This window comes from Talpa europaea (assembly GCF_964194135.1).
Source record: "Talpa europaea genome assembly, chromosome: 10".
NCBI lineage: Eukaryota > Metazoa > Chordata > Mammalia > Eulipotyphla > Talpidae > Talpa > Talpa europaea.
Genome location: NC_140077.1, coordinates 25,346,691 through 25,458,771, shown reverse-complemented (window position 1 = coordinate 25,458,771; position 112,081 = coordinate 25,346,691). Strand labels below are relative to the sequence as shown.

General features: G+C 40.4%; 3 protein-coding genes across 5 annotated transcripts; 1 reads left to right on the top strand and 2 right to left on the bottom strand.

Moving 5' to 3' along the window:
* Positions 1–2,090: 2,090 nt before the first annotated feature.
* On the bottom strand, positions 2,091–8,113 carry RBP4 (retinol binding protein 4; the record flags this gene model as incomplete). The annotated part of the gene is made up of 5 exons (XM_084245425.1): positions 7,976–8,113; positions 7,736–7,872; positions 7,508–7,614; positions 5,131–5,343; positions 2,091–2,257 (listed from the first exon to the last, which is right to left on the bottom strand). Exons 1-5 carry the CDS (start codon positions 8,084–8,086, stop codon positions 2,091–2,093), a joined length of 735 nt encoding a protein of 244 aa, XP_084101551.1. The 5' UTR covers positions 8,087–8,113.
* Positions 8,114–20,015: 11,902 nt separating this feature from the next.
* Positions 20,016–50,597, top strand: PDE6C (phosphodiesterase 6C; the record flags this gene model as incomplete). Its single annotated transcript, XM_084244895.1, has 22 exons — positions 20,016–20,465; positions 26,712–26,864; positions 26,969–27,058; positions 27,967–28,107; positions 29,874–29,948; positions 31,112–31,176; positions 31,279–31,345; positions 31,963–32,010; positions 35,318–35,467; positions 36,034–36,177; positions 37,235–37,303; positions 39,182–39,328; positions 39,841–39,948; positions 40,334–40,443; positions 42,360–42,447; positions 44,863–44,963; positions 46,647–46,754; positions 46,839–46,906; positions 49,276–49,346; positions 49,456–49,539; positions 49,894–50,050; positions 50,536–50,597. 22 exons carry the CDS (start codon positions 20,016–20,018, stop codon positions 50,595–50,597), a joined length of 2,556 nt encoding a protein of 851 aa, XP_084101021.1.
* A 2,919-nt stretch (positions 50,598–53,516) lies between these two features.
* Positions 53,517–75,948, bottom strand: LOC311178206 (protein FRA10AC1; the record flags this gene model as incomplete). 3 transcript variants are annotated; one of them, XM_084244598.1, is made up of 13 exons in its annotated part: positions 53,517–53,559; positions 55,698–55,776; positions 60,647–60,685; positions 63,098–63,216; positions 65,889–65,932; positions 66,932–67,059; positions 67,704–67,749; positions 70,082–70,166; positions 70,725–70,808; positions 72,413–72,489; positions 74,225–74,270; positions 74,399–74,494; positions 75,872–75,948. In XM_084244598.1, the coding sequence occupies 13 exons, from the start codon at positions 75,946–75,948 to the stop codon at positions 53,517–53,519; spliced, it is 963 nt and encodes a 320-aa protein (XP_084100724.1). The 3 variants fall into 3 exon arrangements, with proteins under 3 accessions (XP_084100724.1, XP_084100725.1, XP_084100726.1); XM_084244599.1 differs by having other exon boundaries at positions 65,889–65,931; positions 66,946–67,059; XM_084244600.1 differs by lacking the exon at positions 60,647–60,685 and having other exon boundaries at positions 65,889–65,931; positions 66,946–67,059.
* Between the last annotated feature and the right edge of the window lie 36,133 nt (positions 75,949–112,081).

Here is a 112,081-nt window from a genome sequence, read left to right as displayed (position 1 = left end):
ATAACTGTCCAGCAATCACATCTACATATAAAGCCACACTTTGCTGGTTTTCAAAGTGATTTTTGGAACTGACCTGAGATCTGGATTTCACCTCCAAAAGGTCATGGCTACTCTAGATCTCCGCGAGGTGTCATGATCATTGATGTCAAGAGCATTGGAGGAATTTCCAAGGAGCAATTAAAGATGACTTTTTTTTTTTCGCATTTAAGAACTGTGGATCCTTTAAGAGAAGCAGTGTCATGAAGTCAGAGAAAGTGGGGTGATTCCAACATGTTTGAGATGGAGAACACCCCCCAGCTGCCCCTGCAGCATGCACTGCGACTATGGTGCTGCAAATACAGCAGTGAACTAGACAGTCACGGCCCCTGCCCTGGTGGAGCTCATAGACCTTCTAGTCAGGGGAAGAAACATTAAACAGGAGTCAATAAATACTTTTGCATCATAAAGAAAGTAGGGCAGTGGTAGCAATTTAGATGCAGCAGGGAGGGGACACGGAAGAACTTTCTGATGAGTGATATTTTAGCCAAGAGATCAACCACAAGAAAGAACCAGCCATACAAATCCAGGAGAACAGAGTTTTAAAGACAAGCAGATGCTGGTACAGAGGCTGGTATGTTTGTGGAACAGAAAGAAGATGGTATGAGCAAATCAAGGCAAATATGGACCAAGAAATTTGGCACTGCTGTTGGTGCTGGGGTAGATGGGTGCCCTGCTGGGGGTCATGGGTTGAAAGCAGGAAAGTTACACGTCTAGTTAGGCCCCATACAGGCCACCACAGGGTATTTATTCTGTATTCATTGGACAGTCACAGGAGTTTGCAACTGGAAACTGATAGGGTCTGATGTATGTTTTTAAATATTACAAAAAATGGACTTTGAGGAACCAGAATAAAAATGGAGACCAGTTAGGAGGCTGTTGAATTGAAAAAGAAGATGGGGAACACGGAGGTGGGTGGTATCACCAAGGGTTGGGAGAAATGATCTCAGGAAAGTAAATGCTATTTATAGATGGACAGGATGTAGAGTAAGAGGGAAGAAGAGGATTCAAGCATGACTTCTAGGTTTTTATCCTGGCACTAGTAAATGGTGGGACAGGCAAACGGTGTGGGGAAATCTGGGAGAAAAGAGGTGGGAGAGCCAAGAGCTTCATTCAGGGCAGCCAAGCTTGAAAAAACCTACTGAGGTGCAAGTAGGGAACAGGCAGCTATTTGCAGGTATGTGGAGCTCAGGCTTGAAGCTAGTGTTGGGGGTCATTAGTCTTTAGAGGCTGACATTTTCATGAAATATCCCTGAGAGAAAAGGGAGGGGAGAAGAAACCAGAGCCAAAGAGAACCCAGGGACATGCACTTGAAGGCTGGATCAGTGACTGGAAAGTAAAATCAGTGCTAGTTGGTGCTATTGCTCATGGAATTCTAGAATGGCTCCTTCCTACAGTAAGATTTATGGGATCCACTGGAGAACAAGAGGACAGGGATCTGTTGTTCATCTCTAGTTAACAGATTTGGTAAATGAAAGCTGTATTTTGAAGTGATGTGTGGCTATCTTAGGAATCTCTGGGGTGGTCCACCTGCAGCTGGAGAGCTGGGCTCTCACAGGCCATATGACAACAGATGACACTTCCGTACCTAGTCAATTGTCTCTTCCCTCTTTGGTGAGGGAACAAAGCACATAGGAAGGAGGGGCCCAAGAGTCTCCTTTGGGTCCTTGATATGCCAGCACCCAGGCAGAGATAACCACACATGAGAGAGGTGTAGCTCCTCCTTCCCTACACACTTTGTAGATGCCAGCCTGGGATCACAGAATTACACCTGGGATCCTCACTGCATCCCACCAGGGAGGTGCTGTTATCCCATATTTCACTAGAGAAGAGTGAGGCTCAGAGAAGTCATGTAACCAGTGCCAAGTCACACAGCTTTTATATAGCTCAACTGGATTTTAACTTACAATCCAAACTCTCTGATACCAAAGCCTGACTGTTTCAAGAGGAGAAACTGCAGCATCTGGGAACTCCTGGAAAACTGAAGTTTTGCATGTGATTATACGAAAGCGTTCACATGAGCTGCTGATGGTGTGAGACACTGGTGTTCTATCCTACTCCCAGCTACCAGACACCTCCTCCACCTGCCCATCTACCCATTTTTCTGCAAGTTTCAGGCAGGGGACACCATGGTCTTTCTCTAGACCTGGATTCCAGAACCCCATGTCCCAAGTCCCCCAGGAAAGCCCAAGATCTCTCCTCCTCAACATTTTGATCACATCTAGAAAAAGAAGCAAATTAAGTGCCAGAAGCAATGAAGGAATGGGGGTATTTCTGAGAGCTCACCTAGAACATGCCTCGCAACCTCTCAAACCAGCTGCAGGTGAGCCCACATCCTGCACACCTCATGGGCTGACTGAGGCCTGGGGCTGGCAGGCCCAGCCTATACCCACCTGCTGGCAGCTAAGGTCTTCCTGGGTGAACAGGGAAACTCCTTTTTCAGGAAGTTGGGAAAAGCAACAGTCATTGATAATGGAGATTAGGCACAAGAAGAGGCCAAAGGTCATAAAGAGTAGGAGGAAAGAAAACTTCCTGGGATATAAAAGTGCACCCTTCCCATGTGCAGAATTTCTCATTTGACACACACACTTGAACACAAAGACCCATTGCATAGGAAACAGATGACTGTATTTTAATAAATCAAAATCTGGAATCTTAAGCCTCAAATGATTCCTTAGAAAACTCTAGTAACAATAGACATTTGTGTGCAAACACTTATTTCCACAAACATAAATTTTTTTGTGTGTACAGAAGAAGGTTTTATGTTTGCTGAGGGGAGGAGAAGAGAGAGGGCCAACGTAAATTAAGATAAATAGAATTGACAGCTGAGAGTGAGTGGGAAGTTTTCAAGTGAAACTTGACATCCTCGATGTTGCTACAAAAGGGTTTTTTCGGATCTGCTATTACAGTGACCTGAAATAGAGAAAACAAAGCTATTCATGACAGAAGATGTACCCAATGTTTATTGTAGATAATGGATATCAGGATGGCCTTTGGCCCCAACTGTTCAAATCTTCTAAGGTTACAGGTTGCTGTGGCTGTAATTCATAAATAAACTCGAGGCTGTTTCTAAAACCTGCTGGATTTCTCTGGAGGCCATGGGACTGAGAAAACAGAATCTAGTGTATGCAAGTGTTCTTCTTCCTTATCGTACATTCGCCTCACTGTGTTTTAAAGATTTCTTTTTTTTTAAATATTTATTTTTTTATTTATACAAGCACTGGGTACAGTCAAAAGTGCGGGAGGGTGAGGGAATTCACCGGAGCCAGAGTGGAGAGCAAAACAGGCAAAGCGACGAAGTACACGGCTGAGGGGAGCAGCGGGCGGCAGGAGAGGTCTGTGCACTATGTGGGACGGCCGGAGATTGAACCGGCGCTCCAGAGGCTGTGGACAGCTTCACAACCCAGCGCTCAACCACTGCACCACCGGGAAGGCCCTGTATTTTAAAGGTTTCTATTGCAGAAAATTGGTGGAGGATCTCAGCCACTCTATTTTACAATGTTCACCATGTCCTGCATCATGTCACCAGGTGGCGCCGCCAAGGGCTTCAAAGTCACACAAATACAGAAACTGAAAAACCATTAGTTTGCATCCACCCAGCTACCTGGTGAAGATCTTGGGCAGGGCAACTTTCAGTATCTTTCTTAGCCACCAATTTCTTATCTGCAGAATATGGATATTGAGACTCCACAGCATAAGATGTCCCTGAGGATTAAACTTGAAATGCAGGGTCTCCTTGGTGGCTCAGGGATTAGTCTCAGCACAATCGTGCTATCACCACCATGGCCTGAATTCGATCCCTGGCCAGGGAGCTGACCCACATGGTGCAGCAGACCTCTCCTGTCTCTCCTGCTGCTCCCCTCAGCAGTGCATTTCAGTAGATCTGCCTGTTCTGCTCCCCACTCTGTCTCTGGTGAATCCTCTCACCCCCTATACCTCTGGTCTGTACCCCAGTTCTTGTATGCATAAATAAATAAATAAATAAATAAAAATAAATCTTAAAAAAAAAAAACAACTTGATAATGCAGTTAAAGGGTTTGGCCTGCACTCTGGTGCTGTTGGAATCGGTCACGGCCCTTCATTTAGGCTGCCCTAGGATGGAACATCAATATATCACCAATTCATGTTTTTGGTCTCAGTTCATGTCTGTTTGTCATAGTGTGTGACAGATGACCAACAAAAGAGTTCCTACATTTTAGCATTACCATATTAGGAGCTTATAACCTACTTTCCCACGAGGGAAAGTACGTATACTGTGCACTTACCTCCAGAATGTTCCCATTTTTATATCAAGAAAAGGGTAATACTTGGGGCCTCCCTGGTGGTGCAAGGGGTTAAGATGCAACCTATGAAGCTACCCCCAGCCACTGCAGCACAAGTTTGATCCCCGGGCAGGGAGCTATCCACATGGCGCAGCAGACCTCTCCTGACTCACCCGCTGCTCCCCTCAGCAGTGTATGTCAGTCAGTCTGCCTGTTCTGTTCCCTGCTCTGTCTCTGGTGAATCCTCTCACTCCCCACCCCCACACCTCTGGCCTGTACCCCAGCTCTTGTATGCATAAAAATAAAATAAATCTTTAAAAAAAAAAGGGTAATACTTATAAAAAGATCCAACGGGGGGAATCACAAAAAAATTGAGGAAAACCAGGTAGACAATTTAGGGCTTTGGTTCCATATTAGAAACAGAGCATTTGTTGAAAGCCTTCTCTCCTTAACTTGTTATGGGGATGTCTCTCTCGCCAATGGTTTCAATGGCTGACCAGCTTCTCACTGGAGTCACTCCATCACCAACATTAATTGTTAGGCAGTCAGAGGCGAGATCAGGGTGCCACAGACTGGGCTTCAGGGAGCAGGAAAAAAGGAAGAGCATGTCTCCTGCTGTTGCACTTAATTAAAAGTGCCAGGGTTTTGGCCTCTGCTTACTCCTCTACATCAGCCTCAAGATAACACCAGGAAAGAACTGATCAAGAAGGACCATGATTCGAGGATGGCACCAACACTCCACTTTCTCTTGCATGTAGATGAAACCACTTTCCTGGCCCATGGGCCCTGCCTCTCTGCCCACTGGACCCCAGTCCTGTCCCCAGTCACTCACCATTGTGAGCAATCAGCCTGTACTGCCTGGCCAGGCACAGCTCTTCCTGCCTCCGCCGCACGATTCTCTGCACTTCAGGGGGCAGGCCTTTGGGGTCACGGGAGAATATAAAGGAGTAGCTGTCGGCACAGGTGCCGTCAAGGTTTTGGAGGCGGCAGGAGTACTGCACAGCGTAGGTGTCATAGTCCGTGTCGATAATCCAGTGGTCGTCATCTGCAAGTCAGAAAGCCAAGTGCCAGTGCCTCTGGCTCCACAGACTGGGATGTCAGGGAAACTCACCTTCGGTGATGCCTGAGCATTTTGTTAAGGAGCAGAGGCCACAGAAAATTCTGACAACTTTTATAAAAGTTGTCACTAAGTGTCACTAATTAGCTGTGGCTATTCACTTCTCTAATGTAGGCCCCAGTTTGTTCACTGCTAAAATGAGAAACTTGAGCCTGACCCAGAATATAAAGCTATTATTTCATGATGAGGAGAATAACTCAGCAGCAATAATATCACACCCTGATAGAGACATCCTGTCTCAGACCCTGTTCTAAGAGCTTTCTGCATGTTAACTCATTACAATATAAAGCACCTCCTTTTGAAGATGAGGAAATTGAAGCACACAGAGAATAAGGGATATGTCCAAGCTTCCCCCAGGTGGTAGGCCGAATTAGGATTCAAATGCAGCAGTATAACTTAAACTTTGCATGCCTAACCACCAGGCCTCACAGCTTCTTTTCTGAAAGGTAACAACAAAAGAATTGATCCTTAAGCCTTCCCTATTGTAGTTATCTCCCTTCATGTCTATAACAATCACTTTCAAGATTTCAAATTTTTTTTTCCCTCCAAATGAAATGCTAGAAAGAATTTCAATTTACGAGAGATAAGAATAGAACCATTCTGTCTTGGTAGGGGAGGAGGAGAAGAGGTAAACCTTTCCTTCCCATTGGGTTCTCTCTCATCCTCTCCGAATGTAGCACCCATAGAATCCTATCCCTGCAGCAGTGCATCCCAAAATGCTATAGAGCAGTAGGTATTTATGCTTGTACATAGAGTTAGTAATCTTGTACTCCCTGGAGTTCATTTTTGTAACCCATTTTACAAAGGTAGATATTTTATGTTAAATGAATCACTTTAGAAAGTTTTTCTGTATTATTTGAAATATTTTTTATTATTTGTAAGGATAAAAGTTTTTCCCCCTCTTCTAGAAAAGCACCTCCATCTATACAGTGAAATGAATACTGAAGATGCAATTGGATAAAGAATGCAATTTTAACTAATACAACTATAGAGAATGTCAAGGAGGTGTGCCACTAAAGATGGGCTGCATGAAGAACCTGTCTCTTCTCGATCACTGTGCTGAGTTCCACTCCAACCCCCCAACAAACTGAATGGCCCCCTCGGGCCTCTCCCACAGGAGACTCAAATAACACTTTGCAAAAGTTGCCCTGTATTAGGAGTCCTGCTGTTCAGAGCCACCTGATCCCGGGAGTGGAACGCCCTGGTTTCTGACATTGGCTCTTGTTGCATAACTTTGGGCACCCAACATATTTCTTTCCCTTGGCCTCGGTATATTCATTTGCATATTGAACCTACTTTGTAGGGTTACCTGTCTATGTTTAAGATCCTACAATGTCCTTTAGCCTACATTATTTTCTAGCTAACCAAACAGACTCCATATTTGAAATTTAAGAAAAATGGCAGGGGTGGAGGACGAGGTAGAAAGAGCATGTCGATGTTGTGTTTCCAGGATCCGGCCAAGTGTAGGGATGCTCTTCTGAGAGTCCCCAACATTCTGCCTACTCTCCCTCTCCCCCTGCATGACTTCTGGCACGTGGAAGAGGAGGAAGGAAGACTTCACTGCCCCCAGAACACGGTGCCTGGCTCAGCATCCCAGCCTCCATGGGCAGGTACCCAGGAGTGTAGCAACCCTGTGCACACTATTCCCTGTGTCCTTGGAGTGGAGTCTCCCAGCCTGTGCTGGGGTCCCAGGTACTCAAGCTGTCTCAGGGATTCAGCCCAAAGAAAAGGCAGAGAAGCAAAACCAGGTTGAGCGTGATGCGGCCTGGGGTACTTTTTAAGCTTGATAAGCATGCAGAAGGCTATACACCCTGCCGCAAGGCTGGGCTGGAAAATGGCAGGAAGAGGTCACCTGACCAGCCCGAAGGTCCTTTTGGGCTTCGGTCAGGTTTTTGAACTGGGGGTAGGAGGTTAGGACTAGAGAGGAGGCTAACTAGCTGCCCCCAGTCCCATGCCCCTACCCTCGGGCAGTGCTGTGGTTCCTGCCACCTACAAACCATTTTCCCTAAGGATGCCACTGGAGAAGGAGCACAGAGATTTGGCCTGGTATGCGCCCTTTTCCCAAGACGGTCCCACTGAACTGACTACTCACTTCCTTTCTGGAGAAAGGACGCAACGCCCCAGTACTTCATCTTGAATTTAGCAGGGTCGTCTGTGTCGGTGAAGGTGCCCACCATGTCTGCGCACACATCCCAGCTACTGCAAAAGCCCAGAGGATCCTGAGTTAGGCGGGGTGTAGGTTTCCTCCCTCCTTCCCATGCAGGATGCGCCCTTCCCTCCTCGTCCAGGGTTTGGCCTTCGGCCCCGGGCCCCCACTGACTTCAAAAGTCGGACTCGACCCTTGGCTGTGGCGCTCATCTGGCCATTCTGGTCCACGGAGAACTCAGTGATGATGTTGTCCTGCAGAAAGAGGCCCTCGGGGTCCTTCTTGGCCACGGCGTACCAGGTCCCGGAGAACTGGGAAAGAGAGAGCGGCAGGGTTTGGTGCCCAGGGAAGAGGAACCACACGGGACCCGGCGCCTGGGGCTGTCCACACGGGTCGGGAGACCTAGATACCTACTCGAGCCTTGTCGAAGTTCTCCTTGACTCGGAAACTGCTCACCCGGCAGTCGCGCTCTGCCCGGCCGCTGCCCAGCGTCGCCAGCAACACGAGTGCCCACACCCACTCCATCCTGCCCGGGAGTCAGCCCTGCGGAGACCGCGCGCCGTCAGCGCCTGGCCGCGGGACCCTGCGCCACTGCCCGCGCGCACCGCGCGCACCGCCCGCACCGCCCGCACCGCCCGCAGCCCGCGCCGGCCGCGGCTCACCAGGGAGACGCGCGCAAGCCTGGCCGCCGCGTCCGGGCGCGCGTGGAGCACTGGGCGAGCGCGCCGCGGGGGCTGCCCCGCCGCTTTATAGCTCCGGGCTGGGGGGGTCGCGCTTTCGTAACCGCGCGGGGTGAAAGACCGAGGGGGAGGCGCCGGGGGCCGCGGGCCAGTGCTTGCATCACGCGCCCTGACTCACCGCCGCCTGGCGCAGGGAGGGTCCCTTTAGCCACGGCCTCACCGCCAGTGCCGCCCGCGGCGTGATGGAGCTGCCGCACGGGGTGCCTCGGCGGAGCCCAGATTTTCCAGCGGCAACGTGCCCCCGGGCCAAGCGCTGGCCTGGTTACCCATTACTTGTGCCAATGCGCCCCACTGCCGCTTGGGGTGGCCGGGAGCCCAGATGCTCTGCTTGGGGCCTCTGGTCGCCCTGGCGGGAAGAACGCGGCCTCCCAGGCGAGAGGGGACCGCTGATGCCGCCTGGTGCATCGGTGCCCAGACCTCGGCTGTGCCAAATTACCCCTCCGCCCTCAGAGGGCCAATTGTGCGTGGTTTTGGGAATAGATGGGCCAAGGAGTTTTTCATTTTACAAAGGGTCTATTTTACTCTCTTTCGGGAGAGCTGTGGTGCCCTCTGGGTCAATATTTGTTCTTTAGTTTCAACATCTTTAGAAGCATTAAAGCCTCCCTGTTAAATATTCTCCAGAAACGCAACCCTGGTCGGCGCTGGAAATACTGTAGCAACCTCGGTGGTCGCCTACTTACTCTGTGGCACTTCCCTCAAACCACTTTGAAACACATCTACCCATTGTTTAAAATGCAGTTTTACTTCCAAGCCATAGAAGAATTTTGTTTTGTTTTCAAAACAGCCAAGGTAAATTGGCTGAGGAGTGGACAATAGGGTGGAGGCGAACAAAATCCTATAACGTCAATGGTCAGTTGCTGTGACTAGTTATTTTGCCTACACGATGACACAATTTACTGACCGTACTTTTTTCTTTCTGTCCAGAGTTAGAGTCTCTTTAATTGGATCAAAACAGTCAGAAGACACAGCTTTTGACTAAATGAGAATTATTAATATGGCAAAAAAATATTTTTGTAAGATTCCTTTCTGAATATCAGTTGTATCTTCATGACCAAACGGGAAAGAACTGAGATAAATTTCAACCATTTTACTGCAGTCAGCTCTGACATAAGAAGGTGGGGGAAAGAAGGAAGGCTGCCAAACAGAAATATGGAGTGAATGGTCCTTAGACCAACGCTGTACAGGGCATTGAGGCCACTTCTAAGCCACCAGAAAAGAGATCTGTGGCTTCTGAAACTTCCTGTTGGGCATCTCCCAACCTGGTTTCTGCTTCTATTTCCCACATTGCCCTCTCCACTGCTGTTCCCCATTTTAGGTTAGGTGTCTCTGAGTACCAAAGATAATGCACTTACCTTCTTATGTCCCCACAGCTAGGAAAGTCTTGTTTCTGGCCAACCAGTCAACGAAGAGACCTTTTGGTTACAGGCAATTTAACCATAGGCTATAGCATCTCAATCACCTCAAATAAGGTCTGTGTCAGAGCCTCTCCTTCAGGGAGCATGTGTGTGGCCGTAGGGTGGCATCTCTACATACCCATGGGGGAAAGCACTGAGAACATTGCTCTCTCTCCTGCCCAGTGCTTGCATCCCCTCTTCGACCTTCCAGACTAGAGGTTTTCTAGCATCTGTTTCGACACCTCCAATTCTGGGACAGCCCCTGGCTGAGCCCAGTTGCGTTCAGACAGTTATAACACTCCCAGACTTTTTAGTTTCTCCGACCACATAGTCTGCTGGCCTTTACCACATACCATATGGATGGCATGGATGTAGGCGATTTCAATACATTTTTATGGTGATTGTTTTTTTGGTGTTGTCCACAAAAAGCCTACTTAGTTATTTTGTTTGTTTGTTTTAGAGGCATCTGTTTTGTTGTTGTTGAAGTAACCTTGGTTCATACCATTATGTAAGATTCAGATATACATCATTATAAATCAAATTCTGTATATTAAAAGTCTCAATCCATTACCATGCCAGTGGCTCCTTTTAGCCAATTTACCCACTCACTGGTCCCTGCTGTCCAGTAATCACTTGATCATATACTCTAAAATCTTATTATTGTTGAATTAAGTTTATTTGTTTTGTTTCTTTATGCATGTTCATTGTTTTTATGACAATGTTTTGTTAGCGCTTTAAAGGTTGGTATAATTATTCTCCTTCCTCTTCCCCCCGCCCCCAGTACTCCTTAGCAATAAATCATGAACCTTGATGTCCCAGACACTAGGAAAGAAAAACAGTTTATTTTGGCATTGTCTGTTAGATTTCTTCATGATTGCAAATACATGAATACAGGTCAACTGATGTTTTTAACTTCAGTTCTTTGAAATTTATCCTCATAAAATATTTTTCAAATATGCAGATATATAACATCAAAGGAAAAATGTTCACAGTGATTACCTCAGTGTGATAGGATTAAGGACATTTAAAGTTTTTTTTTTTTCTGGACTACATCAAATTAAAGAGCTTCTGCACAGCAAAAGAGACAATAACCAAAACAAAGAGAGACCCCACTGACTGGGAGAACATTTTGCACATAACACTAATGATAAAGGACTGATCACAAAAATCTACAAAGAGCTGATGAGACTCAACAAAAACAAAGAAAATAATCCAGTCAAAAAATGGGCAGAAGCGCTAAAAAGAAACTTCTCTGAAGAGGAAATGCAAATGGCCAACAGGCATATGAAAAAATGTTCAACATCACTTGCAATCAGGGAAATGCAAATCAAAACCACGATGAGATTACTCAGCATTTAAAAAAGATAAACACATGCAATTTGCAGCAACATGGATGGCGCTGGAAGGGATCATGCTCAGCGAAATAAGCCAGAAAGGAAAAGAAAAATACCGGATGGTCTCACTCATAGCAGGAATCTAGAAAACTTAAATAAGGGACCAGGAAAATGAATAACTGTAAGAAAGTAAAAATCAAAATCAACAAATAACTATGAACCAGAGACACTTTTTGGGGGGTGGGGGGCAGGAGGGGAGGGACTGGGGTCACAATGGGGGGGTTGAAATTGTATGGGGAATATAAAAATAAAATTTATTATTAATTAAAAAAAATAAAATAAATTCCCTTTGGGTTTTTTCTTATGATAAAAAAAAAAAAAGAGATACCATCTTACACCAGTGAGAATGGCACATATTAAAAAAAACTAGCAACAACAAATGTTGGTGAGGTTGTGGAGAAAAAGGAACTCTCCTGCATTGTTGGTGGGAGTGCAAATTGGTCCAGCCACTATGGAGAGCTGTGTGGAGATTTATTGACCTACTAAACATAGAGCTTCCATATGATCCAGCAATTCCACTCCTAGGTATTTACCCAAAGGACACAGAAACATCAATTCCAAAGAGCACCTGCACCCCTATGTTTTTTATTTTTTTAAAGATTGATTTATTTTTTTATACAAGCACTGGGTACAGTCAGAAGTGCAGGAGGGTGAGAGAATTCACCAGAGCCAGAGCAGGGAGCAGAGCAAGCAGAAGGACCAAAGTACACTGCTGAGGGGAACAGCGGGTGGCAGGAGAGGTCTGTGCGCCATGTGGGACCCTCCTCCAGTGGCTGGGGAGCAGCCGGGGATCAAACCGGCGTTGCAGAGGCTGCGGGCAGCTTCGCAACCCAGTGCTCAAGCGCTGAGCCACCGGGGAGGCCCTTGCACCCCTATGTTTATAGCAGCACTATTTACAATAGCTAAGCTTTGGAAACAACCCAAATGCCCAAAAATAGATGACTGGATCAAGAAGATGTGGTACATATACACCATGGAATATTACTCAGCATTCAAAAAAGATAAACACATGCAATTTGCAGCAACATGGATGGAGCTGGAAGGGATCATGCTCAGTGAAATAAGCCAGAAAGAAAAAGAAAAATACCGGATGGTCTCACTCATAGCAGGAATCTAGAAAACTTAAATAAGGGACCAGGAAAAAGAATAACTATAAGAAAGAAAATATCAAAATCAACAAACAACTATGAACCAGAGACACTCTATGAGGGGTCGGGGGGCGGGGAAAGGAGGGGTTGGGGTCAAAGTAAGGGAGTTGTAATTGTGTGGGGAATATAAAAATAAAATTTTAATAAATAAAAGAGTATCAAAAAATAAATAAAATTTTTTTTCCTGTGTGCCTTTTTGTACTTTTCTGCAGTGAAAATGTTTAATCAGAAAATATAACAAATTTTCTCATTGCAAACATATTTCTTTTGTTTCTAGAAATAAAATGATATTTTAAATTATATCTTATGGATAGTTTATAATATGCACAAAAATGCTTCATTTTCTTGCCATACTTCAGGGAATGAATGGTCTTGTTTCATTCATTTTGGTACCTGCTGGTGTATCCTAACTAATACAGCAACAAGCAAGTCCTAGAAAATATTGAAAATGTTTTACCAATTGAAAGAAGAGCTAATGAAAGAAATGTAGGTCCTTACCTTCATAAATATCAAGCACTTCCAATCAGTTTCATTTGTACCAAGTGACATTTACATAAACATCCTGAAAGAAGAGTCCAAGAAAAATGAACACAAGGGAATTTGTTAGTATTTATCTTTTGACTGCATTTAAAAGATGCCATTTAAAAGATTGCATTTAAAAGATGGAAAATGAGAGATTAGTTATTCAGTCAGTGTTATCAGGAAGAAAGGTCAAATTAATTTTTTCAATAAGGTTTTTTTCAGTGGTTACAAAGTCACTAATCAGTTTCATCAATGTAGTTGAAAATAACACAGATTCCACCAACTGCATTACCTCTGAAATAGCTGGCTTACACCATCAATTAGGTGCCGGCAGAGACTCGAGAAAGAGGACATGTGCAAGATGAAAGTGCCCTTTGCAGCTGGCTGCCAGAATGTGGCTGAAACCCCTGCTTTTAGGGATTAATTTTGGTGATGAACAATGGTAAGAAGAATTATTAAGTGGAATTGAATTGTGGGTTCAATATTATGATCCAAAATGCCCTCAGTTAATCTAAGATATTGTTAGCAGAAAGTTTAAGGAAACTAAATCATTCATTGGTACATCTGTAAGCTTTTAAAAAGAGTTTCTGGAATTTTTATTTAACTCTGTATTAGTGTTTGACATCTCACGATATATGTTTAGAGTTAAATGCCGTAAAAGAAGAGTCTTTGTATATCCCCCTGTGGTGGTTAGTGTGATACCTTGTATACTTCACAGGTAAAGTTTTAGATTTAACCCTATTTAAACTGGTAGTTTTACTACGTGATTTGCACATCAAAGACATCTTTACAGACACATCACCCAAAGCAGTGATAATGAAGGCAAAGATAAACAGCTGGGACTACATCAAATTAAAGAGCTTTTGCACAGCAAAAGAGACAATAACAAAAACAAAGAGAAACCCCACCAACTGGGAGAACATTTTTGCACCCAACACTAATGATAAAGGACTGATCACAAAAATCTGCAAAGAGCTGATGAGACTCAACAACAACAAAGAAAATAATCCAGTCAAAAAATGGGCAGAAGAGCTAAAAAGAAACTTCTCTGAAGAGGAAATGCAAATGGCCAACAGGCATATGAAAAAATGTTCAACATCACTTGTCATCAGGGAAATGCAAATCAAAACTACCATGAGATACCATCTTACACCAGTGAGAATGGCACATATTAAAAAAACTAGCAACAACAAATGTTGGCGAGGGTGTGGAGAAAAAGGAACTCTTCTGCACTGTTGGTGGGAGTGCAAACTGGTCCAACCACTGTGGAAAGCTGTGTGGAGATTTCTGGACCTACTAAACATAGAGCTTCCATATGATCCAGCAATTCCACTCCTAGGTATTTACCCAAAGGACACAGAAACATCAATTCCAAAGAACACCTGCACCCCTATGTTTATAGCAGCACTATTTACAATAGCTAAGCTTTGGAAACAACCCAAATGCCCAAAAATAGATGACTGGATCAAGAAGATGTGGTACATATATACCATGGAATATTACTCAGCATTCAAAAAAGATAAACACATGCAATTTGCAGCAACATGGATGGCGCTGGAAGGGATCATGCTCAGCGAAATAAGCCAAAAAGAAAAAGAAAAATACCGGATGGTCTCACTCATAGCAGGAATCTAGAAAACTTAAATAAGGGACCAGGAAAATGAATATAAGAAAGTGAAAATCAAAATCAACAAAAAACTATGAACCAGAGACACTTTTAGGGGGGCGGGGGCGGGAGGGGAGGGATTGGGGTCAGAATGGGGGGGCTGCAATTGTATGGGGAATATAACAATAAAATTTATAAAAAAAAATAAACTGGTAGTTTTAGGATCAGTCACTATCACTTACTAGCTGTGTGACTTTTTTTTTTTAATTTTTAAAAAATATTTATTTATTTATTTATACAAACACTGGGTACTGTCAGAAGCGCGGGAGGGTGAGAGGATTCACCAGAGCCATAGTGGGGATCAGAACAGGCAGACTGACAAAGTACACTGCTGAGGGGAGCAGCGGGCATGGCAGGAGAGGTCTGCGAGCCATGTGGGACCCTCATGGGTGGCCGGGGATTGAACTGGTGCTGCAGAGGCTGCAGGCAGCTTCGCAGCCCAGCGCTCAACTACTGCGTCACTGGGGAGGCCCTAGCTGTGTGACTTTGAGCAAGTTATTTAATTTCTCTGAGCTTCAACTTCTCACCTCTGAAATAGAGATAATAATAATATCTACTTCATAAGATTATTCTAAGAATTAAAAGAGATGCTATCTGTAAGGGTCTCAGAAGAGTACTTGATAGATAATATATTGTATATGTTAACTATTCTAATGATCACTTTTTAGTTTTCAGTATTTTATGGCTTATATTTCTGTGCAAATGCAATGGCATTTTCATATCAAGTTACTTATTATTTCAGAGATGTTTTATCTGAATAATTGTCAATATCTGTATCATCTCAGATATTGATTTACCCTGTGAGTCTGCTAGACTTAAGTGGCCTGTGTAGTTCTGCTAGACTTAAACGGTCTGTTCAGCCACCATTATGGTTACCTGTAGTTCTGCATTCCTATACAAAGGTCAGAACTGTCCAGTCAAAGTCATATGAGCCAAACCTTACAAGGTGCCTTTCATATCAATCAAGAGCAGAAAGCTTGATCACTCTGGGAAGGGTAAGCATCAAGAGGTGTAACTGGGAATGCCCAGGGGACCGAGGACCGATGTATGACAAGGGACCCCAAAAGCAGCTCAGTGGAATGCCTTGTTGATAAGATTAGGACCATGTCAGGGGTCTGGGGTTTAGTTTTGATTACAACACTTGGTCATCAAGCTGATAACATGTTCAGCACACTCGTGTCCCCCAAGCCCTGGATAACATTCCTGAGTTTCACCCATTCTTTTCTCCTTGTCCACCTAACACGCATAGCTGATGCTCTATGATTATTCTATCAATAAAAATGGCCAGGATCTTGCTCTCAGAAGCATCCTGCCTTGTACAGCCTGCTCCACGACTCCCGTGTCTTTGTCAGTATGCTGTTGCACGACGCAACATCACCCTCTTATCCTCCCCATGGTTTAGTGTCTATTAAAAAAACAAACTTTGTTTGAAATGAGCTGGTGGCAATGCTGACATAAAAATTAAATAGTGGTGTTTAATAAAACCAATAATTATTTTGTAGAGTTGAAAAGGTCACTTTGAGTGGTTTTTGGTAATTTTTTTCTTTTAAAATATTGTCATTTCTTAACTTTTCTCTTTTCAGTGCCTACAAGTGAAAAGTGAATAAAAGACAGAGTTCGTGTCAGCATAGATGGGAGATTCTGCAAGGACTGCTGGGAGGAAGAGGAGCAGGGGAGCTGATGAGTGTAAATCAAGGGCAGGAGGCAACAGAAGGGTATTTGTGTGTTTGCTCAAGGCAGACTTAAAAAATTCCTGACATTTTTTTGGGTCTTCATTAAATTTTATCCAGTACTCAAAGTAGTGCCAGTAACCTTTCTTGATTGCTTTTTCTCAGCTTCAGTTGCCTTGTCCTGCCAATTGTTGCCTTATTGTATGTCACATTGTCCCTTCCTTTCTCATCTCCTCACCTGCAGCTTATGAAAATGGCCTTTGAAACTGTGGTATGTTAATTTCTTCATTACATAAATGATATGTTTATTTAGATTCTTTAGAGAAATCAGGTAAGCAAAAAAGAAGAAAAATTAGTACACTGAATCCCATGACTTTGAAATGATCACTGTTATTTTGGTATACAGACTTGCATGTGTGTGTGTGTGTGTGTGTGTGTGTAATCTTACTGCAGCACTATCTAGAAATTTACTGCATATCACAAATATTTGTTCACAGCAGTAAACAGACATTTATAGTAGGATTATCAGTAAATGTATTTTCCTAGTCTCTGGATGCAGTGTGTCATTTTATTTACTTAACCTCCTATTGTTGAATGTTTAGGTTATTTCTAAACTTTTATTTGTATAACTATGTTTTTGATAAATACCCCTGTAACCACATCAGTCACATACATTCTTAATTATTTCTGTAAAATAAATTTACAGAGGCAGAATCAGAATTGCAGGAGCAAAACTTTTATGCGTTTTCAAGCTATTTGATAATGATAAACCAAATGCTATGAAAACTTCTTAATCTGTATCCCAATATCCAATATTTCTTTTCTCTAAGTCATCTTTCTAAACACTACCAGATTAAATCTGTAGAGAAAAATCCTCATGTCACTTTCAACTCTCCAAACTTTCCAGCATTCGAAATCCTCAGTCTAGTCTTTGAAGTCCAACCAACCTTTCCAGAGTCAACTTTTATTATTTTCCCTGTTACTCTACACCCTGAACTATTGCTTCTGCTGTTTCTATCACCTGGAACATACTCATTTTCTATTCCATTCCCACCCATTCTAGAGATGATTCCTTTTATGAACTCACTTCTGGCATTTATCATATTCTGCCCAATGCTTTGTGGAGATATTACTCTTATCTCCCTTATTAAACCAGAAATGCTTGTAAAACTGGAAGCAGAGCTTTATTCATGCCCAGTGCCCTCTGGATCCCTGCATTAGAAGTGTAACAGTGAAGGACTGATGTGACTATGATATGACAACAGACAAGCTGCAAATCTCAGAGGCTAACACAAGGAAAGTCTATTTCTCTCTCATGCTTTATGTCCATTGCAGGTCAGCAGGGGGCTCTGTTCCATGATGTCCTCACTCTAGAATTTGGGAGACCCCTCCATCTAGAACTGAGGTGGCAGCAGGGAGAATGGAGAAGCAGAGGGTCTCAGGCCAGAACCAATTAGTCCTACCTGGAAGAGACATTTGTGACCAGAATCCATAGGCCAATTAGTCACATGGCTTTACCGGGGATGGAGGGCAAAAGAATAATCTTCTCACGTAACTAAGAGAGGAGGAGAATCAGTTAAGTGGGAACATGAAGTCTCAGCACAGGAGCTAGTCTGGTGTCTTGTTTATAATGGATAAGCAGTAGACAAGTGTTGAAAGAATGAGCGGATGATTAGATCTAAAAGTAGTTCTAAAAACAAAAGAGACCTGGCTATAATAGGTTTCAGTTTACAAGCCCAGTGCTGTAACCCCTCAGTGAAGGAGCCAGCTAGGCTTCCCTTTTTAATGTTAATTTTTATTAGTCGGGTAATGTTAACATAGATGTTTTTCCTATCAAGTATAAATTTGTATATGGAATATAGATCAGTGTTTTTCTTTCTCTGTTGAAAGAAGGATGGAATCAAGGAATTGTGGGTATAACACATACTTTTGGGAAAATTGAGAGCTGTGACTTAAGTAACACAAAATAACCCAGTAAAGAGAGCATCTAAACTTGTGTTGGGAGATGATTGTCCCATCAGAGGAGTGAATCAGCTGACTCAACTTTCTCCTGGGAGATGAACCTCCATATGAGGTTTATGAGATGCTAATGGAGTGTTCTGAAGTGTCTCCACTTGGTGTTCTGAAGAATGTCATCTGAGGAGGGCCACTGACTTGACGTGGATGTGACTGAGGGGTGCAAAGGCAGGCACATGCCTGACTAGGCCCTTGAAGGTAGCAAGTGAGCTCAACCCTAAGAGGTAACATAGCTCAACAAGGGCCAGTTTAGAGTTCTCTTCCCCTGGGAAAACAATGCATTTCTTTTTTTTAAAGATGTATTTATTTATGCATATAAGAACTGGGGTACAGACCAGAGGTACAGGGTGAGAGGATTCACCAGAGACAGAGTGGGGAGAAGAACAAGCAGATGGACTGAAATATACTGCTGAGGGGAGCAGTGGGCAAGTCAGGAGATGTCTGATGTGCCATGTGGGTAGCTGCCTGGCGGGGGATTGAGCTTGTGTTGCAGTGGCTGCAGATAGCTTCATAGTCTGAGACTTATCCCTCTGTGCCACCAGGGAGGCCCCAGAATCTCTCATTTCATGAGAGATTGCATATTCTCTTTCCCTTTATTCTCTAATAAGACTATCACACTAGCAAGGTAAAGCTTTAGGGTTAGAGAGTTAAACGAACTCCTAGGTTTGCAGTTTTTGAAGTGGACTTAAACGTGGTTGTAACTATAACCTCAGAGTCACTGTAATATATCTGTTGCCATTCAAGAGAATTTGTCATGTAAGACTTGTCTTATTTAAATGCTTTAAAAGACCTTGACTATGTTTGAAATCAGCGTTTAAATATTCAAGGAAATCGATTCATGAAATGTGTAGTTTGACTTATTAGTTGCATAATAGTGTTTAAATATTTGGGAAAATGTGCTTAATCCATGTAAAAGCTTAATAAACTGAACATTAAACAATCCTAAGTAGCAGTAAGTGTGCTTTCCATGCCAGAAGCCCCCGAGACAGACATTAAGGAGCCTAGCAACAAACAAGGCAGGGGTTATTCAGTAGATTAACAGGCTGTACCTTGGAGCAAATGTGGGTGAGATCTGGCTCCTGCTACTGAAAACAAAATCCAAACCAGTAAAGTCAGGATAGCAGTTGTAGGGGCTGCCTTTGGCAATCACATCTTTTGACAAAGATTATTGTTTACATTGTGGCTTCTTTAAGCATAGGTCACTGGCAAATCTCTGGCTTTGTTTACTTCTCCAGACCAAGTTTTGTCCTTTAAAAATACTTCAGAGGCACAGCTTTCTGGAGTGAGGGGAGCTGAGAGGCAATGGTTTAAGAAGAGCACAGGGAGTCAAGCAACCTGGAGGAATGAAAGGACTTTTAAGAAAAGAGAAAAATTAATATTCAGCTTTATGTTGCATCATGGTAAACTTTTCCAAATGTTTGTTAAAGTTGCTACCTAAACATGGTCACTTCTGAGGTCGGAGTAGTTTCACTTCATATAACTGTTTTGAAAGAACTGTTCGTCTCACTGATTGATGCTGATGTAATGTTGTTCATGCTCGCTGTGGACTGCCACCAACGGGCAGTTATTTTTGTGGAAGAGTCACTTCAACTTGCCACTTGCTTGGCTGATCTAAGATGCTCTGAGGATTTATGAGCTAATAATGCTTAGGGATTTTGTGTCCTGAAGAACTCTTTAATCCTATGCTTCCCGAATCCCACTGTAAGCCAGGACCTTCTGTCACATCCCAAGAATTACAGGCAGTTTGAAAGCTCTAGGCAGACACTGCCATTCAGCTTGACCTTTTGGGGTCTTGGGAGTGCCACTTAGGATTCCCCAGTAACTTTGACCAGGATGCATTTACTTCCTGGTGCCTGCTGCAGGAAGTGAGCATCAGCTTTTCTGAACAGCAGCAAAGTGTCACCATGGGCGAAATCAGCCAAGAGGCCGTGGAGAAATATCTGGAGGACAACCCTGGGTTTGCCAAGGAATACTTTGACAAGAAGCTTCATATGGAGGTGCCAGTGACGGCCAGTTCGGCTTTCCCCAGGCTGACATCAGCAAAGGAGTCGGCCCTGTGCCTGGAGCTGCTGCAGGCCACACAGGAGGAGGTGGGCAGTGTGGACCTGGCTGTGCACCAGGCTCTGCAGAGACTGGCCCAGCTGCTGGGGGCCGACTGCTGCAGCCTGTTCATGTGCCGGGCCCGCAACGGCATGCCTGAGGTGGCCTCCAGGCTGCTCAATGTCACCCCAACCTCCAAGTTTGAGGACAACCTGGTGGTTTCTGACCGAGAAGTTGTGTTTCCACTGGACATCGGGATAGTGGGTTGGGTTGCTCACATGAAGAAACCCCTAAATGTCCCAGATGTGAAAAAGGTAGGTGGCCTTATGACAGTGGGGCAGAGATGAGGTCTTAGGGGTCAGGGAGAAACAATGGGAAGGAGAGCTGGGAGCCAGGGGGCCATCCCTGTGACTATCGTTTGGCTCTAACCTGGAGATTGGGGGCAGAGGAGATCCAAGAGCTGCCAGATGTAGCAAATGAAAGTACAAGATATCCAGTGCAGTTTAAATTTCACATAAATTGGCCCTCCCTCTGATGGCGCAAGAGGTTAAGATGCAACCCAAGAAGTTGTCTGCAGCCACTGCAGCACGAGTTCAATCCCTGGCCAGGGAGATACCCACATGGCGAGCAGACCTCTCCTGACTCACTCACTGGTCCTCTCAGCAGTGTATTTCAGTCAATCTGCCTATTCTATTCCCCATTCTGTCTCTGGTGAATCCTCTCACCCTACTGCACACCAGTTCTTGTATGCATAAATAAATAAATCTTTAAAAAAATAAATTTCACATAAATCACTTCAGTGCTGTAAATCAATGTTACCCCAATAAAGATAAATTTCAGATAAAAAAATAAATTTCATATAAAAAATGAATAATTTTTTTAGGTAAGTGTGCCCCATGTAATGTTTGGCAACTTACCAAGCAGGCTTACCTGGGCCTGGTGCAGGCCACACCGTACAACCTCCTTTGGGTTCTGGCACATGCTTCTGAACAACACTGCAAAGCAGGCTGGCTACTGGTGAGACCAGCCAGCATAGCAGCTGCCAAGATTCCTGGATTGATCCCCATGACTTTCATCCAAATCCCTTGAACACTCTTAGTTCTTTGGGATGAACTGGCTCATAAATGGGTTCTTTCACCTATAGACCAAATGTACAAAGAGAAGAAATCATACCATTTGGAAGTTCAGATGTTCACATTTGAATAATAAAAAAATGAATTTGGGTGATGATTAAGTGCAATGGGTCATCCCAGCCCCCCCCACACACGCTATAAATGGCATGTTTAGACCTTTTTGAAGTCCAACAGCATATTGCACAAACTGTTGTCCTCTTTTTTTTTTTTTAAAGATTTGTTTATTTTTATTTATTTATACAAGCACTGGGTACAGTCAGAAGTGCGGGAGGGTGAGAGAATTCACCAGAGCCAGAGCAGGGAGCAGAGCAGGCAGAAGGACCGAAGTACACTGCTGAGGGGAGCAGCGGGCGGCAGGAGAGGTCTGCACGCCATGTGGGAACCTCCTCCAGTGGCCGGGGAGTAGCCGGGGATCGAAACGGTGCTGCAGAAGCTGTAGCAGCTTTGCAACCCAGCGCTCAACCGCTGCGCCACCGGGGAGGCCCCTGTTGTCCTCTTTTAAAGACAAACAAAAAAACCTCTTCCTTCCTACCACTGTTATACTCATTCATTTCAGAAAAATTTATATAATGGAAAGAAAAAAAAGATGAACATGCAAATTTCCCACAATCCCCTGTTCCTTAATAGCCATATGGACCAATCTGGAGTTTCTCCTGCCAGACCTTTCTCTCTGCTCATGTCCCATCATACTGATTTGCTATTAACAAAGGGGGAGAAGAGAATTATGATGGAACAGAGTTGATTAGGAGGGACCTCTGAAATGCTGTCTGTGCTGAGGTTTACTGCCAGCTCATGAAAGGGGGCAGCTGGAGGCAGGAGGATAATCCCCTACATACTTCCTGAAGCTGATTACAGCAGAAGAGCAGCACAGATACAGAAGGCACAGAATTTGTCAAACATTAGCAATACTCTGCAAACAACCACAGGACAGCTGCAGGTGCAAGGGTTGCTGTTGGACACCACAGAGTCCTCTATGATCCCTCTCTGCGGTGACTTTAACAAGTTTGAGTAGGCTTTCCAGGCCCACTGCAGCTGCTCAGGTGACTGAACTGATATGTGCCCTAAGGGCAAAGTTCTCTAGACCTGCTTGGAAGGCTGAACACACACCCCCCCCCCCCCCCCCGAGGTTTACTAAAGGGAGTATGCATCTTGCCAGTCTCCAGCTGAGCCCAACTCCAAAATTACTAATACATCAAGTTTAAGAAAGTGACTTGAAGATATTTTTTCTACAGATTTTTTTAAAGAATAGATGGATAAAATGACTTCTCTATGATACATTTTTTTATTGTTTTATTTATTTTTTTTAATAGAGGCATGTTTTATTTATTTATTTGTTTGTTTGTTTGTTTTTTTGTTTATACATGCACTGGGTACAGTCAGAAGCGCGGGAGGGTGAGAGAATTCACCAGAGCCAGAGTGGGGAGCAGAGCAGGTAGATGGACCGAAGTACACTGCTGAGGGGAGCAGCGGGCGGCAGGAGAGGTCTGCACGCCATGTGGGACCCTCCTCCGGTGGCCGGGGAGCAGCTGGGGATGGAACCGGTGCCTCAGAGGCCACGGGTAGCTTCGCAACCCAGCGCCCAACCCCTGCGCCACCGGGGAGGCCCGATTTTCTCATTCTTAATCTCAATTCTGGCAAAGACCTTGTATGGAAGGAAAGGACCTTATTTTCATTTCCATCCTGTACATGTAAGAATCTTCTCCAGGTCAATTAAGCAGGATGTGGTGGATCTGGGACAACGTCCCAGGTCTTCTGAGGCCTTTTTACCTCACCTCCGACCACACACGACTTCTCTGGCTGGCAGTGTATCACACAGGGAGGGAAGGGATTCTCACACCTAGACAATGAGGCAGAACCAAAGGTTCCAGACTTTGAGGAGGGTGGTCTATGAAGGTGGTAACAGGGAAGCCACTGGGCACACATAGGAGGCCTTGCCCGCTCACATGCTCCCTTCAAGGCCTTCCTAGTTCCTCAAGAAAGATCCCAGGCCCAGAAGGTAGCCAAGGGGTAGACAAGCCCCAGTGGATGGGTGGTGGAAGGGCTGCCCATTTCCAGGTGAGGAGAGCAAGACCAGAGAGACAGGGCGGCATCAGGGACAGCCAGGAAGCCCACCTTTCCTGTGGCCCAGTCACTGGGCTGCCAGGAAATCACCTTTACATGCACCGTAAGTCAGACCTAGGCACAGATGTAAGTCGGAGGCAAGGCAATTGTGATGGACTGAGCTTCCGCGGCTGAGAAATGGAGGTGCCCAAACATAAATTTATTAAATGTACAAGAAGAGCCTGCGTTCTAGCAGGTGCCCAATAAACAACCAGAGGGCCAAGGGGGCTGAGGGGCCGGGGGCAGAGGGCTCAGGGGGCTGAGGGGCCGGGGGCAGAGGGTCAAGGGGGCTGAGGGGCTGGGGTCAGGCAGCCGAAACTGGGTCAATGATTATTGCCTGTTTTTAAAACAGGTTAAAGACAGCGAAACTTGTAATAACAGGAAGCTGAGAGATATCCTTTCCAAGTTAATGATTTCTTTGTTGTGTTGGGAAAGCTGTTGACTAACTCTGTGAGTGGCTCTCCTTTCTGATTGTGGTTTAAACGAAAGCCATGGAAGAAGTCCTGGATTTTTAATAATTAACAGGACACTTCTAATTCCCTTTCCACCCACTTTACTTTTCCCTTTTTTCTTTCTGATTCCTGATTTCCAGGGGTAACAGATTTTGGCCAGAATTGTAAAATGTTCAGATTGAGTGAGGGAAGAGGTGGTTGCAGCTCTAAACTATGGTCTCCAGTCCCTTCTGTGACTTCTCTGAAAAAGAACTATCAGAGGAGACTGTGACTCAGAGAAATAAAGGAAATGCTGCATTTACTCAAGAAAACTTTATCAAGGACTATTGGAAATAATGAAAATAAAAAAACTAGAAGGTCTCATCTTGCCTCTCCTGTAATTTGGCCAGTGATTTTCTTCTGGGGTTTCAGTTACAATAATAAGCAAATATTACATTTTGAAGCTTATAAGCCACTTTATCAAAACAGCTAATTGAACTTAAGAACATTTCTTTGTGTTTAGGATCTATTACAGAATGAAACTGAATCAAATTTGAAGCTGCAGAGTGAAGTATGTTTGCAGAGGGGCCACCTGACTCCATCCCTTGGGGCCCATTTCTGGTTTCTGATTGTTATTCTGATGTGTAGAAAAGGTGACCCCAATCTGTAATGGACAGTAGGCTAGGAGGAAAACAAAATGTAAACTGGCCTAGGCAAGCAGGGGATTAGGAGAGAGAACCTATTGAAATCTTGAGACATTCTGACTTGACAGTGAAGATGCTAGTGGGAGAGAGAAGCAGCCAGACAGTGGTTAGGAAAGAAATGTGGCTCTTGATGGCCTGGCGTAGAGTCTGATCCTCATGAGGGAGCAGGCACCCAGGTCAGGAGGAATGCATCAGCTAAGAATCTAATTTCTTCAGTCATTAGACTGGTTAGCAAAACTAGAACTAAAAGCAAAATGTTAATTGCAAAAGAGAACAACTTAAAATCCAGGGAGGCCCCCAAAAGTCCTAGGTGTCCCTTCCCAGGATTTACTGAGCACCCTTTATGTAGCAGACACTTTTCTAGTGTTTCTATGTTATTCTATCATCATGTCAGGGACTCTAAACAGTAGAGAATATCGTAATCTAACTTTTCAGATTAGAAAATGAGGACATAGATAGTAAGTGGCCCAGGACCATACAGCTGGTTTCAACTAAGGAAATTTGTCTCCAGAATCTTCTTCACCATTATGCTATATAGTCGCCTACAGAAATAGTTGGCCTTTCTGCTTCCACATTGGGAAAGGTACGGAGGAGGACTGAGAGGCTTCACTTGACTCCTTCAGCATCTTACATTGTGTGTGTGTGAAGGGCCCCTTTGTAGAGATCTTCCATGGGAAAGTCCAGATTCCTGGGGAAGATAGATTCGGCTTAGTTATTACTGCATTTATCTGTAGTGATTTTGAGGCACAGCTCGGGACTAATGCTCCCAGATCCACTCTGAGTTCTACTGGCCAAGCCTTTCTTGCTCCCTCATGGAAATTCTGGCCTGGAAGTTACACACCATTTCATTGGACGCTGACATTTTCAATTTTGGAAACTAAACAGAAGTCAGCTCAAGATTTGTGCTATCCATTGAAGCACCATCATCTAGGAAAAAAATAATAATACAGGCTCTCAGAATTAGACTGAGTCTCAGAATTAGATGGAAAATTCAGTTTTAATCAAAGAAGATTCACGTTCAAAAGGGAGATCACGAGGACCCATGGAAGGCTGAGTCTACACCCATGAAGAGTAATTCCTCTAAATTACAGCTAATGAGATAATGCCCTTCCAACTCTCTAGCTTTCTCCATAGTTACTGTACCAGAATTATCTCTTATATCTCTTATACGAGGCTTATATTTGGGGAGATCTACTTCCTTTCCCTCAAAGAAGTAAATAAAAATTGAAAGAAAGACATTAGCTTAGAACAACATTAAAAAACTGTTAAATATCCGGTGCTGGTAAGGGGGTGATCCTCTCACACATCACAGTGGAAGTAACAATCCCAACCTTTTGTAAATGTAACCTGTGTAAACAGAAAGTGCATATACATGTGGATCCAGCAAAAAAGGGTTTCTGCTTTGAGAAATCCATCACATTAAAAAAAAAAAAAAAGCAAAACCAAGAATGAGTCAGTGTAGCATCGTTGGCAGTGAGGATACTAATAAATAGGTAAACAAACAAGCAGTCAGGGAGGGGATGATTGAGGGGATCAGAGAGTAAGTGCAAAAGAATCTAGAAGGTAAATTCACTTCCATATGCATTGGTCTGGAGAAAAGTCATAGATACTGTTAAGTGATAAAGTACTATATAAAATTAGAAAGAAAAATTGTAGAAAATAGAAAAGCGAAAGTCAGAGACAAAGCAAGCAGTCGATGCTGATTTTTTTTCAAGCAGGCAAGATCTGAAAACATTTCGAGATTATTAGTTCTTTATGTTAGGGTATACTGGTTCTCTGGTTTCAAATGCACATTTCACTTGTGTCAATAAAAATAAGAAGTCTTTGAAACAGAGCAGTAACACAGCTTTGCTCTCCTTCCAGCACACACCATGTCTATCATAATCTGTGTATTTCCCTCCTTCCTCAGAACACCTCCTTTCCACTTGACCGTGCCACCACCTCTTTTCTCTTGGTCCAACCTCAGCCTAGCCTGGACAGACCTCAGCTCAGCTGGGCAACTGCATTTTGAAATAGGCACTTTCATTCTTTGTGATCACAGCATGGGAGGGAGGAGGGTGGTTGCTGGGGACCGCTGTGCCCTGGATGCCCACAGTAAGATGTGGATTACAGAGAATGATCTCTTGCTGTTCCTAGATCTACTGCTCCATGCTTCTATGTTTTGTTGATGAATGTGTGGCTATGTCTTTCAGAATAGCCATTTTTCTGACTTCATGGACAAGCAAACCGGGTATGTCACAAGGAACCTGCTGGCAACCCCAATTGTGATGGGCAAGGAGGTTCTTGCTGTGGTTATGGCCCTTAACAAAACAAATGCACCTGAATTTTCCAAACAGGATGAAGAGGTAATGCTAGCCCTGGGAATCCAGCTGGAGGCTCAGGAAATTTATCCATTATGTAACCAGAAGAAAAATGTCATAAGTAATTTGTTTTTCTTTGCCTTCTTTAGGTCTTTTCCAAATACCTCAACTTTGTTTCTATCGTCCTAAAGCTTCATCACACCAATTACCTTTACAGTGTTGAATCCCGAAGAAGCCAGGTAATGGGAGATGGCATGAATACTCTAGGGTGACCTGTTCAAACAAAGGGACCTAGAGGAACAAGCTCAGACTCCTGTTCTCCTGTGTGTGGGGAATCAATCCACATGGAACAGATCCCCAAAGTTCAGTGCCAGGTGTCCTCTCATGGACTCCTTCCCCAGCTCATCTCCCCACCACTTATATGTACAACTGGCTTGCCTTTCTCCACTCTGTGCCCTGAGCAGACTTTTTTCATAGATGAGTTAGTGATGATATTTTTCGTACCTGCCCCACATAGTTGTTGTGACTAGTAAGTGGCCATAGGATGAATTAGTTCAAATAAAGCTCTTAGAAGTTTCTGGCACATAGTAAAGCTCTGAGGTCTGTTGCCTCCTTGAGCCAGAGGGATAAAGAACATCATTGGGAGTCAGGGTAACTGAGTCTGAACCTCTATCCGGATCTCAGTTTCCTCATCGGGACAATGATAGGAAGGGATTCGGGATGGAGGGCTTCCAAGGCCCCTTCCCATTCTAACTGTCCAGGTGAGATAACTCCTAATGCTTAGGAAGCACAGAAGGAAGCATGTGGCTTTCTCCCCATGAGGGCCAGCAGGAGCCAAGGGGTCATCAATACTAGACCCTCTGCCCAAAGACTTCAGGTCCCTTGACCTTTGAAGTCAAAATTTTTGGACATGGACACCAATCAAAGCTTATCACCCTTGATAAACCAACATCCTTACAAAGGTCTACTCATCATCACACCCAGAGAACCTGAGTAGTTTGCCAATGGGCACATGCACAAAATGAAATCGCAGCGTTTAGTGATATGTACCCATTTTATTGGATGTACCGCCCGTTTTCTTAGAGCTAATGCTCTTTTCATGGTCTATTTTGTTCTAAATGCTTTTCTTTTTAATACTCATTTTCAGATTCTGATGTGGTCAGCCAATAAAGTATTTGAAGAGCTTACAGATATTGAGCGACAGTTTCACAAAGTGCTCTACACAGTTAGAACCTACCTGAATTGTGAACGCTACTCCATTGGACTGCTGAACATGACCAAGGAGAAGGTCCTCGTTATTCCATGCATTTGACTTGCCTAAAATCACCTGTAAAATACATACCATATGAAATGTGATCCATTAAAAAATGAATACACTCTGTAAATAATCAGCCATGATAGGTATAGGATTCGGTGGCAAGAAAGTATGGCACAGAAAGAAAAGTGTGCATTTTAGAGCAAAAAACCAAAAAAAAAAAACAAAAAAAAAAAAAAAAAAAAAAAAAAAACAAAAAACCCTGAGCTTAAATCTTCTAGCTGTGTGTGTCTTCAACAAGACTTTTTAGTTAAAAAATTAATTAATAGGCTTCTTAGAGCAATTTTACATTCATAGAAAAAATGAGGAGAAAGTTCATCAAATTCCACATATATCCTCTTCCTTCCAGATCCCATCCCCTCCCCCATACATACATCTTGCATTAGTGTGGTACATTTATTACAGTTGATAAATCAATAATGCTACCTTATTAATTAAAGTCCACAGTTTAGAGTTTTGCCTTCAAAATATGATATAGTTGGAATCATACAATATGTAGCTTTTTCAGATTAGATTCTTTCCCTTAGCCATATGCACTTAAGTCTCTTCCATGTCTTATCATGGCTTGGTAGTTCATTTCTTTTTATTGTTGAATAATATTCCACAGTCTGAGTACACCACAGTGTGTTTATCCACTCACCTGCTGAAGGACATATTGATTGCTTTTAATTTTTGGCAATTATGAACAAGGCTGCTATGTAAACATTGTCTGTACATTTAGAGTGGATATAAGTTTTTAATGCATTTGGGTAAATACCACGGGCAGCTATTGCTGGATCATAATATAAGGCTTTGTTTACATTCGTAAGAAACTGCCAGACTGTCTGGAAATGGTAGTATCGTTTTTCATTTCTATCAACAATGAAAGAGAGCTCCTGTTGCTCCACATTTGTCAGCACTTATGTTAGTATTTTGGATTTTAGCTATTCTAGTAGGTGTGTTATTTTAATTTGCAATTCCCTGATGACACATGATATGGAACACTTTTTCATATGTTTCTTTGCTATCGTATATCTTCTTCGGTGAGCTGCCTGGTCAGATTACCACACTTTTTAATAGGGTTGTTTATTTTATCATTTGGTTTTGAAAGTTTTTTGTATATTTTGACAGAAATCCTTTATCAAATATGTGTCTTGCAAATATTCTCTCCCAATCTATGGCTCATCTGTTCATTGTCTTAATATCTTCTGCAGAGCAGAAGTTTTTAAATTTAATGAAGTTTTATTCTTTTTCTTTCAAGATTCATGTTTTTGATGTTGTAGCTAAAAAAAAAAAAAAAACCCTCACCAAACCTAAATTCTCTTTATACTGAAATAAAATTAGCTTCTGTTAACAAAGAAGAGGGGGGGGTGAATGGATATTGGGGAAAACACTGTTGGCAACTCTGTATTTCTTTTAATCAAGCCTCTTAACCTATCTGGATTTAGTTTAATTATGTATAAAAGAGCTGCTATTATGTACTTTTAACTATGTGTCAGGTAGTTGCTCTCTTATTATTCATTTAATCCTCAAATGACTTTATAAAATAAATTCTATCATTATATCCATTTTACAGATTGAAAAGGTTAAGCAAATTTTTCACAATAATGAATAGTATTGTTGAGAATTCGATATCTCCAGTTCTAAAATTCCAGAAATATAGATATTAATATAAAATATGCAAACACATGACATTCTTAAAAGATAGGGTAGGTCATGGAATCATTTGTTTAATAATGCTTAAATACAATTGCCTCCAGGAATTCTATGATGAATGGCCAATCAGGCTTGGAGAAGTGGAAGCTTACAAAGGCCCAAGGACACCAGATGGCAGAGTAAGTGCGCATGTCTCCCTGTGCATAGTTCAGAGATGATCGTGCAGTGAGGAAAGAGCACTAGCCTGAGAAGGCTTGGCCTCTGTCCTGTAGCTTTCTGGAGGAACTTGGAGTACTAGAAAGAGCATTGGACAAGGAATTTGAGGCTCAAATCTCAGCTTTGCCCCAAATCAGCTGGGTGGCCCTTGCCTTAATGCACTGTTTAACCTCTCCATTTCCTTTACTGGTGGATCTGTGGTTGTCAACAGGGAAGGAGGCATCAGAGCCACATGTGCAACTTTTAAACACACCAGTGGCAGTTCATTCTTCAGAGTTTCTGCCATCTCCGTAATGGGCTGGGTTAGATTTACTTTTCCCTTGACTTTAAACTTCCATCACAGGAACTGTGCTTCACCACTGTATCCCAGCACATAGGAAAAGGGAAGGTAATGGGGCGGAATGTGTTCAGGCCTCAGGTTCTTCCTTTTCTCAAGAAGTAGAGAGACTATTTCTCTAGTCCCTTCCAGTTTTGAAAACATAGTCATTGAATCGTGCTTCCAAGGCACTCAGTTCAGGGTGGGGATAGGGTGGGGAGGGAAGTGGGTGCTCATTGTCCAGCTGGGAAGGGAAAACATTGACTGAGGTTGAAAAAATGATATGATTTGCTCCACTGAAGTAATCAGTCAGATGTTTCAGGACAATAGAAAGGAATCAATTAAAAGGAAAAACAAGAGGAGTGCAGACCTCTCCTGCCACGCCCACTGCTCCCCTCAGCAGTGTACTTTGTCAGTCTGCCTGTTCTGCTCCCTGCTCTGGCTCTGGTGAATTCTCTCACCCTCCTGCACTTCTGACTATACCAGGCTTGTGTAAATAAATAAATAAATCTTTAAAAAAAAAAAAAAAGGAAAAACAAGATTCCCCTAAAAGCTGTTTAGGTGAAGTCAGCTTTTTTTCAATTTAGTCCAGTAGGCTTTTTCACATAAATTAAAGATCAATAATATTTCTTGTTTTGTTACAAGCATGTAATCCGGACATGAGTAGTTTGGTAATTTGCATTATGTAGAGTTATGTAGTTAGAAAGTCAGGTTCTGTTTTAAGGAGCTAATAAAGCATAAATTCATCAATGAAACAAGTCTTCTGGGGGAAAAAAAGGTCATCCTTGTAATACCTCCTTTTTCTCTTAGGAAGTTATCTTTTATAAAATCATTGACTATATTTTACATGGAAAAGAAGAGATCAAAGTGATTCCGTGAGTATTGTCATGAGATGGTTGTGGGAGCTGCCATTTTAATTTTGTACAAGTGCATTTCTTTGTATAGCAATGATTTTCTTTCTTCTAATCTTCCTCAAGGACACCTCCTCCAGACCACTGGACTCTCGTTAGTGGGTTGCCAACTTATGTTGCTGAAAATGGATTTGTAAGTAATTGAATAAATTCAATTCTTAATAATGTTGGATGAAATTATTGTTAACTCAGAGATGGAATCAATTGTGAAAAGCAAGAATGCACTTAAGCGTGAAGGTAAGATGGCTGCTTTCTTTAGCACAGGACATGAGTGGGATCTTGGCAATCAAATGCAGGTTAACTAGAGACTTCTAAACTCCCCATAATAATATTTAGTTGACATAATAAAGATTCATTTGTCCCCAATTTCTTATTCTGCAGCCACATGAAGTTCAGATATTTTCTGGAAGTCAGTAACTGATTCCTGCTGGGCTTAAGTACTGTCCCCTGGTCAAGATTTTTGAAATAGGAAAGTTACTGACAAAGAGAAAAATACATAAAAAGAGACATTACCACTAATTGCAAGTGCAAAATGTAGTGAGTTGGTAAAGGAAGTGTTTTTTGCCCTAGTCTCTAAGGGTGCTTGGACAGTAGGTTATCAAATGTGGCCAGGCCCAGGGCCAGGATGAATAATTTGCCTGTGAGCAGAAAGCTATGCAGGACTCCCAGTGTTCTTGCTCATTCATCTTTGTGGGTTTAATGGCTCAGCCATCCCATGTTTCAGGACCCTTGTCTCTTCTTGCTTTATAGATATGTAACATACTGAATGCCCCTGCAGATGAATACTTCACATTTCAGGTAATCTCACCTTCTGCCAGGCCTCACCTCTCAGTGCCGGGAAGCAGGGATCAGCACTGCCCCCTCCCCACTTTCAGAGTCTGCCTTCTGTTCTGCTGTGGCTAGAAGACACACACAAGGCTCATGATCCACTCACCCTGGCTGGGCTAATGGCCGCCAAGTAGGAGATTCTTCTGTGAAGGGCAAAGAGTTGGGAGGAGAAGAAGGGAGATGAGAGAGAGTGACCTGGTGTTTGTTACTCCTGGCTTCATGGGACACAGGGAGCAGGGCATGGCCGCAGCCACCATTCATTATCTCTGACTCCTGGTCATCTAGTGCAAATAATGGTTCACAGCACATGGTAGGTGCTCAATAAACACCTACAGTAAATAATGGTTGAATACATCTTGCCACCTGAAGTCAAACCTTCTGGTGTTTTTCTTCCACCCCCACTTACTACAATTGCTATCAAGGAAAAAAACTTGCTGGGTTTTGAGGACCCTACCTGTTGTCCAGTTCTCAGGTTCTATCCTTTTTTCTCCAACATCCAGAGATCACTCTTGTCCCTCCTGGGATAAACTGGCATTTGGCTCTGCAGCTTCTCCTTTTCCGCCTCTGTCACTTGTGTTCCAGTTCTGCATTTAACAAAGTTCAGTTAGATCCCTAGTCATGGTCAGGAGCAGAGACTGACCTAGTTGAGGATCACTAGTATCTGTCTTCCTGTCCTCACACTCAGATACATACATAGAGCCCCACCTGTGCCTAGATGGAGAAGCTGCTTCCTCGGGGTGAGAGTTGTATCCTCAGCAGCAGAAGCAGCCAGCCGTGAAACTTGTGCATGCTTGCTCAGTCATGGGAAGAGTTTGCCTCTGCTCTCCTGCTCACCTTCTGCTTGCTGCTATGGAAAACGCACAAACCCTTTTGGTATATTTGCTTAGCCCCTTCCTCCTTGCAACCATGATATGCCTAGCCTTGCCCCACTACGGTTATAGCAGTTGGGTTCCAGGAAAGAGTGTGCTCAGACAGGAAAAAAAGATTCAAGGACTTTCTAAAGTGTCTGAACCTTAAGCATTCACTCTCTTTACAGGGAGGGGTGGGAGCCAGCCAGGAAAGCCAGGACTGTACTCTGTGGCTTGAGGACCTGTGCTTTCTCCTGGGTGGTGCAGTGGCACTGTGGGAACAGCCACACAGGTGCTCTGATGGCCCTGGCAGAGAGGACCAGGGGGCCAACCTAGTGTAAACCTCCAGCCATTGGAATTTCCCAGCTCTTCAGGAAACCTCAGTGTGGTATCCATGAAAAGGCTCTTCTCAGATCCTCCAATAGGGGATCCTCCAACTCCCTAATAGCTCCTGTGCTTGGAATCCACAGCTACATTGTGCTCAGGTGATGCTGGCCACTGACTGCTCCAAGCCACTGGCTGAATGAGGCAGGATACCAAAGCAGGGCAGTTTTCCATCCTAAGTGTCTGATTGGTCCAGTTAGTGCCAATCAGCTCGCCTCCATTTTTTAATCTGCATAATTAGCTCAAATCCTTGACTGACAGCTGGAGCACTTGAACTTGAATGGTTCATTTAGCTTAAACCTCATCGAGCCATTGATCCTGGCTCCAGATATAAAAGGGAAAGGCCCGCCCCTTGCTCAGACTGACTTGCGCTGAAGTAAGGTCCTGCTTGTGGGCCAGAGGGCCCTGGTTTCACCATTTCACTAAGAAAAAAAAGTACACAGAATTTACTCAGTTTTATGTTTTTGTCCTTGTAAGCAGTCAGTAAAGTTTATTTTGGAAGCTTTAAAAAATATGCATGGGTCCTCATGGTTGTGAAGTTATTTTGCACATTTTCTGTTATTAATTTGTTCCTAGTTCATGTAGAGGTGTAAGAATGTAAATATTTCACAGAATTCTCCAAGAATGAAGACTTTGAGAACCAAAGTTTTGACCATTAGGATACGTGCATTGAGATTTAGTGTCTCTGCTATAAAGATGGTTTCTCTGTATAAAGATGAGATCTTCAACTAAGAAGTGATTGTCTATTCAAAACATAGCTTATGTCTAGCACTGTCCTGTCACTTATATGATAAGGTTAGAAGATAGCCTTAGAGACAAAAACAAACAAACAAAAAAACCACTATTCCAAAGCAGTTGGAAAATATCTATATTGTATGGTCTAAGGCTTTAAATGTTGTTGGAAATCTGATAAAGTCCATATGGGTTTAAAAAGGTAGAAAAGGCTTCATACAAGAGGTGGACAACCTGGGCCTCTGATGACTAACCAAGCCAAGGAGGGTTGAAGAAGGAAAAACTGGTGTGGAGTGCCTGGCCTTGCTCCATTCTGTGCTATACCCTGCTTCTCACCCCAGAGGGCATCCGAATTACTTGCAGAGCTTATTTAACAATCATGCCCAGAACTTATGAAACAAGCTAAAGAAAAAATTCTGTCATATATGGTCCTATAGTCACACTTTGAGAAGCACTTCAACTTCTGTGTCTGCATCCCCCACTTGGCTTTTAGCACTGCAAGATTAGGGCCTGCGATTTATTCATTGTTTGTGCCCCCAGCAGCCAGTTCAGGTTCCAGCACATCATGGGAGCTTGACAGATATTTAACTAAATGGAACTGCACCACAGAACAAAAGACTATTTTGATGAATCAGTCAGGATAACAGAAACAACCATAGATAGATATTTTGACAGAGTTTCATGTAAGGAATTAGCTAAACAGGTGTGTTGGAAGACAGGAAAAGTGAACAGGGGACACTCAGCTAACAAAAGTTAGTCCTTCCCATCCCTAGGACCAGGGGCATAGAAGAGGTTAGGGTTGCCACAATATGGAGAATTGATTCTAGTACACTTAATGGAATGTACTAGAGAACTTGTCATGACTGTATAGTTCTACCCATGTTCTGAAACAAAGTCAATATTGTATCTAACCACCCCAAGATGATTTCTTTCTTTAAAAAAAAATAGCCTAAGTGAAGGGTGGTGGGGTGGTGGCTATAAAGGGAAACTTGTGCTGATGAACTGATCCTGCATCTCAATTCTAGTGGAAAGAGCCTAGATCTATATATGATACACTTGCACAGAAACACACACACACACACAAGTAAGTACATATAAATCTGGAGAAATCAAAAAAAGCTCTGTGCTCTGTACCCATGTTTATTTCCTGTTTTGATTGTGTACCACAGTAACACAAGATGCTGCCACTGGGGAGACTGGGTGAAGGGTACATGAGACCTCTCTGTTCATTTCTTTTGCAACATCCTATGACTCTAAAATTATTTCACAATTAAAAGTTAAGAAAATTACCTACGTGTCCTTATTATTTATAGAAAGGACCCATAGATGAAACTGGTTGGGTCATTAAGAATGTCCTGTCCCTGCCCATTGTCAATAAGAAAGAAGACATTGTGGGAGTGGCTACATTCTATAACAGGAAGGACGGAAAACCATTTGATGAATACGATGAACACATTACTGAGGTAAATGCAATTATAATTGACAGAAGTAAATGAAATTCATGAAACAGAAGATGTGTCATTATTTGCAACCATGAGTTATACATGTTGCAGTCAATATGTTATTATTGTGTCATTTCTGTTTCCTGACTTCTTTAGATAGGTTTTCTACACAAGTATGAGATTTTGGCCTAATCAAATTGTTTACAATGCTGGGAAATCAGAAAAAAATTTCTATTTTCTCTGTCCCTCCAATTCCAACTTCTATGCCTTCTCAGTCCTCTTATCCCCACCCTCTTTTGTTTTTCAGGTCATGCCTTATTGAGTACTTGCTATGGCTGTACTCCTAGCCATAGTACTATATATGTCCTAATATCTATCGCATATTCGTAATTCCTCTCCTCTAGTATTCATTATGCACATTTGAAAGCCCAAGACCTTAGCCCATTGTATTGTCTGGGAATGATTGTATGTTTTTTTCTTAAATTAAAACAATGTGGCAAGGAGATTGATAAGAGAATATGCAGACTCTCCTTCAAATCAATTTTCCTTTAATTTTAGAGAGCTGAATCACATTTTATCCATTTTAGACTCTCACACAGTTTCTTGGATGGTCTCTTCTAAATACTGACGCCTACGAGAAGATGAATAAGCTAGAGAACAGAAAAGACATTGCTCAGGAAATGCTCATGAACCAGACCAAAGCTACTCCTGATGAAATCATGTCTATTTTGGTAAGTGCGGAATTCAGTTCTGTGGACATTAGGTAGTAACTAATCATAGCTTCCAGAATTCACCTAATTACCTAGATATCTGAAAAATGAGAATAGGTTTAGTCTGGGGATAAGAAAGGGGAGACAAAAAAGGAGGAGATAAAGGACCTGGGTGACTCATTGTACATAGACCCTTTCCTGGACTTCCAGGCTAGGTGGTTGGAGAGCAATTTGTTAAAGATAGCTCCTGTCTATGGGACCTGAAGTAGTGACATATAGGCTCTAGTGTGTTAGCAAGGAAAAACTATTTTCAGGAACAGAAATGCATTAGTTCCCAATTGCCACATAATGCTGCATAACAGTTGTAACATCTCAACAGCAAACAACAATAAGCTTCTATTTCTTATGCATGCATTTGTGGGTTGACTATGCGTCCATTGATTTTGGTTGGGCTTGGTTCCAAGCTGTGAGTTTGATTTGCTCTATGCATCTCTCATCCTTTTTTGACCAGCAGCTACCTGATAGGTGCTATTTTCATAGTGTTGACAGAGTATAAGAGAGCAAATCCAACTGTGCAAGGACATTTCAAGTTTTTATCCCCATCACAATCACTAAAATCCTCATTGACCAAACATGACCAAGATGTTGGGGGAGTGAGTAGATATTTGCTAACAGAGTTCTAATCACCACAAATGGAGGGAAAATATCACACACTTCTGGATTTCTATTAAAAATATCTCTATTCCTTTATTTTCATAGGTTTTTGGAGTATGTGCTTAGGTATAGTTTGACTGTGTGAATTTCTTCTTTTTGGTTTGAGCTTATTGGGTGCTTTGAGCATTAAAAGAAATTTGATTTGAGGATTTGAAGTTTTGGACATGAGGGAAATTTCTATAAACTAATAGAAAAATAGATGTAAGTTGTTCTCTCTTTTTCTAGCTATTGTTACATTTGGGAGTTATAGAGAATTCATTATATCATACTTTAGATATATTTTAACTGATTTTAAGAGTAGAGAAATCAGATAGAAATTTTCTTTTTTATAGGAATTTTACACCTCAATTTCTTTTACATTTAGAAATTTAAAGAGAAGTTAAATATAGATGTAATTGAAGACTGTGAAGAAAAACAACTTGTAACCATTTTGGTAAGTGTTTTACTTCTATCCTTATTGCCCCTTTAATAAAACATATTAGAACATTCTCATTTTTCAAATCAGTGTTGAATTTCCTCTTCCCTGGCACCTCTCAAGGCTGAAAAGAAAGATTTCTTCTAAAGAATGATCTGGTTTCTACTTTTCTTCTTTGTTTTCTGCAGTGCACTCCAGTTCACACAGATCCCTTATAAACACAGCTAAACTAGACAACTGCTTAGGACACTAGGGATTTCAGATCCTATGCACAGGATGTAGGGATATCATGGCCCAGTTCATCCCAATACCTTAGGATTGCACCATGGTCACCCCAGAGGATGGGGCAGAATCAAACAGAACATAGACCCTCAGGTACGACTGCAACCTGCCACCTCTCATTTCTCCTCTGGATCCTGAGGAAATCACTTCTTGTTGTTGCCACTAGTCCACCCCATTTTTTCTGGTTGAAAATAATATTTCTTTCAGTTCATTAATCCTATATTTTGGTGTGTACTGTTAAACCTATCCAAATCCACTTTCTACAACCTACTGCTAAATTCACCCAATAATATTTTTAAAAACAGATGATTATTTTCAGTTCCAGAATATAGATTTTAATTTCCTTTTAAAGATTCCAGCACTGAGTTGAGACTTATTTATCACCTCTGCCTCAAGTGACCAGTCTGAGTGGCATTGGTGAGAAGGGAGCCCAGGAAGAGATGAGAACCCCAGGAAGAAGGGAGAAAGGCAGGGGTGTGAGGGGCCAGCCAGACTCAGGGGCTGGGGTGCCAGAAACAATAATTTTACTTAAAGCAGCCATATGTCATTTGGTGTTGTATGAACAGAGCATGACTTACACCTGGGAAACCTTAAAGTTACTGAGGGAAGGAAACTCGGCACAGTTAAGGGCCAAGGATTGCTAATTCCAGGCCCCTGGTGCTTTCTCTTTTCCCAGGGGATCACCTTCTCCTTCCCTTAACCAGATCAGCTGAATACACTCCCCTTCAGAATCTCTCCTCATTTAGTCTCCCCTCGCCTTCTTCCCAATTCCACCTGTCCTCTGGTATTCCATTTCTCACACAGATACTTGATGCTATGCCATGTGATTTTTCTGAGATCTCACCCTTAACTGGTTTATATTGCACATTCATTTCAATACGTTAAACTCCTTAGAGCATGATCCATTATTTTTATTTCCCAAGCCATGTCATTATTCATGTGCTTAGTTCACTGTTTTTTTCGGTCTTAAGTCCTAACAAGGTGTAGGTTAAATGAGATGTCTGCGAGTGTTCCAATATGCTGTGCAGTTCATTCAGTGAACGTTTGCTGAGCACCTTGATGGGAGAGGCACTGAAGGTTCCTGGATACCACAGCAGATAAGACAGGACCCCCTCCACCCTTGTGGAGTTCACTATCTGGTGGGAAAGAGTCACTGAGCATGCAAAGACAGTATGATAGAATTGAATGAATGATAATGTACTGTTTACCAAATATTTTTGGATAGGAAAATTGAGTATTGAACATAGGTAAGGCTGCTACAACTAAGCATTTTATTTTACAACATAGAAAGAAAAGAACCACTGGACTTGAAAATCATTTAGAAAGTTTCTTAATATAGCTGAGTCTCAGTTTCACCATCTGGAAAATGGGGATAACTGGCACATTTACTGTGAGGACAATATATGTAAACTGCTTGCTTCAGTGAATTATACGTGGAATTCTTCTATTGTAATTTTGTTGAGCTATGTTAGCACAGTATTAAGGGCATGTGATGAACTCAATAAGAGCCCAGTGAACTGCATTGTTCCTGCATGTCCATCTGGTAGGCCTGCAGAGACCACAAAGAGAGAAAAGATCCATGTAACCTGAAACAAATCGTCCTTATTTCAACAGAAAGAGGAACTGCCAGACCTGAAGGCAGTAGACCTGTGTGAATTCCACTTCAGTGACTTCCCCATCACAGAGCATGGATTGATTAAGTGTGGACTACGACTGTTTTTTGAAATAAATGTGGTGGAGAAATTCCGAGTACCTGTAGAGGTCAGATGGTTTCTGACTTACAATACTGCGATTCTGTTACTATATTTCACTCATGTTTCCTGTGTTTCAAAAGATCAACTTCAGGGCCTCCGTGGTGGCACAAGGGATTAAGTCTCAGCACTATGATGCTATCCTCAGCCACTGCAGCACAAGTTCAATCCCTGGCCAGGGAGCTAACCCGCATGGCGCAGCAGACCTGTCTCGCCCGCTGCTCCCCTCAGCAGTGATTTTCAGTGTGCCTGTTCTGTTCCCCACTCTGTCTCTGGTGAATCCTCTCACCCCCCACACCTCTGGCCCATACCTCAGGTCTTGTATGCAAAAATAGATAAATCTTAAAAAAAAAAAAAGATCAGCTGCAGTTGGGTATTAAATTATTATTAACTTTGTCAATATAGCACCTTAAACCAGGTAAACAAGACCAGCATACCTTCTTAGATAAGATTGTCATCGACCTTCCAACCTTGAGAGCTCTATTCCAAAGTCTGAATGGTAGTGTCTTCTTTTGGTGACAGGTTCTTACCAGGTGGATGTACACTGTGAGAAAAGGGTACCGATCCGTCACTTATCACAACTGGCGCCACGGGTTCAACGTGGGACAGACCATGTTTACTTTGCTGATGGTAAGTGCAGGGTGCTGGGAATAATTGTGAACTCACATGCTTCCCTCCTGAACATGATGAGAAATGGATACAGTGCTTCATTTTAGATCCATTATTTTGGAATTGTCTGACACAGTCCCATAAACCCCAGTGCCCCTGCAGATGATGCCAGGAAACGCAGGCATCACTGGGCACTTGGTTGTCTTCCTCACCACTCTGATGTCTTCCTCAAAGAAAAATTCCATTATCTGCTGGGTTTTGTAATTGCCTAGACTGAGACACAAATTTCATGAAATAAAACCATTTTTCTCTAAAAACACAGAGGGTCCCCACCTCCATGCAAGCAGGACTCACTGTCCTGCTATAGGGGAGTATTAATGCAAGCAAATAAACATTTATTTTTCAGAGAGGAAAACTAAAGAAATACTACACAGATCTTGAAGCCTTTGCCATGCTTGCTGCTGCTTTCTGCCATGACATTGACCACAGAGGCACCAATAATTTGTATCAGATGAAGTAAGTGAACATACGCAGTGGGATGCACAAATCAGTGATGTTTGAAGGCACAGGAGGAGAGAAGAAAACTTGTCTGTCTCTCTGCCCAATCAACCCTCCTTCATCACATTTGGCAGCTCAGGTGCACATTTTACTCCCTCCTGAGCTTCAGCCCTCATAAGAATGTCTGCTCTTCCCTCTGGGGTCTGCCTCTCCTTTTCCTTTTTGTTTCCACTTCCAATGTGCCCAGCCTCACTAGCAAAATGTCTTCACTCTTTTTCCAGCTTTGTTGAATCAAGGTATATAATTAATATATTAAGGTGCATTAATCTTAGGCTTATACTTGTACCTGTGTAACACCTTCAGCTCAAGTTAGAGATCATCTCTTCCTGGGTGCTCATGTTCCTGGGCCTTTGCTTCCACCCAATTCTCCTTCAGATGGCCTCCCCTCTTCATGTCATCACCATGTTCCTCTCTTGCTCTAAGAAAGGAAGTGTAATAATTAAGCTGCAGCTCTCAGGTCAGACAGCTTTGGGTTCACAAGTTATTCAAACTTTCTGAGGCTCTATTTCCTCATTTTGAAAGTAAGAATTATAACGACCACACCTAACACATAAGGTCCTGGTAAAGAATAATGAGATCATGCACATGAAACACTCAGGCCAGGGAGGTTCTTGGCAGTAACTAAATATTAGGTATTGTTGCTACTGTTACTACGTCATTGGCACTCTTCAGGATATAGAATGAGAAATGCCCATGGCCTGCCTAGCTCCTTGGAAATGACCTTTAAGATGCTCTATCTGCCTTCGCCATACTCTGCCCTCTTTCTGACACACAGCCTAGCCCTCTCCAGGGATAGTGAGGCATTTTAAAGAAAAGAAGTTTAGGAGTCTGGGTGTATGGGGTCCAGTGACTTCCTGGTGGAGGAACCTTGGACGAATCACTTGTCTATTTGAGATTTAGTTTAACTACCTGATGGGTATAGTATTTACCCCTTAAAGACTTTTATTCAAATCAAATGGAATTATATATATATATGCATATATTTCTATTTATATATACTACACAGTGTTTGAGAAAAATTTATTCAGTGAATAAAAAGTTCCTTGTGAGCAGTGACTTCTCCCCTTCAGTAATACTACCTATCAGGCTTTGTCTTGAAAAGAGGAACTCCACTCTGCCTTTGGGTAAGGGGTTTATCCTCTAGAGGATCCAGCGCATGCTGGCTGTTCTTCAACCCTCAACCAAAGATTCCCATTAGTCCTTGAGTTCTCTTCCTCCCTCCCAATCAGTAGTGTAATAGCTATTTCCATTCCCAAAGAACTAAACATTTATTGAGTACCTACTGTGTGCTAAAGGCCAGGCTAAGATCTTGATACCCACTGCCTCACTTAATCCTATAACAGTTAGTTCCACGGGGGAGGTTCTAGAATCCCCTTATTTCACTGATGATGAAACAAGCTCAAAATGGTGAAGTCAAAACTTGTCTTAGATAAAAGTAAGCGGCCAAGTTGGATGTGGCCTCTCGCTCCTAGGTTTGCAGAAAGGATGTGGTCACATCCCAGTCTGGGTTTGGAGTCTATATGGATCCTTCTGTTCATCAAAGGGATGTATAAATGGTAGTCCACAAGTATAAGCTCCAGGGAACTCAAATATTTTAGATACAGGGATTAATCCAAGCTTCCTAGTTTAAACAATTCATTTAACTCATTGAACAAATTACGGTTTTTCAAAGGATTTCTTTAAAGAGCATATTCTCATCTGTTAAATCTAAAAGACCAACTTTTCCAATATGTCAACTTTGACCAATTCACAGGCATTAGGAAAGGAGAGGTAAGCGCTGAGAAAAATTCTGAGACAATAAGGATTCTGTATTATATGGATTTAACGTGTAACCTTTACACAGCTAAAAGTACAGCATATCCTTTCCCTCCTAGATCCACGTCTCCACTAGCAAAGCTTCATGGATCTTCCATTTTGGAAAGGCACCACCTGGAGTATAGTAAGACTCTTCTACAAGATGAGGTGTGTGAGCTTCTCTCTAGCCCAGGTCTCAAACTCTGGATGAAAGCAATAACCATAAAAAATGTTTGGAAAGATGAGGGTCTTGTGTTTTGGAGGTTGGCAGTGTAGATGCTCATTGAAACCAATTGATAAATTGCTAAATTGCAAACTTTTCTGAACGACCACATTGGAAGTAGCTGACATAAAGGAGAATAGAGCCTTGGAAATTCACAGAATCTCTGTGAGTCTGTGGAGAAAGAAGAAAAAGCTATGGTGGATGTGATAGGGGTCCTGTACACCCTGAAGTGCAAATCTAGGGGAAAGGAGGCTACTAGCCATAGTTTTCTTACTGGCTCACAGGAGACACCATATGTAGGATATGGTCCTTACTTTTGAGAAAGTCAAGCTTTGGTAATGAAGGCAGCCATGGATCATCAATCAGAAAATTGCCATCAGAGAGGCACTGAACAAGGTTCCAGAAGTGCCAGGGGGTGACATCACATTCAGGAGTGGGCAGGGCATGAGAGGTCAGTGAGAGCTTTAAGCAGGGGGCAGCCGTGAGCTTGGTCTTGAATTCACTTTGATTTACATTTACCATGTACCACAAACATTCTGAAGGAACCATTCATTCTTCCTTCTATCAATTTTATTTTAGGGCATATAGGTTTGGGGAAAAGTTGTAGATATAATCTAGTTGTAATTAAAAAAAAAAAACTCTTGAGGAAGTTCTAAGCCAAAACTTATTTAAATGAGGCACACTGTAGATGTCAGGGAACACAGTTTTGTCACTACAGTAACCCTCCATACAATGGGGCTGTTCTCAATTTCTGTAATAATTGTTTATTAAAGTTTTGGGAAAGGGAATGCAGAGGAGTATGTCCTGGACAGAGATAACACTACATTCTCCTAGATACTGGAAAGTCAAGTAAAGCTTGTGAGGCAGAATGACTGGGCAGAAAAGAGAAAAATGGAAAAACAGACTTGAGTGTTTTTAACAGCTTGTGATTGATGGAATGTGCAGACATGTGGACCCAGACCAACAGCGTCAGAAGCATGCATTTAACAGAGTGGGTGGGCAAGTGGTTAAAAATGAATCTGGGCTTCATTTCACACCTGCTGACTGGACTCGCTGGGGTTCAGACCCAGTAATCTGCGTTTAATATAAACTGTAATAATTTTGTTATGAAACTAAAGCTCCCTCCAGGAGAATTAATTCCATCAAAATGATAATATCTGTTGTTATTTTGATAACGGAATTAAATGGAATAAAATTGAAAGTAATTCAGGACCAATTTGTTTGTCTTGTTTTCACCATTTGGAACAATCTTACATTTTGGGGTAAAAATTTCTGTACATCCCACTAATTATGTGATACCACAGGCAGTGTCAAATATAACATTACTTAATTTTACATTTACTTACTAAAGGAAAATTTTCAAAACTGTAACCAAATATTTAAATGATTTAACATTGGAAGACTTTTAGTATTATGTATGTTTTTCCCTTCTGGGATTTAAGATTTTGTAATAGAGTTGTGGTTTTCCATCCTAAATTTTTTAGTGTCATTTACTCTGGAGTCTGAACTGGTTTTGAAAGAAGGATTATTATTCATTCTGAAAGGACTATTGCATGTTGGTCATCCATACCTCTTTGGGGAGGTGCTCTCCACAATGCTATTCAACCAGCTAATTGCAGACTTTTAAGGCCTGTAAATAGAGTCGCTAGGCAATGCAATCAGAACTTTTTACAAGCAGGGAAATTGAATGCTTAAAAAATGGAAATTTTTAGCCACCAGATGTGCTTTACACATATGGGGAGACAATGCATTTCTTTCTATTTATTTATTTATCTATTATATAAGAAAATATTTCCATTTAAAAACTTTAATTTTTAAATAAGGGAAACCCTTAGGATTTATATAGCAATGTGGGCATTACTCAGATATTTTTTTCGCATATTGTAAGACTTCCCCCTAAATTGTCCTTTTATCCTAGTAGAGCTAAGGCTTAGAACCTACTTTGAGGATAAGGGCGACCTGTATTCTAAACCAGCTATTATTTTGTTAAGAATAACTTGGTTTGGGGCCTCCTCGGTGGCGCAGCGGTTGAGCGCTGGGTTGCGAAGCTGCCCGCAGCCTCTGCAGTGCCGGTTCGATCCCCGGCTGCTCCCCGGCCACCGGAGGAGGGTCCCACATGGCGCGCAGACCTCTCCTGCCCGCTGCTCCCCTCAGCAGTGTACTTCGGTCCTTCTGCCTGCTCTGCTCCCCGCTCTGGCTCTGGTGAATTCTCTCACCCTCCCGCGCTTCTGACTGTACCCAGTGCTTGTATAAATAAATAAATAAATAAATCTTTAAAAAAAAAAAAAAAAGAATAACTTGGTTTGTTGAATCAAAGATAAGTTAATAATTTGACTTTATTATGAATTTTCCCCTTACAGAGTTTAAACATCTTCCAGAACCTAAATAAACGTCAGTTTGAAACAGTTATTCATCTGTTTGAAATTGCAATCATAGCAACTGACCTGGCTTTATATTTTAAGTAAGTACAGAACTCCCCCAACCCTTGACAGAACTCCCTTATACTCTACATAGCTCTACCGTCCATAAATGATCCATTACATTAAAGTTAAAAGGAACTTATTCACACACATATTTATTTATTTTTCTTTTGGACTATCGATGGAATATGTTCTAGGTGCCAGAAAATGAATTTATTAGACATCTGGAAACGTATTTTAAAAAACTTAACACCAAACATTAAGTAGTTTGTTACCTGAAGAAGTTTGAATTGAACTGAAGATGTCTGAATGCAGCAAGGCTGGGGCTCTGCCAGAAGAGCAGTGCCATGAACCCTTGTGAGGTGCTAGCTTCATCCTGGAGAATTCTCCATGGCTGGAGTCTGGTATTTAGTGTTGCAGGCTCAGACACTTGATCCTGTCAGAGTCTGGTTGCTGAGCAATCTTGGAAATACTGACACGCACTGATCAAACTCATGCAATTCTAAGCTATACACAGCACAGCACCAGTCTTCTTATAATAACACTACCAAAACCACAAACCCCAAGCTTCTGTATATTTTCTTATAAGTGAACTTATAAAGTTGTTTGGTGAAAATGGATTAGAATAAAATGAACTAACAGGGTCCATATATTTAAGGACTCAGATTGACAATGTCAACTTATGCTGATTCTTCATATTTTAAAATTTAATTATTAAACATTTCAAATATGAAGACTGATACTTATAATAATATAACCGATATCCAAATATCTATGATCCCAGATCAACAAATGCTATGATTTTGACACATTTCTTAGGTCATTTTTTAAGGAGAACAAATATGATGCAGTTGAGACATTCTATCCCCATTCCACCACAAAAACCCCTTCTCCACAGATATCACTATTCTGATGTCATGTCAATGTTTATCCCTCCTTTCCATCCATGTTTTTATATGTTGTTGCTTTAAAATATTCCATAAATGGTATCATACTGTATATACCTTTCTGCTAGTTGCTACTTTCATCCAACATTTTGTTTTAAAGATTTACCCTTGATGGTAAATGGAGATCCAGTTCATTTAACTGTATATTCAACAATATCAATATGTCATAATTTTGCCATCATTCTGTTCACTGCTATTTAGGTTGTTTCTAATTTTTCATCTTTGCCTACAATGATACACTGTATATCCTTGTACATCTAAGAGTTTAAGGTCCATATCTAGATGTGGGGTCACTGTAGAGTTTGTTTATCTTCAACTTTATGCCAGTAGCAGTTGTCACTCCAGAATACCAATTCAAACTCCCACTAGTAGTGTACCGGGGTTTCCCTTATCCAGTGTCTGGAATACTCTAAATCTGGGCACATTTTTAATTAATTTTACTAATCTGAGTGTTAAATGTTATCTTGTTGCTTAGATTTGTATTTCCTTGTTTATCAGTAAGATTGAGCATCTTTTAAAATATTTTGGGTTCTAATTTTTTGTTGGTTTCATGCAATATAAATATCTCACCACAATCTGTCACCTTCCTGTTTATGGTATGATGTCTCTGTTACATGTAACTTTGTTTTAAAATATTCAAATTTATCAATTTTAGACTACAATGTGTAGACATCCAATGCAAAGTGGGAACATAGAATCTGAAAAGCATTTGCTAAAGATACCTTCCACTCTGCTTTTATATGCTAAATCGTTGCACTTGTCTTTTTTTTTTTTTAGGAAGAGAACCATGTTTCAAAAAATTGTAGATGCCTGCAAAAAAATGGAAACTGAACAAGAGGCCATCAAATATGTAACCAATGATCCAACCAAAAAAGAGATTATCATGTGAGAAGCTGAGTATTATTCCTTTTTAGATAAAAAATTATTCATTCTGATTTTTCTGTTTTCTATTTTTGTTTTCTTCCAAAGGGCAATGATGATGACCGCATGTGACTTGTCAGCTATAACCAAGCCTTGGGAGGTACAAAGTCAGGCGAGTAGTTATGTATGCTTTTCTGTCACCCTCTCAGGTATTTTCTAGGTCCCAGATAAAAGTGAACAGGAAGATCTGGCAATCTCAGAATTTCATTTTTGCTAGCAATTATATAATTTTATATTTTATAAACAACTATTTTTCATTACACTTGAATTGTCCTATCAAACAATTGGTTTATAATCCAAAAAGAAGAAAAAAGGAACTTGAGAAGACAAAATAAAGTGTTCCCTGTTGGGCTTCTGTTAATGAAGCAAATATTTTTCAAGAACTCACAAATGTCAGTGAAATATTGGTTATTTGATTAATCCCCAGAACAAGGCAAATATAGGAAATCTTGGAAAGAAAAGCTTTCTAAAAAGAACTCCTTATCATTCAACCGACTATAAATAAAGTTTATATAAAATTATTCAGAGAATGAGTTTGTAATAGAAATAAATCAGCAAAAGACACGGATGGTAATTCCCTGATGCTTTCCTCTGTCAAGGTGGTTTTCTTCCTCCAATCCCTTTTTTTTTTTTTTTATTTTATAGAGGCATGTTTATTTATTTATTTGTTTGTTTGTTTGTTTGTTTTGTTTACACATGCACTGGGTACAGCCAGAAGCACGGGAGGGTGAGAGAATTCACCAGAGCCAGAGCGGGGAGCAGAGCAGGCAGAGCAGGAGTACACTGCTGAGGGGAGCAGCGGGCGGCAGGAGAGGTCTGCGCGCCATGTGGGACCCTCCTCTGGTGGCCGGGGAGCAGCCGGGGATCGAACCAGCGCCGTAGAGGCCGTGGGCAGGTTCGCAACCCAGCGCTCAACCGCTGCGCCACCGGGGAGGCCCCTCCAATCCCTTCTTAATGAGCTGTCAATTATTAGAAAGCATCACTGTGACCTGAGGTTTAAAGGTGCCTTCCCCAACCTTGGGGAGCAAGAGTGGGGAACCACTAGTTTACCAGTTGATTTCAAATGGATTAGAGATGCATCTCTCTTTCCCTAACTTCTAGGGAAACTGTTAAGTAGAAGAGAGACCAGAGTTAACGGGGTTTAGCTATAAATGTAGACTGTCAAGTTGGAGCCATCAGGTCCAAAAACAGACACTTGTGCTTCTTTCACCCTGGCTTACCTGCTCTTCCTCCTATTATGTACACAATCACCAAGCAGTTTTGCTTGAATTCATCCGCTGTTCATAGTCACTTCTGCCTTGTACCTTTGCTACCACCTTAGTCACCAGAACTCTGGTGGGAGCCTCCTAAGTGATTCTCTCATCCTTAAATCCCCAGCCCTCTGAGCTGCTTTGTTTATAGAGTTCAGCTCAGCCCTCTAAGGTTTAAAAACCTTCTAAACTCCCCATCGCCAGAGGGTTTAAACTTTTTTTTTTTTAAATTCACTTTCTCCCCAATAAAGGTATACAAAAATCACTTCATAAAAAAGAAAGAAGCAAACTTACCTTAGCTTTAATCTTTCTTGGTCTCCATCTTCTTAGACCTCTAGTACACTTTGGAGGAACTGTAGACTCAAGCAGTAGGAACCACTGGCCTAGAGAATCAAGTTCAAACTGTCCAGCAAGGTTTGCATGGCCTGTCTCTGCCTGTGCTTAGTTCACAGCCCTGCTTTATTTCCCACCACTCTTTCCCGTCACCACCTTTCACTCTCTAAGTGCCTAGTTGCATACACGCTTGATGCTCAATTTTATCTGCACATTCTTTCACTTCTCTTTACCTGGCCAACTACCATTTCTTCTTGATACAGCAGAAATGCAACCTCTTTTTAAAACATCTTTATTCCCTTCTTGATCTATAGTACTTTAATGCTATAACTATTATGTGCTTACCTCATTATTTTCCTGACTGTTCACTAGACCGTGAGCATCTTAAAGTAAAAGGTCACCTAAGCCTGACTCATACCAATGTAAGGCAGCTAGCAAGTGTTCAATGAACTTGATTATTTTTTTGAAAATATATAAATTAACCCTAAAATAGCCTCACAAGGTAATCAAGTAGAGCTGCATGTGTGTGCATGTGTGCCCATGAAGATATATATACTAGGTGCTAACAGATAAGCAGGGTAAGAGGACATGGAAAGCATTACAGCTCAAAGCATGTTTGAAGGAATTATACATTCTCCTGTGGCTCCCTTTTATTGTTGGGAAATTGTGGCAATAACAAGAGACCGATGTTCCCAGAATGAATCTAGAACACTGTAGTAGGGAAGAGAATTTCCTTTTTTCCATTTCAATATAATCTGTAAACGGCATCTTTAAACCAAAGATCACAAGGGATGACAATACCTCAAGCATTAACTATAAACTCTATTCTTAAATGCCATAAAAATAAAATGCAAATTTCTGAAGTGGCTTTCATAAACCAAGCCTTTCTTATTTGCAGGTAGCACTTCTGGTTGCAAATGAATTTTGGGAACAAGGAGATCTGGAGAGAACAGTGCTGCAGCAACAACCTATTGTAAAGCCTTACATATAAATGACTACTTATTAAAAATTTCAATACAAATCAGTCTATTTTGTTCAGAGTCTTAGAAAACTATCTTAAAAGAACTTCTTTCTTTTTCTAGCCTATGATGGACAGAAACAAAAAAGATGAGCTACCTAAACTTCAAGTTGGGTTTATTGATTTTGTCTGTACTTTTGTATATAAGGTAAGTAAATTGATTATTTGAGTGAACTATATAGTTTTCTGCATAAGAATTTTTTAAACTGTACCCAAAATCAAAGGGGAACCCTACAGGGAAAGCATTTAGGGATGTTCTTAATTCTCCAAAGTTGTTTGAAGTATTACCCTTATGTCTCATTCAGGGGTGGAATAAATGGAGAGAAAAGTCAGATTCCAGCAAACTGAACAGGCAATTTAGGCAGGTAGGAGAGAAATTTCCAAGGTGTTAAGCTTTTTCTCGCACCTGTGAGCACCGTATGACTCCTTACAGCTTTCTCTGCACAGTAATCAAAATCAACTCTAGGATTTAAGTAGTTTCTGGCCTAAAAATTCTCTCTAGGAGTTCTCACAGTTTCACAAAGAAATCACACCAATGCTGAATGGTCTTCAGAATAATAGAATAAAATGGAAATCCCTAGCTGATGAGTATGAGGAAAAGATGAAAGTAATTGAAGAGGAGATGAAAAAGCAGGAAGAAGGAAACACGATTGGAAAAGGTTAGATGGAATTTTTTTTCACTTTAGTAAAATAGCCCGAAATCAGGCTGACTTATCTCATATAACATAAAAAATATAAATGCGAAACTTGCTTTACTGTACTTAGGCTGGCAATTATAAGTTGATTCATGGTTTTCAATCTTCCCTACTCCAAAAAAATCTTACATATGACTGCAGATGAACTGACTGGCATCAAGCTTCGTGCCTGGCACAAAGCAACAATTCATGATTCCCAGATTGTGAAGTTCAGTGCTTTTCTTGAGAAGCTGAGATGCTAATTGGCCAGCCATTTATTACACTCTATGTTTTTAATAGACCAAATCTGAATATGAATTCAAAATTTTAAATGCTCAAAGCCTTAGTACTTGTTACAAGTTAAAATCACTACTTAGCTAGAAAGTTGTTACTAATATCATGAAAGTATAGGAACAAAACACTTTGTATCCACTGGTTCCTGATAATACCTTTTTTCTTCTTTTTACTAGCTGCAGAAGATTCAGGAGGTGGTGGTGATGACAGAAAGTCCAAGACATGTCAAATGTTGTAATATAATCCAAGGGGTCTAAATGTCAAATAGTTTCTACTTTTGAAGAAAAATAAAACATTCAAAAAATTCAGCAAATTACAGTTAGCAAGTGATCAAGGACAGAGTAAGACAAGCTTCAGAAAAGTCATCCTTGTGACTACCAAGAGAAAAATATATCTCTATCCTGTAAACCCTCGGAAAAATAAAGTTCAAGGAAAGTGCAAAATAAGACAAAAATATGTTTTTTGGGGGGGTACCAATTTCTTTTAAATTAAAAATATATAATCCTGAAAAGTAGTCACCAATTCTTTAAAGCTCTTGTTAATTATATTCTTTTGCTAGAGATAACATAACCAAATACCACAAACTGGAAGGCTTTACAGAAATTTGTTGTCTCACAGTTTTGGAGGCTCTAAGTTCAAGATCAAGGTGTCAGCAGGGGTTGGTTTCTTGTGAGAACTTTCTCTGAGTTGTATGGGTAAAGCCTTTACATGGTCTTCCCTCTGTGTCTGTGTTCTCATCTCTTTTCGTTAAGGACACCAATCACGTTGAATTAAGGCCCATTCACACGATCTCATCTTACCTTAATTACCTCATTCAATATCATATCTCCAAATAGTTACACACCGAGGTCCCAGGGGTTAAGATTTCAACATATGAGGCCTCCCTGATGGTGCAGGTGGTTGAGTGCAGTGCTGTGAAGCTGTCCGCAGCCTCTGCAGTGCCGGTTCTATCCCCACCAGCCGTGGAGATACCCACATGGTGAGCAGACCTCTCTTGTCTCGCCCGCTGCTCCCCTCAGCAGTGTATTTCAGTCAGTCTGTCTGTTCTGTTCCCCACTCTGTCTTTGGTGAATCCTCTCACCCTCCCACATATCTGGCCTCTACCCCGGTTCTTGTATAAATAAATAAATCTTTAACAACAACAACAAAAAGATTTCAACATAATGAATGACAGGGGACACGATTTAGCCCATAATATTAATAATTATGATTCATACCTCAAACCCTTGCCTGAACTAAGTCTCTCATCAACATGTCTTAATCTAAAAGTTGATATATAGTATACAATGTATATGTAAATCCTATACATGAAACAAAGAAACGGATTTCAGATGTTATTCCACCTGAAATGCTTATCATTTCTTTCCTCTACTTTTTACCCTTGATAATGGAATGGTGACGACAACATTTTTGCAGCTTACAAACTATGTTTTAGTCCTATACCTTTCCCTCTGCCCCTGCCAAGTCTGAAATCAATTATTTTGTTATGTGCAACTAAGAATTCTTTTAATGTTCAGAACTATTTTGCTCATTGAGAAAATTATCAATTTATAAGACATTGCCTGAATAATCCTAATGCATGTTAAATGAGGTAATATATATTATGCATTATTAAGAAGCATATGACTTGATATTGTAAGAACTTCATTATCAAAAGCAGTTTGGAAGGAATTCAATAGAGGTCACTTCTAAAAGATAATTACTTGATCTTTCTAACCGGACCTTTCAAATAATGAATTGTGAAAGAAACAAGACTATCAGCTACTTCTACTATATGATATATATCTGGGCTTCAGAGAAATTTGAGCTTTCTTTCTTTACTTGTCTTGAATCACAGAACAAATTAGAAAACCGACCAAATAACAATTATGCCATACATTTTGCCACATATTTTCTTTTAAAAAGTATCTAAGTTATAATAAATTGAAGGTATATGAATCTTAGGGACTTTGTTATACAGAAGATACTGCCACCAAGGAAGGGCTGCCATAGATAAGAACTTTGCTTAAGAGTAAGTATATGAAACTTAACTTCAAAGCCCCAGGCAACTGGGGGACTGAATGTCACTGACTGTAACACACATTAATAAACTAATACCACTTTACTATTTTCTGGTAGTTTAGAAAAGACTGCATAATTATTTCCTAGAAAGTTCCTGTGTGCAATGTCCAGCACAGTGCTTCACATGTAATAAAAACTGCAGAAACATTTCTTGAATTCTCTTCTATCCATCCAATTGCTCTTTATAAGTGGGTCTCCACTTTAAAAAAAAAATAAGCTCTTCTGAAAATTTGATGAAAGTTATGGACTCTTTCCCCAAAATCCACACAGAGTAAAAATTTAGCCATAGTTTCTAGGAGTGTTCAGATCTCCTGAAGCATATCCTCAGACCCATTCAGGGTGTGGCCCCTAAGAAGTTACTCTTACAGTATATCCCTGCTTAGAAGTATATCCATATTTACATGACTGTATTGGACAAGCTCTATACACATAGTATTACTCAGTTAAATTATTTCATTGTGTAATCTCTGTGGGGAAGTCAGCACACCACTGTTGTAGACTATGGGGACCCCTTCTGGTCTCCTGTGGTATTAATTTATTTTATAGTAAATTACCCACAAACTGGGAAGTCAAATTTGATTATAACAAACTCTCCGAAGTGGTAAAGGTACAAAGGAAGCAAGAGAAAAGCATGGGGGAAGAAAGGCATCTAAAATAGATGGTAATGGGAAAATAAGTGATTAACAGGAGAGTGTCACTATATCCAAGAGAAGTAGATGCTGACCACATTCCTTATCTACTTTGTAAGTTCTGTGAGACCCCAATAATCTAAACTAATTGAAGGGAAGATAAACATGAATAAGTAGGGGAATAGCCTAAAAACATAGAACAATGGAATGTCTGTGTAGTTTATTAGTTCTATTCTCCAGGGCTACAGATAAAACAGTTGAAAATAAATAATGGAAAGATATACAAAGGTTGGGGGAAAGTGGCCCTAATAAAACTAAAGAACTGCCAAAGCATCTGACATCCTGAGAGCTGCTAGATTTTTATTTCTAAGGACAAACCACTCAAGCTACCACTCATAAATAAAACTTTTGTGAAGAATTTCAAAGTATACTTTCACATTAAGGAATATAGGCTTCTTTCCTGCATCTCACAGGAACAAATCTTGAAAATATTCATCAAATTCTTCTTCCCTATTTAAGAGAAAAAGTATACATATGGATTAAAATCAACAATTAGAGAAAATAATGCTAGGTGATAGACACAAGAATAAAGAAATAAAATGTTTTAAGTCAACATATTTGTCATTCTATATATATCAATATATTTCAGGATTTAGCAATCAAGCAATTCTTAGACTCTAGAATAATCATAACTATACACAGATTGGTTAAAATCAAAATGTTCTATATGTTGTTGGTAGGTCTCCTTAAATGTATATATTTCCTAAGATTTTACTTTGAAGTCTTTGTGAAATGTTATTTCTTCTCTTTACTTTCTTCATTGACTTTATAATTTCTTTGTTCTTTCTCATTTCAAATTATAGTATGATCAAAAACAGAATGAAAATTTTCTTTTTAGAAAAATACAAGTCCTACTCTTAGGAATGGAGAAAAAAATATGCTTAGGATAAGGTTTTTTATTATTCTGAGAATGGTAAATACATTATGTACTTGTATAGTCAAGGTTATATCTAAAAGTGTACAACTCTAAAAGGAAATACTAGATTATGTGTTAAAAATTATGAAAATTGTAAAGTACCAAATAAAAATTAGTGTTATAGAGTGGAAATCACACAGGCATTCAAGTCAGTCAGTATTTAAATGCTAGCTTTGTCACTTATTAGTTGGGTGAGCAAATTCTTAACTTCTTCAGTTTCCTTATCTGTAAATGTTGAAAATTATATTCCTCATAGAGTTGCTATGAGTAGTAAATGCAAGGTTACTTTTCTTTGTCTTAGGAATAGTGAATCAAGCTGGACAATCAAATTTAGTCCACCAGTCTCTTCAGAAAATGTCATTTTAAGTCAGAGATTCACTATTTTGTTTAAAAAAGTTGTGAATGCAGAAAGTCATCACAACCATGTTCAAATTTCAAGAAAAAAATTAATTACAGAATTAAGAATGAGCAATTTGATATTTCCCATGATCCTTGCAAGACAGCAAAATGCAGGAGAATTTTTAAAACTATAGTAAGAATTTAAATATATGTAATTAATTAAACATCTGTGTGGACTTAGATGTTCAGTGATTAATTGATGTCAAGTTTTTATAAGGTCACAAAAAGTTTTGAATTAAGGAAGATTTTTCTTAAGTTTTACTGATGTATCTATATACAGTAAGTTAACTCTGGGACCTATTATCTCATTTTAAGCTAAAAGCAGTTTAACTAGGATAGCAATATATTATTTATAATATTTTATGTAAAGAACATAAGTACTGTTTATAATTTGACTACACATTTGGGAATTCTTTATTTGGTTGGAAAAAAAGGTCAAGATCACCAAAAGAAAAAAAAAAGGTGATCTTGTTTTTAAAAATCTTCTATTATTAGAAATTGTTTTTTTTTTTCCTAAAGAAGCTGACTTCTGTTACACTGAGAATATATCAAATAATTAGCAAGCAGGTTTATAATCAGCTTAAAATTAGTGAATTATGACATATTCAAAGGTCTCTTAATCTATTATGAACTAATATGTCTAGGGACTAATAAAAGGGAACTAAAATCTATTGGGAACTTACTATATTTGTAGGTGTTGTACCAGATGAAACATTCTTTATTTCATTAGGTCTTCACAATAAACTCTATGCTGTGGGTATTACCTTATCCTCTTTTAACAGATAATGTTCAAGTGATAAATATCCCAGTGTATGACAATAACTGGTAACATCGCCCCCCGATTCAGACAGTGCCTGTTACCCACAGCAGAACACACAATATATGCACTGAGTTATCTGTCTTTGGGGGTTAATGTGGGTATGTTAGCAAGTAAACTTTTACATTTGCATAAATCTTCAAGGGGCTCCCTTGTATGGGTCTATGACAATCAGATTATCATGAATAGGCTACTGTAGGTGCTAGTAAACAGCTCTTCTCTGAAGCAAAGACCAGAGGGTCACATGTTGAGGTGAGTTGAGGAAAGGTTTATTTATCAAGAGGAAGCTGGAGAAGTTGGCTATTTATGGACACAAAGAATGGCTAGAATTTAACCAGTCTAGTTGGTCTTAGGCATTAAATAGACTTTCAAGATGTCCATTAAACACTAGCAAAAACTGTGGCTGTAGTCACAGCATTCTAAACTGAAAGTTTATCTATTAATATCAGGACTTACTGTGATTTTTCATCTGTCTCTGGTAGTGGGCCCTTCCAAAGTTCGGATTCTGAAGTACTTTCTTCCTCATCAGAGTTTCCTGTTCATTTAAAAGAGATTTTGTTAAGTATGTATTTTAAACACATTTCAAATTAACCACTGGTACAATTAACTTTTAATTTAACTGCAATTTAGCTTCAACTCTTATGGCTCATTGGAAATTGAAGTCACTCTTTCATATCAGTAAATTCTTTTTAAAAATAAATAAGGTGGGCCTCCCCGGGTGGCACAGGCGGTTGAGAGCAGCGCTGTGAAGCTGTCCCCAGCTTCTGCAGTGCGGTTTGATCCTGGCCGGCTGGCGAGAATCCCACTTGGCGTTGCAGACCTCTCCTGTCTCGCCCGCTGCTCCCCTCAGCAAAGTATTTCCGTGGATCTGCCTGTTCTGCTCCCTGCTCTGTCTCTGGTGAATCCTCTCACTCTCCCGCACATCTGGCCTGTACCCTGCTTCTTGTATACATGAATAAATAAATCTTAAAAAATATATATATATATAAAATAGCTGAGATATACCCAAGTCTCAGCAAAAATGGTAAGCATTTAAAATCTCATGGGAGGTGTAAGGGGTTAAAACGCAACCTATAAAGCTATCTGCAAACACTGCAGCACCAGTTCGCTGGCCAGGGAGCTACCCACATGGTGCAGCAGACCTCTCCGGACTCGCCCGCTGCTCCTCTCAGCAGCGTATTTCATCAGTCTGCCTGTTCTGTTCCCCGCTCTGTCTCTGGTGAATCCTCTCACCCCTCCCCACCACCTCTGGCCTTGTACCCCTGCTCTTGTATGCATAAATAAATAAATCTTTGAAAAAATAAAATAAAATCTCACGGGGAACTTACCCTAAGTTACAGAGTTAAAGTAGCAACAATAGAAAAACAACCTAAATTCCCACCAATTAAGGATTAATAATCTGTTAAATAAATACTATATAGCTGTTTTAAAAATCGTGGCATATCTATTTATTCCCATGGAAAAATGTCTGTGTTACAATCAAATTTTTTAAAAGTTTCAGAATACATGATTAGTATAACCTAATTTATGCTTAAAACACTAAATATATGTTTATATATGGATCTATCTATACATAGCAATTACATATTAATATATTAACTGTTACCATCTATGGCAACACTATAGGTACCTATAGCATGATATATATGTGTATGTATATATGCTTGTAAAGCCCAACCAAACAGTGATTATATTGCCTGAATCTTATATTTTGTACTTTAATCATTTTCAAATTTTTAATGTATTTTAAATGACCAGCATAATGATTTTAAACAGTGATCAGTTTTCACTTTAAATCGGTAAAAACAATTTAAAAAAATAACAAGATGGATTATCCTGTATTAGTGAATGAAAAATTATGAAATGTTAAAAAATCTATGAGGCAATAAAATTATATCCTACAAAATAATACCATTAGCAAATAATGCCTCTCTAATAATGACCATTAGCCTAAAAAAGAACAGACACATATTTGGCCTGGCAATACAGAATGTCCCTTAGTTAAACACAACACAAAAATAGAACAGCACTGATTTGCCACTGTGGTTCTACACTTTCACCTGCTAGACTTTGATCCTTCAATCAACATGCATGTCTGAACTTTGACCCTAACGGAATTTATTCTGGCACCAATTCTAACAAAAATGGCACACATATAAGGGATATTTAGATTTCTAGTGATTTACATACAAGCTGATAAAAATGAAAAGCCTTGGGAGTGAGATTTCCATTCAATGATAGGCAGCATTAGAAATGCCTGTGTCCCAAATTAAATACATAATTTCTTCCACTCTTATTTTTAAGAAAGCTCACTGACATTAGATTTAAAAAACACAGAAAAACTAAAATCAGGCCCCAAAAGTTATCACTAAGGTGTTACCCTATTAATGATGTCAGAGATCAAAACTGAAAACGGTCTTTAAAAGTGAGCACTAAGTATAAAAGACATACAGCCATCTGTTTTCTTCCATTTCTAGAGCACTTCCTACATGCCAGCTTTCTATACCAGTTTTCTGATACCAGACAATCCAGTTTTACTAAATAACCAAATCAGTTTAGAATAACATTATAACAGAATATAACAGAATACTCTTTGAAGGAGCACATGTCAAAAAGTAGCCAAAGAGCCTTAGAAAATCAAATTTGTAAGACTGGACTATATACGTTTAAGGTCCCTATAAATCTATACCTTCTTCCATGAGGGTGACACAACTACATATTCTTATGATTACTGTTCCAACCTCCAGAGATGGGCAGAGTATTGCCAAAGCAATAACAACTGGAGAACAGAATAAAGAAATGATGTTTTTTGCATCAGTGTCAAATCTATGCTACAATTATTGGCAAGTAGGGATGAGAATTTATGTCATTGACTCTGTTGAGAGGAGATCTTGGAGATATTTAATTCAACCCTTATCCAATGAATAAACCTCTGATTGCAATACCATAAATAGCAAGTAGCTACCCAACCTATGCTTGATGATCTCGCTAATTCCTGAAGCAGCCCTTTTCTCCAATCCTTCCTTCATAGTTTTAATTGACATGTTTTTCCTTAAATTAAGGCAAAAATCTGTCCTCAGTCCATTTTTATCCATAGATTCTAGTTCTGCCAACCAGTCACTAAAAATAAATCTCCTACATAGTAGCAGTTTTGCCAATATCTATGTTTCCAAGTCTATCTCCTTACCCTTTCCTTCTCTTCCCTTCATTTTCCTCCAAATTATGCTTTGAATAATAAAAGCAAGTCTATCGTCTTAGTTTTGCTGGATATTTGATATACCTAATAACTTGGTGTTCTAAAGCAGCAGCAAGTCTCCAATTAGCATAACAAAGAGACAGGTCAACTTACAAACTTCTCTAGTCAGTTCTAGAAAACAAGCACAGACTATTGGAGGCTAGTACATTTTTCTCTGACATAAGAATAGCTACAGGTTATCAAGGACTTACTCTGTTTCAGACACATGCTTTGCAAGTATGTTATCTCAAGTCCAAGACTCCAAATATTCATCTTACAAAGAGAACTGAGACAGATCAAATTATTTAATATGGATTTGTGTAAAATATCTGCCAAAAGTGGAGTGTAAAGAGTAGATTTATATTTAATTCACTGACGAACAGTTATTGAAGAGATAGGCAAAAAAGGGTTTAGATTTGGAGTTACAAACCTGTGTTTAATGACAGAGCTGGAAAATTATTTTGTTCATAAATTATTTTGTTCATACTAAATAATTTATAAGGGAATATGCTGTACTCCTAAATTACAGGTCTGCTTCCATCAATACCTCCCTTTCTGTTAAATTTTTTGACAGTGAATATTTTCAAATTTCTATTTTTCTAATTTAACAGTGAAAAATTTCTGATTACTGAACACTTAAAAATTCTCAAGGATTATACTAAAATGCTAATAATGTTTATATATAAGTGATGGAATTTGGAATAATTACTAAATTTTTCCCTGTGTTTGACCATATACACATAAAACTTTAAACTCATAAAAATAAGTTTATATACTTCAAAATAAGAAGTCTTAAACTTCTAAATGTCTATAAAATAAATTCAAATATTATAAAATATATTAGATATGCTACTGAACTTTAAGACCCCAAGTTTACTGTAAAGTCTAAAAAATTTGATATCGTAGTACTATTTAGGTGTGAGGCCACTGTTATATCACAAAAGAATGCCCTTCTTTACAAAGCTCAAAATTCTGCTGGAAAAAGCTGAACACTGTAAGTTCTCTTTAATATTGTATGGGTACAATTAATCATCTATTGATGGCTTCCCACTTTTGGTTTGATGGTTAGAAGAACAGTAATAGATTTATGATCTATCATTGCAATTATGCAAATTTCTGGTAAATAGTTGTACAGACACCTTTAGTTTTACTTTGTTACATAAATCTTTTCCATTATTCTGACTTCACCTTTATAGACCTTATTTTTTTTTTTAGCTTTTTTAAAGATTTATTTACTTAAGCATACAAGAACCGGGGTACAGGCCAGAGGTGTGGGGGGTGAGAGGATTCACCAGAGACAGAGTGGGGAGTAAAACAGGGAGATCGACTGAAATACACTGCTGAGGGGAGCAGAGGGCAAGTCAGGAGAGGTCTGCTGTGCCATGTGGGTATCTCCCTGGCCAGGGATCGAACTCATGCTGCAGAGGCTTCAATAGCTTCAAAGGTTGCATCTTAACCCTTTGCACCACCAGGGAGGCCCTAGACCTTATTTTTTATATATATTTTTTAAGTTGTTGTGAATACTTTAGGGAATGATGCAAGGCGGGGGTGGGGGGGCGGGGGGAGGTACCTGGGGAGGATAATAAAATTCTTAGCAAATAAATCAATAAAATATAATACGGTTTGATCCAATCTAATGAAAAACATAGGACTTATTAAAAAGTTACCCAGTAGCAACATTTGCTAACATTTTGCTTTCCATATACAAAACACGTAATTTGAACACACAATTGCTTTCCATATACAAAACACATAATTTGATCAATCAAGATCACAAATGACAGACAACTCAAGTCTACATAAACAACATGGGCAGCATAAGCAAAGCACAACATATGCAATAGTTCTTAAATTTTAATGCACTTCCATAGTTTCATTCTCAATCCAACCTCATCCCATTTTTCTTCCTTCATATTTCATAATCTAAAACTAAAATATGCATCCACTGTATTTACTGGAAAACATTCCTAAGCTTTTAAACTTAAATTTTTAAATGTTCTAAAATGTGGAAGAAACCATATAGTTCGGGTCTTTTTCCTATCATTTTTCTAACTGTGCAAAAAAAACCCAAAAAATAATATACTTGAGATCAAGTCACAATTCATGGAAAAACTGAATTGCAAATAATTGGAATCTATAGATTTTAATTAAAAAAATACTTGATACTTACTATTTCCAGAATTTTCTAGTTTCTTTGAAGATGAATGTCCTGAAAAGGAAGCAGCATTGTTTTGTTAAGAATAATCTTGTAGTGCAACAGTTGTAACTGTAACCAGAATTTTTCCAATAGTTGAATTTGCTTATAGTCATACAGACAAGCAATTCATTGTTTTCTAATTTGTTATGTTCCTTAGACTTAAATCCCTAATTAAAATTTTAGGTTCTTCAAAAATAGACAATTATAAATTAGAGACATCCTGCAAGGGAGGAGGAGGGAGAGGGATGAGAGGGAGGGAGGGAGGAGCACAGGAGACTGAGGTGATGATGTACAGGCACATTGGTGAAGAAAACTCTATGGGGACTACACGTGGTGGGGTGGCGGGAAGCAAATATTGTTTAAAAATGAATAATGATATAAAAAATTATTAAAAATTAAAAAAAATTAGGTTCTTTTAAAGCACATTCTATTATGACCTAGATAACCTAGGACGAAGCTTAAAAATAATGAATACCTGAAAAAAAAAACAACTCATATTGTTAAAAAAAACACCTCATATATTAGTTGCAATACAAGCAACATTTCACCGGAGATGTTCAACATCTAAAAACAGCTTAGAAATAAGATCATTTTTCACAAACATCATATATATGTATGTGAAAATCTGTTCCTAGCATTTGAAAATCACACAGACAACTATGTCATAAAATATTTTTAGCTATACAATGGTTACCAGTAAGGAAAATGGAAACTGAAAAGTACTGAAGATATATTGGTGTCATTTTTTAAAAATCATCACTATACACAGACTCCTAGAAGACCCCTGGGGAAATATTTCTCTGGGGTGCAAAATCAAAAAAGGACAGCTAATATACGCAGAGTAACCACTGCTGCAACTCCCTGGATAGAAGGTTTTATCAGCCAAAGCTGGCTCATGAAAAGCTCCTTTAAAGCCAGGCAAAGAGGCTGCAAGGACTACATGGTAAAGACCCCAACTGCAGCAACTGCTTTAGGATACTGCTTCTTCACTCCTCATTTCCAAGTTGTGAGAGCAAACAAACAAACAAACAAACAAACACAGTAACCAAGCTTCTGATGGCAAAAGAAATGTATTCTTCTTTGTTATTTTCTTTACTATACGAAGAACATGATACCTGCTTCCAAATGTCTATAGGTAAAAAAAGAGGTTAGGTTTTTTCTGGAGGCCGAAGAACATAATTGGAACCAAAAGTAAGAAGTTGTAGGTTTAGGCTAAATATTAAAAGAAATCTGCCAGCAATTACAACTACGTAAAATGTAAAAGATTATTTGGGAATGCAGTGGGTTCTGCTTCCTTGTAGGTGCTGAAGCAAAAACAGTCAGTGGGTAATATAGAGCAGTGTTTCCCAAACTTTATTGTTGGGAATGATCTAGAAACAAAAGGTATTCTACTTCAAATACATTTCTCAATAAACAATATAGTAACAATTTTCTTCTTATCATCTACCAATTTTACCAAATCTAAAACTTGGTGATACTACATGCTTTAGGGAGAAAAAAAAAAAACAAAACAAATGTTAAGAATGGCGATCTTCAAAGCTGGAGCAAGGGAGCCCTCTTCTGTCCAAGTATTATGTTAGCATCGGCCTGAATCTAATTCAATCTACATTACCTGCTACTCTAAGTCCAATTCAGTCAAAGTTCTAACCAGTTTAACTCCTTTTTCTAATTGTATTATTGTGTATTAAAGTAACACTGGTTTACAACACTGTGTATAATTTAGAGGCACAGGCTCACAGCTCCTCAGATGTAAGCTGTCACACAACGCCCCTCCCAGCTTTGCTCCTCACTCCACCCCTCTCCCTCTGACAACCTCAACTCTACAGTCAGATGTCTAGGGTTTGTTTTGGCTTAGTTTTGTCAGTTCTTTTGTATTGTTTCTCTCTGTCCCACATGAGTAAAATCACCTGGTGTTTGTCTTTCTCCATCTTACCGATGTCACTTAGCATAGTCCTCTCCCGCTCCATCTATATTGCTGAGGACCCATATATGCCAAACGCTACCATTTCAAGTTCATCAGCAAGTAAGAAAATCATACAGACCATAGCCAAAATCACAGCAATATAATTTGATTCTAACTGCCTTTCACATTCTTATTTGATGGCTCAAACGGTGCAGAGGTCAGGTAAGTGTTGGGAAAAATAAAACACACGAAGCTCACCAATTTGCTCCAGATAACACATCTTTAAGAAACAAGGCCAGGATTAGAATGCTGTTTTCAATATTACACTGTCTGCCAAAAATGAATCAAAAATAACTTTGTTTTTAAAAGTTACTGTAAACTCATAGCTAAACTCACCACCCAATTTTCTTTCAATTATTATAAAACAGAATTCTAAACACATTTAAATTCTACAGCTGAGACATTATGGTTGGTTACATTTCACGTTCAGGACTGTGAGTAGATATTTTATTCACCATTACCTTTATCTTTTTTCTTGGAGGTCTCTTCTGCAGAAGACAATCTGGATTTTTTAGGTGATGACTCTTCATCATCTGTTTTGACTTTACCCTTTCTTTTTTTTGACTTGACTTCTTTTCTCCTTTATGATAAACAATAAAAAAAATTAAAGTTAACTTTTAACTCACCTTACAAAAAATAAAAACCAATGAGCAAAGAAAAAAATTAAATCATTTATTTGTTTAAAAAATACAATTTATATAATAAGAAATCCTTAAGTTAATCTCTAAATATTTTAGGTAAAAGTATATATAGTAATAAGAAACCACTAACAGTTCTAAATCATCAGTAAATAGAAAATTCTCTTAAGAAGGTAGGAATGTAGTGAAGGTACAATGGAAGGAGGACGGAGATGCTTACTTAAATCATACGTCTACTTTACATCATACGTTGTTTTATTACTATAGCTTTATCTCTCCCAGGCCTCATTTACAAGATTGTCAGTGCCATAATTGGTGAGCAATTGATCTTAACGGCTAAGAAAGGAAATTTTTTTTTCTTTTTTTGAATTTTTACAACCTTTATTTTTTTTATTTTTATTTTTTAAATAATAAATTTTATTTTTATATTCCCCCATACAACTGCACATGCCCCATTCTGACCCCAATCCCTCCCCTCCTGGCCCCCACCCCCCAAAAAGTGTCTCTGGTTCATAGTTTTTTGTTGATTTTGATTTTCACTTTCTTATAGTTATTCATTTTCCTGATTCCTTATTTAAGTTTTCTAGATTCCTGCTATGAGTGAGACCATCCGGTATTTTTCTTTTTCTTTTTGGCTTATTTCGCTGAGCATGATCCCTTCCAGCGCCATCCATGCTGCTGCAAATTGCATGTGTTTATCTTTTTTGAATGCTGAGTAATATTCCATGGTATATATGTACCACATCTTCTTGATCCAGTCACCTATTTTTGGGCATTTGGGCTGTTTCCAAAGCTTAGCTATTGTAAATAGTGCTGCTATAAACATAGGGGTGCAGGTGTTCTTTGGAATTGATGTTTCTGTGTCCTTTGGGTAAATACCTAGGAGTGGAATTGCTGGATCATATGGAAGCTCTATGTTTAGTAGGTCCAGAAATCTCCACACAGCTCTCCATAGTGGTTGGACCAGTTTGCATTCCCCCCAACAGTGCAGGAGAGTTCCTTTTTCTCACAACCTCGCCAACATTTGTTGTTGCTAGTTTTTTTAATATGTGCCATTTTCACTGGTGTAAGATGGTATCTCATGGTAGTTTTAATTTGCATTTCCCTGATTACAAGTGATGTTGAACATTTTAAGAAAGGAAATATTAATTAGGAAAAGTTGATAATGCTGAAACTGATGCTAGGAAGAAGGGTAAAGGGAAAAAGAGAGGTTTATTTTCAAGAACTTCCAAATTAAGGTACTTACTTATACTAAATGCTATAATACTATTTAAGACAATAACTGTTCTTTTCCTCTTTCATAAAATCACTTCAGTTTTGAAATGAAGCTTGAAAGTCAAGGTCAAAAAAGTACATCTGGTATCTTACCAGTATCATTGATGGAAAGGGAAATAAAGGTATAGGTTATTTAAGTAATCTAAAAAATTCTGCTAATTTTTAAGGATTAGAGAATTGTTAATTATTTACTATTTATTTTTATCAGTTAAAATGCTAGATAGGACTCATTTTTAAACAAGCTGATCTTAAAATCTGATTTTGTCTCAACACCTTTAATGTCAGGGACTCTACTATGCTTGACCTGTCATATGTCAGGTACTGTGTGACACACTTTACATGTACTTTGATTTACTCCCCACAATAATATTGGTATCCTTATTGTAAGAGATGATAAAATTGAGTCTTAGAGAGATTAAGTAGTTTGGATAAGAAGAGGCCCACTAAGTGATAGTAATATGCTGAGAAGACTACCCAAAAGTCTGATTTCAAAGTCCATAATCTTAAATATACTGCATATTGCAGTACTGTATCACGCCCCCACTCAATATGTAAATACTGTATCAATATGTATATACTGTATCAATATGTATATACTCAATATGTATATACTGTATCACGCCCCCACTCAATATGGTAAACACATTTTAGCTCAATCAATGTGAAATGAGCATCAGGGTATATAATCCTCTGCAAGAATGGCAAATGCCAATGAAAACACTGTATTAAAATGAGACATAAGAATGATTTATGGGGCCTCCCTGGTGGCACAGGGGGTTGAGCACAGTGCTGTTAAGATGTTCGCAGACTGCAGCATGGGTTTGATTCCCGGCCAGTCAGGTAGATTCCCACATGGCACGACAGACCTCTCCTATCTCACCCGCTGCTCCCCTCCGCAGTGTATTTTGGTCTGTCTGCCTGTTCTGCTCCCCACTCTGTCTCTGGTGAATCCTCTCACCCTCCTGTGCCTCTGGCCTGTACCCCAGCTATTGTATAAATAAAAAATAAATCTTCAAAAAAAAATGATTTATGAAGATTTGCTTTAAAACATCATTTCTAAGAAAATTACTGTGTCTGAATATTGACTCCAAATTTAAAATTGTAGCATTTATCTAAGACCCTTCACAGGACTTCATTTGAAACTGCTTAGCTAAAGTAGAAGATGATGAATTTCTAGTTTCTTGGTTTATGTGGTTATACAGTAAATGCCTGATATTCTACACAATCAACTAATCAAACCATCAACCTATCAAGTCTATATTTAGACACTCAAAGCAGGTAAATGACTATGCCCCAGTCTACCAAACACCAACAACAGCATTTAAAAAAACAGTATTACCTGTGATGAAAATTTAATTTAAAGGAACATTCTTGGCATAATCCTACAAAAAATAAAATAATAAAGTAAATAATCTGAAGAAAACAATCTATTCTCTCCACCTCAAAAATGCATATAATGAATAAAAACATTAAAATATGTGAGGAATTAAAAATATTCTATCACTACTTTAGAAAAATGTGCTATTAATTTACCCTAAAAGCAAACTGTATTTCATGACCAGTATTAACATGTTTGTCACCTCAAAGATACCTAATAACAATGTGGGAAAGTTACTTCCCTGAAGAGCTCTTAGAGTTTTCAAATGCAAAGTTTTCAAACAATGCCACCACTGTAGCCTCTTCTTTTGCCTTAACCTCAGTTCATACTAGCTGACTTCTCATGAACACTTTCAGGAAGAACTCAGAAAGCAGTCTGTATCAGGGGAAATTCTTTACTTCTATTTGGAGTGGACAAAAAGCTCTGAGGGCACATTAACTTAGGACCCACAGATGGCCATTAGCATTTGAAGGAGAAAATAAGCTGCCACATGAAAATAAGCTTAGAAAGGAAAAAGAAAATAATGACATTATAGAATGCATATGTTAAGAAAAGCTGATATAGTCTGGTATAACCCTAAGCTTTTAAAACTGATACCAAGAACAACTTATATGTCCTCTTAAAATTCTGTCTTCAATGATCAAAGAGAGTACCTTTATTTAGTATCCACATAATAACAATAAGGTTATCAGCTAATGTGAGATTTTACACTGTCATTTCTGATACTTTCATCTTAACCATGTAATTTCGTAACTTTCTCAAGTTAATGGGAAGAGGTCTTTACTTTATAAAATTACTGGTTTACATTCACATTAAAATTAATTCACCTAATGTAACTATAATGTGGGAATAAAAATTTTAGTCTCCAAAGCTCTTTAAGACTTTGGGAAGCTCTGAGGAAAAAACTCCTTCAGGAGTTTTGAAGGGAATTTTAAAATTAATATTTATATATATTTAAAACTAAGTTATTAGGTAAACTTGGATGAACTCAATCAAATCCCAACTAAATTCAACTTACTTAACTTGACAAGTGCATTTCTCTTTTCACCATGCTCAATATAACCAAAATTAACTTCCCAACTCTTTAAGCCATCTTTTTTATTGCAACATTTATTTCCACAGAAAAACTGGCCTGTAAAAAAAGAAAGTAATATTAACTATAATAGCTGGTGACAATATTTATCTATACAATCTAGTGTAAACTCTGAAATTTACTCAACATAAATTCGTAGTTCTATAAAGTCATCATTAAGACACATCGGTCACAGAATTCTTTCTGAACAGAGAGACTATATTTAGATACAGTTTTAGTGATTCCATATTAAGCATTCTACACTTCAGAAAGTTAGAGTTCTAAAAAAGTATAGTCACAAATATCATAGAAGAATAAATACATTCTTCCAAGTACATGCACTTATACCTGTAAATCCTTTCAAATAGTTAATAATAGTTAGATTGATAAAAATTAATATTTTTAAGTCTTAATATAAAGACACGTATTTTAGTACCAACATAAACAGGCATTTAAAAGCACATTTTAAAATGTTCATACTCTGAGATGAAGTAGAATGAGTAATCAAGCCCAATGCTCTAAAGGTAAAATTCCTGAAGCACTGTCTTTTTATCAGCTCTAGTAATGTACCATGAATACAGCTTTAACATTTTTACTTTTGTAGATAATCTTTACTGTATATATTAGGAATAATCTTACTTAATGACTTCAATAACAAAATGATCTGTATCTTATTAAAAAGTAAAATTCAGGAAAAAAATTACCTTTTCCAGATATTACTTCTTTTTCTATCCGCCACCGAAATCCAAACTGATAAACCAAAAAATTACATTTATACCAAAACAAATTTAAACATTACATTTAAATTTTATAAAAATCTAGACACAATATCAATAATTGACGTAACAATCTCTTCCAAGCTAAACAGTAAACCTTATTACCATCCTATTGCTTTCTCTCACTAGGAATTTAAAAATACAATCAAATTACTATCTGTTTCTGAAAAGGAACATTTTTATTTTTTCAACTTCTAGACCACCTTAAAAGTTATAGGTGTCAGGTCACAAGATACACAATAAAAAAATACATCCTGTTCTATCACATTAACAGAAGAAAAAAAAAAGGGTCTGGTATAACAGAAAGGCAGTACATATGATGCAAAAGAGTGCAGCTTTTCAAGTCACAGTGTTTGAGTTTAAATTTAAGCCCTATCACTTAAGAGTAGTATTTTGCTAAGTTATTGAATCTCTTTGTGCCTCAGTTTCCTTACATGTAAAGTAGATAAATACAACTATATATTTTTGGGTGTTAAGAGATTTAAATGGGATAATACAGACATATAAAGCTCTTAGAATAGTACCCAACACATAGTACACCAGACGTCAGCAAACTATGGGTGATAGGCCTGCTACCTATTTTTATAAATAAAGTTTGATCAGAATACAACCATACCTATCCATTCTATGTATGGTACTACTCTCACTACAACAGCAGACTTCAGTTAGTTGTCATAGAAACCATATGGCCTGCAAAGCCTAAAATAGTTACTATCTGGCCCATTAGAAAAGAAGTTTGTCAAGTCCTGTATAGTAAATGCTCAAAAAGTGTTACTTACTAGTTGATATTACTACAATCCACTCTTGCTCACCAAAGGATATAATCAGCTATCTCCCATATAATAGAAAACACAGCATTCAGGAGCAAAAGACCATACCTCTGATGTCATCAACCTAAACTGAGAAATCTCTGACCTGAAATCCAACATTATTCAGGCTTCTGTCATTGGCAAAATTTGGCCCAGAAAAAGAACAAGAAAGAGCAATTGCACCAGGCTGTAGTTCTATAGTGAAACTTCCCTTCAGATTCTAAATAACTATTTTTTGGCTAAAAATTATTTTTTTCCAATGCCTTATGATACTTCATATTAGTATGCTAACTTAAAATTTTAGTAATGGTTAGTTCTATTCAGTTTACTATAGTGGTTAAAAGCTCAGTTCCAGAATCATGCAGACCCAACACAAGTGCTACCATTCATTAACTAGTCCAGTGACTTTGGCAAAGTTATTTAACCTCTCTATTTACTTTTGATGTATAAAAATGGAAAGAGTTAACAAGCTTACCTTCATGTATTAGGTGAGTTAAGCAAGTTTATATTTTAAATGCAAAAGAGGGCCCCAAATATTTCAAAATATTCTGATTAAAACAAATGAAAATAAAATACCCCAAGTCTACTGGGAAAAAAAAAATTAAAAATTAAAAATAACTCTATTCAGTTCTTTTTTAAGCACATATATATGTTAGGCTCACTAGCTATCCAATAAATGTTAGGATGTCCACTGAATCAAATGTGTATAGTAATATTTTCTAAACTTTTTTAAATTCATTAATTTATCCAACAGATAATTATTAAACAACTACTTACTGAACTCAGCATTCTGCTAAGGAAAAAAAGTGAGTATTGAAATAGTGCCTGCCACTATGAAGTTCATAATCTGATGGGGCAATGAGAAATATAACCACTATAATGTGACCTACTAATTAAAGATTGCAAAAAGGTTTTGCCTCAATGTTTTTTTTTTTTTTCGTATTTTTTTTTATTTTTAATAGAGGCATGTTTTATTTATTTATTTATTTGTTTGTTTCATTTATACATGCACTGGGTACAGTCAGAAGCGCGGGAGGGTGAGAGGATTCACCAGAGCCAGAGCGGGGAGCAGAGCAGGCAGAAGGACCGAAGTATACTGCTGAGGGGAGCAGCGGGCTGCAGGAGAGGTCTGCGCGCCATGTGGGACCCTCCTCCAGTGGCCAGGGAGCAGCCGGGGATCGAACCGGCGCCGCAGAGGCCGCAGGCAGCTTCACAACCCAGCGCTCAACCACTGCGCCACCGGGGAGGCCCATTGCCTCAATGTTTTTATAGCCTCTCATGACATGAATTTTCTTGATGATAGGTTAAACACTGCAGTTACTCAGGGTTTGGTGCTCAGCCTCCTTCTTTTCATTCTACCCTCAAGCACAGAGAGACTGCTAGAATTAGCATCTTTAAAAGAATAATGTGTAGCATAACAGCATAATAAAAATTAATATTGTATTTGATTAATACTGTACTTGAATAAGAATCTTCTAAAATATCTGGAAGGCATACCTTATTTTCTTTGTATCTACTGAGATCTGCTATGCAGTATTCCTTGAATAATTTATCATAGTATTTCTTCGCAAGTCTCTTCTCCCTAGAAGCATTAAAAAATATATATCTTAGACATTTAAAAATTCAACCATGGTTTGTTATATGGAAGCAGAGTCAAATAATACATACAAATATTAATGTTTTAAAAGAAGCTTCTTACCTGTGCATAGAATATCTTAATATTTACTGCTAAGTGGTTCTTTCAGGTAGAGAAGCTAGGTCTGACAGTGATGAGAAGGTGACTTACCCTTTATTTTTTACTTTTGTAAAGTTTGGATCTTTTAAACCATTTTTAGGTATTACTATTTTTTTTTTAATTTAAAAAATAGCATGCAATAACATATTATGGGACAACGCATAATATTATAAAACTGTTGTAAATTATTTTTTAAGACAAAGTCAAGCAATGAGAAGTCAGTTAAAACCAAAAATTATCAAAAGAACCAAACTAGATTCAATAGTAAGGCATGATTGTATGTGCTCAATTCGAAACTGTTTCATGTGGGGGCTCAGCTTCTGCATAGGTGACAAAGTAAAACACTCAGTAGGAGAACAAAGACTAAAGCATTTGATGCATTAGGCCTCTTATGGCAAACATTACCAATTCATGTCCATTTCATCCTCCTCATTCCATAGGAATCTATGATTTTCTCGTATAACATCCATATCAGTTTTATCATTTTCCCTGGGAAATAAAATTATTTCAACTTAGTATAAAGCAAAATTAATCAAATATTGGCAGTTAAACAGTTTAGATTTTGACCAACTGAGTAAAAATATAATGACTGAAGATTACAGAAAATTTTATGTGAGTATACAATATATAGATTTATGAAAATTCTACTTATCTTCAAAAAGCATTTATAAAGGGGACTCCCTGGTGGTACAAGGGGTTAAACAATGCACTATGAAGCAATCTGCAGCCTCTGCAGCACGTGTTCAATGCCCGGCCTGGCCAGGGAGCAACCCACATGGCACAGCAGACCTCTCCTGTCTTGCTTACTGCTCCCCTCAGCAGTGTATTTCAGTAGATCCACCTGTTCTGATCTCCACTCTGTCTCTGGTGAATCCTCTCACCCCCTACAGCTCTGGCCTGTACCCCAGCTCTAGTATGCATAAATAAATAAATCTTTAAAAAAAAAAAGCATTTCTTTTAAAAAAAAAAAAGGCATTTATAAAGAGTGCTGCTACAGAAACAAGTTAAATGAATAAAGAATCCATTCACCTCTGGTATTGGTTTCAATTTACAAATAGTGCTAAATTACTGAAGCTAGGATGAGAAACCTGAAAAAACACTAAATGGATTAGGAAAAGTAAATGAAAGTAAGTTTCACAATTAGATCAAGTCAGTAACATATCCCATGGAGATCCAATTTTAAAAATACATGAGGAAAGAAGTTTTCCGTATCTTACTTTAATTCAGCTTCCTTACTCAAGGATACTGAATAAAAGACGAAAAATTTAAGGGGATGATTTTTCAAGATGCTAATAGTTTGGGAATAGAATAAAAGATTTTTGGGGAATCCAAAATAAATTGAGTGGGTATATAAGTCTGGGGAGATGAGTTGATAGTAGTATTTTAGGTTTCTACCAACTCAGAAAATTTTAAAATCAAAGAAAAAAGCAATCTACACAAAACCTAGAGGCTCTGATAGAAGAGCCTCAAAACTGGAAGAAAAAAAAAATTTTTTTAAAGAATTTATTTTATTTATTTATACAAGCACTGGGTACAGTCAGAAACGTGAGGGGGGGTGAGAGAATCCACCAGAGCCAGAGCGGGGAACAGAACAGGCAGACTGACGAAATACACTGCAGAGGGGAGCAGCAGGATGCAGGAGAGGCCTGCACGCCATGTGGGACCCTCACTGGCGGCAGGGGATTGAACTGGCGCTGCAGAGGCTGTGGGCAGCCTCGCAATCCAGCGCTCAACTGCTGAGCCACTGGGGAAGCCCAAAACTGGAAGAAATTTTTGGGTGAGAAATAGTAAAGTCTTCTTGTTTGCTTTCCTTTTTAAAAAATAATCTTAAACATTGAGGTTTAAAAAGTTCATTATTTCAAAGATCCTTGTCAAGAAATAATTACTGTACAATCAGACATGTAAGTATTCCTCATCTACCCTGATATTGCCAGGAGCAGATATGGCTCAGCAGGTAAGAAGGCTACACTTGGGGTCTATAGCCAAAGAAGTGGGATTCAAAACAAGCTACTTAGCTAAGAGGTGTGGATGGCCTCTGCACCTATGACATAACAAGGAAATTGGAACTTCTGTGTGAACATCACGATACTTACCCTAATCTCCTGAAATCTTCTTTTTTGCCACCATAGTATAAAATATAGTCATTTACAAATTTTGTATGCCTTTGATACTGAAATGCAAAAAATTAAGGACTTTACATACTCAGAAGATGTTCTATACACATAATATATTATGGAGTAAGGAAAAAGCATACTAAGAATCTATTTATACTTTTAAAATATGCAAATACATACTTATAAATTCAAAAAAGACCTAAGAGGATGAATATTAAACTGTTAAGAGTTAACATGATCATGAAGAGAGGCTTTCACTTTCTACGATATATTGTTTTAAACATTTTTCAAGCATCCATTACTGTTATAATAAAACACAACTCCATCGGGGAGAAAGAAGCTACCTATTCTACTGCTGAACTGCATACCACCTCATACCACCACTCATTTTAATCATCGTAATGTGAAGTATAAATTGTAGTTTCTAAAATTAAAGGTAAGGAGCAGAATTGACCTTTCATTAATGTAAAATAGAAAACAGCCATTCCAGTAATAATAAAGTTTCTAGAAAAAAAGGTGTAACTTTCATAATATTAAATCCTTGCATTAGGCGTTCAAATAAAAGTAAACATAAGAAACCAGATGTCACTTTTTACACTTGCTATTAATATTCAAAGATTCCACAGACATGTTATTTTCAATGCAGTATAACAAGATATGAGCAATTCAGTTTTTGTTTAAAAAGCTCAGATCTCTAAGAGCTGAACATGCATGTAACAGAACTAATCTCATCTATATTATTTTTTTTTAAAGATTGATCAATTGATTGATTGATTGATTGATTTATACATACATACATACAAGCACTGGGCACAGTCAGAAGCGCAGGAGGGTGAGAGAATTCACCAGAGCCAGAGCAGGGAGCAGAGCAGGCAGAAGTACCGAAGTACACTGCTGCAGGGAGCAGCGGGCAGCAGGAGAGGTCTGCGCGCCATGTGGGACCCTCCTCCGGTGGCGGGGAGCAGCTGGGGATCGAAACAGCGCTGCAGAGGCTGCAGGCAGCTTCGCAACCCAGCGCTCAACCGCTGCGCCACCAGGGAGGCCCTTATCTATATTATTGTCTATGACTACACCTTATTTTATTAAAGGTAACTAGTGACTTAACTGATCACAATGTGTTCTCCTAGTATAGGTCTGAGGACTGTCCACAAAGAGAAAGTATATGATGATAGTCTAGGAGAGTGGGAGAGAGGAACTACAGAAGGAAATGATTATAGAAAGGTTTAAAGAAACTTGAGGGTAACGGATTTGCTTGTTATTTTGATGTGTTAATAGTTCCACACAGGTATAATTATGTGAAAGCTTGTCAAGTAAACACTTCAAAAGTGTGCAGTTTGTCATATGCCAATTAGACTTCAAAAATTCATACAATATTTTCTTCAATAACTTTTAAAAATAAATATTAGTTTACAAAAATCTTAACTAGTCAATAAAATCAGGTGGGAATGAGGATAAGAGTTCAAAGAACTAAAAATAAGAGTCACATTAAAATGAAAAATGTTGAGAGCTTGGCAAAAAAACAGGTAGGAACAACTATTTCCAAGTTCATGGACTTTCTTCATATATTTACAGAACATTGGTAATACATCTTATTTTTGTCTATAAGCCTTTCCTATATGTTAGTAAAAGAGAATGGTACTCAAAACTATAAATGGCAAAATTTCTTGTCAGTAAATACTTATCTTTAAAAATAAAATGTAAAAGGTCTATTTAACTTGACAAGATTTTATGAAATAAAAAGATTTTAAACCATTCTACTAATCATAAAGAACTAGAATACAAAAAGGATACAGCATCCATAGCTATGAGATGAAATCTTCTATTTTTTGCTTCTTCCCTGTTAAGACAAATTTTATTTTAAACAAATGCAAACATCTACATTCTACTTCATACAATCAAATCCCCCAAGTCCCTGAGTTTACATCTTAAACTACAATAAAGTTCATTTACACTAACATAACTTACCTATCCAGCAATTCCGCTGCAACTTGTTTATGGGCCACTTTTCCATGTTTTTCTTTCTGAAAAGGCTTTTTGAGCAGTAAATCATCTTCAACTGCCCTGGTTTATTCAAAAGAAAATTTACTTATTAAGAGTTCATTTTTCTCAAAGGGTGTTCCTCTTTCCTTTTCTTTTCATTATTAGAACATTTTGAAGAATTCAAATCTTAAAAGAGTTGTGGCTTGGTATTGAGACATTTTACATCTCCTTAAATAGCTTATTAACTTTATTTAATACCTATAAAATGGAGAGATGAAACTATCCAAAGCATGAATTCTGCTGTCAAACCACCTAAGTTCCTCAGTTCAAATAATGGCTCTGCCGTTTACTATCTTAATCTTAAACAAGATGAATTCATTCTTTGTCCCACAATTTCCTTATAAGTCATTTGTAAAGGTAATGAAGTTTCCTAATTGATACAATGGAAAAAAGGACTGATTACAGATGGTATACACTATAAATCATCAGGCCTAGGTATTTAGTTAGATATAATCCTAGAGCAGAGAAGACTATCCAACTAGATTTGCTCAGATTCTATTATCAAAAAGTATTATTTTTGAATGAAAACTCTAGAAAATGTAAAGCACCATAAAATGTAATTTATTAAAATTAATTCTATTGTTTTGGCTATCCACAAAGACTGAGTACCCTAGAAAAATGATCAGTTCCAATTAGCATGCTTAATATATTGCTATCAGTGTGATATAATAAACCAATATTTGTAAGTTTGTTTCATACAAATCAGTCGACCACATCTAAATTAATGAATAAATCAAATTTCTAAGCACTGGAAGCAGAGAATGATGTTCCTAGTCATAGCAACTCCACTAAGATGTAGCCTTCCTTGTCAGGCCAGGCTGTATTTGCAGACAGTTTTTGTCCCTCCCAATGCAATAGCCATGAGCTCTTTCCCTTGACCACTTACAGTCTGCTAATTTACAAAACTATATTATTGGGCTGCATTTTATTTATTTATTTATTTATTTTTTGGTCGGACCTTCGCCGGCGGCCGGGGAACAAACCGGCGCTGCAGAGGTTGCGGGCAGCCGGGGATGGGCTGCATTTTAATCTCGTTCCCTACACCAAACTCATCCTGAAGTCAAATACTAGCAGAAAAGACCATCAGCAAGCCCCTTCTTAATTGTGATACCAGAAAGTAACAAGTCCTTAAGAGCTGAATGAAAAATAGATGCAACAGGGAAATCTAAAAGCTTTGTTTTTCTTTTCTTCTGTTCTGCTTCCTTTTCCACAATACTCTTCATAGCACAAACATTTTCTTATTTTTTACACAACCGTCATTACAGGTTTAATGAACAAAAATTCATTCTCCATAGTTGGGGAATGAAACACATCTCAAAAAAATTTCCATATTATTTACTTACACTCACCTCAACATAGAAAAGGTTTGAAACACAAATCAATAAAATAATCACTTACTTTTTTTTCCTTTTGCTAGATTCTCCACAATGTTCATCATCACTAAAATCAGAGTCATAACCTCCATGGCCGTGCATCTGTAAAGGAACATAAACTAGCTTCTTAGAAGCCAAGCTGCCAATAGTTCAGTAAAAAATACTTCAAAAGTAAGTTATCTTAAAAAGTCACAACAATTTTAAAGGATTGTGGTGGCAGGTCACTTGAGTTATCCAGCTATCTAAAACATCAAAACAACATTCAATCACTTTAAAATAACAAGCCTAACCCTTCAGAAATGAAGCAACATTTTCACCTGATTAACTATCATCAGACCAACAGTGGAAGCTACTCTTTGACATTTTCATTAAAAACCAGGTCTAGAAACCACCTCCATGTGATTACATACAAGGCTCAGCAATGCTTCATTTCTATTTGATTGACAGTAATAACAGTTCTTGTGTGTTTGTCAAGTTTGTTTCAGACATTGTGCCAGACACTTTTTCTAATTCTACAAGTTAGGAACTATTATCTCCAGTACGGAGATGAAGAAATCAAGGATAGATGAAATAATTATACAGACAAATGTGATTCTTTGGCCCATAATTTAACTATTCCAATTGTTTCTATTTTAATTCATTATATTCCATTAGACCTACTGTATTTGATGAGTACACTAACAATTGATCAAATTTTTCCTGTTATTTTTTTCAACATATGTGGAAATTTCCTTTAAAAAAAAAACTAGTTTCTTCAACATAAACTACCTTGTTCTTTGGCCTAGTTAACTTAAACTTGTTCTATTTTTTATGATGTTCTGTTTTTTAATTGAAATTTTTAAAAATGCTGAAAGATTTCAATTATCACAGCTGTGTTGGAACAAGTTCCTGATTTCAGCACTACATTAGGGCATATATTGAAGGGGATGAACGAATTATTTGACTACTTGATGCCATAAATACCCAATTCATATGGCTAAAAGGAAGCAGTCCAGGTCAACCAATCAATAATACAGCTTAAACTTTAATATTCACTATAGCAAGTGCAACAAGAAATAGCGAACTCCCTAAACTTTATTTCACTGAGACTAAGACATAAGACATGTCTCTAGTCCTGACTTTCTTGAATAAGTTATTTCATCTCTTTGGGATTCATCTGATAAACAAGTTGGCTACATAAAATAATCCTTAAATCTTATGTATGAGTCTGTAATGTTTCTGTGACTCCATTTTCAAACTTAGGTGTGTGCCTCTTACCTGTCCCACAGATTTCTATATAAGGAAAGGCCCTAGCCAAGGTTGGAGTTGGAGGTTGGCTTTCATGTCATCACCTTAGAAACACACCTGGATCTCACACCCTTTATCAGTTCAACACCTTGCTTCAGCTGTATTAAAACATTGGTTCAAGCCATACCAGACTCTCACTTCTTGTCCTATGTTCTTGCTCTCTTCACATCTTGATGGGGGACATCATTGTGCAGAATTTAGAGATATGCTCTGCAAACAGCCAACCAGAATTCAAATCCTGGCTTTGCACTTTTCATTTGTCTTACTTCAGGCATGTTCTTTAGCCTCTCTAAGCCTCAGTTTCCCCAGCAATAACATGAGGCTAAGGAGACTACTGGCCTCACTGGACTAAATGTTAAATGAGTTACTATATATAAAGGGCTTTAGAACAGTGTCTGATACAGTAAATCCCTGTAAATGTTACATTATCATCATCATAACCTTGTTCCTCACCCCAGGACAACACTTCCTAACCTTGTTCGCCCTCCCCCTCACTGGAGGTTTCCTCCATCCTACACCCATCTCAAGTCGGTGGTGGAACTAAAGCGCTCACTCACTTCAGACTACGAATCAACTGACAAGGGCCGAGAGAAACTCGAGCAGTGAGACTCCGGGTGTCTCCTGAGTCTGTCATCCAAAAAGAAAAGAAAGAGAATCAACTAATAACATCTGATAAACAAGTTTCTAAGTCCTTATCCCCGACCCCAAATACAGTCAAGGTCCTTCTCACACACCCCTTCCCTTCCTTCCTACTCTGCCAACTTCGCCCCCTGGATCTTCGTCTCCTCCTTTCCCGGGGGCTGTAGCGACGATCCAAGGCCTGAGCGAGCCACTGCAAGGCTGGCCTGTCTGGCTGGCAGCTCACCCTCCCCACCAACACCGCCTCCCGCTCCCCGCCTCTCCCTACGGGTCCTGAAGGGCGCCGCTTCCGGTCCGGTCCGGCCGCGTGTCACGCCTAAATGGCACCGTCGCCGGGAGCGGCGACCGGGTGCAACAGCTAGAGCATCCCCTGGAAACAAAGGCGCCGGAAGAACAAGGCCGAGAAGGCGAGATTTCCTACTTCCTCCAAGTCGCAGTCCCTAGTTTTTTCTTGAGCCTCCCCCCTCCCCCCGCCCCCCTCAACCGCTCTAGGGAGCTCAGCATTTAATATCGTATGGCACACTAAAATATATTTTGTTTTAGAAAAAACCCTGCCTGAATATCACTGCCGTCCTCTTTCTAGTAACCTTAGTAACGCCTCCTTGGAGCATCCTTGCTGAGAGCCTGGGTCTCAGATCTGCCTCTCCTCCCACTCCTTCTCCCAGTGAAACAGTTCTCATAATTAGAACAAAAATAACTTTCCATCGTTTCACCACCCACACAATAGATACCATTCCAAATGCAGATCTGGTGGCAGAGATGTTCGTCGAATTTCTGAAGTTAAGAAGAATAGGGCAGAGGGGAGATTTCACAGAGTCGCAGATTCTCTGCAGAGAAGTGGCCTGGCATGTGAAAAGGGATTCAAAATAGATCTTTAAAAAAGAAAAAATCAGGCAGGAAAGTTATTTTAAGTTCCACCAGGTTCTTCCTGTATTTTACCTTTTCTATATTATGACAGCCCTATTCTGCTTGCAGTCTAGTTACCAGGCTCATGTCTTGTCTCCCTGAGGCTGATGCTGTTCATCTTTGCTTCCTCCTCAGTATCTAGCACTGTCTCCAAAATCACAAGCGCTAATTAAGTATTTGTCAAATTGAATTGCAGTGAATGAGATCTTCATGCCTCTGCTTCTACAGTGGACCCATTTTAGAGACAATCTTTATACTTTTTTTAAATCTTTATACTTAATACATACATCATTTTACATCTTTTTGCACTATTCAGTAGATAACATGCTGATCAGTTCAAGGCCCCACTTCTATCTTTGACAGTAAATGGTAAACACATCCTGTTTTACCCATAGCAGTGAACGAAATCTTAAGAGCCTCTGTTGCTCTGTTATTAGCCTCACTTTGCACAAGAGAAATGGAAACACAAGACTTAAAGAACTGATTGGGGTTTAGAACAGGACAGTACTGACTTTTCTCCAAGACTCAGTCCCTCACTCCCACCCTCTTCTGTACTTTTTCTCTTTTAAACTAATTGATTTTGTGGGAAGCACTCCTGGTTCTAACATGTTAAGAATTTAAGATCTGTTGCTATCAGAGTGTTTAGTTAAAGATTTACATTTACCCCTTGAGCAGGAATTTTTGACAGGTAAAGAACAGAACATATATGTTATGGTTAGGTCACATGATCTGAACAAAAACAATTAATACAGTCTAGAAAACCTACGTGACCACAAAATCTCATGTTAGTAATTACAGCTCACTAAAACTTTTATCTTAAATTCAAGTATTTATTAAAGGCCTGCTCTGGGCAGGGCACTGCCCTAGTCCTCAAAGGTATGAATATGTATAAAAGCTACTCCTTATTCTCAAAGGTTGACTAGAAAGAATATGTGGAATGGTAGCAGTATATTCTGTCATGTGTTAAGAGCCTAGCAAATGGCATGAACCTGTGGCTCCCAATCTGTAATGTGTGTTGTTGAATAATGAGTATGAAAAATTGAATGTCCTCAAATTCTGTGTAACTCAAATATAGCAACAAAATACTATGACAGGTATGTGATGGCAGTAAGAGAAGTTGAGTGATGTTGAAGTAATATTTCTAATTCAAGCGTTAAGCTTGCATTCTGCTAATATTTTATAGTTTTTTGCAGATTACATTTTCCAAAAATGATCACATCAATATATCTCATTTACTAAAAGGTAATAAGGTATATTAAATTTTTAAGTTTATTTGAACATTATCTAATCTAGAAGATAGAAAGCAGTTCTGAAGAACACTTCAAAATGAAGAGTTTTATAGCTAGAAGACAGCAGGAACAAGGAAGTTATACTGCCCCCCCACCCCACCCCCCAAAAAAAATGTTGGTTTCCTTTAAGGGATGCAGGGGTCTATGAGGCTGATTACTAAATTATTGCTGTTCAGGTGACTCCTGATTGACTGGGTTAAGTTTCCATTTCTGGGAGAATAAAAACTGAGTCTTAGGTTTTGGGGCCTAACAAAAGTAACTCCACTTAAGGCATGTCATCTTGCTTTTAACATATTAAATGTGTTCTTATGAGATGACACTTACCTCCTACATGGCAACCCTATACTTACAATCCCAGACTTGATTCTAGGCATGCCAGTGATTATAAAAACAGTAATACTAAGTGACTTCCAAGATTAGCTTGCAAAAAACAATGATAGAAACTTTACCTGGCCCTCTGGCTCTTTTCATCCCCAGCTGACACAGAATACAGCAGAGATGAGTTGTGTCGAGTGAGTCCTAACCACCACACCCTATCCCATTACAGATCAGGAAGAAAAAAAAATGCCTCAAGTTACTAAGTTTAAGGGTGGTTTGTTACATAGCAATAGATAACCAGAACCATCTGCTGTCTCATTTAATCCCCACAACATTGAGGAGATCTCAGCCATCCTTTTTTTGTTTCCTCCACATGAATGCCTCCTCAAATTTACTCTCCCCTTCACCTTGAATGGTCCTTCTCAATTTTTTTGCCTGACCAACTCTTACTTATCCTTCAAACTCAGTTTAGGTGAAGGAGAAGGCTTTCATAGCCAATCTTTCCCATAGACTAGGTAAGATTACTGTAGTATGTACATGTTACCTTCTATAGCACAAGATACTGACAGAGTTCAAGACACAGTCCCCCAAAATATGGCACCTTCGCATATTGACTACGTCAAGTAAAAGGAATTTGAGAAATGCAGGAGCAGGAAAGCCTCTCTGGCCTCTCCCACCTCCCTTGAAGCAGATCTTAAGACTCTTATATAAGAGGTACTTTCTCTACATCTGGAGAAAAGAAGCATATTTATCTCTGAAGATGAGAAGAATCTGTAGGAGAAGAATTGAACTAACAAGCCTTGCCTACATCCCATCACATTTTCCCATGACTTTCCACTCTTCATCAAAACTAGCATAGGGACCTCCCCTGATGGCTCAGGTGGTTGAGTGCAGCGCCATGAAGCTGTCAGCAGACACCACTGGTGTGATTCCCCAGGCTGGCGAGGGTTCCACATGGTGCAGCAGACCTCTCCTGTCGCGGCTGCTGCTCCCCTCAGCAGTGTATTTCATCAGTCTGCCTGTTCTTTCCCCCACTCTGTCTCTGGTGAATCCTCTCATCCTCCCTCAAAACTAGCCTGTACCCCAGTTTTTGTATAAATAAATAAATAAATCTTAAAAGAAAAAAAATAGCATAAAAATGCTCAGGTTTGGCTATTTCTTTTGAGTCTTAGTTTTCTATAAAGAAAAAGTTTTGGTAAATATATTTGCCAAGCAGAACTTACATTAAATGATATGCTTTTCTCTTTTTGAGCTTTTGTTTTGTTACAGAGCTCCAGCCCAGAACTTAGAAGGGTAGAAAGAAATGGCTTCTTTAAGAAGTGTTATAGAAATGCAAATTAAGGAAACAATGCAGACAACTACACACCCACCAGAATGGATAAGTGGAAGAGAGATCTATTGCTGATGTAGATGTGGCATCACTATAACTCTTATATGTTGCTGGTGGAAATACAACTCAGTGAAATAATCTTGAAAGTATATGATAATATTTACCAGTGCTGGATGGATAGATATTATAGATATAATTATAGGTATAAAGATATCTGTTGTCTCATATATCCCACTACTCAGTGTGTTTTCAATAGAAAGGTATGCATATGTTCAACAAAAAACCTGAACTAGAAAGTTCATAACAAAACTCTGCATGAGCCAAAAACTGGAAGAAACTCCATCAATATTAGAGTAGATAAGGAAATTGTGGCTTGACACAGTGAACTACTATACAGCCATGAAAATAAACAAACTACAACTATATGCAATAGCATGGATGAATCTCATACACTAGTGCTGAACAAAAGAAACATTGTATATACAAAAAAATACATCGGTCATCATTCCATTTATACAAAGAACAAAAGCAACCTATCTGTTAAAAATCAGCGCAGTAGTTTCCCTGGTGGGCACAAGTGAGGGACCTAGAAGGATCGAAAGGAAGTTGGAACAAAGCGACTTTGGGAAAATGATAATGCTCTGTTTCTTGATCCTGGCATTTGTTATATGAGTGGTTCATTTACACCTATGATTTGTACACTTTTACATATGTGTATTCAACTTCAATAAAAGGTTAACACTGAAGTTTTTAAAACTCTAACTCTAATTGGTAAATGGGAAGTTTTGGCAATTAAAGTATTCCAGGCAAACAAAATAGGGTGGAGTATGTATAGGTGGGATTTTCTAGAGCCTCAGAAACCATGCTATGCAAAAGCCTACATAGTCAATGACAAATTTCCTGTAGGCATTGACATGGAGTCAGACAGAGGGTTCAGTAAGTGCTGAGAAAGACTCTAGTCAACACCCAAAGGACTGAAAGCACCAGGGCTCTGAATTCTTGGCAAGGTCGTCCTGTACTTTCTGTTCATTTATAAGCCAAGCTCTGGCAGAAGGCAGCTCTACAACCTCCATAGTAAAGCTGGGTCCATGAATAGAGACGCAGTCTAACAACTATCTTTTGCAAGCTGGTCAAAGGGCAGTCACTTGCTCCTGGAAGTGCCTGGAAGAAGCTGCCAGAGCAGGAATACTGTGGCTGGATGGACACTGGGAAGCAAAGTGGAAACAGAGCAATATGCCAATTAGCCAAATGAACTGATTGGCATTTTAGACCTGTTCCCAGAAGATAAGGACAGAGACAGGATGTCTTTGAAGCAGTAGTGGCTAAGGAGCCTTATGATTAAGTGACAGGGGACACCCCATTAGATAAGATGAGAAGAAAAGATAAGCAACACTTATTACCACTGGGAACCAGAAGCATTTTTTTTTTTGGTCATGTAATATCTGTGGGCACAAAGATTTCATGACTTGGGAATGTGCAAAGTGAGGAATCATATTTCATTATGAAATAATGGTTAATCGGTTCTACATTTCTTGATCTTTCTTGAGGATTAAGTAGGCATTGGATTATAATCATGGAAATGACATAATTTCCATCTTCAAGTTTCCAGCTCTAAGTGGGACACAGAAGCAGAAATAGGCCATGACAAAAAGATGTTGTGGGCAGTAGGAGGAAAAAATCCATAAAGTTCTGGAAGCCCTAGGGAGGGATCCCTGGCCCTGAAAGAAGGAAAACCAGGAAAGCTTGGGAGATAGGACTTTGTATTCAAAATGCTTAAAACACAGCTTTAATTAACCCTGTGCTATGAATGGCACTGACTTCACATCCAAAGAAAGGGCAGAATGTCCTCCCCAGACTGACTACAATCCCCAACGTACCCCAGCAGTCCCTCTCTTTATTTTTTTTTTTTAAAAACCTTTTTTTTTTTTTTAATAGAGGCATGCTTTATTTATTTGTTTGCTGGTTTGTTTGTTTGTTTTGTTTATACATGCACTGGGTACAGTCAGAAGCGCGGGAGGGTGAGAGAATTCACCAGAGCCAGAGCGGGGAGCAGAGCAGGCAGAAGGACCGAAGTACACTGCTGAGGGGAGCAGCGGGTGGCGGGAGAGGTCTGCACGCCATGTGGGACCCTCCTCTGGTGGCCAGGGAGCAGCCAGGGATCGAACCGGCGCCACAGAGGCCGCGCGCAGTTTCGCAACACAGCGCTCAACCGCTGCGCCACCGGGGAGGCCCCCCTCTCTCTTTATAAGGTGTAAGCAAGCATCAAGTAGGTATTGGCCATATCACATGATTTCATAATTTAAGAACCCAATTGCTATGTAGAGAGTGTGCTGGTACAGTCTAGTGAAAAAAATCCAGTGAACTAAGTCAGCTGCATATTTAAGGATACATGTCATTATTTATATGTGGTCAAGCAACTATCCATAAATAGTAAGCAATTTTCTTAATGATACCTTAATCAACATATTCTCTGAAAGTAAAACTTCTCTGACTAGTTGTCCTGGTACTGAAGGTGATAATTGGTGGTAGGAAATGGAAATAAACACACAAAGCTAACATAAACAACTGAATAAGCTCAGGGAAACAGTGGTAAACAGGACACAGAGAGCACATGCCCCTCCTGACTTTGTCTAAAAGCTACAGCATCAGAAGTGATAGTTCAATTCATAAATAGAACTTTCTCAATGACACACTTTATTGAAGGAACTTTGTTAAATAGTGTAGGAGGAATATAATAGAAATGTAGGCCAGAATTGCTAGAGCAATCTATTTTTCCAGAGATGTTAGAAATCTGGATTTTTAGATTTAAAATTCTAATTTTCAGTATTGACATCCAGATAAAGCTTAAAAATAAAAGCAAAATACCACACGGAACAAAACACTTCTGTGAGTTGAACTGAGTCCATAGGAAGCAAATTTCCAAGTGCATTCCCTTTGGAACTGTGGCTTTGGTGGTAGTTTGGAAGCAAAGGTAGAGACTGTCTGAAAAGCATCTCTCAGAGATAAACAGGTTCCTAGTAACTCAGGATCAGGGATTCCTTCGAGGGAGGAACCAAAAGCCTTAAACACCCTGGAAGGAGGGCTGGGAGTGGTCACAGCCTGGACCGCACATCTACTGACTGAGAGGACCAAGGTACCACCCAAATTAGAGGGAAGGAAGTCATATCCCGGAACATGCTGACAATGTCGAATTTTTTTTTTTAAGATTTTATTTTTACAAGAACCAGGGTACAGGCCAGATGCGCAGGAGCGTGAGAGGATTCACCAGAGACAGAGCAGAGAACAGAATAGGCAGAAGGACTGAAATACACTGCTGAGGGGAGCAGCGGGTGAGATAGGAGAGGTCTGGTCACCATGTGGGTTGCTCCGAGGCCGGCGGGGATCGAACCGGCATTGCAGAGGCTGTGAACAGCTTCACAGCACTGCGCTCAACCACCAGGGAGGCCCAACAATGTTGAATTTTACCTGAGCCCTTTGCTCCTGGAAAACAGTGACTATTAAAGGATTCCACCACCACTCCCTGTTTTTACATTCTGGAAAAATGCTTACAAAGAACCACTCTTTCACATATGAAGTTAGATAAATGAATTTAGATGCCCCCTGTTTAACCCATGCCAAGGCTAAACAGAGACTTTTCTAATTCCCATTCTTTACCTCATAAACGATAAGTTGAATTGCTCATCCCACTGGAATAAAATGCTTGTTAACCAAACTTTGGTTGTTTCTCTCCTTCTTCCAAGCCCTGACCCTTGGCCCACCCTCAGCCTGAGTCAGCACATAGCCCTTCCTGAGGACAGACTGGCCTCAACGTAAAGTGTCCTCTGATCATACCATCCTTTCATCCCACTTCCCATTTTAGCCTTGTTCACATCTCTCTATAAAAGAAAACCTTTTTTTCTTTTTCCCTGACCCTTGAGACACTTTTAGGTTCTCTACTACAATTGTCTTACGTCCTTGCAATGATGTTTTGGAATAAAAGTCTCTCCTGACTAAATCCAGATTTGGTTTTTGTTTTTTTATTTGACAATGTTCTTGTGCATCATGTACATTCCACGTAATTTCTGGCAATAAAGTGTGTTGTTGAAAATGTTTTGTTTGATCGAAAGTATTACTCTATCGTATGCTGCCCACTAGGACATACATGAGAGGTTTGAAGACAGAAAGGCAAAGTGAATATATGTGTCACTCTGAGCTAACGGACGGAGGGGGCTAGAGCTTCCAGGGTGAGGAGGACAATTCACAGGACAATAAGAAGAAAAGCAGGTATTTGGTAATTAGACATTTGCCCTGCCATACAGATGGGCCGTAAAAAGTTGTTTCTGATAATCTCATTATGAAGAGGCACCCCCTTATCTAAATTCTTCTAGGTAGTTAAAGAAGAAGAAAAAGTTTCTTTTGAGCCATCCTGCAGGATCATCGCCTGTGGCTCAAAATAACCCCCATGCCAAAGTGGCGCATTTTGGGGAGGCTTATTCTGATCTCCATTCACAGGAGTGAAATCTTTGCTGCCTATTTCAAAATCTTTCATAATTTTTGCTGATGCCACACTCCAGGACACTGACCACCCCATCCCAGCAGTGAGCGGAACCCACTGCTCTCTTGTCACTACAAGTCTTTCAGCACTGGAATGACTACTGGGGCAGTGAGTTCTGCTCAAGGACTAGCTGTTAAGTGTCAGGTGGTGGAGGTGCTGCTATCCAGTCATTCCTGCTACAAATATTTAATATGTACTATGAGCCAGCATTATGCTATGAACGCAGTGGAAATGAAGGCCTGATGGGCCCTTCCCTGCCCTCAGGAGGCCTATCCTCCAAATGGAAACAGGAAAAATAAGTAAATAAGCAGCATAATTTCAAACTATGATAAAGACTATGAAAGAACACAGCTGCTCACACCAGGAATCACCAAGAGTGGCTCATATAAGTAAGATGGTCAGCACTGGCTGCTCAGAAGAGAGAAGATTTCAGCTGAGATTTGAAGGAATAAGAGGAGCCAGCCGTCTGCGTGTGGGGGTGGAGGAAGCCAGCGGAGCCACAACTCTGCAGTCTGTCCTCACCTTCAGAGCTGCTAGGGGCAGGTCTACAGCAGCTGCAGTGACTGCTTCTCCCAGGCGGGGTATGCAGAACTCAAGAAGGATCAAATCCTGCCCTCCCAGCTCCTAACCAGGCCCCTCCCAACCCTCCTTCCTCTTTAGTCCCAGTTTTCCCCTAAATCCCCCATCTGCTAAGTGAAGCCTGAAATGTCTTCAACACATGAACAACAGTTGAACCCACAAAAAGAGATAAAAGGCTTTAAAAATGCAAATGAGTAAGAGGAAATTAACACATTAGTGCGACTGTGTAAAAGGATGAGCTCTTTTGCTGAACTGATTTGATTAAAAAACTGCACAGCACAGGGATCTTATGGGCAAGAGGAAAGACCAAGGGCACGGAGGTGGCGGGGGCGGGTTGGGGGGGGGGACACCTAGATCAATGTCACCTGCCTCACAGTTATGTCCAGGCCTTTGGCAATGGTTTATCACAGCTCCGAAGTCATTTCACGCTGCTCCATAACTCTCACCAGGAGGCCGGCACCAGAAGGGCTGGGTTGGGAACCATCTGCCCAAGTTGGAGCACTGCAAGTAGACAGGCTCATGGGGACAGATAGCAGAGAAAAGAAAAAGTAGAGGGCAGAGCCTGGGAGCAGGAGAGGATGCAGGAGATGTATAGAACCACAGACCTAGAGAGTCCACAGAACCAGGAAAATAATGTATCTTAGCAACAGAAAGGAAGTGTTTAAAGAAAGGAAATAGCCAATTTTGTCAACACAGAGGGACTGTTTCTCAAAATGTGTGTATTTCTAGGAACATACACACCAGAATCCCTCGGGGGATTATTAAGAATTCATATTCCTAAGCCTCAGGCACACCTGGCTTGTAACCTCTGGCACTGAGACAGAAAGATTATAAGATCAAGTTCAGGAAAATATGCAGCAGGAAGAAAGATATTTAGACTGGTAGTAAGAATGGGTAATATGCATAAGCAAAAGGTTATTAAAATAGCAGTGAAGAGAGAGTGCCTGAAGGGTGGAGTAAAGGATGGTCCAATGACACAGCTACTGAAGGCTCTAGAAGAAGTAGGAGCTTGGTGCTGGAAAGGATGGGAAGGAGGTTCAGAGGATAGATAGTGAGGTGGACAGGAGTTAGAGAGGATAACCCATTTCCCATGAAAGAAAGAGAGCAGGAGTTTACTAAATGCAGGGCCTGACCCAGCAGCTTCAGGACCACCAGGATCTTGTTACACATACAAATTTCTAGGGTTCACTCCAGAACTACTGTATCAGAAATGCTGGGTAGGCCCCAGTCATCGTTTGTGTTTTAACAAATCCTTCGGGTGATTCATTACTCCTAAAGGTTGAGAACTACCAAACTAGGGAAAAGCTGAAGAGCAGACATGTTTGAGACAATGCTCTATAGCGCCCTGGGCAAGGCCCTTGGCTGAGGGGGAGTAGGTGGAGGCTGAAGGAGGGTCCAGGAGGTCTGGGATGACTATTGTAGGTATTGACTAAAGGGTCAACTAGAGATGTGCGGGAAAAGCCAAACTACAACACACCACGAGAAAGTAAAAAAGCTTATGACTTATAATAACAGCACATCTGAGTTGCCTGGGGAGATAATTCAAAATATTGAAAAAGCTGTGTGTTCTGAGATATTTATAATACTGAAAGACTAAAATCTTGACTGCTCAACATTAGAGGAAGAGTTAATAGAGTGCCAAGGCATTCATTAGTGCCTTGTGAAGACTGTCAAGAAGAGAAAATATCTATAATATAATGGTGAATGAAAAAATAACCTACAGAACTATGTAAATATATACATATTAAATATATAAAATTACAAATATCTAAGTGTCACTGTGTGTGTGGTGTGTATGTGTGTGTGTGTATAAAAGATATATAGACATTTATTTTTAAAAAGCACATTTGGGGAAATGACTGGAATCTTAAAATACATAGACAGGTCACTAGGGTCAAGGAAATGCCTATTGAACTTGCCACCATGGAAGGAACACCATGGTTAGGTGGAGTTAGCTTCTGGAAGAGATGGGCTTTATTCTGGGAGTTGGAAGCCATGGGATGGAGTGGGAACCAGGAACTGCTTTCCAGCAGTGGAATGGCTCAGAACCAGAGAACATGGGATGGAAGCACGTGCATTTTCTCAGAGCCCTTGAGGCCACTGACTTATCTAGGGCAGAAGGACATGATGGAGGATTATAGGTGATGGCCTTTTCAAACCAAAACTTAGATTCCAAGGCCTGCCAAGTGTATAGATGTTCTTGGAAGTGGGCCAGCATCCTTGAATCTTGGCACTCCCGGGGACGGTGAGACAGGAGTGATCATATTGGATCAGCAATTCCAGGAGATCATTTATAGTTAGAGACCTCAGTCCCCAATCATTCTGTTGATAAGGAAAATGAGAAAAGAAAGTTTAAGCATTTGCCCAAAGCCATAGGACTGTATAGCTACCAAGGTCAAGGCTAAAGTGAAATCTCCTGTTTTGAATAACATGCTTCCTGGATGAAGGACCCCAAACCCTGGCTAATGAGTTGAGATGACATGAGACCGGTAACAGGGACTGGTAAGAAATCATTACCCAGGAAAGCAACATGGTGAACAGAGTGTTTGAAGAAGGACAATAATGTGTGAATTGGACAGGAAGAGTTTGAAGGGAGGGAATCTTTGGGGACCAGCAGCAACCCATGGGCATGTGGTTAATTAGGGCCTGGACCAGATTGCTGGCTGTGAAATAGACAGGAAAGAACCATGGAGAGACATGGCATTCCTTGCTCTCACATCACACTTTCCCTCATTCCCTTCTGTCAGCTCCTTAGAACTCACTTCATTTACCTTCAAGACTTATTTGTGGACACAACTCAGAATAAACATTAATCAGTTTATAGATCTTTTAGATATTTTTCTTCTAGGCCCTGTGTCTCTGCTACACCCACTGGGAATTAAAAGGAATCAGACCCACAATAAACCACAAGTGTCTCTAGACTTGTGGCTTTCTACAAATGATGTGGTATTTATTTTTAAACATTTTTATTTATTTATGCATACAAGAGCTGGGGTACAGGCCAGAGGTGTGGGATTCACCGGAGACAGAGTGGGGAACAGAACAGGCAGATCAACTGAAACACACTGCTGAGGGGAGCAACGGGCGAGTCAGGAGAGGTCTGCCTGCGCCATATGGGTTGCTCCCTGGTTAGCTGGGGGATCGAACTCATGCTGCAGTGGCTGCGGACAGCCTCATAGGTTGCATCTTAATCCCTTGTGCCACCAGGGAAGCCTGCTGTGGCATTTAAATAGGAAAGAAAGTAGACGCACAGAGAAAGTAGAGGCAAATCAAGTGTTTTGCCCAAATACCCCTCTTTCTTTCTGGAATCTCTGATACTCTCTCATGCCTCCAATTTCCTTTGCTCCCTATGGAACAGTTGTCAGGTTCATTTAGGATGGGACAGGAGACCATCAGGACTGAGAAGAATCTTGGGGATCACCCAGGTTGTGCCCTCAAGGACCCAGGAACACAGAAAACAGGACCAGACCCAGGGCTCTAATGCCCTCTGTGAATTCCAACCTTTCTGTCTTTTCCCTTTCTGAAACACAACCAGAAACAAAATTCCAAAATTAAAAAACACATCTTTCAGGGGGACTCCCTGGTAGCCCAGGGATTAAGTCACAACACTATCAAACTATCAGCAGCCACTGCGGCAAGAGTTCGATCCCCGGCCATGTGCTGACTCACATGGCACAGCAGACCTTTCCGTATTACCCGCTGCTCCCCTCACCAGTGCATTTCAGTAGATCTGCCTGCTCTGCTCCCCATGCTGTCACTGGTTAATCTTCTCATCTCCTGTACCTCTGGCCTGCACCCCAGTTCTGGTATGCATAAATAAATAAAATAAAATAATAAAATAAATAGATCATTAAAAAAACCACATCTTTCAGTTCAAAACTCTACTATCTAGTTTGATATCTATATCTATATTTATATTATATTTAGATAGATGGCAGGTAAGTAAGTAGGTAGACAGATGGGCCAATAACGATATGAGAAATGCATAGAAATTCAAATATTGTGTTAAAGTAATTGAATAGCATTCTCAAATTACTTAAGGGAAGGGGAAAATAAATTTTCTTCTTTACGTTTGGTCTGCCATCAAGAGTCGTTGATCTACATGGGCTTTTCTTTAGCCTATTACCATTCCCCAGGAACTGCATTATACTATTCCTGTACTTGTTTCACTTTCCTTTTGGGACCAAACCTGCTGAAAGGAAAATGTCTTCTCTTATTTATCTTTGCAGCTCTAGTAGTTCTTTGTATTGTTTTTTGGCACACAGTTTGTTCTTCCTAAGGTTTTGGCAGTTTGCTCTTCATAAACATTTTGGAATGACAATGCATAAAAGAACTTGCATCCAATATTTTTGCATTTTGGAATGACAATGCATAAAAGAATTTGCATCCAATATTTTGCATCCAATATTTTCCTTTCACCACTTAAAGGAGAAAAGTGAAACAGCAAAATGAATATAGCACATCAACTTGAGAATTTAGCAACCTGCTTTTAAAGCAATTTGGAATCTAGGGGCTCAGACATACAACTCTGAAATCAAAATCACAGATGAGAATGAACAGTTAAATCAAGTCTTTTGAAACAAATGAGAAATTCAATCATGGCAATTTTGGCTGAATCAAATAAAATGTCAAATTGTCGTTAAGCCAGTTTCCCTTTCTATAATCAGAGGTTTTTTTGAGGCAAAAAAAAAAATCCTCAGGATTGTATTTACTTACAATATTTGTAAGAAAACTGCCTGCCTGCTTTCCTGTAAAAGGGAGAGGAACAGAGAAGTTTCCTAGACTCTTCTCAGATGCTTCAGCTAAAAAGTTAAATGAGCACTAGTGCGAATAATTGAAAATGAGGAGAAAAATTATGCCAAACATTTGGCACCAGCTGCAGCAATTAAAAAGCACCTGCTTTAGCCTCATCTGCCGTCACCTCCTTTAGCTTGGTTTCTGGTTTTGGGGGGGTTTTTTGAGAGTAAACACACCTCACTGCACAAGCACACAAACCTTTTTTTCTTCTTTTGCTTTTTTTTCTCTCTCTTTTTTCTTTGGCTATTATTAAATGAGGCTAACTGACTGGCAGGAAGATCCAAACAAGCACAAAGCAGTAAAGGCACTTAAATTTCTAAAATCTAGAGTTTTAGAGAATGCTGGGGGCAGATGTAACCATAGCAATAGGCTCTGGTATGAGAGTGCTGATGTACACTGCTTGTACTAAGCAGCAGATTACACCATCCAGGGAGACTCTGCAAATAAAGATGTGGATTAAATTTCTGGAAGCACATTTCTATTGGCTTAGTCCTAGAGTTCAGCTATACAAAAAAAAAAAAAAAAAAAAAAAAAAAGATTCCTCTGCAGAGATTGAGGCTCAAAAAAAAGACACCATCCCAAAGTTCTAGACTGCATTAGCAAGCAGGCTAGCAGGAGATATGAAAAGGGTGACAGTGCTTTGAAAAGTTGAAAGGATTATGCAAATGTGAGGTAGGTATTAATATTAAAATTGTTTACCAAAATCTGTCTAATAGAAACTAGATCATAAGCTTATTCATCCACTGGAAGTGAATTAGCACTTTTCAGAGCCCTGAGCTACCATTTCCTTTTCCCCCTTTTATCTCATCTATAAAAGCTGGCTAATGATGCTTCCATCAGAGGCAATGGGGAGGTTTAAATGAGACTAAAAGAGATAATGCATGTGAAGCACCTTCTCTCTGCCTTAACTATAAAAGACACTTAATAAATGTGAATTGCATCAAGGGAAAATCAAGCACATTATTCTGAGAATGTTTTGTACTTGCAGTCCACCAATAGATGCTTCACATTAAATTGCACATTTTCAAGAGAGAAAAATGGAAAGGTCACCCTCAACAGTGCATAATAAGTGGAGTCAACTGCTTCTCACATGGAGACAAGAGACACAAAACAAAGACATCCATTCTAGGTGTCAAAGTAGCAATTCTCCTCCACCCATAGGACTACTACCACTCCCTCTGCTCCCCTAAGGGAAACATTAAAGCTCTTTTGAATTCCCTCTAACACAGCCAGACACCAGTGGAAGAGTCTGAAAATGGAGCAGAACTTCGGGTCACAGTCAAGAAGGTCCTTAAGGGCAGGGTCCACTTGTTCTGTCTGAGTCCGGGCACTGACGAGAGCGGCTGGCACACAACAAGCCTTCAGTGTACATTTTATTGAACGAGTTTAGCACATCGGAGATATGAAAAAGAAAATGAGATATTAAAGGAAAAGAGTTTTATTTCATCAATCTAATGGTAGATCTTGCTTCAACCTGCCTCTGGTACAAACTAAGGCCACATTTGCTTTAGTGACCAAACTACACTGATTCTGGGTTTTCATCTTGACCAGGAGAATTCATCCTACTCTTGCTAGTGTGCAGGTGCTGTGATAAGAACAAGAGCTCCAGGGGTGGATACTTAAAGTGATTCGTCTATAACTGCTAAGTTAGTTAATATTGACTCAGGTAGGAAGACACCAGGAAGTGGGGTCAGTTCACCAAAGAGTTCTTCTGTCTGCCTTTTGTGTTGCTTCAATTGGAACCAAAATGTTCTTCCATTATCTAGAATGACAGTCTATTCATTTTAGACGTTGCTACAATTCCACGACAAACAACCATTGTAAGGATTTGCAGGGAATGTCCAGAGACCATCTCTCTCTGGGACTACATGCAACCTCAGAACCTGGCACCAAACGAGTATGTTTTTCTGGCATCACAGCACTCAGATGACACAGAACTTCCAGTTTATGCACCCACAGAACACGCTGATCCTACAGCAAGTCTACGGGGTCCGTGGGGCTGGATCAGCAGGCCTGCCATCAGCCTCACGCTGTACCCAGAAGGCTTTTCCTCACTCCCCTCTTTCCTGGAGATACAGAGACTCTGCATTTGAATTCAAAAAGGTAACATTTAAGGGACCTCCCTGGTGGCACAAGGGGATAAGAGTCACCACTGTGAAGCCATCCACAGCTACTGCAGCACGAGTTCAATACCCTGCCAGGGAGCTGACCCATATGGCGCAGCAGACCTCTCCTGTCTTGCCTGCTGCTCCCCTGCATGTCTGCATGTTCTGCGTGTGCATAAACTGGAAATTCTGTGTCACCTGAGTGCTGTGACGCCAGAAAAATATACTTGTTTGGTGCCAGGTACTGAGGTTGAATGTAGACCCAGAGAGAGATGGTCTCTGGATGTTCCCTACAAATCCTTATAATGGTTGTTTGTCCCCTGCCCGCTGCTTAGCAGTGTATTTCAGTGGATCCGCCTGTTCTGCTCCTCACTCTGTCTCTGGTGAATCCTCTCACCCCCCATACCTCTGGCCTACACCCCAGCTCTTGTATGCATAAATAAATAAATCTTAAAAAAAAAAAAAAAAGTAACATTTAAGAAGAACCTCAAGGATTGGAAGAGGAGTGAGCACACAGGAAAGCAAAGTGTCACCAAACTCACAGTAGCAGGAGACCCAGGGCCATCAGTAACTTACCTTTAGCTGAATGCAGAATTCATTCAGGGGTCAGGAGAGCACAGACATCACAGAAAGGCAGGGCTATTGAGGAGGCTATTGGGGAACTGCCTGCAATACAGAGGGGTCAAGATTTAAAAATGTAACCATTCTTTCTCTGGAATATAATCAAGATGCGCTGGGAAGGTATTATTTCTACTATTTTTTTTTTAAAGATTTATTTATTTATCCATACAAGCACTGGGTAGTCAAAAGCATGGGAGGGTGAGAGAACCCACCAGAGCCAGAGCGGAGAGCAGAACTGGCAGAATGACAAAGTACACTGCTGAGGGGAGCAAGGGGCACGACAGGAGAGGTCTGTGCGCCATGGGACCCTCCTCCGGTGGCCGGGGAGCAGCCGGGAATTGAACCGGCGCCGCAGAGGCTGCAGGCAGCTTTGCAACCCAGCACTCAACCTCTGCACCACTGGGGAGGCCCCTATTTCTACTATGTTTTAAATTTGAAGCAAGAACCGGAATCCACCACCTCTACTTAGTGCCATGCAGAGCAGGCGGGCCCTAGAGCACTATCACAGCACATTGCGAGTAGCTAGTCCTGCAGATGGTGAGGGCAGCATTCCCTTGTCTGGCCTTCACATAACACAGACTACTTAGTTCTGTAGCAGAATTAGGTAAAAGGTGTTAGGGAAGCCCTTGGCTGAGACAAGGAGAATATGACTGGCTACGATTGGCTTAGACCAATCCTTTCATTGGGCTTCCTCCCTGGTCATAAGGAAGAAACACCTTGGCATAAAAAGAAAAAATAAATAAATGTTTAGTGATTCTAGACCCATCTGAGCAGAAGGCACAATGAGTGCAATGGCCAGAGCACAGGTTGGGCTTACTGGGGATACTCATAATTCTACATGGCTGGAACACAGAACAGGGAAATTAAAGCATCACCCAAAGTCCAGGTGACACACTAGGGTCACCACTGTTCTGTGGGACATAAAAGCGATGGCATAGGAAGAGGTAACATCGGTTCTAATTCCCTGCTCCCAAGCTTTGCATGTGGTAAATGCCTTTGCAGCCATATCCCAGCAGATGCTATTAAACAAGGGAATCTTCAAAAAATCTTTAGGAAAAGGGTGCAATGGTTAATAGCACACGGTTTGCAGCAGCACAGGATGAACTCAATTCTATCATCTAACACCCAAGGAGGAAGCCAGGGAGCCAGGCCTCCACCTTTGGTGGGTAAACAGTACATAACCGCAATATCATGTTCATCCCCATTTCCATTTTTATCTTTCCATTATAGTCTTGAAAACAGTAATGTCCACATGTTATCTTGCAATTGCAGGAAACACTCAGGTTTAGTGACTGTGCTCAGAAGTGGCAGTTTCTTTTCTCATAGCAAAACCCAAGAAACTAGGGTCAGGTTCTTGGGGTCTACCAAGAACTTACCATGCTGAGAATTTATCCCAGTTCTACCATGTGCTTTTAGGCATGTCTCTTAAACTTTCACTTGTAAATTGAGGGTAATGCTGAGTTGTTATGGATGGTAGAGACTATGAGTTTGCTAAACCTGGTTTCCTTTTCCTCCTGGTCAAACACCTAGTAGGTATTTCCCAGCCTCCCTTGCAGACTCCCGAGAGACACGCGACTGAGTTCTGATCCACAAAACTTGGGCAGAAATGATGCATGCCTCATCCCAGTTGAGACTGTAAGAACTTCCCGTGGGGGCCTCCGCATGTGCATCTCTCCCTCCCCCTCACCCTCCAGCAGGACGCAGAGTCCCATGGAGGACTCCAAGGTTCTGGGAGGGGAGGACATGAGTAAGCAATCAGCCTTTACTGTACGAAGTAACTGAGATCTGGAGATTGTTATGGCAGGTTGCCTACTCTGACTAACACAGCTATCATTAGGATCAAACAAGATAATTTATTTATAAGCACAGTGTCAGGAACATACTAAATGTCTAGTAAGTAATTGCTATTTATTATTATGTGCTATCTGCCCTGCTTTTCCTTTCCCATTTTTCCAGTGCTGTTTCCTCCCTTTGATCCAGTGACCAGCACATCTCAGGATGTGTAGCCTGCTTTGTCTTTACACCTGCTCACATTGTTAATGTGTTACTTCTCTCTGGACTTTGCTGTACTAACAAACAGCATTTCCTTGCAAAAAAAAAAAAAAATGGGGGTAGTGGGGATGCATCTATTGACACGATAATGGTTCTGAAATGAGTCAGAAGCATGAGGCAGTCCAATTGGCATTGTTCCTCACAGCTCCATTTTTGCTTTCCCTGCCTTTCTGTATGAAGCCTACAGGACTGAGAGTTAAATTAGTTTGAGAACTGACTCGGATGAGCAGCACAATCTGCTCCATTGGAGAAAACATTTCATAAAAAAACTGTTCCTGTTGAGTTTTCATGAAACTTCCAAATTTTAATTAGACACTGGAGAACCAGATGGGTGGCAAAAGGAATTTAAGGTAATACGGAAGCAAATGCTCATGTAATAAGGTTAAAATCAAGAGCCACATTACTGGGTTGCCCCCAATTCTCCTGCAAGGTGGAGTTTTCTAAGTATGGACCTCAAGTCCCCCCAAAATCAAATGATCTGCACAAGATCACACAGGTAAAGGGAAGAACAAGGAGTCTTCACAGTCCTGGTTTTCGGGTTCTTTCTACTATACCACAATTGCCTCTATCATTATTAAATTTTCATTTCTTTAGGTTAAATGACTCTCTTAAGTAATTGATCATTCAAATGAAATTGTACCTAAATCTTAATGAATGCATGGCATTGTTCTGGTTAAAGTGTTTGTATAAGGAGGAGTGGCAAGGGCAGGGAAAGTTTGGGGAAGTTAGAGGCAAAGCCCAGAAACAGCAGAAAGCCCCCAGGTTAAAACGTATGTCCTCCTTGAATATAAATGGCCTCGGAGGAGCCACCTGCAGTCATTCATACCTTGTATCCTCTCAGATCATTTCCCAACTGAGACAAGGAGACTGAAGAACAGAGCGAGGTTAAAGGACTCTGTGTCTGATGGGTGGTTGGAGAGAAGGGGTAAAATAAAGGACAAAAACCAGCTACACATTTCGCTTTAGGTTTGCTTTGCCTGTGAAGGGAATCAAATTTTTTTTGGCTTTTTGAACATTAGTGCTTTAAACAAATAGAGAAAATCTGGAAATTAAAAATTCACAATCCAGAAAGGCCACCTATCACCTTAAGGTGTGATCTTTATATTTTAGAAATATTAGAATTCCTTGTAATTGTTAAAGAATGCTTTCTTAAAAAGTCAAGAACATAATTTTTATACAGCTATTGAATGACACACACTGGAGATTTTTTTCATGTCATTAGGAAAGAATATGGTAAAACTGATTCTAAAGAAAAAGGAACTCTGATTATTCAGGCATTGGAGAAAGAATACTGGAAAAAGAGGTTGGGTTACACACCAAATTGGTGTCCCACAGCCATGGAACCATGAGGATTATGTTTTCTACCTTTCAGAATTCCTGGACATCCCTCTGAAATCTGGGGACAGAAGGAAATAACACAGGTGGGCTGTGCTTCTTCAGGATTGTGTGATTTACCCTCAGACAGACAGAGAGTAACTACTCCACAGGCCTAGGGTTGAGGGCTTAGTGTGGGTCAGGAAAGAAATCCTTCTAGGCTGTTCTCCCCCTCCTACCTCAGGCCTGGTTTCTTCTCTCATTTCGCTCCCTAAGTCATTCTCTCAGCTTTCGGAGGAGGGTTTGCAACAGGGTGGTCCCAGGAAAGGGGGAGGTTCCCTGCCCCACCCAAGGGAGGGTGGAGCTGAGCAGGGAGAGGAGAAGCTGCAGAGGAGACTGAGGAAGGAAGCAGGATGGAGCCAGGAGGAGACCTGGAGGAGGCGCATGGAGCCTAGAGACACGTGAAGAAACTGCGCTTGTCTTTTGGTCGTGGACTGGGTGACACGGATGTGGGTGAGACCCGTGGGGAGGTGACACTGGCAGCTTTTATCTTGATGTTGATTTTGCTCTTTTCCTTCCAGGCTTGTCTGGTTGTTTCTGACCCTTTTCTGTGGGTCCCCACTGGAAGATGCTTTGGACTTGTGGCAGGCTTTGGGGCCTTGCTCTGCGCCATTCCCATATGGATGGACTTTTACCCACGAGGGGATGGGTAACTTTGGGTGCTTGATTTAGAAATTAGATTCTTTACCTTTCCTGTATTGTTTCCAAATTGTATTAAAGTTCCTTCCCATTAAAGTCTCCTATGTTTTGTGTTGATGTGGCGGATGGCAGAACCCATTTAAAATAGGCAGGTTTGCGGGGCTTGGGCTGCCCCTCTCCCTGTCCTATAACAGGTTCTTGGATAGTGGGAAGCAGCATGGAATAATAGTAACTGCTGCATGTTAAGCACTTTCTTACATTCTCTCTGTTCCTCTCATAGCAGTCCTGTGACATCAGTAATAGTATTATCTCCATTCTACAGATGCGGAAAACGGAGGCTGAGTAAGTGCAAACACCTGCCCCAGATGATCCAGCGGTAAAGGGCAAAGCTGGAACTTGAGCTGTAAGGCCACACCAGACTGTGTCCTACAAGTCTCAGCTGAAACAGGGGGGTTCCCAGGTGTCCCCAGAGAACCTCCAGAGCCAGGACTGGGCCCCCCTCAGTTATTTCTGTGCCTCAAAAGCCACATAAACAAACAACACTATACAGACATTTTACATGATACTTGCTTCACACAGACAAGTCCTCAAGAACGCTCCATGATTTCAAATAGGTTAAAATTTAAGGAATCACATGATACACATTTTGGAAACAGACAATTTGGAAATAGGTCAGTTTGAAGCTGAAATATAAGGTACTTGGGGAAGCCGTTTAGCCTCTGGAAGATTCTATTTCTTCATCTGTAGAGAGAGAATGATGAAGCCTCACTGAGGGGCAGGTAAGGTGATCAGGGGCACATCTGGCCTATAAGAGGCCCCACAGGGAGCAGTTCCTCCAAGTGCCTTGCTGGGCAGCTGGGAGCAGTAGGGGAAGTGCCAAATGTGGGGCCAGGAGCGGGGCTGGTGCAGAAGCTTCCCCATAACTGACGCCGTCCCTGCCCTGGGCCAGCAGGGCACACATCCTATGGTCAAACCAATTCCGTCATCCCCTTGCCATTTTCTGGGGTCAAATTCCAAGCTTCTGGGGTCATCATTCCTACTAAAACTCATGGGCGTAATACAGGGCACAAGTCATAGGCAGCAATGGAAAGCTCTTACTTCTTAGAGAATGAAAGGATAAAGCCAAACAAAACAAAACAGAGCCCTTCTAAATCCATGAGGCAAAAGCAAAATGCCTGAAATCCAGCATTACGAATTCAAGTTTCCAAAGCATGAACAGCCCAGTGGCAGGTTTTTCCTTTTAGCTTCAGAATCTTACACCAAAACAGACAAGCAAAAAACAATGTCTCCTTGAAAGGATGGAGTGTCTCTAAAAAAAAAAACAACAACAACAAAAAAACCCCCAACTTGCTAATAACTATCTTGGGAATGATTCAAGGGCCAAGTAAGAGAAGAGGGGACAGTAAACCTATTTTCAACTTTGTATTTCATATATAAACCCCACTCTATGGCAAAATAGTGGTTCTTAGAACCACTGCTTTTCCTTAGTGTTACTCCAAATTATAATTCTGGGTCAATTATTTTCACCTTGCTGGTGACTTAGAATTATGCTTGCTTTATTCCCTGACAATCTTCTCTTTACTTTGCTATTCAAGTCCAGCTGGTAGGCAGGGTGGACTACCACGGACTGGTCTGCATTTCTGGTATTTTGAGCTGAGAAATTCAAATATATTGCTAAGTAGCTAAAAAGCACATTTTATTAAAAAAATTGAGATAATTGACTTCTGAAGACTTTAAAATTTTGGTTTACACCTAGCTATATGTATTTAGTTAGCTGCAATGTATGTAGCTATCATACACATGATGAGAAAAACAAAAGCTTTCCAAACCATGATTTTTACAAGGGACTCTGAGGTAAGAAATTAGGGAGTTACAGAATGGTGGCACTATAAAGATGAAGAAACGGAGGCCCAAGGAAATGAAATGCCTTGTGCAAAGACACATGCCTCTCCACGGTTCTTGTCAGATGTTACCTGTCAGTTTGTTTTGGATTCTGTTGGAAGAGAGTTTGGCTTTCCTGAGTTAATGGATTATTGATTACTACTCACAAAAATGCACAAAGAAGTTTTTTATGTTCCCCCACTATGAGGACTTCTTTATTCCTCCTCAGTGGGAATGCTAAGAGCACTTTTGGGCAGGAAAAATCTTTGCTGAATGTGGAGGGCCCAAGAGTCTCTGGATGTTAGCATCCTCCAGTGCAACAGCTGCAACCAGGGTGATCACAGAAACCCCTTATGCATATCCAAACACCTTAGCTGATATCCACAGTACCCACTGGGAATTCTGGAGCCAAACAATGAGTAGTCCTCACCCTCCTTCCTACCCCAGGGTCTTCATAACACTCTCCTTACTAAATAACCATTGCCTTGTTTTCTTGAGCATCTAAGAATAGCGTGGGATGATACTGACCCATTCACCAGTTTCTGGCACATGGCACAACATGGAGCAGGAGGCAACTAGGCCCGAAGTCTTCTGAACTCCTCAGGGCACCCAAATAGCTATTAGCTCTTTACTTTTGGGTGTACAAGAACCTGCTTGACCCTTTCTTTGCCTTTCCAATAAACTACTTTTCAATAGGATTTCTGTTAGGGGCAGTTGATATGGATAGGATCCTTAGAGATCATTCATCCCAGGAGCTTCCTGAAAAAAACAAAGCCTACATATGAAGAGCTGTGCCCAAGTACATGCAACTCATCCATGACAGAACCAGATCTTGGCTCATTTTTCTTTCTTCCATGTACCAGAAACAAACTTCCCATAGGACACAACTTTTCCTGGTTTCACATCCAGGCTAGCACAAGGCCTAAAATCAACATCACCTCATATGGATTCTGCACTCATACCTGCTCTTGTGTAAGGTGAGATCACATTTATTCCAGGAGACAGTATTATGGAGTGATGAAGAATGTGGAATGCCTGTCTTAAGTCAGAGTGATCTCTTCTCTTAGGCATTAGTTCATTCTTAGGCAAGCTGCCTAGTCCTTCTGTACCTCTGTTTCCTCAGTTACAAACTAGAAATCATTAATAGTCAAACTGTGTATGTTATGGTTCAGTGGTTAATGCTTTAAAGTACCTACGACAGGGGCCTCCCCGGTGGCGCAGCAGTTGAGTGCTGGGTTGTGAGGCTGCCTGCAGCCTTGCAGCACCGGTTCAATCCCCAGCTGCTCCCCGGCCACCAGAGGAGGGTCCCACATGGCGCGCAGACCTCTCCTGCCGCCCGCTGCTCCCCTCAGCAGTGTACTTCGGTCCTTCTGCCTGCTCTGCTCCCTGCTCTGGCTCTGGTGAATTCTCTCACCCTCCCGCGCTTCTGACTGTACCCAGTGCTTGTATAAATAAATATCTTTTTAAAAAAGATATTTTAAAAATCTTTAAAAAAAAAACTAATATAAGTTGATTTAAAAATAAATAAAGTACCTACGACAGTTCTGGCACCTCAAAAGCAAGTGTTCATTAGTCATCATCAGTGCTGGTTCAATTTCTCCCCCCCACCCCACCCCTCCAGCCCCCCGGGGCATGGCCAGAGGGGCTTTCCTCTTGGGGAAACCCATGGCTAATTTACTTTCTACTCAATTTTGAAGACAGTTATGAAAATGTATAAAGTTAGCATACTTAATTTGGTGATAAAAATTAAGAAAAACAAAAGTTTGTTTGTTTTTTTTTAAAGAGTAATGAAAAGGATCAGTCCACACCTCTCAATTAAGCTTTCTCTTTCACAAGGCCATTTTCACTATTTCTCCTAGTGAATGATAATGGTCATTTAATCAAGGGAATAGAAAGATACATAAGGGTTTTACCCTTCAAAAAGGCTTCTTAACTTATACAACTTGCTGTCTTTCACCTGGATTTCACTCTAGATGGGCTTGAAATCTTGGTAAACTAAATAGGGCCATCCTACTCCCTCCTGCACAGACCAGCACTCCTAATGGCGTGGTGCCTTGGTTCCCACACCATCTCCTGTTCTCTTAGAGTCTCATCATTTGTTTTCTATTGAGAGCTGGGTAGAAGGGTGCATTAAGAATGATTTTTTGCTTTCAATATTCTCATAGCTTGACATCTGGGGACACAGGTGTAAGTCTAGGTGCCAGAGATTATAAATGACTCACCTCTGAGTGTATCTTGCATGTGCAAACCCAATAATCCAGAGTCCCTATCTCCAACCACCTCCTCTATCAGACTCTCACTCGGACTACCTGCCTAAATCACCCCAGGAGTAGATATCAAACAATTAGATGCCCTCCTATGCTCCAGGCCCCAGTGAAATTATTCCATCTAGCCAGTCTTAAATCTCCTTATCATGCCATGCTCACGCCTTCCCATGGGAAGCACAAGCACTCTTGCCCACATTTTCCTTTCACTTCTGCCTCCTGACCAAACCTAGTGCTTCCACAAGTGGCACTCCTTGTATGGCATGCCATGCCTCCTTTTTTATACTCCAGGAAACTGCCAGTAAAACTTTTTCCTTCATGAGTCATTTTCATGTCTGTGTGTCTTATAGCTGATTAAAACAAATCCTGGGAACCCTTACACAAAGGGAAATGAAAAAGGAGAAATAAGCAAAGACAAGAGCCAGTTTGGGGGGAGAAAGTAAAATTCAATTGAGGACATATGACTAAGACAGGAGTCCTCATGCTTGCAAGAGCAGAGTTGGTGAAAGGCTTTCATACACATAATTTCATCCTGCCCTTGGAAAGGCCTGTGAGGCCAGCATTATTAACTTCACTTTACACAAAGAGATTGAGACCCAGTAGGTTGAGTGATTTGGCCAATATTACACAGCCAATAGGTGGAAATGGCAGGATTTGAGCTCAGATCTATCAGATTCTAAAATCTGGGACTGCCCCTTCTCCCCCAATAAGCAGAGAGAAAATAAGAATAAAGAATGGATTTTCTATGATTCTATAATCAAGTAATTCATTCCATTTTCTTCCAGTTCATGGGCTTCACTGAGACAGAGACTCAGAGACTCTGTTCTAAGACAGAGGCTCTGTCTTGCGCATCCCCCAATGTTTGGTGTATTCACAGTGTGCGCAGTTAGTACTCATAAGTACATATTAAACTAATGAATGAATAAGGAGCATCAAAGAATACACTGGAAGGAACAGGTAAGCAATTTCAAGTCTCATAGGAGCCCACTGACTTTCCTTTTCTTGTCCTTGGCTCTGGTAGATCGATGTAGCATTGGTATATCAAATTGATAAAGGAAATTTGGAGATGCTTCCTACAGAAGACACTGGAGCATCTGTCAGTACAATTTTAAAAGAAATGGTCAAAAAAAAAAAACCCTTTCTGTATGGTTTGGGGATATAAAGGCCAAAAAAGCTGTTCTGGGATGACTTGCATCTGGTCTTGTTTTTTCTTAAGCTTCTCTGACTACTGAGGAAACTCACTTCCAGAACTGAGAGGTTTAGTTTCAGTTTCTCAGAATGCCTAAATGTGTAACTACTCATCACAGATTTCTGGACCTAAGATATATTTTTCCAGTGATGTTTTATCCTAAAATTCGAAATGCATTCATGTGCTAAAACATGAATGTGCCATCAATGGCAGGTAGTAACTCTTCTCCGATAACACTCATTAAAACTGAGTCACAAGTCCATTTTTCATAACAGTTTGACCCAAATAGGTGTTTAAAAGCTTGACTTACAATTAATAGTAACTATATGATATTGGGCAAGTGGTTCAATCTCTTTGACCTGTCATTTCCTTATCTGTAAAATGGGATAATAGTACATAACTTACAAATTTGTTGGGAGAATTGTGAGTATTGATATAGGAAAAATGTTTTATCCACATGTCCAGCACCAAATCAGTGTTCAATAAATGGTAGCACATTAGGACCTTGAATTCTTCTATTAATGGCTGGGCATTGTGGACCTTTACTCTCTGGGCTGTTGGCTTCTGGTCAAAATTTCCTTTGTAACCACACTCTTCATCCATTGGATAGTATGTTCCTATTTTCTTTTTAACTCCTGGTTTTTTTTCTTCCTTTGTCAAAGGAGAGAGGCCATTTCCACTTCAGGTCCCCACAGCATTTTCAACCATTAATTTAACAAGAATTCATTGAGCACTATTTCATTGTGTCTATTGTTGCAATTAACGAACACACCACCCATGATTTACTATCTTGAAACAACAATCATCTTATTTGCTCCCAAATAAGATGAGTTTCTTCTGCTGGTCTTGCTAGTGCTTGCTCTTGTGGCTGCATTCACCCAGCAGCCCTCAGCCTAAATACAGGGGTGGCTGGGTCTCTTTCTACATATAGTCTAAGGACTTCTACCCCTCTAAGTAGTCTTTTTTACAAGGAGCCAGACTAAACTGATTCTACCTGCCTAACACTTTGCCAGGCTCATTAGTGACCATTGTAGACAAGGTTCCTTCTCCGTGGAGTTTATATGCTAGGGCAGTGGCTTTGAAACTTGAAAGTACCTCAGAATCACCTGGCAGTCTTGTGAAAACACAGGTGCTAGTCCTTTTCCCAGAGTTTCTGCTCCCCTTTATTTGGAAATGGGTCCATGAATTGTACCTCTAACAAGTCCTATGTGATGCCCATGCTGCTGGTCTGGGAACACACTTTGAGAACCACTGCCCTAGGTTTGCTTCAGTACTGATAATACATCCCCAGAGATTTTAATTCACTTCTATTCTACAATGAAGCCCAGGTATCTGATATTTTGCTTTTCTTTTTTCATTTCCCTAGATGATCCTAATGTGCAGCCCAAGCTTAGAACCACTCTTTTAATGGTCTATTCTGTCTCCTCTTTTTTCTTAAAAGCATCCTTGAACTATTTGCAGTTTGATTCATCTTCATTACCCTACCAAAATATCCCCAAATTTGGTTACATTTTAGAATTTCATTTGACATTTAGCAGTTCATTTGCAGGTGATACTCCAGATCAGTTAAAGCAGAACCTTTAAGAATGTGACCCAAGCATTAGGTAATTTTAAAAATTCCCCAGGTAACTCCATAGTGTAGTCACATTTGAAAATGAGGGCTTTAAAATACCTTTTTTTTTTTACTTTTTCACAGTGTATGTGTCTAAGTTTAAAAAGAAAATATCTTATCCATTGTAATATCCAATGTCTTCCTTTGAATACTGAAAAATGCAAAGGATATTTTCAACTAGCATCCTACCCTCTCCTCTATCTACTCCCACTTACATCTGCATTCATGCTTCAGTTGAATCATTATCCTTTAGGTAGATCAGATTTTCCCCATTTACCATTAAAAACTTTTTTTTTAAAGGTTTATTTATTTATTTATTCATACAAACACTGGGCACAGTCAGAAGCACGGGAGGATGAGAGAACCCACCAGAGCCAGAGCAGGGAGCAGAGCAGGCAGAAGGACCGAAGTATACCGCAGAGGGGAGCAGCGGGCGGCAGGAGAGGTCTGCGCGCCATGCAGGACCCTCCTCCGGTGGCCGGGGAGCAGCTGGGGATCGAACCGGCGCTGCAGCGGCTGCGGGCAGCTTCGCAAGCCAGAGCTCAACCGCTGCGCCACCAGGGAGGCCCACCATTAAAAACCGTTTTGCCCATGACAGTGAAGAATTTTTTGTGAGGAAAGGGCTGAGATGATAACCCAGTGCATCCTAGGAACTGCTGTACAATAGCAGTGCCTAGCACAAGGGGCCTCCAAGGTGGCTCCCAAGAGCCCCCATTCCACACAGCATTTTGGAGAGGCAGCGTATGATAATGGCTAACACCATGGGCATCAGTGTCAAAACACCCAGCTTCGAGGCCAGGCCCACCTCTTACTAGCTGTGGGACCCTGAGCAAGTTATTTCCATTTCTATAATAACAGTAATATCTGGCCTATGGAATTGTTATGAGGATTAAATAATTTACACAAAGTGCTTAGAACAGCAGTTGGCACATGACATACTTAAATGTCAACTTTCATTATTATTACCTTCTCAACTTCCCTCTTGGACAAAGCTCTATTCTCTTGGACCATAAGAGTTGAAAATCCCCTAATTCCACCATCAGGACTCAAGAGCTTAGTTGTCTTTTAAGAAATTACCCACATATTTTTGTCTAATTTGTTCTCTGATCATTTCTCTTTAAAATCATTAGTTGAGTTGGGGGGGATAGGCTGGGGCAGAAGGAAATGACATAAGCTAGCAGATCCTGGCATCTGTCCCATAGTGAGTGTCCCTTGGTTTTGTCCACCAGTGTTTAACCTTTCTGCTTCTCCAGTGGTAGCACCGAAGTTTCCTTTGGGAAATTGCTCCTCTTCCATCTCATGTACTCAATAGGATTGCCAGTCAAGGTGCTCTATCTTCCCATTGGTTTCAGTACCTGACCCTACATTCGGTCCATCAGACTCCCCTTTGGGAAGGAATATGGGGAATAAGAACTGGTTGGAGTGGGTGCACTTGAGGATATGGCCTATGAGCCCCTGAATCTAGCTCTCACAGGTTTCTCCATTTCTGAAGCCTGCTTGGGCATCTTCCCTTGGATTCTGCAAGTCACTCTATCACCATGGCAATAAGATTTTTTTCATGTTTACATTGACAAGAATCAATGTCTATTACTTTCTCCCAGGGAGTCTAAGTGATGAACTATTTCTGCCTATCTTTAAGATTTGGCTCACCTTCCTCAAACCCCTTTTCATTTAATTCTGATAAAGTTATCAAAGAGTTACCAAAAGTTGAATTCCTCCTCTGTGACCTGCCTTTCATCTGCATTATCACCAACCCTAATCCTTTATCAGTGTAGTAAATAAGGCACAGAGAAGTTTAGCAACTTGCCCTGGGCCACACAGATGTTAAATAATAGAGCTAATACTCCAACAGGTCTAATGGCTATCTCTTTGAGTAAATGAAATTTAATAAAGCGGAAATCTGCATTTCCTTTTTCTTTCTTTTTTTTTCTTTTCCCTTTTTTAATCATAAACCAACTTCAAGAAAAACATATTACATCATAACCCTGTAAGGACACACATACTCACACATACATATGCAAAGAATGGAAACAAAAGCTTCCTGAGCCATTAGTTACTCTTATATCTACAATATGGTTCAATTTTGGATTGAAAATTATTTCATTCTTTAAAATTCTGATTATACCCACTAGATTGATTTTGTGACCCACAAGCACATCTGATTCACAGTTGCAAAAAACCCCGCTCTACTGAGAAAGCTGCTTCAACTGACACCAGTTTGCATGTCTGAGTGTTTGTAAAAGGAGGCAGGGCCAAGCTGGCTCTTTAAAGGCTCAGAATAACAATTTGTTTACTTGCACAATGTGTGTTTCCTAGGCCACGCCAGCCTGAGGGGAAAATTGGGATCAGAACCCAGGCACAGGCTGTTCCTCTCTCACTCTGCTTTCATCAGCTCTTCCAGAGTCACCAGCGCCACCACAAAGACCCCTTCCAGTTTCTGCGGATGCCCAAGGAACGTTCTATGTGTGCTCCCAAATGCCCAGCAGTATCCTTCATTTTCCTTCTCTTCTTCTCCATCTCCCTGCTGGGATCATTTGCTCATTTGCTAGTTCTGCTGATGTCTGAGGGTTATCGCTGCTGCCACTGAGGTTGAGCTGCTCCTGACGGAAAACCCAGTGGCCTTGGTGGTGTCTGAACCTTGCGCCTGGATGAGGATGTTGTTGGTCTCACTTCTCTGCAGCAGCGCTGGGTGCCATACCACTGTATGGGGAGATCCCCGGGGCATCCACATGCCATGCTGCAGTGCCCACCAACCTAGGGAGAGCCTCTTTGGTTACAGGATCCAAGTTAGGGTCCTCCTACCCCTTTACCCACATTCAAGAGCAGTGGGTTGGGGGAATAATCTGCATCCCATTTTCACAACCATGTTCTTTTTCTCCAGCTCTAGACCTTGGGGTGCTCCTACTCCTACCCAAACTGGTGATTTCTTCCTTTCCCAGGAAACTTTTTCATTCCTTCATGTGAGTAGATTCTTGGCAAGGTCACAGTCTGTCATCCTGCCCAGAAGTGCCTGCTTCCTAGAGTGAACATAGACTTAGTGGAATCCATTTTTATTTGAAGGCTTTGCTTTCCAGGTATCAGGAGTTACATGTTCAGAATTCAGGTTTATTATAAAAATTATGATGATGGTGATGATGATGATGATGACAACAAATTTTCCCCATGTATAAGACCCCAAACTAAGCCCTGTAGATACATTATTGTATTTGATTCTCTCAATAATTCTGTGTGATGCATACTATTATTATCCTCATTTTACAAAAGAGAAAACCGTGACTTAGAAAGGTTAATAGCAAGGCCGTGGTCACAAGGCTGGCGGAGCAGAGAGCCAGCCCTGGACCCTGCTCAGCTACTCTACAGCTGAGCCTGGGCGTTGAGCCTGTTCTAGCCAGGCCTCCCAGCCTCCCTGGGCCTCCTTCCAACACTGCTTTCATCCTTTCTAGGCCCCTCTTAAGGGCCCATGCCATAATCCACAGGTGGGTTGCCAAACTTTATTTTAGAGCCCCCTCTTTAGTGGAAACCCCTAAGCCTCATTCTTCCCATTCCTACGTCCTCTCTGCTTCCTGGGCTTGTCAGAGTAGGAATTGCTGGGAAGGGAACAGAAGCCTCATCAGCAGTGGATCCTCCTCCCCAAACCCCTCAAGACTTTAATATAGCAGCATGCCCTCCTCTCTCAGGCCCCTCCTCAGATACAATTTTGGACCTCAGAGCTGTTTCTCCTCCTTAAAAGGCAATAAGCATTCTGCATTACAAGGTCCAAATTTTGTGTGATCTTAGTGGGTGTTTTAATTGAATAGGGAATTCAAGTCAGGACTTTAAATGCCATAGAAAAAGAAAAAGTCACTGTCTTTTCAGAATGCCCATTGTAATTTGTCCTTAGCATTCCCCCCTAGAATGGTCCTTTTTTTTTACTTGAACTGACCAACTGAACTGCCAGACAAATACAGCTGCAAAGTGAATGGTTATGGACATGATTTCGTTCTCTTATTCATTTGCCCTCCCAACTTTAACACGTCAGATAGGAAAGACAGCGCACCCTTTCTTTGACAGTATCAACAGAACACAAAGCCATGGGCTGAGGAAGCAGTCTGGATGATTTGATACATTTAAAAGTAAGCCATTTGGGAGTGAATGACCTGCTTGACTATGCTGATCAGTTAACCAAGTATCTGCCAGAGGCACACCCCCCTGCAGTGTGGCAGCTCAACTACTGACCATCTCTGTGACCCCTCAGTGCCTCAGTTTCCCATCTGCAACATGCAGAGATTGGATCCAAGACCTCTGAGGTACCCAAAGGTTCTCAGGGTCTCTATATTATAGTGAAGCACATCATTTATATCAGATAATTTGGGGGGGGAAGGGTAGATTGAATAAAAATGATCCTCTGTTACATTTTCACTACATAATTATTTTATGGAACACGTTTCCACCGTGCACTTGAAGCAGGATTCAATTTATAAAAAATCTGACTTGCAGCCAACTTTTAAGTGACAGTTTTACTGTTTAAAGTGGGGCTCATCTATAGGTCATGATTTCTACAACACTACCATCCACTCCCTCCATAGAGCTTGACAGTGAAGCATTAACAGAATCCATTCTAAAATCATTATCTCTCTTAGTCTGAGTGGTTCCCCCCCTTTTCTCTATAAAAAACAATGTATTTAAACCCTTAAAGACTGGTTTAATGATAATAATCTATTGGTCCTTTCAAAACACAAGACTGATTATATCACTCCGCTGCCTAGAACTCAGCAGCTGTGTCCCTGCCCGTCTTTCAGATGGGGTCTCTGCCAGGTGGTTACATGTGCTACCGAAGCCCCATGGACTGCTCTCAGCCTTCCCTGGGCTTTGGACTGCAGCTCAGTCATGACTCCTTCTGGGAATTGTCCCCTGACTCCCTTGGCGAGCTCAAATCCCTTTATTCTAACTGTGAGTAGCCATTTAAAGTTTCTTTTTTTTTTTTTTTGAGGCATGTTTTATTTATTTATTTGTTTTGTTTGTTTGCTTGTTTTGTTTATACAAGCACTGGGTACAGTCAGAAGCGTGGGAGGGTGAGAGAATTCACCAGAGCCAGAGCAGGGAGCAGAGCAGGCAGAAGGACCGAAGTACACTGCTGAGGGGAGCAGCAGGCGGCAGGAGAGGTCTGTGCGCCATGTGGGACCCTGCTCTGGTGGCCAGGGAGCAGCCGGGGATCGAACCGGTGCCGCAGAGGCCACGGGCAGCTTCGCAACCCAACGCTTAACCGCTGTGCCACCGGGGAGGCCCGAAGTTTCTTTTTTTTTTTGAAGATTTATTTATTTATTTATACAAGAACTGGGGTACAGGCAAGATGCACGGGAAGGTGAGAGGATTCACCAGAGACAGAGCGGGGAACAGAACAGGCAAACTGATGAAATACACTGCTGAGGGGAGCAGCGGGCGCGACAGGAGAGGTCTGCCATGCCATGTGGGATCCTCACCAGCCAGCCAGGATCGAACCAGCACTGCAGAGGCTGTGAACAGCTTCACAGCGCAGCGCTCAACCACCTGCACCACCAGGGAGGCCCCATCTGAAGTTTCTTTGGATGAGCATGAACAGCCCATGAATAGCCTCTAGGCTCTGACATGGCCCATGGGGATTTAACAGTTGCTCACTGCCTGTTCTGGGCACTGGATTCACAGTGGGGTCTCTACCTTCATTCATGGAGCTCACAGTCTTCTGGGGAAACAGGTATTAATGGAGCATGAGAAGAAACAGAGCACCACTGCCTCCCCTCACAGAGCTTGCAAGATGGAGAGGGTAGAAAGTCAATGTCTCAGGCGCCCACGAAAAGTGTGCTTATCAGTAATCACATTTGTCCAGTCCTTTTACTACTTTCATTCTAAGAAACAGAGAGAGGAAGACAGAGTCAGGGAACAACATCCCCTGGCCAGCTGCGCCAGCCTAAGGGAAAACTGCCCTCAGCCCAGTGAGAGGGCCTTGAGTCTGTTTTCCTCCTCTTGCTCTTGCCACCCTTCTGGGCTGCACAACCCTGCCCCAATGCCAGAGTCTCTTGTTTTTTCATTTTCTTCTTTAAATAAATTTCTTTCTTCAAAGGTGCATCATCTTTCTTAAGAAATATAACAATAACATAGGCTTCATTTTGATTTATTGTTCACAATATTTATAGAACATCTGTATTGTCATCCCGCTTTACAGCTAGGGGAATAAATGCAGAGATAACATCAGCTAGTTTATGTGCAGCACTGGAAGCCTCAGAACCATGTCTCTGGCTCTCCCCGCCCTATCACAGCCTCCTGGGCTATCCTCAGCCTTTCCCAAAGCCCAGGGAAATCAAAGCTGGCTGCCTCCTGCTTGCTGGAGTTCCTTCCAGGCTTCTGAGGGCTGGCGACATGGAGCCATCTACCTACGCTTCTGTTTCCCTCCCTCAGGGTGGAAGGAAGAAATGATTTACACTTGGTGGGATGGGGGTGGGGAGGGGGGAATTAAGAAAAGCAGTCATTCATGACAGTTAGTAAGTGTCAGAAAACTATTTACTCACATTCATTCCCTGAAAGTCACCTTCTGCATGTGTTCTTGTTTGTCTTTCACCGATGGTATCAGTCAGGTAGACTCAGCAAGAAATACCAAGCAAGGTTTGAGCCAAATGCTGTGAAGGGAGAGAGTTTCATTTAACTTCATTTTTCCTGCCAGGGCTGGCTCCAAAGCTAGTTTTTCTTACTAGGTTGTTTGCCACATGAAAAGCAAATTCCCAGAGGTTTCTGAGATTGCCGAGATCCAGTGCAAGATGACTGCTCCCACCCACCGCCCACCCACCCACCCACTAATAAGACATAATG